The sequence below is a fragment of the Hypomesus nipponensis genome, chromosome 28, assembly GCF_054491055.1.
Source record: "Hypomesus nipponensis isolate SF chromosome 28, ASM5449105v1, whole genome shotgun sequence".
NCBI classification, from domain to species: Eukaryota; Metazoa; Chordata; class Actinopteri; order Osmeriformes; family Osmeridae; genus Hypomesus; species Hypomesus nipponensis.
In genome coordinates this window covers 4,440,259-4,581,878 of record NC_140388.1, presented here as the reverse complement: position 1 = coordinate 4,581,878, position 141,620 = coordinate 4,440,259, and the positions used below count along the sequence as shown (strand labels likewise).

The window sequence follows — 141,620 nt, the reverse complement described above, 5'->3', positions numbered from 1 at the left end:
TTCACGAACGACACATCACTACACAGTAGAGGACTCAGATCCCTGTTCACAACGGACGCTTCTGGTTAACAACTAACCATCGTTCCTCGATAACAATTGATCTACGCTCCAATATTTTCAAGAGACACTTACGATGTCTTTGGTAACAGCCTGTAAAAACTAAGATTCGTCCTACGATGGATTCTACGATCAACGTATAGGCTTACAATGCTTTCGGGAAACGCAGCCCTATAGTTGTTTTCTATGAGCAAAATAACGAACGATCGGGCCAGCCCTGGGCAACAAGGGTCAAGCCCCCCCCCCCCCCCTTTTTGATGTGTTGCTAGTTTCGGATTTCAAAAATAAATGCGAGCACGCGAGCAAATATTTTGGCCCTTTACTTGAGCGCAAAATAGTTCTTTGAGCTTTATGTAAAATAAACATTTTGCAAGCCGTTTTTCAATTGGTAAAATCTTGTCAGACAGTAGGCTAGATAAGAAAGTAACAGCTGGTTGGCGTCAGTTACTTGTAAAATGCATAATGTTTAGACAGTAAAATCTCAATTTAGCTTGCCCCTAAGTTAAAACATATTTGAGTGTGCTAACATTGGCCACGTTTCCCAGATTCGATCGTTCTTAAGCAGTGCCGCCGCTAGCCATTTTGGTGCCCCACACATAATTCCTTTATGATGCCCCACCACCACCACCACCACAGCTGCCCTGTCAATGCATCCACATTCTGTGTTTGATATGATGCTAGTTACGGAGTTAATGTGAGCGCGCAATGCGCACGAGCGAAATTTGGGGGCCTTTATTTAAGTCATAGACTTACTATAACTAGAGACAGCTACTTCTGGCTTCTAAGATGGCGTCCCCATTCATTTCTATGAAAAGTGCTCAGTGGCGCAGTGAGGCAAGCGAGAGCGCCAAATGGACCGCGCCATCTTTCCAGACCAACTCGTCCGGTCTTGCGCAGAAGCTTGTTCCTACCTCCGAAACTCGTGCATGCTTGGAACTAGCTGTACACGTCATACTTTGCGACAACCAGTTGCGAGCTTGTGAGCTGGAGCTAAGGCATTGCAGAAAACTGTCAGAATGTGGTCCGATCAAGAGATACATGTGAACTTTACGAAAATTAATACTATTAGTACTGTAATATTAGCTATACGTGCACTGCCTATACGTTGTTCTATTTGCTTTGTGTTTTTAGTTTGACTGCTTAAAGGGGCAATTGACTACAAAACCGATTTTACCTTGTCATAGTTAAATAACGACAGTTCGGTGGGTAAACTGAACATACCGTGAATACCAAAAATGGCTGTTAAACGCTAGCTTTTCAACAAAGCTACCGGTCCTACATAGGACCGGTGATCGCCCTCTTATTGGCTCTGGTCTGTATCTTTGTCACGCCCCAGAATTTACATCCAGACCAGCCTGAGGTAGGTCTATCTCCGATACTAGTTTAGCTGCGCGCTGCTCTGTGTAGGCTACTTATAAGGAATTACAAAGAAGAAAGTTTTGAATTATAACAAGGATATTGAAAATGGACCACGGTCGTAAATGCTGTGTTCCAAGCTGTACAGGGAAGGCTAACACTCACAGTCTTCCCAAGGAGCCAAACATTCAACAGGCATGGCTGCTGTTGTCTATGAGAAGATCCCGGCGAAGTTCGACACTCAATCATTCATTTGCTCTGAACATTTCACCCAAGACAGTTTTGACAACCTTGGACAATTTCAAGCAGGATTTGCTAGGAAGTTGAACCTGGAAAGAGGTGCTGTTCCGACCGTATGCTCATTGCAACCGCAAGCTATAAGGACAGTATGATGTTGTGCTAACAGTTATTAGCAATGCTAACGTTTCCTGTATATAGCATACCAGGTAGAATGCTAAATATGTTTCTACGCACATCAAATGACTCTAGCTAGACTAGCTGTAGTCGGCATTAGAAGGGAAGCTTCCGAAAAATAGCCAGAAAACGAACAGCAGTCTGGCTTATTGCTAACGCCTGTCTAGATAATCTATTTATAGAACTGGAGAAAGGCAGGTGCTTGATACAGGATACGTTAGCATTGCTATCAACTATTACTAGTAATACCTAGACATTAGGCATGTAAACAAGTTTAGCTTGCTAGTTAACGCAAGAGCATAGGTAGAATGTGTGATAATTAAGCCTAGTTTATTGGCAATGGGGCTAACGTTGATTCATGTTCCTGACTGTTTCATTCAAATAAATAACCTGTGTAATAAAAATCTACAATTCACGATGCATGTTTGTCCAGATCTTTGTCATGTTATTTTACAGCAGGATATCTAGAGCTAGCCTAGCTAGCTAACTGAAGCCGAGTAGAATCACGATATGGTTTGGTTGCTAAGCTGTAGCCTAAGGTTCTACCCACCTAAGTCAATCCAGTTTGCTTCAACAACAGAAGTGGAAACAAGTAATGTTATCATTTCATAGTCAATCTGTTGAAAACAGTGTTGTGTAGACACAATAGATTTATTTGCGTGTTTTTATTTCAAGTCTCCAACTTCAGTGTTTCAGCGAGTGCTGCTGTTGGCCGTGTTGCGTTTTTGCTCCCGAGCTTCACTTGTTGATAACCAACCAATCAGCGCGCAGCTTATCTAAATATTAATGAGCATACCATAAAAGGAGAAAAGCTAATGTTTTTTCCCGGGAACATTTCAGAGGATCTGTCAGAGGGCATAGAACAGCACCTGGGCCATTTTCAACCCAACCAATGTTACATACCCTATTCAGAGACCTTAAGGAACACTTTTGAAATACCCCAAAAACCCAGTCAATTGCCCCTTTAAGTATTGTGACGGATTAAAGAAACTGTAAACTTGAATATCTGGCTCTGTCGTTGTTCTTGCTTGGACGGCAAGACAAGCTAAATTAAGCCTATGTTATAATGATGATGAGTGTTGCTTACTATTACTAGTTTATTGTTAAAGCCATCGTTATGGTGTTACATGACATAAAGTTCTAACAGTAGGCTATAATGACCGTAACAATAGGGTTATCAGACATGATTTATTCATCTTCGTCTTTGCTCCAGAATAACATGTCAACAATCTATATTGACACCGTAACATGCCACGATATTATAGCTATTTATATTAGGCTATAATTACGTTTGTCATGTCATAAGCATAATAGCGTTCATGCCTATAAAATGGTTACATCTGCTTTAAAATAACCTCAACAAACAACCGTCACGTAGGCTATGTGTGCAACCATTTGTTAAACGTGCTACAATAAAGGCAGGCAACTGTAGATTATCAAGTAATTTCTCCATGTTCTTCTCATTCAACTCAGGTAAATCAGAGATTTGCTGATGTTCCCTTTTGTGCTCGTCCCCTGTTTATATCCGCGATCACGTTTCCAGGCAACTTTTCTTGACGTAAGCAAATAAATGGGGTGCTAGTTTACCCATTTCGGATTGGTTTCAAACTTAGCAAAAATCAGGAAAAATTAGGCCTATTCTATGAAAAATCTAGTAGTATGAGCCAGGTTCAAGAATCGAAAGAAATTTATTGAGGGAGATAGTTTTAGATATGTTGAATGGAGTTAATAGAACAAAAACGACCGGACGAGTCAGGTAGCAAATCGGAAATGCAATACCACCTACATCCACCGGGGCCGTTGCTTCAAGCCGAGGGGCAAGGGGAGGGGCCTTTATTGGAGTGCATAGTTTTTTTAGCATAAACAAAATATGTTAAATAAACAGCCGTTTTTCAATTGGTAAAACCTTGTCTAGTGAAGGTGATGTATTTTTGTCTCTTAATTTTTCAGCCCCACCCTTACGTTTCTTAACATGGTTTTCCAAATTAATTATAAACATTTAAAACTGGAGCTCTCCACCTTTATTACTAATTTAAAAACTATTTGATCAATCGAATATAAAAGCATAATAGAATGTACAGTAAAGTAACATCTAGCTGGCGTCAGTTATTTCAAATGCATAGATAATGTTTAACAGTAAAATCTAAATTTAGTTTGCACCTAACATATTTGAGTGTGCTAAAATGAGCAATAACGTCAGCTAGTTCGAGGTGTATGCATAGGCTAACTATAAGTTAGCAGCACATTTCCCGTATTTAACAATAATTAAACATGGATTTACCTGAAAGTGATGCACGGGCATCATCTCGCAGTTTATTTCGTTTTCTGCCCCTGACTCCTGTTGTCTTTTTGAGGCCACTTTCGAAAAGTTTACCTAGCCTACTGTCAAAGTTCGTCAGGCCACTGAGATAGGAAAGGGCACCCACGGCGAGCTTGGAAAGTTGAGGGTGTAGGCCTATTTTTTTTTTTTTGTGGGGGGCACCATCGTAACGTTTTTTGAGCAATTAAATATATCTCTTGTTTTGCCTGTTTTGTGATATACATGCCTAAAAGGTGCGTAATATTTATATAGGCCTACTGAAATAATATCGGCATTATAATTCTAATAACTATGATGATTTTTCAGTTGGCAATTTTTTGGTGCCCCCTCAGGCCTTGGTGCCCTACGAACAGCGCGTAGTGCACGTTATGGGAGCGGCGGCACTAATAGATGATTCATTTTATTTATGTAGCTACAGGAACACATGGGCAATTATTTATTTTTATATCGTTATTTTTCTTCTTATGCTATTATTTTTCTTGCTTCAGTGTGCTGCAGCTGTGGGAGCACATTTCAGTTGGCTATTTTTTGGTGCCCCCTTAGGAGTTGGTGCCCTACGCACAGTAGGTATAGTGCGCGTTATGGAAGCGGCGGTACTGGCTACTAGACTACACAAACACTGTTTTTGACGTGATTTAACATACCATTTTGATCGAACGAGTTGCAATAAGGTACTCACATTAAGGAAAGTTAGGACTGCATTCATAACGTGATATAACATTTTAGTTGACATTGTCCAGGGTCCCTTAGATGTCTTGTGCCCCTGGGCAAGTGCCCAATTGCCCTAATGGTTAATCCGGCCCTGAGCATGTCAGTTAGGCTACTTTCCCGTTTAGGCCTATTTGGTAAAAAAAATAACTAGCTTAATGGAACAGCCCCCCGATTTTCTGACTTTTATTTTGTTTTTTACCTATGGCGTAGACGCGACCTCCGTAAAAAAAGCTACCCATCTGTCGCGAAGCTGCGCGGAGAGTCGCATCTGAAACGCGCCGCGGCTCGTCCTTTGTGAACTGCACCATTGGCACCAGTGTAGGCGATCAGGCGCGATCAGCTCCGACAATCTCATTGCGGCCGTGCTTGGTTAAAGTTAATTGAGTCTCCAGATTGAGTCTCCAGACGGTTGTTCAAGACTTACAAAACGCCTTCACCTGCAGTAGGCTATATAAGTACAAGTCGGTAGTCCATGTCTTACGTAGGGTCACCATGCTCTCCAACTTAACCGTTCCTTTATCGGTAACTTTCACCAACCCAGAAGATTTCTTTATCTTTATTTTCCATATTTTATTCGCCACAAGTGCGGTGCTCCTTGCGGGTTCCGTGGTCATAGGTATATTCAGTACCAAATCTTTGCGACAACAGAACCGCTTTATCTTCATGCTGAACACAAGCATCAGCGACACATTAACTGGCTTTTCAGTTTACTATCTCGGTCTGTTCGACGTCCAAGAAGGTTACCCTTCTAGAAACGGAACATATTATATTTTGCCCTCATTTCTAGGAGTTAATGTTTTCACTTTTCTACTTGCGCAGTTTGACCGCTATTTTGCTGTGTGCCATCCTTTCTTTTACAATCGCATCATCACTAGATCTTTTGTAATTGGAGTATGTGCATTTTCTTGGATAGAAACGTATTCTATTATCACGGTACAAAACATGGTGCCAATCTACTTAGCGACACAAATTAACGCATTCGCTGTAATTACTCTCCAGATTATAGTCATAACGAAATTGCTGATGACTATTAAGTTATATTTCGTAGCCAGAAACCAGTTGGAGCGCGAGGCGCCCAGCGCGGAGAGAGATAACAAGAAGGAATCACTGCGCATTATAGTGTTTGTGGTCATATGTTTCCTAACGTTGTGGTGTCCCTCTTTCGTAAATATTGTGGTGAAGCAAATGACCAAAGGAGGCGTCAGGTTTAGGAACGAAGCCACGAATTTGTTCGCTATCATGGCACGTTTTAACGCACTGGTTACACCAGCTCTTTACATCTGGGGCAGCCCGGCGCTGCGCGCGGCCGTGTGGAAAACCGTGTGGCGGAGTGTGTGTCCGTGCAGGCGAAGAGAAAGGTAAGCTATAACAAGCACTCTTTGCGTAAAGTGTTTGGGATTTAATTGAACTTGAGCTTAGTTTCGTAAGTAGAACTTATATTTAAAACATTTCACCAGCAACATCAGCGAACAAATGACTACTTTACTTTTATTGCTTTATCGAAAACCTCGATGTGCATTTACCATTTATTTTTCACGTACAGGACTGTATTTGACCAAACCACGATAAACTAAAACGGATGAAGAATGCTGAACGCTGGGGGGGGGGGGGTCAAGTTCACAATCGGAATGATGATGCATTTACAAGTGTGTACATTAATATTATTTGACTCATAAGATATGTTGAGATGAGAATGATGGAGAAGGAGGATGCAGGAAGGTCGTCAAATGTAGGCCTACTTCTATTGCTTTTTAGGTGCCATTTCTTGTTTTGCTTTTAATGGACCACAATGGAAACAGACAACTGATTGAATTGGAAAATAACATGCTTGATAAATTAAAGTGCTAGTAGGCTACTGTATTTCGAATAATTATGCAAGATCACAAATGATGCAGGTCGAGGGTTGAGAAGATCTTCAGACAGTACAAACACCCTGGAAACTCACTCTTCTCCCTGCTGCCGTCAGGATAGAGAGCCAACATAGAGAGGATGAAGAGGAGTTTCTTCCTTCAGGCCATCTATCTGTTAAACTCAAAGTGTTGAAATACTGCTGTGTGCTATTTTATTTATTGTAATTTATATACATTCATACAGTCTCCTTTTAGTATCCTTTTATTCAATTTTATTTAAATGGGTACAACAACACATTTCACTGCATATTGTACCATGTATAATCATGTATGTGACAAATAAAAATATTGATTCTTGTGCCCCTATTGTATTACATTTACATATATGCATTTAGCAGGTGCTTTTATCCAAAGCAACTTCCAAGAGAGAGCTTTACAAAAGAGCATAGGTCACTGATCATAACAACGAGGTAGTCCCAAACACTTCAAGCAGCCAAAACATGAAGCATACATTGTGAAAACTAAACAAGTTATCAAGTGCCAGGTTCACAAAATAATCTGTGAACGACAGCAGTCAGGTTAGGCTTTTGTTTTGTAATGATGGGGAACAAAAAAGTCTCAAGAACCCATAACGTTGGCAGCATGAATTTTTCTCTACAATGACAATTTGAGAAGAAATTCCCCAAATTACTTAAAATCCGCCATTGCTCCAATTGTCTTGAAATGTTGTGTACATGTATGAAATACATGTCAACATTGCAAAAGTTGTTGTTGAGGAGGAACTCGCCATTGCTGCCTGCAGCTATATTTTAAATAATTATGTGTAGGCCTATTTATTAGCCTATTAATGAAGATTGCCTTTTGATTAAAAAGCATACAGTTGTTGCTGCTCATTTACACTTGAAAATAGTATGAGTGAAGTTTAGAATGAAACAGGGTTCTCTTCTAATTTCCCTTTTTTTCTAACAACGTTGTGCCCCCAAAATAGCCTAAGCTTGAAATCTATTTCTGGAAAAGCTAATATAACAAGTTAACTGGAAGCGATCATTGTCAATAACAACAGATAAATGCAACCATTTGGTTGCAGTCTATAGCCCGGAGAAGCCAGCTGTGCTTCGTTTTCTTCCTGGTTTCAGACTTCAACCCCGTACATCTGAAGTGAACTAGTAGACTACCTATGTGGTAGCCTAATCGCTGGAGCTAACCAGTCGAAGATAGAGGGTGTTGATATCACAGCCTGGAAATATACACTCTAAAAAATGCTGGGTTATTTTTTCTACCCAAATGCTGGGTTGAGCCTGTTGCTTCATTTTGTTGGGTTATTTTCATGGTGCTGGGTAGTGCAGCCCAGCCGCTGGGTTAGTGGCTGGGTCATTCTCGGCGACAGTTGAAACAATGCAGATTGTCCTCATCTCTTTCACCCTACGTCAACTGGTACCTTACCCAGCGTGCCTGCCTCACTTTAACCCAGCTGCTGGTTTATCTGTAGCATAAACTTGTAGTAACTTTGTCAACGGTCTTCTCATCGGCTCTTAAAGGGGCAATTGACTGCAAAACTGATTTTACCTTGTCATAGTTGAATAACGACAGTTCGGTGGGTAAAATGAACATACCGTGAATATCAAAGTCCATTGACACCTCTTTCCTATTCAAATCTCAAAAAGATAAAATTTGGCTGTAAACGCTAGCTTTTCAACAAAACTACCGGTTTTTAGCAATGCTAACGTTTCCTGTATAATGTAGCATACCAGGTAGAATGCTAAATAAGTTTCTACACACATCAGATGACTCTAGCTAGACTAGCTGTAGTCGGTTAGAAGGGAAGCTTTCGAAAAATAGCCAAAAAACGAACAGCAGTCTGGCTTATTGCTAACGCCTGTCTAGATAATCTATTTAAAAGAACTGGAGAAAGGCAGGTGCTTGATACAGGATACGGTAGCATTGCTAGTAACTGTTACTAGTAACACCTAGACTGTAGGCATGTAAACAAGTTTAGCTTGCTAACGCAAGAGCATAGGAAGAATGTGTGATAATTTAGCCTAGTTTATTGGCAATGGGGCTTACGTGGATTCATGTTCCTGACTGTGTTTCATTCAAATAAATAACCTGTGTAATGTAAATCTACAATTCAAGATGCATGTTTGTCCAGATCTTGGTCATGTTATTTTTCAGCAAGTTATTTAGGGCTAGCTAGCTAACTGAAGCCGAGTAGAATCAGGATATGGTTTGGTTGCTAAGACCCACCCAAGTCAATCCAGTTTGCTTCAACAACAGAAGTGGAAACAAGTAATATTATCATTTCAAATGATATATAGTCAATCTGTTGAAAACAGTGTTGTGTAGACACAATAGATTTATTTGCACGTTTTTATTTGAAGTCTCCAACTTCGGTGTTTCAGCGAGTGCTGCTGTTGGCCGTGTTGCGTTTTTGCTCCCCAGCTTCACTCGTTGAAAACCAACCAATCAGCGCGCAGCTCATCTAAATATTAATGAGCATACCATAAAAGGAGAAAAGCTAGTGTTTTTCCCGGGAACATTTCAGAGGATCTGTCAGTGGGCATAGAACAGCACCCAGGCCATTTTCAACCCAACCAATGTTACATACCCTATTTGGAGACCTTAAGGAACAGTGTGAAATACCCCCAAAAAACAGTAAATTGCCCCTTTAAGTTTTGTACAGTCAGCAGGGTCCACGCACAATGGCAGGGACACATTATGCTCATTTACTTAAGGATTATATCTGTTATAGCCTACCTACCAAGACAAGGGACAGCAAAAAATACTAGTCCGGCGGTGTCGCCAAATTTCTTGCAGCAACTGAATGGTGAGATTTTTCGAGTCCTAGCTAGGTGTTGTTGAGGATAGCTTATTAGCCGTTACAGTACCTCAGTTTGCTAGCCTGACGTTGTCATACTCATAATTCTAGTCAGAATATGAGTCTGAAAACTCTCCGTTGGGCTGTGACTACGGGGCGTTTCAACCGAACCTGTAAAACAAATGCCTCTTCGCTCAATTGGATAGACCTACAACCAATCAGAGCAACGTAATATGTTGTTTGTTGAAAACGAATTCAACCCAAGGGCTCTTTATCTGTCCATCATCAATAAAGCCCGCCCTGGCAATTTCATTGTTCCGTCCCAATCCTGGTTTTTATGTAGTTGTTCCCAATACGAGACCCTCCAGACCCAACTTCCTGACCCAATTTTTTTGTGGGCGGGGAGAAGTTGGGCTGGCAACCAGGCTATCAGTTTGCAACCGGCTAACTTAGTCTACATTTCCTAGTTTAGCCAGCTAGGCAAATTTTAACTATACAGAAGAACCCCACCAAAATAAACGTACTGTATTGCAAACGATTTGTTTTAAGGAGTTTTTATTTGCACCTGTCTGCTTTTTGACTGTTTACTGTACCGTAGTTCTAATTAGTAAATATAGGCTAGATCTACTGGTCTACTGTATAGCTAACGACTGACTGTTCGTTCGTGAAGGCGCCAAAAGTGGATGGTACAAATGGAAAAGGTAGCCTACATTAAACCGAAAATGAAACAGTTTCTAACAACATTATGTTTTCTCTGTGTTTATATAATTCAATTTAAATAGTTGTTTCTGCTTACTTCTTTTTGCTATACAGCTTGTTCAGGTAATGTTAGCTAGGCATTGAGGAGTTCAATGATCAACCCAACATTCTGGGTTAAATGGTCAACCCATCTTGTTGGGTTAGTTTAACCCAACGTGTGTTCTGTCCTATATTTAACCAGCCGCTGGGTTGGAAACAACCCAAACTGGGTCGTTTAAACCCCAGCATTTAACCCATGTATGAGGTCAAATAACCCAGCCTTCTAGTCAATATGAACCATATTTGGGTTGAATGATCAACCCAACATGCTGGGTTCAATGGTCAACCTATCTTGCTGGGTTAATTTAACCCGACGTGTGTTCTGTCCTATATTTAACCAGCCACTGGGTTGGAAACTACCCAACCTGGGTTGTTTTCAACCCAGCATTTTTTAGAGTGTAGTTATGCTGGGGACACACTATACGATTTTTAAAATCTTATATGATTTTCAAACTGTGAGAGACCACAAACATGAGGACAAAAAATACTATGTAGGCTAGCCGTTTTGCTCCTACAGTGTGTGTGGTGACTCTTAATAAACCTCACACCAAGGGAACATCTGACAAAATCTGCGGAACCATCAAGATAATCTGAACATATGTTACCTAGAATTGTCGGAAAGGCCGAAATCGGCCCGATTATCCTGTGGTGTGTCCCCAGCAATAGCTACATGTTATCACCCTGGATTTCATGCAGCACCGGCAGCGCCGACAGCCGGCTGCCTTGAAGCTGAGAATGCCATTGGCTGCTTCAAGTCAGCCGGCCTGCAGGCGGCTGCAGGCGACGCCGTAGTTGGACCGAATTCTCACTCCCCCGCAGAATCCATCTCCCCTACGCGTGAACGCGCGTTGCCTTCCTAGCGTATTGCTAGTTGCAAGTTGTACAAGCCTAAATTCCCTCGTTTTAGACTTTGAGGAAACTGTCAGTAGGATATTTAATTCATGTTTCATCAAAATATAAGTTTTTGTTGTGCTGCACTTGAGAGCCGATACGATTTGTATGTCATTCTACTCGTAAAATCCGAATGATTCACTCACGAAAATAGACGTAGTTTGAAGATGCACTTGAAAACCTTGTTGAATTGTCGATGTTGTGCTATACTGTCCTATTATCGGAATGAGGGTAATATGTGAATTATGTGCGACTGCTGTTATGTCACTGTCTGGTTAAAGCGAGCATTCTTCTTTGTATTCATTTGTACACATCACTTTTAGTAGAACTATTCACTTCTGATTCTTGATTACGTTGAACTTGCTGTTATAGGCTACTTACTAAATGCACTATGCCAATTGTAATATAATCGTCTGTTACATGAGTATAGCTACATTATTTTACAAATGTATATAAAAGGCCCCTGCTCACGGGTCCCTCATACCAGAATTCAACTCCTATTTCCCTCTCAGTAAACTACTTGCCACACAACTGTTTTGTGTTTACAATCATATCCATTTTATAGATCCTGCTTCCTACAGCCTTGTAAGTATCTTCTAACTTGCAATGTACAGTGCTTGGTTCTAGTACCTGATAAGCCAAGCCTGGACCTTCCCTTTGTGAATGGCTAGTGGAAAACATCTAATAAATGATGACATTTTGATTGGTGATTTGATTTCCAAACAAAAAACTATAATGATATATTTAACAAAAAGTAGAAAAAAATTGTTTTCACATGTTTGAGGCTTGACCATGACAACAGGTCAGAGATATACGGCAGGCAGCACAGACATATTCCTCTCAGTTGGATTTTAGCACAACAGAGATGGAACCTTCTGAGGCAGCTGTCACAGCCAACCTGAGATTTTATTTGGGGAGCGAGGATTTTGGCATGTATGAAAAATAGTGTAGCCAAAATCCTACTCCCCTTCTAACTTTTAAATTTTTGCAACTAGTATTAAAAGCTTTTTATGGCACACTCTACAGGGCATAAGGAGCCACCAAAATAATTTGGGGGTGTGTCAGATCTTACCGTCCCAAGATATGAGGGGGGGAGGATTTCGGCAGGGATGCAAAACAGTGTTGCCCAAATCCTACTCCCCTCCTAACTTTTACATTTATGCAACTAGTATTAAAAGCTTTTTATGGCACATTCTACAGGACATGAGGAGCAACCAAAATAATCTTGGGGTGTGTCAGATCTTACTGTCCCAAGATATGAGGGGGGGAGGGATTGCGGTAGGTATGAAAAACAGAATCATACTCCCCCAGTAAGTTGAATTGCTGCATCATTAAATAGTTGATACAAGTAGCAGTTGGTTTTTAGGATTGTTAAATTGGTGAGGTAGCGTGTGAGATAAAGAGAACTCATACACAGAAGCCTAATGCAATGCATTCAAGGTGAAAATAACGGGGCATTAAGTTGTCCCTTACAAAAAAGAAGTATACTTCAAGTTTATTTTGTAAGTATACTTAGTATAAAAAGTATACTATTATCATGTTACTTAAAGTATACTAGCAGTGTACTTATTTATATACTTTTTTTTTTTGTACTAAGTAAACTGAATTGTCCCACTTTTTAGGTCATTTAGTACACTTTAAAGTACACTTATAGTGTATTTCAAGGTTTACTTTTGAATACTGCAAAGTAGCCTGTGTAGTGCACTTTCAGTTCATCAAGTATACTTCCTCAAGTACTTCAAAGTATACTTTGGAATACTCTAAAGTAGCCTGTGTATTGCACTTTCAGTTCATCAAGTATACTTCCTAAAGTACTTCAAAGTATACTTTGGAATACTCTAAAGTAACCTGTATAGTGCACTTTGAGTTCATGAAGTATACTTCCTAAAGAACCTCAAAGTATACTTTGCAATACTTTGAAGTGCACTTTCATTTAATGTACATTAGTATACTTTGAAATACTTGAGGAAGTATACTTGATGAAATGAAAGTGCACTTCACAGGCTACTTTGCAGTATACAAAAGTGAACTATTTTCAAAGCATACTTAAAAGTATATCAAAAGTGAACTAAAAGTGTACTATCCATATTTTAGTATACTTATAGTATACTTTAATATACTTCTTTTTTGTAAGTGGTATTAACATCTTGAAAAACATCTGATCGCTGTTCTGCTACAGGGCAAACTGTTAACTCCCTAATGTTTGTTATTTCACTAACGGAGTTACAAAATTAAGCTGAGTTTTGGGTTATAGAAGCAAAGTCCAAACTCGCATTCCTTGGAGGTGCAAAAGAAAAGAATCGTACGCGTAGAAAAAACACTAAACCATAAATCTTAGAGTAGAGTACAAGTTTTATTGCCCCAAGAACTTATATGCAAAAAACGTAAATCTTTTTAGTGCTTTCAAAACAGTCAAATAAATATTTCTTCTTGCATGCTTCTCGCCTCCATTACCTTACAGCCTCATGGCCTTTCGTACCACCATTTCTCCTGTGAGCGTGACCAGGCAGAACTGCGCAGGCACAGTTCAAAATAGTATGGAATAAATCAAAGAATATACACCTTGTACATATCCAAGAAACAAATACTAATCACACTGTAAACCTATAATTATTAAGAAACAAAAATAACAGGTAATTTACACAAATGTTGAATTGGCTCTTACATGGGTTTTATAAGAAACCTTTTATCAATCTGCAGATTGAAGAGAATGTTTAAATAACACAACGACTTAAAATGAAGTCTCTGAGGATAGGACGGTGTTGATAGTGAATAGAGAAAACAAATATTACATGATTTACAGTCAAATAGGGTTTGTCAGGAATCAGACAGCAATCCTCTTTACAGAATCTCTCCAGATCATCTAGGGTCCTACTCTCTTGTGCACTCATCAACTCAACTCAACTCACAGGTTTACAATAGGGTTAAATGAATATTGCCTTTGTGTGACCTTATCTATATAGGCTACAATATTTTACTGCTGGTAAATTCCTAAATTTTGTTGTGTATTTTACAATGTGTTGCCAGTAATTCTGGAGTTGGCTGTCTGAACGGGTGATAAGGACATGGCTATTGTGATCAGCATAAGCACATAGGAAATGTATTTTCTTCCACGCCCTATATCCCTGAAATGTTCAAATAGAACTGTGTTCATCCATGTTTAATACAACAGCTACTGTGTATGAGTTATCTTTATCTCACACGCTACCTCACCAATTTAACAATCCTAAAAACCAACTGCTACTTGGATGCACTTCTACACAGCCATCATTGAGTCCATCCTCACCTCTTCCATCAGCATCTGGTACTGCCAAGTACAAGAGCAGACTGCAGCGTATCATCTGCACTTCTGAGATGGTGATCGGCTGCAATTTGCCTAACATCGAGGACCTGCACACCTCAAGGACCCTGAGGCAAGCGAGGAAGATTGTGGCCGACCCCTCCCACCCTGGCCACTCTCTGTTCCAGCTACTCCCCTCCGGCAGAAGGCTGCGGTCCATGAGGACCAAAACCTCACGCCATAAGAACAGTTTCTTTCCATCTGCTACTGGCCTCTTCAACAAGGCCATGGACTCCCGCTGACATTCATTCATTATTTAACCCAGTATCTGATTGCACTTTGTTGACCACTCATGCTGCTCATTCTTATTTTTATATATATTTTATATTTAAATTGTTTAGTTTAGTTCTTAGGAATATTTAAAATTTGTACCTTTACTTCATCTAAGATTTGTATATGTTTGGTGTAAATTTACTGCCACAGTAAATTCTGTGTTTGTATAACATACATGTCGAATAAATTCTGATTCCGAGTAGGATTTTGGCAACACTGTTTTGCATACCTGCCAAAATCCTCCCCTCCCTCATATTTTGGGATTATAACATTTGACACACCCCAAAATTATTTTGGTGGCTCATCATGCCCTGTACAGTGTGCCATAAAAAGCTTTTGATACTAGTTGCATAAATTTAAAAGTTAGAAGGGGAGTAGGATTTTGGCTACACTATTTTTCATACATGCCAAAATCCTCCCTCCCCAAATAAAATCTCAGGTTGGCTGTGACAGCTGCCTCAGAAGGTTCCATCTCTGTTGTGCTAAAATCCAACTGAGAGGAATATGTCTGTGCTGCTTGCCGTATATACCTGACCTGTTGTCATGGTCAAGCCTCAAACTTGTGAAAACTATTTTTTTCTACTTTTTGTTAAATATATCATTATAGTTTTTTGTTTGGAAATCAAATCACCAATCAAAATGTCATCATTTATTAGATGTTTTCCTCTAGCCATTCACAGAGGGAAGGTCCAGGCTTGGCTTATCAGGTACTAGAACCAAGCACTGTCCATTGCAAGTTAGAAGATACTTACAAGGCTGTGGGAAGCAGGATCTATAAAATGGATATGATTTTAAACACAAAACAGTTGTGTGGCAAGTAGTTTACTGAGAGGGAAATAGGAGTTGAATTCTGGTAGTTGGGACCCGTGAGCAGGGGCCTTTTATATACATTTGTAAAATAATATAGCTATACTCGTGTAACAGACGATTATATTACAATTGGCATATAGTGCATTTAGTAAGTAGCCTATAACAGCAAGTACAACGTAATCAAAAATCAGAAGTGAATAGTTCTACTAAAAGTGATTTGTACAAATGAATACAAAGAAGAATGCTCGCTTTAACCAGACAGTGACATAACAGCAGTCGCACATAATTCACATATTACCCTCATTCCGATAGTAGGACAGTATAGCACAACATCGACGTCAACATGGTTTTCAAGTGCATCTCCAAGCTACGTCTATTTTCGTGAGTGAATGATTCGGATTTTACGAGTAGAATAACATACAAATCGTATCGGCTCTCAAGTGCAGCACAACAAAAACGTATATTTTGATGAAACATGAATTAAATATCCTACTGACAGTTTCCTCAAAGTCTAAGACGAGGGAATTTAGGCTTGTAAAAATCGCCTTGGTTCGTCAAACTGCAACTAGCAATACGCTAGGAAGGCAGTGCGCGTTCACGCGTAGGGAAGTGGGATTCTGCGGGGTAGTGAGAATTCGGTCCAACACCGTAGCTGCATGAAGTCGAACGCACCTATTGACTCTTATTGAGAGACTTGTTGCTCTTGTTGGTTATAGTTGTAACTGACTCAAAACTACTGTAACCTACTTAATGTGTAATACTTTTGCGGCTTGCTTTTTTCCACAGGTAGGCCTACACCCTTGCACTTTTTGGAGATTCATGTTGTTAAATTGTTTAATTGTAACTTGTTCAACTACATGCTCTGGTTCTTCCCTTTGGGACTTATTTAGTTTTTCACAGTGTATGCTGGGTTTTGGCTACTCGCATTGTTGGGGCTATCTCTTTGTTATGATCAGTGACCTATGCACTTTTGTAAGGCTCTCTTTTGGAAGTCGCTTTGGAAAAAAGCGTCTGTTAAATGCATAAATGTAATTTCTTACGTGCGTTTCCCAGACATCATCTTAACAAGAACTTTCGTGTCTTACGAACCACAGACGCTTCCCGGATGCGGAAATGTGATTGTTTTGTCGCAACTTCAAGAATTTTGTTCAATAAACTTTAAGCAAAATAATTGAATAGTCACGGTATGCAAGAATTATTATTTAGCCTAGCCTACTCTCGATACAGAAAACGTTGTAGGCTACATATACTATATCGTATTATTATGATCGTTTTTAATTTATCGCAGGTGGTTAAAAATAGGCTAGTTCACACGATACTTGCCAACAAATTTGTTTTAGCAGGTGTCATGAAGAGACACACTTGAGACACGTACGAATGGTTCTCCTTACGAGCATGTTCGGGAAACGCACGTAAGAATAACGATGGATCGTTATTTTGATCGTAGAGAACCCTCGTAACAGCTACGATCCATCGTTAGGCCTATCGGGAAACTCACCCCAGGGCCATTGTACGTGTCTCATTAGTTGCACTTAACAAGACGGTGTCCATTGTACTGAAATGTGTAAATGTGTAAGAGAAGGCCTTGGAAATTAGGTGGGCTCCTCTCCAAATTGAGGTGAGGAAGAACTTGTCTGAAGTTCACAAGGCTCTCCATTTCTGTGCATATTCTTCTGCCCAATCAACAAGGTAGTTTCAAATTTAAGTTACATATGCCTAAGCATACAACGTTCATTTAAATGAAGTAAAGGCTGAATTGTGTATTGTATCCTATATTCAGTGTTGCCTGTCCAATCCTTGCATGTTTGTTCACCTTATAGATCCATGTGAGGAGCAGGAGCAGGGAGAACAAACTCCCATAAAACAAGTATTTCTCATATTACTTGTGCCTTGGTTTTTTAATCTTCTTGGTACTCCACTTTCCATTGGCAAATATATATATGAGTCCTATATTTACTACTTGATTGATATAGGTTAAAAAAACATGCATATAAATGATATCGCACATGGCATGTCCCAGCTAGCAGCCTTAATAATTCAATGTACAAATACAAGCATTACAATTCAACATATTCAGTGTCTTATTTTTTCTAATGTTGACTATATATACAATCTCGCATAGGCCATCAGCTTTCCAAGACCATGCATGTTTGCAATCTCATGATTCTCACATATTGGCCACAAATGACATTGTGACAAATGACAAACATATAAGTAAAGAATACCCCATGTCTTTAACATGGAATCATTGTTTCTGACATGAATAATCAACTCTATTTTAATTGATGGTTGATCAATTATACTCATTATGAGTGTAAGATATGTCAGATGACATCATGATATCATGATGCTCCTGAACCTCATAGAAGCAGACCTGCAGAGGCTAACAAGGAGGTCCTTTGCACTGACCCCTGCAACCCTATTGACAGTGTTAAGGCTCCATGCAGTTTTCTGGATGTTCTTGGAGATGGACATATAGGCTCTCCAAGGCCTCAGTGTCAAGATCTGTGCAGGTTGTCACACCTGCATTACTTTGCCACATCCCAGAACACATCCAGTTCCCCACAACCGCAGGGGACAAGTCAGCGGTGCAGGACTTATAGTCTATCTCCAATTACTTGTATGATTTTTGAATGAGTTTTCACTCCCTCCCAGCCCCTTCACCCTGTGTGACTTCCCAGTCAACACTGTGGAGTCCTTCCATTTCCTGGGCGCCACCATCTCCCAACATCAGGCTCGGCTCTGCCACCAGCCTCTTCATCCACCGGGCTTGGCGTGCTACCAGCCCTATAATTCTAAACATCTTCAATGTTCAATGTGTTATTGCACTCGTAGAAGCGTTTCGTTAATGCATTTCTAGTTACTATTGCACATTACAATAACCGCCATATTTCATTGTATAGTAGCCTATATTTCGAATAAGACTGACATTTGTTTGTTAACCTTCATTGCATGCGCCAAACCCACCAAATCAAATTATTTTGCGTAACCAAAATTTACTTGAGAACAAACCGGATTCAGATATTTTTTGTCACTTAAACTTGTATGGTTCACTAACAAATATCCCAGTTCCATTGTAGCTGGTGTAAAAAGAGAACCAAAATTATCTTATTTTCCATCGGAAGTAACTTTCAGCATTCGTCTAATGTAGTTTTAATGGTCGGCCTAGGTGTGTGAGTCTCTTTGCTACGATGCATTTAGCGATATACGACTGGTCTGGAGCTCTCGTTAATCTACGAAGATTTTCAAGTGCCTCTTTAGCTACGATGGTTTCGGGAAACGGCCCGTAAGATCCATCGTACGAGGGACTCCACGATGAATTTACGCTTACAATGCTTTCGGGAAACGCAGACCTGGCTAGATTACTATTAATTAGGAATTTAAAAAATTGATACATTTTCAAAGAATAATCTCAGTGAATGGCCAAAATTACTGTGGTCGTTTTACTTGCCAAATTTTTTTTATAAGCTAACAAAATATGCCCTACATGATTGAAAATGAAAGGTCGATATGCTATTACAGGCTTGCCCCACTCCAAAACACACACTGCATTATACCAATTTAAACTTTTAGAAAGCCGAGAGTAGAAATAGATAATGTCACGCATTAAAATTACAATTATTTAGGAAATCTGTTTTTGAATGCAGCCCAATACTGATTGTGAAGAGTCAAATCGTAATCATTCAAATCAGCATCACTCCTCGTCGCCATCGTTTTCATGACAGAAGCATTGCGTTTTCACGAGACCATATTCATCACACAATTCAATGTAGGCCTAATATATATATGCAACATAATTAAGGGATGTCTGGCCCTTGCCATAGTTAACATTCACAACAGTGAACAGCAGGGGAGGCAAACCTCGTCCTCTCCCAGTCCCTCTTCCCTATATCAAGTTCCAACCGGCTGCCTCAATATCCTTCATTGGTAACTCAGTGTTTTCTCCCAATGTCTTGGTCAAATCCGATCCTAGAAAGAATAATTAAAGTTAGGAAGGGGAGTGGAGATTTATAGAGATACACAAACAGCATCATAAAAATTATTCTCTCAACGTTTGTTAACGGAGTTTGTTCAACTCAAAGACCAAAAAACGTATCTTAAACGATCTGGGTTGGATTGAAAAGGATCCCAATAATTGCTAATCATATCTTACCTTCCTCTCCGCCTGCATGGACACACACTTCGCCACATGGTTTTCCACACGGCTGCGCGCAGCGCCGGGCTTCCCCAGATATATAGTGCCGGTGTAACCAGTGCGTTAAAACGTGCCATTATGGCGAACAAATTTGTGGCTTCGTTCTTAAACCTGAGGCCTCCTTTGGTCAACTGTCTGACAATTATATTTACGAAAGAAGGAGACCACAATGTTAAGAAGCAGATGACCACAAAAACTATGATGCGCAGTGACTCCTTCTTGTTGTCTCTCTCCGCGCTGGGCACCTCGCGCCCCAACTGGTTTCTGGCTATGAAGTATAACTTTATAGTCATCAGCAATTTGGTTATGACTATAATCTGTAGAGTCATTACACCGAATGCGTTAATTTGTGCAGCTAGGTAGACTGGCACCATGTTTTGTACTGTTAGAATAGAATACGTATAAATCCAGCAAAATGCACATACTCCAATTACAAAAAATCTAGAGATGAAGCGATTGTAAAAGAAGGGGTGGCACACAGCAAAATAGCGGTCAAACTGCGCAAATAGAAAAGTTAAGACATTAACTCCTAGAAATGAGGGCAAAATATAATAGGTTCCATTTCTAGAAGGGTAACCTTCTTGGACGTCGAACAAACCGAGATAATAAACTGAAAAGCCAGTTAGTGTATCGCTGATGCTTGTGTTCAGCATGAAGATGAAGCGGTTCTGTTGTCGCAAAGATTTGGTACTGAATATACCTATGACCACGGAACCCGCCAGGAGTACCGCACTCGTTGCGAACAAAATATGGAAAATAAAGATAAAGAAATCTTCCGGGCTGGTGAAAGTTACCGACAGAGGTACGGTGGAGTTGGATAGCATGGTGGCGCTCCAAGGCGTGACTACCAACTCGTACTTATACCAAATGCTGCAAGATGAAGGTGGTTTTCCTAACCTCCAGAGACTCCAGAGAGAATTTGCAATACCTGCGGTGAATTATTGGAACAGATTAACATACCGATTAATGAGCGTTTTGTCTTTAGTCACAAAACCTACTTCCCACCAATTTGCCTCTCCTCCTTGGTTTTCGAGACTGTGACCCATTCTTACTCTATGTATCACAACCAAAATCAAATACAACAACTGCACAGTGCCCGTGATGCAGTCGGTGAATAAGATGACAGTGAAACACACAAATACAGATTCCTTGAACTTCAGATAGTGCCTGTGATTAAATTGGTGGCACACACACACAGATTCCTGAATTTTATGGCACAGTGCCTGCAATGATGTCGGTGACACACACATATTTTTGGAATTATGGGTAGTGCAGTGCCCGTGATGCAGCTGGTGATGACAGTTCTTCTCAGTGGTTTTGGTACCTATATTTCTCAGATCACAATTGAAATTCTCTGTCATCTCTGATGTACTTGTTCAGCCTCCACAACTATTCTAGTCAAATTGCCAATGCTGTGGTAGCCTACATTCATACTATGACGCATTGGTTAAATCGCGGTAGTTTAGGCTACTGCACTCCGTTGGATTATGAAAAGGACACCTGCAAAATATTTCTTTTGCAGAGTTCCTGGTTCTTGAGTCCAGATATAGGAAACTCTGCAGACCAGATGACCAATCAGAGTGAAGGGGCTGTGACCCGAAGAGAGCAAGCCAAACTCGCTGGCAATTATAATTTTTTTCGTAATTTTTCATTATTTTACAGTGGCGATTTTAGACCCTTTTTAGATACTCAAGCACCCCTAAATTTAATCTCAGCACCCCTAAAAATAATAATAATAAGAAGAATATATAGATATTATTGTTTATTATCATTTGATGCTGGTAGTTCATCAAGAAAGGGACATCCTTAGTTTTTTCATTCATTCAAAATTTTGCAGAAAAATACATAAATGTATTAATGGTTATCCAGTGAAATTATGGATTGTATTAGCAAGGGGGTTTAACACTTTTGCAAGGCACTGTATTCATGGCACATTCTCATTCGGGGCTGAGCACCCCTAAAGGTCTGATCCTAGAATCGCCCCTGATGTCAAAAAGCGTATCCAAACAACGTCAATCGCGGCACTGCACTCCGTTGGGGTATAAAGGGGACACATGTAAAATATGAATTTTGCAGAGTGCCCGGTTCTTGAGCTGATCGTGGGAACTAAACCCATTCTAAGTACACACACGTGCCTGTCCTTCCTTAAGGCGACATAGGCAGCCGCCTAGGGCGGCATGAATAGGGCGGCGGCAATTTCCCAAGTGCATCCATTTACAGTTTTTCACGATTGCTAAAACATTAAACCCCATTCTCTGAATCAAATCCAATTCGTGAAATCAGACACTCTTTTGGTAAAACTCTAAACACATTCTCATTCACTAAACACATTTTGCATTGTGATGCACTTGTGCTGCAAAATGGTAAACACAGGTGGCAAACAGTAAACACAACTACAACACAGTTGTCATCTGTAAAACACAATGACTCAAAATTTTTCATACTTGTTTCTAATGCTGGTTTGGGACAATGTCAGCTTTCACCATAGTGTCATGAAGAGAATAGTTCAGGGCAGTGTAGCTAAAGCTTGCCTAGGGCACAAAATGTGCTAGGACCGGCTCTGCACACAAACACAGATTCCTGGCCCGGCTTTACAGTTTTTTACAGTCGCTAGGACATATTTCTCAATACTTAAGTCACGTTTTCAAAACTCTTCACACACTTAGTACAACAGAAGTATATGTGGGCTAAACTGTGGATAATTTATCATTGTTTTGGCACAAAATGCATTCAATAACTACATCTTTCAAATTACATTCTTTTCTCATTTTGACCCAACATGCACATGCTAACATACTGTTTTCAAAACTGTTAAACTTCAGTTCAAAACAATAACATAATACAAAACTGAATAAGAGAAATTTGCTAAATTTTTACAGTAATACTGTAATGAAATATATTTAGAATAAAAAATAAAATGCTATAAAATAATCTCTACGGAAGGATTGTGCTAGGTAAGGAAAGGGATACAGAGAGAAGAAATTGTATGGGACAATGTGGCATTTAACCACTCACGTGCAGTCACTGAGTGGTTTGTAGCCCATCCCAGAATGGTGTCACTTTTCCTCCCACCTTACTCTCCATTCTTCAACCCCATAGAATAATCATTTTGCTCATGGAGGTGGAAAGTATGACCACCACCCACATGATCAAATGTACTTCCTGGACGCAATGAATGCTGAATGCCTGGACATTGCCAGGGGTGGATCAGGCATGCCAGAAGATTCTTTCCTAGGTGTATTGCCTTAGATGACACAAGATGTGATGTGGATGAGAACCTATGGCCAAATGCAGAAGATTACAGTAGCATTCCTATTGTATCAAATTCTTGTATTCTGGAATTACTAGTGAGAAAAAAAAGAAAGATATACAACAAATTGAAGCATACTGCATCATGTCTGATTCATTCCAGTAACATATATTGCAGTGAATTCAGTGAAAACAGTAGAGAGGTGTCCTTGTTTTACATAAGAAAACATTGTATAATGCTACCTGTTGTTAGTGATTTTAGGTCATTGTTTTGAGGGTGACAAAGTATGTTTGTTGGCTGTCAGCCTTTGCTAGTGTTATGGAAGAATTAGTTGATTTGAGACATGTTACCTGTATGAAGTGATTTGGTAGTTTTAGTGCATTTTGAATGTGAAATTAACTGCTGTGCTGAGCTGAAAGTTGGTTAGGAGAACTGTGTGAAGAGTTTTGAAAAAGTGACCCAAGTATTGAGAAATGTGTCCTAGCGACTGTAAAAAACTGTAATCCGACCAATACAATTTTTGATACATTTTAAATCGAAGTTGCTGTCGTCTTCATGAAACCTATTTCGACCCATGATTGTTGTCACTACTTTCCGTTTGGTGCAAGGACACTCAATACTGTACTTTGAAGTATTGGCTATTGTTGTGGTTGCGGAATTAAGCCTATCCATTTACTATTTGTTGTTGGCGAGATACTGTTAGCTCTGTCTTGCAAACAGGTCTACGAAATTATGTTAGACTGTACAATATTACGACAATGCAAAATTGTAGCTGGGTTGTTGTTGTGTGTGCTGTTGCACTGCCTGGAAAGTATGTTTCTATTGTTGCACTGTATGCATGGTCGAATACAGAGAGCTCCTTGACGCAAACCATCAAAATACTGTTGACCACTTCCGATCTTTCTATGCATTTTTTAAGTCGCTTTGGATACAAATAGTATTATACTAATACAAAAAGATTTTTCTTTAAATTATACTGTAGTTAACTAGCGTGAAGCAATCAAGTTGAGAGACAGATATACTATTTGCAAGGAAAATCTGAGTTCCATAAATCGCACGACTTCAAAAAAGCTAGCCCTATAGCTCATTATCAACTTCCAACATTTCGTAGATCCTATTCCAACCTAGATCCTGGTCCTACATTCAGTTTCCTTAACCCTTACGCATAAAACACAACAATGGTCAAAACATTAACAGAACATTTTATGATCACAATTTAAAGACGTGAACGTTAGCAGTCCCATAAATACTTGTGTTAACCAGCAAAGACTGTCAACCAGTGATCGGTTCCTTAGATATCTCCAATACAATTTAAATGTTTCAGGACGAGTAAGTATAATTGTTTGGCAGGTACTGTTGCAGTTTGTTGTTGTGTCCACAAGATGACGTAGCCTACATGACCATGGAAGTTAATCACGTTTCCTTTTTTTGAGAGCTTTTAAGCTCCGACATTTGTGTTCTCCTAAAACGTTTGCAGCCAACTCTTTGCAACAGCTTAGAGTCTAGTGAATGTTCCTATGGTATTTCATGATAAATTTGTTTTGTGAACGAATGATTTTGCATGCGCAAAGTGTCTTTAGAGATTTGAACATACAATGCTATGCTTGGAACATGTGACAGTGTGTGTTACAAGTAATGACTGTTTCGAGTTTTGTAACTAGAGTTTTGAAAAAGGACATCAAGGTTCTGAAATTTGTGTCAAAGAGATTGTAAAAAACTGTAAGAGTAATGCAACAGTTCCTCATCATTTTGAGCTGTAGGCCTAGTATCAATTGACCGTTAGATCCAGTGCCGCTGCTAGCCATTTTGGTGCCCTACGCATAATTCCTTTATGATGCCCCCCCCCCCCCCCGCCCACCACCACCACCACCACCACCACAACCACAGCTGGCCTGTCAATGCATCCACATTCTGTGTTTGATATGATGCTGGTTACGGAGTTAATGCGAGCGCGCCAAGCGCGCGAGCGAAATTTTGGGGCCTTTATTTGAGTGCATGATGTATTTTTGTCTCTTAATTTTTCAGCCCCACACTTACGTTTCTTAGCATGGTTTTCCAAATTAATTATAAACATTTAAAACTGAAAGCATGCAGCCAAGGAGCTCTCCACCTTTATTACTCATTTAAAAACTATTTGATCAATCGAATATAAAAGCATCATAGAATGTACAGTAAAGTAACATCTAGCTGGCGTCAGTTATTTCAAATGCATATTGTTTAACAGTAAAATCTAAATTAGTTTGCACCTAACATATTTGAGTGTGCTAAAATTAGCAATAACGTCAGCTAGTTCGAGGTGTATGCATAGGCTAACTATAAGTTAGCAGCATATTTCCCGTATTTAACAATAATTAAACATGGACTTACCTGAAAGTGATGCACGGGCATCATCTTGCAGTTTATTTCTTTTTCTGCCCCTGACTCCTGTTGTCTTGTTGAGGCCATTTTCGAAAAGTTTACCTAGCCTACTGTCAAAGTTTGTCAGGCCACTGAGATAGAAAAGGGCACCCACGGCGAGCTTGGAAAGTTGAGTGTGTATTTGTTTTTTTTGTGGGGTGGGGGGGGTGGGGGCACCATCGTAAGGTTTTTTGAGCAATTAAATATATATCTTGTTTTGCTTGTTTTGTGATAAACATGCCTAAAAGGTGCGTAATATTTATATAGGCCTACTGAAATAATATCGGCATTATAATTATAATAACTATGATGATTTTTCAGTTGGCAAATCTTTGGTGCCCCCTCAGGACTTGGTGCCCTACGCACAGTGCGTAGTGCGCGTTATGGGAGCGGCGGCACTGGTTAGATCATTGTAATGTAAGGAAATGACAGACATTTCAGATGTTATGTTTGAATTTGCATTTTGAAATGGTGATACTTTGATGTTTAGTTGTGTCATTTTGAACAGATGATTATAGTTCAAAGAACAAATGATCTAAGGTGAATGTGTATTGTATCCAAGCAATTGAAAATTGCGTTAGCGTTTTGAAAAATGTGCACTTGGATCATCAGTTGTGAATTTTGTGTCTAGAGTTTTGTAAAAGGACATCAAGGTTCTGAAATTGATGTCAAAGTGATTGTAAAAAACTGTATTACCTCTTACCTCCTACACATTTCACTCCATGTACTTTTCAAGACAAGCATTTTATGTCATAAAACAGCATGTAGCCTACAGTTGTGGTTGTACGTATAGGGGTACAATAGAGACCATGGTGGCTTCCATAACATATTTTTCACGTGTCAGTCTTCGTCAAGTAATCGAAAACATTACAGTAGGCTAATTGGAGTCCATGGGAATTGTGACCCTGGTGCCCGCACCATGACATTGCACCCATGACGGATTCATAATACTGCGCTCGAGCAGTGCGGAATCCGACAGGGGCCCCGACACTGTCCAGAAGAGCCTAGGTGTCTGCCACTATGTTAGACGGACTTTGACACGCTTCTCACTGTTTGGTAGCTTGCATTCTCTTTGTCTCTGCCTCGATGAATAACGACAGTGTGCAGCGTCTATCTACCGTGTTGCCGCTCAATAGTTTGGGCAATGTGCTGATGTTTCTCTTCAGCATCTCGCTGGCAACCGTGATTATTTTTCTTAACGTCTCTGTCTTCTTGTCGATTATGATAAACAGGGCGCTGCGCAATGAGAACCGCTTCATGTACATGCTTAGCACCTGCTTCAGTGACATTTGTTCTGGTGTTTCCTATTATTATGTTGGGGTTCTTGATGTGCGGGACAGCTATGACTCATCAAATAGAACTTTCTACATCGCACCCACGTTTTTAGGTCTGTCCTACATGGCCATTCTGGCGGCCCAAGCCGACCGGTATCACGCCGTGTCGGCACCTTTTAAGTACTCACAGAGAATGACTAGGAACAGAACTTTGCTGGTTATCTTAACCTACTGGGTCTATGCGTTTGTTATAGTGGCCGTTAACAATCTGGTGACGGTTGGAATCGCCAAACGGGTGACTGGTATTGGTACGTTTGTGGGTAACATATTCACGGTGATCATCATGATAGGGTTGAATATCAGACTGTTCTTAATAGCAAAATTTCAGTTGGAGAGAGAGCACCCCTCGGCAGAAACAGAGAATAAGCGCTCCTCGGTTTACCTCATCATAGTTGTAGCTGTGTTTTTCTTATGTGCATGGTTACCAATATTCCTGCACATCATCGTCTGTAATTTTGTGGGCTCCACGTGCTATGCATTTAAGAACGAAGGAACGGACCCTCTCCGAATTCTACCCCGAATAAATGCTGTTTTGACGCCGCTCCTGTATGTAAGAGGGTGCGCAGGGCTCAGGGCTACGCTGTTCGCCAAGATCTGGAGATCTTTCCGTAGGAGAAGGTGCGGAAAGGATGCTGCTGTGAGCGCATAAGCGACCAGATTGTTCCTATTTACTGTTTTTTTTAAAAAACCTAGCATAGGTTATGTTAAAGGCTATTGATGTGTATTTGACCGATTCCTAAAATGGATGGTTGAAACAGAATTGTAGGACAGATTCTCTATCCGTATAGCCTATCCACAGTGATCTGGATACTTATTTACGAACGTCCATGTAAAATAATTTAAAATGTAAACTAATTTTACATCAACGATAGTGCAAAATTTGTTTAATCCTATTTTGGATATTGGTATTGCATATAAAGGATAGGCTACAGACAAGCTCCTACCTGGGGGTTGTGAATATGTTTGTAAAAAACAACAACAAGAACAAAAACATTGTATCGGCATTAGGATATTAAAATGTATAAAAATATTGAAGTAGGCCTATTCTGAATAGCGTACGCTAATGTAACGTATGTTTTTGTATCATTTTCAGCGTGAATCCTGGTGCGCAAGGATCCGTTACTAACAGACATCAAGTTCTGACAGGATTGAAGACGTGATGTCACAGAAAAAAACGTTGAGGATGGCTCCAAAAAGTAGATGAGTTATTATTATTTAGACGTAGACCTACTTTTATTTGAACACGTATAGCCTTGGCCTTACTTTGACACACATTTGTATTGCTTCATGTTTTGGACACAAGACAAATGTTTGTCAATGTTTGTCAATTATGATTATGATGTCACTGGCACTGTCACAGGAAACGTCTGGTAAGCCATCACTTTATTTTAATGTGAGCCTATTTTCTTTTATGTAGGCAGAAGTATAGCCCAATCAGCATGTAATAGGCTAGGCCTAACTGTTGCTCCTGCAATTCTGAAATTATTATCAAAACAACACATAGGCTCACTTTGAATACTAGGATTAAAGTTAAATGTTTTGTTTAGAATGTGTACATTATTATCTTATAGGCTAAACTCGTTATTATATTAAATGGTCAATCAATCATTCGAATAAAGTTTATGGTCTTTCAAATATTGCCTCCATAGAATATACTATTATGAAGACATATGTATCGTCAATGAAATGCCTTTGATGTGATTCAAAGATTTATTTCGGGGTGTGAATTATAAGGAAGAGAACGTTTGAATTTAGGGGCCCCGCCAATGAGGCAGACGTGTCCATTGGATACCTTCAACGTGCACATAATGCGTGCCTATAGGCCTAGTCACCGGATGCAGTTTTCATGGCAACCACCCAGTGTCAGGAGAGGTCTTTGGCTTGGAGCCATAACCAACTCTCTCAGACATCCCAGGAATGTGCTCCATGGCTGACCCGTACTTCTTGTATTATTTGCTTAACGCATGGAATCCCGTCCAGGACTTCCAATAACATTCGCCATAAGTCCCCTCAATATCCTCCCTTCTCAACCATCCATATACTGTACCATCAAAATTGTTGCAGATTTCAGTGATTGACTGCTTTCTTTATAGTAAAGCAGATAAAGCCGACTGTATTGACTTGGCACGCTAGACCACCTGTGATACAACCCACTTATAGGCCTACAGACCATAGTGCTTTTTGGCTACATGTTGATCATGGACTCGCTTGCATTTGTCAATGTATAGACGAGTGGCTCAAGAGGGAGGAAGATATCGCAGGCAGAGCCAGTGACAAGAGGCGGGGTCGGAACATTACATTACTTCCATTTAGAACATCTGGTGCTAGAGAGATCTGCAATAACCTTCTTGGCTCTTCAGCGGCCTTTCATGTGTTCATGGAGATGAACATGTATGTAGGATATACATTTTAAATAGTAAAACGTTATAGTAATCTAAAAAGGCGTGCTCATTCTAGCGATGATTGGGCGAGTAAGATAACAGATAACAGCCGTTCAGGTCTAGTCCAGACCAGACCCCCACCCCTCGGCTTGAGGCATCAGCCCCGGTGGATGTTGGTGGTAGCCTACCGTAACTCCAGTCACTAAACATATCCAAAACGATCTCCCACAATAATTTGTCTTCGATTCTGGAACCTGGCTCATACTACTAGCTTTTTCATAGAATCATTTTTTTAAGATTTTTGCTAAATTTGAAACCAATCCGAAATGGGTAAAATAGCACCCCATGTATTTGCTTATGTCAAGAAAAGTTAATGTGCTCGCGGATACGAACAGGGCACGAGCACAAAAATGAACATTAGCCGATAGCTGATTTACCTGAGCTGAATGAGCACAAGGAGAAATGGCTTAATATAGGCTACAGTTCACCTGCCTTGCAGTAGCCAGTTTTTCAAATGGTTGCACACATACATGACGGTTGTTTATAGTTTATTTCCGTTATTTTAAAGCAGATTTAACAATTTTGTAATGAATGTTATTATGTTCATGGCATGACAAACGTAATTATAGGCTATAGGCCTAATTAGTGATATATGTTAAGGGGTCATTAGATTGTTGACATGTTCTTCTGTAGCAAAGACGAAGATGGATAAATCATGTCTGATAACCACAATATTGTTAAGGTTATGCAACGTTATGTCAGTTAACACCACCATGATGGCATTAACAATGACAGTAAACTCGTAATAGTAAAGCAACTCTCATCATAATAGTAACATTAACTTAGCTTTCTTTGCCGAGCTAGAACAATGAAGGAGCCAGATATTCAAGTTTACAGTTTCTTTAATCCGACACAATTTACTACTTAAGTAGTCATACTAAAAACATGAAGCAAAAAGCACAACGTAGGCCTATGTGGTGAGTCTGAGTCATATTTGGACCATAAAACATGAAGCAAAAATAACAATGTAGCCTAGCCTATGGTAGCCTAAGTCTGAGCCGTATGTGGAACATATGTTCCATCTAGAATAGGCATATTTCTAAAAACCAAGTGAACGGAATGTGATAGTATACAGTGATAGTATTGATTTAGATTGAGTTTGCGTCATACTGATTCTTATTCTGACTTTTACCCCATTCTACAAGTTTTCTGACTCTAGTGCAATGCCTTAGCTCACGCGCTCGCAACCAGATGTCGCAAAGTATGACGTATATAGCTAGTAGCAAGCATGCACGAGTCTCAGAGCCAGGAACAAGGTGAGTCACTGCTCTGCGCAAGACCGGACGAGCCGAAACTGGAAACATGGCGCCGTCTGTTTCACGCTCTCGTTTGCCTCACTGCGCCACTGAGCATTTTCCATGGAAATAAATGGGGACACCATCTTTAAAGGGGTCATTGAATTTAAAACTGAGTTTACCTTGTCATAGTTGAATAACAACCGTTTGGTGGGTATAGAGGGCATACAGTGAACCTCAAAATCTATTAATACCTCTTTCCTATTCAAATCTCAAAATTTGAAACAGCCGCTGTAAAACGGGCGGTTTCCAAAAAGCCACCGAGTTCACCTTATTTGGCTCTGGTCTGTACCTTTGTCATGCTCCAAAATGTACATAGACATCCGACCGTATGCTCATCAACTGCAAGCAGTAAGTCTGATCTTGTGCTAACAGTTATTAATGCTAACGTATCCTGTATCTAGGCCTACCATAGGTAGAATGTGCGATGATTTTGTTTATTGGCAATGGGGCGTTATTTCATTTTCCTGACAGTGTTTCGTTCAAAAAAACATTGTGTGCTGTCATGTAAATCTACAATTCACGATGCCTGTTTGGCTATGTTGTGTCTTTGCTCCGCAACTTGTAAATCAACCAATCAGCGCGCAGCTCATCTAAATATTAATGAGCATACTATAAAATAGAGAAAAACTATTTGTTTCATTCTTGGGCTATTTCACAGGGTTGCATAGAACAGCACCCAGGCCATTTTCAGCCCAACCAATGTTACATACCCTATTTGGAGACCTTAAGGAACAGTGTGAAATACCCTATAAAATCAGTATATGACCCCTTTAAAGAGCAGTCTCGCTGTGTCTACTGTAGGGCATATGTAAGTCTATGGTCTCGTCATGTCATGGCGCCATATGCCTATGGTAGGAGCCTACCTGGGACAGCCTAGCCTACTATAACATACAGTAGACCTAATTATTTTACATCAGAAAATATTTATTTAGGTTCGAAAACTTAATTAACTATCTAAGACAAATGGTAGGCCTATCGGGGCTGGAATACTGGTGTGACCCACTAAAGCCGTAGGTTACAGCACAAGACAGGACAAAAAATCCCCTGGCGTTTGCATATTTTAGACTATTGACAAAAATCGAATGAGAGTGTTCATTATTGTCTCAAATCAATAAAGCACGTGATAAAACTGTCAATCTAATTGACACAAAATACTTTGGACCGTCCCTGTAATTAAGGTAGCCTATCACAAATATCACATCACAGAATAACATGCGTGTTATAGGCATATATTCCATTAAATTAATTGTTAAAGTTACAACAAGCATATAGGCTACACGTGAAAGGTGTGAGGGGCAGATATAGTCTATTTTGTATTGTGATCGTGAGCGCAAGTTTATTGATCACTAAATCCTATATTCTGCAAAGGGGAATGACTGTTTTTACGCCGAGTTGGCAAGGGGTCTCACTGGTGATAAATCGATCAGTCCGTATACCCTCATGTTACACTGGGGAGGAAAGAGCCCATGTTTTCTTCCTCTCCTCCGCTCTTGGTTGGCTCATCGCGTTGGCTTCTATTCAGATTTGGGTCAGGGGTGAGGACGCTTAACGTCACAAGCTTGCAACATGGCGTCCCGAAGGCTGTGAGGTGAGCAAGAGGATGGAAAATTGAGAACGCTCCTACCGATGTATTAAGGTACCAAGTTTGCATTTCTACCATTTTTCTGTACGTGGTACTATGTCAGGGTCCTAGAAAATTGTCGGTTTGTTTAGGATTTATTTCTCATCAACGGAAAAATCACAAGGATTTTGGTTGTTGCGCTTGCTGGCCATCGCGTGCCAACAAAAAGGGGTTTCGCCTGTGTGGGCTGGTGCCTGTGTTGCCTTTACCAGCCTGCTTGGCAAGATATACGCTGGCGATATGTCTGCATGCACACCTTAAACGTACTGTACTGTAGTCGTACTGTAGCCTTATTCAAATTCGGCCTTTATAAACACTGCATTGTTTACATCGATGTATTTTGCCCAAGTGTTCTGCCTCCGTAAACGGGGTCTATTTGCGAACGAATCCTGGGCAAAGTAAGCTGGCAAAGCTCAGTATAGACTGAACTGGAAGAAAGGAGCTATCGTAACCAGTAGGCTACTAGCAGCATGTCGACACCATTTCTCCCCATGTAGCCTATTGACTTATTTTTTCTTTCTTTTTTTACGTTCAATAATTTCGTCGACATAGGCCTACACAGCGCAAGACTTATTGAATGGAATAAAGCCTATGTTGAAGACCAAAATCCAAATTGGCTTTGTATTCATTAATGGAATTAGCTAATTGATGCAGGTAGTGCTATTGGATTCTTGATTGCATCAGAATTCGACACGAGTAATAATTGTGGCGTGATTTAGGCTAAATGTAAAGTCTTCATCAGTTTGAGTCGAACTAATTGTTTCGCCGACTTAACTACAATAATGCCAGTTTGCCATCTAGATGGGCCATTGTTTACATGTTTTAGCCAGTCGTTTGGGGATATCCCGTCGATGTTTGTAACGGACGCTTCTCATCTGCGTCTGTGTTATTGGAATTAGAAAATTGTCCATTTGAAAGTTTGTGTAGGGTACGATATGTCGCTATAGGGTGCACGGTAAACAGCCTAGCTAGTAGCCTGTGGTGCTAGGATGTTCCTGTGAAACCAAGGTTCACAGCCTGCGCCACATCGATTAAGTTGTAAAGGGCCTAATCAGAAACTACACCAGTGTCTATTTAACTCTGTCTTTACGTTTTCCTTTTTTCTTTTTTTTTTATAATGCGAGGCTCATTTTCACATTTGATAGAACATTTGTTTTAATCTGCAAGGATACATTGCAGTTTAACCCTGTCATGTCCTGCTCTAAGCTGCTGGGTTGAGGTAGGGTGGTTGTAGGGTGTGTTCAGGGGCGAACCCGGCCTGTCTGTTCAGGTGACCAGTTTCTTTAAGTACCAAGGGGCGCGGAGATAACATGGGCCTGGAATGTCAGTTATGTGGATTCTGGGTAAAGCTCTCGTCTTCATCGTAAACTACCTTAGTCTGGGTGTTCTCTGGGCAGCATTTCTGGTTGTAAATGTTTAGCGATCGTATTTAACAGGAATAATTTGATTATTTTCCAGTTTAGGTTAGTCATAGTCACTCTGCATTGTAAATCGGTCTACCCTATCTTTTTTAGATCAAACAAATATGTTTGAAATCCTGATTGGCTTTTTTTCACTGCATCCATGAAGCTCTTAACAAAAACAGTTAATCAAGCCTCATATCTCGGTCTCTGGTGTTAAAAGGTCTATTTTGACTCCTGTTGATGGACTGCATTGCTGTAGTGTGTTGATCAGAGGGAGGTTAGCTGGGTGTCTGTGTTAACAGCAGTTAGTCTGAGAGGAACCTGTTCTGATTCTGCAGACACCCCTCAGGTTTGGGATACCAGACACACCCATGGAGGGGGTCGAGAGGACTGGGGGAAAACCACACACAAATGGAGGAAGGGGGGGTGGGGGATGTAGGGTTTGTCTTGTACAGTAATGGCTGCCTTAGACAGACCAGGACAGCCAGGACAACACAGTCCAGCCTGCATACTGCGTGTGGGACAGGAATTGAGAGGAAAGGAGCGGGGCTCTTCTTTGAACAAGAGGCGGCAGCACATCTGGGTTATGGGGCGACTGGACCCCCCCTTCTCACACACACAAACTGAGACGTTCACAACTCTTTTCATTCCTTCACTCGGTGGGGGGGCAAGCCTCTGTTTGTGGTGGCCTTCTCCCTGTTGGTGTTAAACAAGGCTGACCTGCTTGCTTCCAGATGCCCCCTAATTGGAGGGGTCTCCCCCAAGCTGCAGCAGGGGCACTGTAAGTTATGTAGCCCCCTCCCTCCCCCTTCGTCCAACACTTAAACACCAGGGTCACTGCACCTGCTCACACCAATTTATTCTATCTGATTCTGTAGAGCCAGATCAGTCCTTAGGCTCTGTTTACACTGGGTTTGAAAATACATTTTGGTGATCCTAACACAAGTGGACAGCCGGGACACAACGCCATTCACACCTGTGTGAATCGTGCGTCTGCAAGGTGTCCCGCTGTCCACTTGTGTTCTGATTTTGTCACTGCCTATGTCACTTCCACTAGAGCAAGTACTGACAAGTGCCAGGCTTGTTTCACACAGGCTAATTGAGGAAACCGTTTTCTACAAAAAGCTTAAAAGAATGTGAAGAAAAAAGGTTTAAAATAACTTGTAAAGGCTCTTCCAACTTTTTGAAATGGGTTGGTACAAAGTAATTTGCAACTTGCAAAAGAGGGCAGGGCAGGAAAGGAAAGGAGGAATGTTAGAAAAGCAGTGGCTTTTGCATCCTGGCTGGAGATGCATCAGTATACATAAAGGCCTCGGTATACTCCAGTTTCGTACGTGTAGGTACATACGCGAAAGCTCCGCAAGCAGCTTTGTTCACATACTCCACTGCGTCTTTTATGTCAACACGGATGTTTCAAAGCCACAAGGAGGCAGGTCAGCAACAAAACACCACAAAATACGTTGACGACAACTTCAGATTTTGTACAACTGCAGGAACCATGGCGACATAGGAGGTATTGTTAACGTATGTCTTTACGGCTAATTGCGAGACAGCTATTTAAAATTGACCTCTGTTGTGTACTACATCTTCGCTGTGTCCTGATTTTATCTTGCAGCGCGTCAGAGGAACTTTGGTATACTGCCCCACGATTTCGGTTGGTATTGCACATTGCATATGCATACATTTAAGGGCCAGGGAGACGTGCACAAAGTACACACCAAATGATCGCTGGATGCATGTGGAAGCCATTCAGTGTATTTGTTCAAGTACTTAGCGTGAAGTATATTTTGGCCTTAAGCGTTTACACTACAAAACGCCTGGTCGGATGTGTCCCACACACCAGTGGTTTGAGTGATTGGATCAGTCTGCGTCGTGGTGGTCGTTGTATTTAGCAATGTCCACTGTGATCTGATAGCCCAAGATGCATTAAAAAACGTAACGGTTTAGACTGACTTGATTGTCTGACTAGCCATTAAAAGCATCTATCTGCAAATCTGCAACGCTTGACCAATGGTACAGGAGTGGTCCATAGGGATAAGGACAGCAAGTCAGGATAACTAAATACGAGCTGTAGCAAATCACGTTGTTCTGTGTTACAATGTAGAGCTCATGTGTATATAGAAGATGCTTGTTATGGGAATAAATCTTTGACCTACATACAAACTGGTGATGGTTGTCATGTATTGATATTGAAGGGAAACTGGAGCCGCATTGATGACAACAATGTGTGGGCACGCAGGGATGTGTAGGATTTCTGTAGGAGAGCGTAGGCCTCGGTGTGTAGAATGGTTTGATGACTGGAGCCTCGTTGCTATGTGTTAGAATTTTAGACCAGCTTTGCATTGTCCCCCTCCCCCACACCTCTTACTGACTAACGCAGACACACACACACACACACACACTGTACCTGCATACAACACCACACACCTGCCTCCACCCCCCCTTTCTCTCTTCTGCTCAGCTCCATTTAGACTACTCTACCGGCATGGCATACACATGTTTATGGTGCCCAAGCATACTGGAGTGTTGTCTGGCCTTTTCACATGCTGGCACACACCTTGCTGATGTGACTGTTCTAGGACACTTCACCTAACAGGTATGGGAGCTTGTCACCTTTCAAGTTGTTCAAATTCTCATTTGTGACTCACTCTCTAGCTCTCTCTGTCTCTCTCTCTCACATACGTACATACAAGGGATGCACGATATTGAATTTCAGCCGATATTTGATATGCCGATATTTACAAGCTCATTTTGGCCAATTGCCGATATATACGCCTCTGCTTTTTAATTATTGAACTCCTGTACTACAATTAATCTATTATGATGGGGTACTTGCTGTAGATAAAGGACATTAAAAACTTGATTTGTATCATTTTAGAAATAGACATTCACTCATGAAAACTATTGAAATGATTTCAAACATGGCAGAATTATTTATATTTTCACGTCACAATTTTTATACTTGAACAGTACTTCCTTGAACTGTAACAACTACAGTTTCCTTAAAACTGTGTTGTTGACAATGACACGCATTCTATGCCGTTGTAAAATCCAGCATAACCTTTCAAGTTGTCCTCATAACATAACATTCCATATTATTGCTCATCGAATATTTCAAATAAAAGACGTTACAAAGTTACACGGTAGCAAGCAACCCCTAGTCGTAAAGAGAATGGCAGAATTTGTTGTGAATTTTGATTTGCTGGGTGGGCTGACGTTTGACGAGTGGTGGGAGACTATTGACAGAATGGAGGAGAAAGAGTTTTAAAAGACCAGGCATGCAGAGAAGACAGGCTGAAATTGAAGCGTTAGCAAAGGCAAGGAATGAAGCCGGCACTATAAAGACGATATGGGCCGTCCACTGTTTTCTATCTGTTGCTTGGCAATGATTTATGTAGGAACTAGACTTTGTAGTGGCGGAAGAATGACGGTTTATTATTAAACTATTTTGTTTCTTAAATTTGATTGTTTTCATTTATGAAACCATATCAAATATTTGTAGTAACAGTTTTAGAAAAATAATAAGGCCCGCGAATCCGTGTTTTGCGCTGATTTTAGAACAGGTAAGGGGATTTGTTACGCACGACGCGACGGGCTTATTGCTTGATTAAACCAGAGAATGTCTAATATAGAGAGAACCATAGAATTATATATATCTATGGAGAGAACTGCCACTCTCGGGAAACTTCCGGGTTCTGAACTGGTTAAAGTTTCATGTGAGGCCGCTAACGAGCGAGTGCAGAATGAATGGAGGTCTATGGAGCTATACCCCTCAAAATCCACTTTACTCAGGATATAATTTTTTGTCTAGTCATTTGAATTCGAAAGGGGAGGCAAAAAAATACACACTGCTGGCTGTTAGATTTTTTTAAAGTCGCCTTTCTGTTCTAAAAAGCTTTTGAAAATGTAATTGACGTCATACACATCGTACGACCAGAGCTACTGCTTTACGGCAAGCTCTGGTCACTTACTTTTTTCTCTCAGGGCATCGACAACACAGCTGACAGGTTAGGCTCTTCCTGTCAATACACATGCTAGAAAGAGTTTTGGCTTGCTAATGTTGTTGCTTATGTTGCTAATGCTCTGACATTCTGATTCCGCTTCGGATGCCATCAAGCGGGAGCTCTGGTCGTATCAGTCCTTCACTAACCAATCAGCATTCATTAGCAGAATGCTAGCGTGTTATAGGCAACAACGACTCACCCTGTAAGAAATCGAAAGGACATAAATACTCGTTCATTCAACTTTCGACCTATAATCCATGTTGAACATGCAAAAACTACAATCAAATCTGAGATTTCTTAACGACAATCAGGCAAAATAGTCAAATTTAGCCGTTTAGCTCCATAGACTCCCATTCAACATGCACTCGCTCGCGATCACTCCCAGTGGAACTCTGGTGGAACTGCAACCAAATTCGGTACAATGGGGCTTAATAGGGAGTGGCAAGGCTCTCCTTAAACAAGCTCTGATTAAACATTTGCTTCGCTTGCGCATAATTTGCACGTCACCTTATCGGCCAGGTACATCTGCAGAAAGTTTAATATCTGCAGATGCCGAAAATTTTTTGAAGCTTTTATCTGCCGATACAGACGTCGTGCAGATATTATTATACATACATACATACATACATACATACATACATACATACACACATACACACATACACACACACACACACACACATGGCATCTCAGGACAATTGTAACTGTAACATTGATCAAATATAAACTGTGGAATCCAATGGTTATTCCTATTGCCATGATAGCATTCTAACTAGTCAGCACATATCTACAGCTCCTTGGCTGTTGCACCACTGGACTTTGGCTCACCTCTGGCCCTGATTCCCCTCTCCCCCAGCCCACCCATCCCACAGCTTTTCCCAAATGTCCTGTGTTTACATCATACACAAACACACCCTGTTGGCTGCTGAAGAGTTCTTTTGATACTCAGATCGGTACTCACTATAAAGATCGGTACTCACTATAAAGGCTGATCAAAATAGACATTTTCTTTCTTTTTTTTCTGTGCACATTGTTGCCAATGGTCCTTTATCTCCTAAAACATTTTTTTAATAGTCTACAGTTAAAATGTATAAAGAATGTTTTATTCTGTTTTAGTAATTTATTATTGGGCAGGATAGTTAAATTTTTATTTAATTTTTATAAGCGGTTTATCAATAACCCAGCATAGGCTGCTATGGTTTTTGTTGCGTCTCTAAAAAGCATCTCTAAGAAAGAGAGTGGAATATGTTAAACATGTTTCCTGCCACTAAATAAACAAAAAGTAAATAAAAAGTTGTTCATGATAATTCATGATATTTTATAATCTCTTCATTGTTATACTTAATATACATTGTTGTTAAGAATAGGTAAATAGATAAGGAATGTACTTTGGCAGGAAGGTGCATATATGCAACATGTAGGTATCATAAATCTTGAATAGTGGTTTACTCGTCAAACGATACTAACTACTAACGGTACAAGGTCTAACTAATACTAAGGGGATGTAAGAATTTAGAAGAAAAAAAATGGTGATAGGTACTTCAGTATCGGCCGCTGCTTCTAGCGATCGGTGAACGCCCCCCTAAACCCTGATCGGAGCACCCCTAGTGTAAGATCAGCTCCCAGAAGAAGGGAACAGAAAGGATGTTGATGTCAATCATATAAGTAGACTGATGGTTGGTCAGGCCTGCAGGGACCCATTTTGTGGACACAGAGAAAGCGTGGTAATGTGACTGCTACAGATAATACCCCTTTTATGTGTCAGAAGAGTCATTGTCTTCATTACAGTCTGAGTTTTAGGGTGTGTGTTTAGTGTTGGGTATGAGTATTACTGGGTATGGGTAGGATACCGATGCCCTACTGCTACATTGGGAAGGTCACTGTATGTTGTGACTCCTAATAGCTAGTCTCTCTTACTGGTACGGTCTCTAGCTAGCATCACTGGGCTGGGACAGCCTCTAGTTAGTTTCTCTCACTGGTAGCCTCCTCCTTCTGGTAGCCTCCTCCTTCGCTAGGCTGGGCTGGGACAGCCTCTAGCAAGCCTCACTGAGCTGGGACAGCCTTCAGCCTCCTCTCATTGGCTGGGACACCCTCTATCCTCATTGGCTGGGACAGCCTCTAGCCTCTCTCTGTCGGACAGCATCTGTCCAACCTATCTCATTGGCTGGAACTGCCCCTAACCTTCATGCTGATCTGGAACAGCCTCTAGCCTCTCCCTCCCTGATCTGGTTGTGGCAGACTGGGTGGTATGTGGAGCCATATTTGGTCTTAGAATGTCAGGTTTTTCTGTAAGGAATCATCTTTGGCCTCCTTGAATGGCAGCGCACCTCTTTCACCCACTGCTTGTAGTCTGCCACATCAGAGATAGATGAGTTAGTTAGAACTGGGTTAGTAGGCCTGCCCTGGGTAACAAGGCCTGTCCTGGGTAACAAGGCCTGTCCTGGGTAGCGAGGCCTGTCCTGGGTAACAAGGCCTGTCCTGGGTAGCGAGGCCTGTCCTGGGTAACAAGGCCTGTCCTGGGTAGCTAGGCCTGTCCTGGGTAGCTAGGCCTGCCCTGGGTAGCTAGGCCTGTCCTGGGTAGCGAGGCCTGTCCTGGGTAACAAGGCCTGTCCTGGGTAGCTAGGTCTCTCCTGGGTAACTAAGCCCAAGGGTGTGGTTTATGGGGGGGAGGTAAGCCCCCAATATTCAAATGGCCACAATGTTTGAATATTATTATGTTAGTTGAACCCCTCCAATGTTCAAACCAAATATATGCCTTGGCTAGGCTTGTCCTGGCTAGCTAGGCCTGTCCTGGGTAGGTAGGGCTGTTTAGGGGTAGGTCTTTCTAGTGAGGTTGGTCCTAGGTAAGATTGTATACGTGCATTTAGTAAAAAATAAACGTATATTCCTCCCTATAAAGACTTGCTGGCAGGATTCAAAGGTAACACTCCTCAGTTGCCAAATGCAGGTACATTTAGTTTTTGGCAAGTAAATTGAGACCAGCAGTCGCCATTCTAGCCGGCTGAAAACAAGCAAAAACTCTCAAAAGCTACGCCCACATCATTTGGTTGACCAACCCACCAACAGAGCGAGCTGTTTTTCCTATGTGCTCTGGAGAAAGCTGATGATTTGCTGTCATTGAGTCTTCTAGATCTGCTGTACTGAGTGTGTAGTGTATGTAATTGCATTAGTCATCAAACCACACAAAATATTATGTCATCAGAACAGATGAATCAGACGCTGCCGTGCCCCAGCAAATATATTTCTACATACAGTTAATGTTACAACGTTTATACTACTACTATACGACATACTACTGCAATATTGATTGAGAATCACATATGAGATAATACACAATAGTAATATTAGCAAATTGATATTGTAAATCAAAGAATCAATTTATTACTTTATTGCCGAGGAGGCTGTGAAAATGTACCGGTCAGATTTTCTACCAGCCTCCTCGACAGATTAGCCTAAAGGTCCATTTAGACACTGCCTGCTGGTCTCTCTCCTTTGCTACAGGCCTATTGGTGTGTCCTTCTCTGTGAAGCCCTGATGGTCTCTTTCCTGAGCTGATTTCTCCCTTTTTCCAGTATCAGGGAGCTATGGCTACACATGTCCCACCAAGGCTGCATATAGATCAGCCATAATCCATTAGCAGCTCCCTGGAATCCTGGAGGGGCCAGTGAGAGAGGGCGGGCGCTTGGGTGGGCAATGGGGGTAGGAGAGAGGGATGATAGGAGGAGGGGGATGGGGAGGAGAAAGCGCTCTTTTTTTTTTTCCTGAGCTGGCTTCTCTTCTCTGAGCCCTGCCCCCTTTTACTGGCCTGCTGGAAAAGCCTATTGTATCCCATCATGAAGCCTGCAGATGTGTGTGTGTGTGCGTGTGTGTACGAAACAGTGAGAGAGACCTGGTTGATGTATGGTTTCCTGGCTGGCATCACAGCAGGGCCCACTCTCTTTGCTTCTGTTTTATTCCCTTCCTCGCTCTCTCTCTGGCTCTCCTTACCCCCCCTCTCACTCTCCCCCTCTTTTCTCTCTTTCTCTCACTCCCCCTCTTTCCTCTCCCATTCTCTTGCTCCCCCTCTTGTGCTCTCTCCCCCCTCCCCCCCCTCTTTTCTCTCTCTGGAGATGAGTGTCTGCGGAGAGAAGACAGCAGATGACATGAACCACGAGATGACTGCCTTGTCCACACCAGTGTTAAGTGTTACACCAGACTTCAGAACAGCTAGATAACCTAAAACTTGTGAAGCAGACTGCAACACTAAACCCCTGAGCTGGCGGATATTCAGATCACACTAGCTATCTGGCTTGTACCACTGTAAATGTGCATAGTGCTACTAATGTTCCAAGATATTCACACCCATCACCATGTAGCATGCTACCATTTTGTTATTACTGTGCTATGTTGAGAAACATGTCGTTTCTCAACAGTGTCATCACTATTGCATCACTAAACGTGTCATCACTATTGCAACTCGCTATCGGGGCAAACGCTGTCCTTATCAGCATGTCTTTGGTAATTGTCTATCTTTTGGCACCTGTAAAGGCTCTTTAAAACTAGAGTAATTGTATATGTTAAGTGGTTTTATTATTACATGGTAGTTGTTGTGGTGTGCAGTTGTTGTTCTACTTCAGACTGGATCTGGCTCTGCCATGTTACATAAATAGCAGTTAATCTGTGTTAGCAGTTTGCAAAGGTTCGGATGGTTTGTTTTCACTATGACCCAAGCTGCACTCTGCATTACAGCTTACAGTAATCTGCTAACACTATAGGCTCTGCTATACTCTGCTATACTTTGTTCTTCGTCCATGTAATGGATCCAGTGTTGCTGTGTGCTATTCTGTATTCTGCTGTGCTCTGCTATACTTAACTGTACTATACACTGCTAAACTCAGTTTTGCTATGCTTTGCTATACTCTGATGTACTCTGTTCTTTGCTATGCTCTGCTATCCTCAACTCTACTATACTCAAACTGTGTCAAACTGACCTCTGGCTAGTTTGGGGTCGGAGTTCACAATCCTGCTTGAACATGCTCCTGGTGTCTGAGGAGGCCATATCTAGTAGACTAGTAGTAACTTGCTCTGGTAGCTCATTATGCACACTATGCTAGTTCTAACCCTCCTTTGAAGTTCTACACACACTATGCTACATCTACTCTTGTAGTAAACTAACTGGACTGAAATGCGTCTTGACTGTTGGGTAGTGTTTGGTCCCCGTGTCTGTTAGAATTATAAGTAGCCTACATGTGTGTAGTGTGTAGTATGCAGTGTAGAGTGTGTGTTCTTGTCCTGTACCAGTTACAGAGATCAGGGGCCGTATTCACAAAACATCTTAAGGGTAAAAGTAGCTCCTCCCTCGCCGATTTAGGAGAAACCCCCCCCCCCCAAAAAGTAAATGGGCGTGTTAGCCCTAATTTTAGGACTCATTTTTTACTATTTAGAGTATTCCACAAAGCATTTTAGCACTAAAACCAGCTCCTAAATCTGTGAAATGTTAGGGGTAGTCGAGAGGACTCTGAAGTCCCTAAGATCAAATCACAAACAATGCTAAAATGTCTGTTGCTGGCCATCCGCCTTGGAACGTTAACATTTTAGAAATATTTTGTGATAATGAGCTTTAAAAAAAGGTATTGTCGGGTATTATGATTGTAGTAGAGTTAACAGGGATGCAGTCACAGGAAAAAAACGACAGTTTAGCGAATAATAGGATGATAGGATAGTGAAATACGTAGCATATGTCAGGCCTATCCTACTTTATCGTAAATAGCAAGACCAGCAAGCATTATTAGAAAACATGAGTTCCAAACAACCAATATATTGATCTACAGTTATTTGTGGGTCTCATTTTGGTGCTTTTTAAAACAGTCACTAGTTAAATAGTATAGGTGTTAATAGCATAACATCTAAAGTGGCTCAGACAGAACGTCCGTTTAAAAAAAGACACATTCCCATCGTAAATTTAGGGAACTTAGCAGTGCCTATAGTTAACATAATTCCCCTGGCAAAAATGTTAAGTGCAAATGGCCTGTTGGTAGCTAGAATCGGCTGTTAATTTAAAAAATGTGATCAACCCTTGTGGGCTGTCTGATTGTGATCTATTAGGTATCATTTCAATTTTAAGTATCGTTTTGGTATCGAGTATTGTGATGCTAAACTTGGTATTGGTATCAATAGTCAATCATTTCAATCAATAAATAATCAATAATTTTTGTATCGTGCCAATACTAGAAACAACCCAGTAACACCGGAGATCGAGGTTGACAACTCTACACTACCTGGCCACAGGGAAAATGCAGCTATGCAGCGCAGACAAACTAGGTATATCTCAGCCATCCGTCAGTAGAACGCATAACATTGCATCAAACAATAAGTCCTCTGCAGTTCCCACATCGACAATTCATACTCCTGCCTTTATACATATTTGCTATTTGTTTACGAGATGCACATGTAAGAGACTGAAAATTAGCTAAACATATACTTTTGAATTTGTGATTAAACCAATAAGTATTGACCATCTTTATTTCAATATGGCATAACATTTATTTTTAAAACTTTTGCATATCGCAACATATCTCGTTCTTCAATATTTCTATGAAATCATTGACAGAGGTCCATCTCCTATTGCCAATCACTGTGGGCATAGTTAGAATGTTTTAGGAGGAAACTCTTAGCTAAGAACTTTTACTGCTATTTAGGATGACTGTTAGTGGTAAGATGAAATGTTTTGTGAATACAGCCCCAGTTACATAAGTCATAAAAGTCCACTTTTATGATCCATTGGGTCATTGCTGTGGGTGAGATCAAAACAAATGTTCCTCAAGTGCTTGACAGCGTTTGTAACTAGTTTTTGCCTGCAGTCCACTAGTGCAGTACCCGTTTGACTACTTATTGCAGCTCAGCATGGCAGCGAACACCTTTATAAATATAGCTACAATTAGGTGGCCAAGCAGGTCAAATGTCCAAGAAAATATTTTTGACATCCTCAGAAGAGGGTTCTTAGTTCATGCAGCAAGTTTGGTGTGAATACATCAATGATTTGCTGAGATACGTCCCAACTTCCTGTTTGGCAGGTCTGCGGACGAATACGATTGGTTGTACCGAGCAAACGGTTTCAAAAATCCATGTGATAACTTTTTTGAGGCTTGGTCTGAAGATAATCCCTTCTAAATTTGGTAAAGATTGGACACACTTTGTAGGAGGATTTTTTCATGAATGGCGGCTGCATCGAATCGTCTGGTATCACACGTTTTCATGTGTCACACACTTGATCTCCCAAGATATCCTGAAACAAAGGAATCAGTTAATAAAGGCAAACAAATCAACAATTATTGTCCAAAACACATTTTTGCTTCCTGCGGCCACTCCCTGTGGTCACATGACACCAAATTGTTTGGACATCCTCAGAAGAAGGTTCCAAGTCAACATCCCAAGTTTGGTGTTAATTTCCCAAATATTTGCTGAGATATTAACCAACTTCCTGTTTGTTTGCTTTGCTGCCAATTTTGATTGGCTGTAAAAAAAAACTTTGATAATTTGAGTGAGGGTTGCTCTGACGATGATATGAGCCAATTCTGGGGAAGATTGGACAAGAATTGTAGGAGGAGTAGCGAAAAAACATCTTGATCCAGGGAATCCAACGGTACCACATATTTGAAAATCGGCCATACGGTTCAAAAGATACGTGTGTAAACACGTCCAACGTTGACCCATTGGTGGCGCCAGCTTGCTCAAATGGGAGACATGAAACTTGCTGACAATAGAGGGGACTGTCCTTAATGAGTGTGCCAAATTTCACAACTTTACCATACGGTTCTAGAGGCTGTCAAAGACTCCAATGGCGGAAGAAGATATGTAATAATAATAATAAAAGGTAGAAACACTTAAGTGGCTCTGCGGCTTCGCTGCTTGGCCACCAATTATTTCTCATGAACCACTCATCCATACATCTTCACAATTGACACAATTGTCATTGGGTCCTGATGAATACACCCGCCAAATACAGGGTGGAGATAATCAAGCCACAGGCAGAGATTCCTGCCCTGGTAGTTAGATAGCCTCTGGCATTTAAGCGAACTTTCTTGTCTGCCCGGCTATTTCTCTTACCCAGCCCCCTCCCCCTCTTCTCCCTCCTCCTTTCCCTGGCCCAGCTCCTGCTTAGATCTACCTGCTCAGGTGACACCTAATCCTTCCCCCTGGCCCTGCTGTTCCCCTGACCCCCCCACCCACAAACAATGGGGTAGGCTGACTTTACCATGACCTAATGGATCTGGGTGTGGGCCACACCCCCACACATGCCATCTCACTGAAACTAGAGTTTGGCTTTGGGGCTGTGTGTGGATGGGGGCAGGGGGCTGTGTGTGTGGTGGTGGGAGGGAGGAGAAGAGTCACAGTAGAGGAGGTAACTCAAAGTGTCTATTTGACCCTTTCTTCCCCTCCACCCCATTTGCCTTTGTGTCTGAACAGTGGCATGGTGTACGGTTCAGAATATGAGCTGTTGCATGTCATAGTTTGTCCTAAAAGGAGGGGAGGGAAGAGGGTAGGAGAGACCACAGTGGCTGTTGGGAGGATTTTGCCATGTGATTTCCTGTGGCATGCTGTGGCCATTTAGAAATGTATTAATTTCCCCTCACGTATCACATTTGCAAATATTATTATTCCCTGTGAGACCAGGGTACTGGGGCATTTTTGTTACTCCCGGTAAGACCAGGGTACTAGGTAGTATTGTTTCTTCCTGTGAGACCAAGGTAGACATGGCCAGCTCATCTTGTATCTGTGTTCTTTGTTACATTTACATTTATCAGACGCTCTTATCCAGAGCGACTTACAGTACATTCTCCCCAAGGCAAGGAGTGTCTTTTCCAAGGACATAACATAATTTTGCACCGTCTGGAATCAAACTGGCAACCTTCTGATTAATAGCCCGACTCCCTAACTGCTCAGCCATCTGACCCCCCTTTTATTATTCATGGTTCTTGACTCTGGGAGTACCATCCAATGTGGCATAACTTTTAATAGTCATATACTGCCATTTTGTTGTTGTGTCACTGGTTTCAAAGCACTAACGCCCTCCCCTTTTCTATTTTCTCCTCTTCAGCTTCAGGTGGTGATCGTGTAGGAAGAGAGAGAAGGAAGGAAAGGTATAAAGGAAGGAAGGTAGGTGGAAATGGAGCTGCCAAATCATGCCAAACAACTGCTTCTGCAACTGAACCAACAGAGGGCGAAGGGCTTCCTGTGTGATGTCATCATTGTGGTGGAGAACGCGCTGTTCCGCGCCCACAAGAACATCCTGGCGGCCAGCAGCATCTACTTCAAGTCCCTGGTCCTCCACGACAACCTCATCAACCTGGACACGGAGATGGTCAATCCGTCTGTGTTCCGGCAGGTTCTGGACTTTATCTACACGGGCAAACTGCTGTCCTCCTCCACCGAGCAGGGTAGCGAACAGAGCTACAGCGCCCTGCTGACGGCCGCAAGCTACCTCCAGCTTCACGACCTCGCCGCTCTCTGCAGGAAGAAGCTGAAACGTGGCGGGGGGAAGCCCCTCACTGGGAAACCCTCTTCCCAGGCCGCCCTTGGGAGAATACGCATCATCAACCAGCGCCGGGCCTCCTCAGGCCCCCTCAACCACTACTCCGTAACCCCATCCGATGCCGACCAGATGCAGCCCGACGACGGAGTCCGTGACAAGCTCTCGGACGACGAGACGTTCGCTGGGAACAATGGCAGCACTGGGGGGAACAACGGCAGCAGCAACGGGAACCTCAGCAGTGGTGGGGAGCCAGACCTGGGGCTGGACTTGTCCAAGAAGAGCCCCGCCTCTGGGGGGGGGGCAGCGGCGACGCCCTCAGCCCACACAGCTGCCATGAGTCTCCCCAATCTGCCTCAGTGTCCACCACCAACAGTGCCTCTCTGGACGACTCTTCCACACTCCTGACCGGCCTGGACGCCTCGGGCCCTGAGCCCATGGAGCTCACTCCCACCCCCAGGGCACCCGGAGACGGCACCCCCCAGCCCCCCGGACCGCAGCCCCGCAAGAGCTCCCGCCAGGTTGCCCGGAAGAAGGAGTGGCCCAAGAGGGAGTTGTCTGGCCTGAAAGCCGAGGACAGAGACAGGCCCCTGGCCAACGGGGTCATCGTGGGCCCCAAAGATGGCCGCTACTCCAGTGGAGGAGCAGGAGGAGGAGGCAGCAGCAGCAGCTTTATCTCAGACCAGTCCTTCCAGTGCAAGGAGGAGGAGGAGGAGGGAAGGGAGAACGGCCAGGAGCATAGCGATGAGAGCGGGCAGAGCGACGGGGAGAGCGGCGAGACAGGTGGAGGAGGAGGAGGAGGAGGAGGAGGGAAAGGAGGAAGAGGTGGCAACCGCAGAGCCAACTACGTCTACCGCCAGGAGGGCTTCGAGCCGGCATTCGGGGACAACCTCTACGTGTGCATCCCCTGCGGGAAGGGCTTCCCCAGCTCGGAGCAGCTCAACGCCCACGTGGAGTCCCACACTGAGGATGAGCTCTACATCAAAGAGGAGGCCGGCGCCTTCGTCAAAGAGGAGGAGGAGGAGGAGGAGGAGGCAGAGGACCTCTCGGCTGCACCCGCCGCACCGGCATCTGCCTTCGGAGGCTGCGAGCCGCGGCCCTTCAAGTGCACTGTGTGCAGCAAGAGCTACAAGGACCCGGCCACCCTCCGCCAGCATGAGAAGAGCCACTGGCTCACACGGCCATTCCCCTGCAACATCTGCGGCAAGATGTTCACCCAGCGCGGCACCATGACGCGGCACATGCGCAGCCACCTGGGCCTCAAGCCCTTTGCCTGCGAGGAGTGCGGCATGAGATTCACCCGCCAGTACCGGCTCACCGAGCACATGCGGGTTCACTCGGGCGAGAAGCCCTACGAGTGCCAGCTGTGCGGGGGCAAGTTCACCCAGCAGAGAAACCTCATCAGCCACCTCAGAATGCACACCTCGCCCTCCTAGGGGAACCAACAAGCCAAAGAACCCTGGGAACCCAAACCGGGGGGGAAGAAGAGAGACGGAGCTAGCTCTCCCCGGTTTTCGTCCCGCCTCAAAAAGCAAAGAAACATGCACACATACACATTTAGATATGCACACATAACATTTTGAACACAGCTGTTTCCAGGACTGCATTTCTCTGGGCTGAGTGCGTGCTGTCACACATGGCGATCAGGGTGTTGTCTTGGTGTGACGCACGTGTGCACGCATACGCACACACCTCTCTCTCTGGCCCACCTGATCACTGTTATTACCTCTAGCCACACACACACACATGCACACACCGTCTCCAGTCTGGGATTGCTGCGTGGAGTTTTTAGTGGCCCCAGCTCTGGTTTATCAGATTGTCCAGTCCTCTCAGGCCCAGCAAGTCCAGACGTCTGGTGGCGGGCCCAGCCGCTGTCCCAACAGCACCTCACCACACGCAATAATCTGAACCTGAACATATGGTTGTGTTTGTAACAAATCAGCTTTAGCTCCATGTAACAGTGGGGACGGGACAGGGGAAAGGGAGGGGGCGGGATGCATGTGGGTTGTAAGGGGGGGGGGGGGTGATGGGTGGGGGGAGTGGGGTGGGGTGGTGACCCTCTCTGTGCTTTATCTGACGCGTGAAGGGGGTTTCTGGTGGGTGGAGGGTGGGATTGGATGATTCTGATTATTCAGCAGTTACCTGGGGGCAAGGAGATGCCCCCCCCCCCCCCCCCAGGTACGAGGTCCAGTCAAATAACTTTTCTGTGAATGTTTCAACTGGAAGCTTTGGGGATTTTTCTTCTTGGAAGGGGAGGGAAGGGATGGGGGGGGGGGGGGGGGGGGGGAGGAGAAGAGGGGAGAGAGAGGTTGGTGAAAGCTGAACGCCATGCTCAGTGGGTACGTTTATTTTGTCTGTATAGCTTTCCTCCCCTCACAAAACAGTTAAGTCTATTTGTATAGGCTTGAGATTTCTCTACCTCGGGTGACTCTTACCAACTCTATGTTGATTAGTTGAACGTACCTATGTAATTAATTGTATAAAGTGTGTAGATTCCAGTTATCTTACACCTAATGCTTTAACCTGCCCATCTCTCAACACAGGTTTTTAATGCTTTTAAATTTTAAATGTTATAGCATAGTTTTTAACAATCGTTTTTTATTGTTACAGAGAGCAGAGATAGCTTTTGCGGGCGCTGTATTCAACACACCCCCACCTCAAAACGTACTGTATCCTCCTTGCCTCCAGCAAATAGTGGTTAGTTAGACTAGATGCAGTGTTCCAAAGATCGTTGAGCTAACTAACAAACGTTGCTAGACAAGTTCATAACCAAAGTTATAAAAAAAATATGTACTTAAGATATATAGCATACTAAATTATTTACCTTTTTTTTTTTTTTTTTTTTTTTTTTTACTGTATAAAAAACAAACAAATTATTAATTATTTTCTCGTTCCATACAAAGAAGTCCTTGCTTATGATGAAATCTTGACCACTGACTCTGGAGACTCAGGAGAGATTCTGTGTTTGCAAGGAAAGCTTGTGGTGATAGGTGGGCGGGTAAGAATGTAAACTTTACACCAAAAGAAATGTAAAGTTTACTATGTTCCCTAAACATTTTCTCTGTTTTTAAGGGGTCCTTCTCATCACTTTATATTCCCTAACTTAAAAAAAACAGGACTTGATGACAGTGTATGTGTTCTGTTCAGACCAAAAAAAGAAAAAAAGATTGAATCTATAATCATGATTTTAATGTGAAGTTCTAAGTTTGCTTTGTTAGATTTTATTATTTTTTTGAGCCAGACTTGTGAAAGCTTGTATAGGGGAGAGGCTGAGAGGCACTGGACAGCTCAGCTTATCATTTATTTCTCCTGATTGTATCACACAGACACACACTTCCAGACCTGATTGTATTATACACACTTATCAAAGCTGATTGTATCACGTGCACACACACACTCACACACTACCAGACATCTACATTATCACCTCTTCTTCCCCTCTATGAATATGAGTTAATCACCATCGTCCCGCCCTGAACCTGGGACATCATAAACCCCCTCCTATCCCCTCCACCAAACTCCCCACCCACCCAGCTGCTGTACAGCTCCTCCACCCTCCCCCAGGAGCAAAATTCTCCTCCTTGGAGCTTTTGATTTAGGCATTCCTCTGTTGTGTTGGCTTTATGACCTGTTTGATATATATTCCTCATACATCATCATGTTATGGTCTGTGAAGCGGTTTGGGTTACCATAGTAATGCAGCTACAGTAAAAAACAAAACAAAAAAACAAGCATCAGTTACATTTGAAGGTAGCTGCGTTCTGGACGCCCCACAGATGGTCTGTGGTAGTCTGCACAGTCCTCTGAGGAGTAGTAGCTACTGCTGAATGATGCAGAGATCCACACCCCTCTTCTACCTAGTAGTCATTTTCTGCTAGTGCTTATACCTAGGGATGTCCTCCAGCTTAAATAGGTGTCCATGACTCACTGCCTTCAGATGACTGCTGTGGTTGTGCAGGAGTGCAGGCAGAGGTGTTTTCTACAGCAGGTCTCGTAATCTCACAAGGATTCTGCAGCTGCAGTCGAAGAAACCTTGGTTTGCTTGACAAAAAGAAGAAAAATCTCAAAACTGTGATCGTACTACTACTAATACTCCAGACTTCAGGGATTGTTCTGCATCTGGGAATGCAGAGCTCTCAGCTACATTTGTAAGACATAGTATTGTATCAATTTCTCTGTATTTTAATCATGGGGAAAAAGAAAACACTAGTTTCATATATAAGACAAAAATAGGGGGGTACTTTTTCAACTAACACAAAGAGCCTTAACACAAGGCAGGGCAGCTGAAAACAAGTCTTTTTAGTTAGTAACAAAATATGTTCAGAAATGGTTGCAAAGATGTACAAAGAACTAAGAAAAAAAGAAGCTCATACCCAAATCCACAAACTATTTTTTAAACCAAAGCACATTTGAATGATATTGAACCGTGTGTGGCTCTGAAAAAGATACATATGTATTTATCTCATTGTTTACATGAACTTTTACAGTTTTACAGACCTCAGTGGAGGCAGGGCCAGCCAGAGTGAAGGATTTGTGAGGGTGTGTGTTTTGTGAGGGCTTTTACCACAGAGGTTGCTGCCAAAACAAAAGCAGGGCATCAGGCCTGCAGCGCTGCTGCATATTCATACAGGGGGAGAGCGGGGGAGGGTGCGGACGTATTCCCCTCTGCCAGCTGGCTCTAGGGTGACCTAGGACGCCCCTCTTGTCTGCCCGCATGCCCTCTGGCCTGTGGTCTGTCTTCAGATGGGCCAGCACCAGAGGATGGGGGGGAAGGGGGAGGTTAGGGGGAGACGTGTCCTTGACATATTAATCAAAAGGTATTGTTAGTCTCTGGCCTAGGGTCCTCATGGACTTGAGGGCCAGCTCCACTGCTGGGCTTTCAGGGCATGTGGGGGGTGGGGTTAGTTCTAGAACTGTAACGGTACTTCCAGGTTGTTTCAGCCTGGGTTTGGAGGGAGGGAGGGAGGGAGGGGTTTAGACACATTCATGGATGTATCTGTAGCTTAGGGTGGGTTACATCTGTACGGGGCTGTAGGCTTTTAACTGTGAATGTTCCTTTCTGCTTCTGTGGGTATGTTCTAAATTGATGATGATGATGATGATGATGATTGTGGTGACTACTTAGCTCCTGTTTTCTGTGGAGGAGAGAGAGACACATGCCTCTGGCTGGCCTGGCCTCAAACATAGTTGGTGCAAACACTTATTGACAGTGTTCTTTTTTTATCAAGTGTCTATTGTTGTCAGTAATGAATGTATTTATTTCTGGTGTCCTGACCCCCCCCCCCAACCCCCCTTGGTGATGAACAGTCTTGGTATTTGAGACTGCAGGGAGGGGAGGGGGGGGGGCAACTCTCTTGGGTGGTATTTGATTTGTTTAAAGATTTCAAGCTGAGAATCAAAAATTACCCAAAACAGCCATTAACCACAAATCTGTGAAGGGGACTTTTCTGGGGAGAGCTGGTTCTGTATAACTTTAAACGTCATACAAACTTGATGATGTACACATGTTACTGTGTCTGTCTCAGCTACTGCTACTACAGGTTGTAGGGGGTTCTCGTTGTTCACTGTGGGTGTTTGTGCCCTTGTTTTTTTGGGTACTAAAAGATGACTCACTGATTGACCACGCACTGGGGGGGGGAGTTGAACTTTGACCCCCAGAGTGTGTTTGTGTGTGCGTGTGTGTAGACAGGCAGGTCAATGTGGCCGGTCTCAAGCGATATACTGTATCTCCTCAAACACTGCCTGGGTGCTGCCAAGATTGCCACGATGTTTAAGACCCCCCCCCCCCCCCCCCCCCCGAACCCCTCCCCCAACACTTACAGCTCAGACCTCGTCATCCACTCGCACTCATTCTCTGAATAATAGTGTTCTCTTAATGACCTCGTAATACTTTTGTCTTAAACGCCCGCCACTGTTTTCATCATGTCTGTTAACTTTTTTCTCTCCAGTTTTTACAAAGTAATGGTATGGTCCAGATAGCTTTACTAAAAGTGCACTTTGTACGTTCTTTTTAATCATCTGGGCTGTCTAAGGCCTAGTTGTGACTCATATCATCTCTCACTAAGGATGACTATATAGGAGTCAGTCCTCATAGAGTTCTTGTGTTCCTTTACTACGTCATATCAATGCAGTGTTACAAAGCTTTAAGAAACCATGTGCAAAGATCAAACTAGACAGTCGACAGACAGTCAGAGTTGACATCACCTATCTGTGTCTGCTGTTTTAATACGTCAGTGTTTCACCTTTCAGACTTTTCCTCTCTCATCTGCATCACCCCTAACTTCCCCTCCTCCCTCTCTCTTACTTCAAATCCCGACCTTCCTCCTCCCTCCCTTCCCCTCCCTGACCCCTGGGCTATGGATGGCTCCTCACCTAGTCAGGGTTAACATTTTGAACCTCCAGGACTATCTAACCTTAGTTTACACCCAACCCATAGTGCATCCCACCCCGTTTCAGACTAACCCTAACCCAACCCAGACATACTTTAGCCTTTGACCTCTCTCCGTTGAGTCCTGAAACCAGTCCTGGTGCCAGTGCTTTCTCCACACACCAGTGACTTGGCATGTTTGTTCTGCTATATCCACATCAGTATTGACTCATCGACTCAGAACGTTACCTCAGACACCTCAGTGTTTACAGCAATACGCTATCTTGCCATTGACAAAAAGCTTTTCTGCGTTTGCATTTTTTATTACTCCTAACTGAGACTCTTTTAGGACCGTCCGGTTGTAACCAAAATATCATCATTTTCCAAATAGTGTTTGTAACTTTTGTTTTATTTGATTTATCTCTCACTTGTTTTTCTGGCACTTTGGGAACTGAGTGCACTCCAGTTTGATGGACAGACACACTTAGCTGCTAAACTTGTACTTGAAAATGTGATTTAAAGAGTTTAGAGTGAAGCTGCTCCTCTCGGGGTCTGCCTTTACATAATGGATGTTCTGGCAGGACTGGACCGGTAGGGTCATTGACCATGAATAATTGAGGGCCAACACCCCTTCTCCCTCTCTCTTCTCTCACAAATATACACACCTATAGGTCTAAACTTTCTCTCACACACACACACACCTATAGTCCTATACATCCCCACACACCCCTTAAGGCCTACACGCCACATATACACTACACTTGCATTCCATTGTGTACTTCATTTGCCTACCACAAGCGCTCTATACTTGTTTACACACACACACACACACACCTCCCCAGACCTCTGGCTGTGGCAGCACCCAGGCAGGGAACTCGTCTCTCCCCTCCTAAGAGAGCTCGTATTCAGGTCAGAGCTGTCGCCGTGGCGATGGGGCTCGCTAACTCAAAGTGTCATATGTAAGTGTAGCACGCTGACCTCAGCACTCTCAACCTTGCAGTCTTAATGTACAGCGATGAGGAAAAACAAACTGTTATTTTACGATCTTTTCATTAAAAGCTTGATCGAAAATGGCTGTTTTGTTGGTCTGATCTCTTGTTTCTCTGGTGTCATGTTTTGAGAGATTGTGTGTGTGCCTGAAATGGAGGGTGTGAACTGGGAGTTGTAAGAATGGTCCTCACACTGTACAGGCAGGATACCTAATATGCAAATTGAAATGATACTTCCATCCCAACTATCCCCCACACACAAGATATATCCCGCACACGCACTCTCATTTACACACACATTCCATGCATGGCAGTGGGAGGTGTGGCCAGCACTGCCAAGGGGCTGGTATGAGAGAGATAACGACTCCAGTGGATTGATGGGAAGATGGAGGTGTGGCCCCATGTCTTGTAAAAGTAAAAAAATAAATACAAAAAAAGTACAAAGGGGAATGTTTAACAATATGTACACTTTATACATTTACTTGCCTACCCATCTATCAGTGTACCTCTCCTGTTTGATATTCACTCAGTTTTCTTCTTGTCTTCTTTTTCCTTCCTCCATTCCCACCACCACTCCTCTCCAGGTCGAGCTCCCACTCTCAACACCTCCACCCCTCCCATTTCCCTTTTGCTCCAGACCTTACCCCTCTGGCTGTATGGTAGAGGGGGAGGGTTGGCATTGGTTTATTGCCCCTCAGTAGAATTAGTGATGCAGCCCTAGAGGTGTAACATGCTAAATAACTGAGTAGTGTAGCGGTGAAACAATGATGTGGGTGTGGACAGTCTAGCCTAGCCTAGCATATTGTATCCCAATCCAACCTATCCTATTCAAGGCTAACCCAGCCACGTGTATATTATTCTAGCCCTGTAATGACTCCTTCATGTGTGTGGGGGTTGGTTGGTAGGTGAGTAGTGTGTGTGTGCGTGGAGGGCGTGGGTGAGTGAATGTGCAGATGAGTGTGTGTAGAGGGTGAGTGTGTTTGTGTAGAGGGAGTTGGGGGTTCCTTTTTGAGGGGACACCATTTTCTCCTCCGCAGGCAGGACCTAGCAGAGAGAGGGCTAATGGCCAAATGTCCTCCTGAAAACCAGAGAACTTCTACAATCGTTTCTGAAATTATGCCTGGGTCACATGGGAAATGGGTCTAACAAAGGAGTGTGTGTGTGGGGGGGGGGGGAGGAGGAGGAGTGAACGGAATGTCCCATGGTCTGTCCAGCAGGGTCCTGGCTGGTCTGGGCTTGTCCGGGATGGCCCACTATCTGGATTATGTGAGACGTGGAGGCGGTGGTTGAGGAAGAGGAGGAGGGGTGTGAGTGTATCTTCATCTCAGTCGAAGGCCTTCCCTTGCGGGCTCGCCCACAACACCAGGAAGAAAGCTGCAAATGTAGCTAACTTCTATAGGAGAGACTGGTGTCTACCGTGTCACTGTTAGTATTGGTGCTGGGAGGACTGTCAAACAGGTGCCCCCCCTTTTTGATAGAATATGTAAACCCACCTGAAGAGCTTGTTGATTCTGCTCATGTGGACACAACGTCTATGCTACACATTAATTATTAACCAGTGTTGCATTAATGTGCGAGGCTGGAGGGCTGTGATACTGAGGTGAAGTCCGGGGGGAAGGAGGGAGGGTGGTGAAGTGATGATTGCTGTAGAGTATTCCCTCCGATACACGTTCTCTTCATCCTTGTCTCTCCATTTCTCTCTTCGTTTCTCTCCTCCTTCTATAACTCCATCCGCTCCGTTTTTCCTTTCTTCTTCCATCCATCCTTTTCTGTGTTTGCTTTAAGGGAGGAGATATTTCTATACTTCCTGGGACTCTCCTGCTTTGGCAAGGTGCAATGCTGCAGGCGCCTGGTACAAACCCAGCTGGATTTAATTGACTTTGTGTGTGTGCCTTTGGTGCTTTAAATCTTTTCATGCCATCTTGTCTTTTTGTCTGTTCCAGCTGGGGTGGACTTGTCTATGCTGGTGCAGGGTCTAGGCTAGTCTATGCCATTGTAGGGCTGGTCTAGGCTGGTACAAGATCTAGGCTGGTCTAGAGGTGGTCTAGGCTAGTGCAGGATCTACGGTGGTCTAGGCTGGTGCAGGTTCTAGGCTGGGCTAGGGATGGTTTAGATTAGGTCAGTAACTGGCTCCTCATTAATAAGGCAGTGGTGTTGAGGAGAGGAGCGTGGAGGGTCCAAATCCTTCTCACCCCATAACTGGGGCTGGGCACCAAGACAGGGGGCCAACAACACTTGAAAAGTGTTTCTCTCTTCCTCCTTCTTTCTTCCTCTCATTCTGCCACTGTTTCCATCTCTTATCTCCTTCTGTCTCTTTCTAGCGAGCGGGCGAGCGAGAGACTGACTCCTCATCTCAATACAGCTGCTGTCCAGTACTGGTGAAACCCCTCCACACCCCTTCTCTATGCAGCACCCCCAAAAAGCACCAGCATCTCTTTCACCCTTCATAATTAATCTTTTCTGTTTGATCAAACCCTGTATTTCTTTTTTTCCCCTCTCACTCTTGCTGACTCTCTTTCTCCTCTGTTGACTCCCATGAAAGGAGTGGGAGAGAGAGGGATAGGAGAGAGGGCTGGAAGAGAGAGGGTATAGGATACTGAGCTATGTCAGAAAGAGAGGGCGACTCCTGTCTGTTGCCGTCTATCCCAGTGGTTTGTTCCAGCCCCCTCTCTTTTTCTCCCGTAACACTCGTGTTACGAGAGAGGGGGATGGGAGATAGAGGACAGCAGAGTGAAATAAGGGAGGGCCAGGAGTGAGTGAGAGTGAGGGTTGGGAGAGACCGAGAGGGGATGAGAGAGAGGGATGGGCGGAGAGAGGACAGGAGAGAGAGAGAGATGGAAGGGAGGGGAATGGGCGAGATGGGACAGCAGAGAGAGATGAGTGAGAGAGTTACGGGGTAGAGAGAACAGCAGAGAAAGGGAGATGGGAGAAAAAGCCCTTGGCAGGAGGTGGGCACTGCTGCAGCTTTAGCCCGCGGTCTCCTTTCCGATGGCACCCAAGGCGCCAGGCAGCCACTGAGGCCCTGCTTACCATCAGAATATTTCCCTCTCTTTAAACGACAGACAAGGAGAACAGGCTTGTGCCGGGATAATAGGAGGCTTTCTCTGCCATGTGAGAAGCCCCAACAATAGGGGGGAGGAGGCAACATGATTCAAAGTGGGATTCTTCACCTGCTCTCTTCAACTGCCGTCTCTCTCTTTTTCTTCTTTCTCTTGCTCTGTCTTTCTCTTGCTCTCTCTCTGGTTCTTTTCAGAGCATGCTAATGCCATCTCATTTACAGACAAGCTGTATGCACACACAGCTATCTGACCAAGTGTTGTGTGTTTTGCTCGTTATCACCGTTAAACCATTTCAGAGCTGCAGTTGTAAATCGTCTGTCGTCGAGTTTTCTGCTATGTTGTGACCTCTCCAGGTGTTGATTTTCTCTCCTTCCTCTCCAAATTAGCTTTCATTTCCTGGTCCTTTGCATTCAATCTGATGTTCTAGTCATTAAAGTTTTCATTCATGTATTCCTGGAAAGAGTGAGAGAGAGGAGAAAGAGAAGGAAGAAGAGAAATGGTTGAATGGTTGCAATTCCACTTTGAATTATGACGCCTCCTACTCTCCGTTGTCGGAGCCTCTCACATGGCATTTATTTTGCACAATATCAGAACGTATATGTCACAAAGATCCATTGCAACATGATGTGCTATGTTGTGTACTGTGAACATTGAAATGCATCGAAACATTCTAAAATCTTAAGAACATCGTCAAACAATTTTTCTTCTGCGACATCACAAGTCTTTCTTCCTCGTTTTCTTTCTCACAGTGTCATTGTGTATGAGTAAAACCATTTCCTTCTTAACCTTATTCCCTTTGCAGTCCTTTGTTTTTGACCCTCCCAGTATGTGCGTGTGCAATTATTACTTGATTGTCATAATTCCTTTTGGTCCGGTGTAAATTAAACTTGTGTGCTATTCTATCACTCACAACCCGGCTGCAGAGTGTTACACACGCACACACACAGCACGGGTCACAAGGCTATGTTATTGGTGGTGTTGCAATGCCCTGGACACAAGGCAGGAAAGCCTCTTTTCTTTGTTTCTACTCCCTTCGCTGTCTAGTTAGACCTCTGCTCCCTTCTTCCGAAAACCTTCCGCTGCTGTAATTACTCAGGATCTTTCTCTGAATGACTGCTCTTTTCAGTCAGTGAAGGGTAGGTAAGAGACTAGTAGAAAAACAGGCAAGCTGATTGGCAGACAGACAGGCAGAGAGAAAGGTAGAGAGACAGGTAGGCACATGGACAAGCAGAAAGACAGGTAGGCAGGCAGTTCATGAATGCGTCAGCAATTTCCCATCTCCCCTTCCATCCGCCTTTCTCTGTGGTGGCCTGAGCTGATTGGCTGATAGTTGGAGAGGGGATGTTTCAACCTATGAATAATTGACAGCAGAGTTAAGTGTAAACTGACCTTCTGTGATACACACCTATATGGGGATTCACCTACACACACGCACACATGCGCACACGCGCACACACACTCACACACACACACATTAGTGAGTGAAAGACCAGTTTAGTGAAGTGTAAACTGACCCCCTGAGATACACACCCATACAGGGATCCATAAGCACATGCACAAACACACACACTCTAGTAAGTGGATGGCCCACTTTAGACAGAGAGAGGAAATGAGCAGCAATAGTATGTAGTTAAGAAAGCATGTCAACAGTGTGGATTATTTCCATGTTATCTCTGGTGACTTCTCTGCAGACTGAAATGCTAACTTTTTTTAGAGACTTACTTAGAGACCAGCTTTGTGTATGTGTGACTGTATGCTCACACACAGACACACACTCTCAGATACACACACACACACACACACCTTCTACACCAGCCTAGCTGCACCCTATGTCGCTGGTTGCCATGGTTTCTGGAGAATGTGGCTGGGCAAGTTGTAGCAGGTACCTGACTAGTGGTCCCACCCTGCCTGGCAGCGGTGTTTGTTGTCCCAGTGTATTTGACCTGAGGCCTGTTCTATGAAGTGAGTTTACCAAATAAACCAGGTTTATGTCAGTTAGTATGACACATTTTCAGTTAATTTGGTTCCATAGAGCAAGTTCAACATAGTTTAAGATCAATGACTATGACAACTTAGGCTACAAAACCAAGTTGGTCCGTGGCAGGATACCTGTCAGGCTAAGCCTGTAAAGGTAAGTTGCTTAACCAGGCGCTCCCATAACACAAAAACAACTGAAAAACAATTATTTACAACAAACCTTCTGGTGTGCTGCCATATTTTAGTTTATGAACCACCATCAGTCAAGACATTTACATTTATTGAAAATAAAGTTACATAAATAATACTTAAAAAAAGCCTTTGCTGCATGTCTTCCCCTATCTCTCTCTCCCTGCATTTACTGTCACACTTGACTTAAAATGCATTTAATAAAGCATTAAATATTCCCCGAAATATATTGGTTTATGTATAAGTTAACATGGTTTTTTTTCTCAAAACAAAGTTAACTACTAATTAATTAATTAAAGGGCTATAAAAAGTGACCTCAACCTATGTACAGTATTGTTCATGTCAAGGTACTAAGTTTATTCAAGTCAGGTTTGGGACTTAATTCCCTCTCTCTGACTGTGCTTGATGGAACAGGACCCTGGTTATGATGTGGATGTTCCTCCTCTGAGCTGTGCTAAATGAGTCAGCCACACATGTTCACCCTCATACGCAAGCACACACACACTACAATCAATCTGCTGTGCAGGCCTGCTCATTTGTTATGCTACCCAGAGTAATGCATTCTAAATGCCATGAATGTCATTGTTATGTCACTGCTACAGCAGTCACAGCGCGTTTGACTTCATGCACACCGGCGGCGCCGACAGCCGGCTGCAGTCGGCTGCCTTAAAGCTGAGAATGCCATTGGCAGCTTCAAGTCAGCCGGGCTGCCGGCTGCTGCAGGCGACGCTGGCGCTGCATGAAGTCGAACGCGCCTATCGATTACAGTGCAGTCGTTTGGCATGTGACCCTACACACTGGTCATGTGGTCTACCCGGTCAACTTCCTGGTTTAGCTGGTCATGTGGTCAACTGGCCAACTTCCTGGTCTAACTGGTCAACATCCACGTTTAACAGGTCATTTTCCTAAGTGGTTTAGGTTTGAATATGGTAAAAAATATAATTCACCGAAGTTTGCTTTTCATGGGACCAGTGGTAACGAGTCCCCCATAGCAGAACCCTGAATGAACTAAAAGCTAACTGTTGCTCCTGAAACCTGTTTCTTCCATATTTTCTCAAATTATTTTTTCCTTGTCTTCCATGAGGGTTTAGGTTTGTTGGGGGAAGTTACTTCAGCGAGATTCACAAATATTAATCCAAGGTCGAGCTGGTCTAATGTTCTGTAGTATCAGACCCAAATTTTCAAGCAAAGTGTGTATCATGCACATATGGGCGTTTGCTTACCCTAAACATTCTTGCAGCTTGCCTGAGGGCACACCTACACACATGCACTCACTTTTGTAGGAAAGTTGGCTCTTGACTTAGACCAGGGGCGGGGAACCCTCTTTCTGCCAATGGTCATTTGGATATCTATACAATCACACGGGGGCCATACAGAATTATCGAGTGCCTGCTATATTTGGTCAGATATTTAACTTACTCACCCCTAATGTGATGGCTGGAACTGCTTCTCTTAGGTGAGGTTTGTGATGTTAGGTGGCAGGGCCGGATGCAGCCTGCTATGACTGGGGGTACAGTGAACATTTCTGGGGGATATCATGATTACGGAAAGGGATCTTATTATTTTTTATATTGCTACCATTTTATAATAATAATAATAATAATAAATTGTATTTTCCAAGGCGCCTTTCTCGGCGCTCAAGGACTTCATACAGAGGTATATAAACATTAAAAGCAGCAGAAAAATTAGAAATACAACAGTAAAGAGATGTTTTGAGTTGTGATTTTTGAGACTGCTTATCGATCCGAGTGTTAATCAGCCGCAGAGCCAGAAGTTATAAACATTCTGGGCTTAGCCCAAACCAACAATGTATTCTGGGTTTGATTTGCTAGAAAGGAATTCCACACTTAATGCGAGTGCGCAGAGCGCCCGAGCAAGATTTTTTGGTGCATTGGTACGCGACGCTGCGCGCCTCCACGGCCCTCTTCCATAAATTAAAATAGTGTTGCTGCCAACAAATAATGCACCTGGTGCCTGCAGTGCGATGGCGGGCCGGACCAAATGATTTTGGGCCGGACGTTCCCCACCCATGACTTAGACTGTTAAATAAATAAAGGTTGACTCCATTGTGGTTGAACCCCTTGCATCTGGATAGTTTCGCAACTGAGACAATCAGCCTACAATCAGGTTGTAAACTCACTAGTTACCCCAGGATGAATAGACACACACACACCCACACACACACATTGACAGATCCTTGCGTACACACATACATGTCCATCCTAGCTCAAGGAGAGTGATTTGGCCAGTAATTAATTTAATAGGCCCAGCTCAGCGGTTATTTCGCCCAGTAGTCAGCCCCCCCCCCCCCCAACCCATCCCATCACCTCCCCTGCCCCCCCTAATCAGGGTGACCCCACCCACCTTGAGCCCAGTAGCTTCAGTCTACTCAGCACTCCCTCAGTAATCAGCCTATGGTTGTAAGCCTCCTTCCCATTTCCCACCTCAGAGACCAGACTCCCAGCCTGTTCCCTGTCCAGGACCTGCCTACTTCACCACGTAGAGATGGAAAGAAGGGATTTGTTTTGTTTGTTCAGCGAGCATAACCATTGCAGAATCTAGTTATGGACTAGGACCAGACCCAGGACAAGACTCAGACCCAGCACCAGTTAGTTAAGACCAGACTTTCAGACCCTGTATGGACACCTCAGCCTGCTAGCCTGGGTTAGTTATTTATACATGTTTGCTTCGCTAACCACATCAAAACCCTGAGCAGACGAGGGGGGATTTATTAGCATTACCGTGGAGACCCCCACCCCATCCTTCCAGTTTGCCCCGTAATATGTCCCTGGGACCCATACACTGCAGCATGATTGAAATGCAGATTGATGGAAACATTACTGACCATCGTTCAATGATAAATGTTCCAACACAGACTGGCTTCCTCCGTCTCTCTCCCACATTCTGTCTCTGTGTCTCTTTCCATCTTTCTCTGGCTCGTTCTCTGTCTCTCTCTCTCTTTTCTGTCTCTCTCTCATATGCTCACACATGCACACATGCTCTCACACACACACACACACACACATGCAAGTAAAGGGTATTATGAATGCAGATTACATCCCCCACACTTACCCAGTCCAGAGGGAATGGTGCCTCCAGTCTGGGCCCCTCAGGACCATGGGGGCAACACAGGTTTCATCCACAGGAAGATAGGGAAGAGAGGGAGGGGGGTTATGCATGGTCAGATGTAGGGGGGTTGGGGGGGCAGTGGTCCATACAGATGGGTGGTGATCCATATTCATTTGGCAGTTTTGGAAGGGCCACAAAGCGCATGCACATGCGTGTGTGTCCAGTTCAACAGCAGGTCTCTGAATGTGTGTAGTCCTGGCCTGTGTTTATACAAAAGGGATCAACATAGATGATCAGGATCAGGCCCAGGGCACCGCTAAGCTTCTGCATGTGTTTGAGTGTGTGTGTGTGTATATATATATATATATACGTGTGTTGGTTTATGTGCATATGTTGTATATGTGTGTAAGTGTGGGCGTTTGTGTCGCATGTATGCAGATGAATGCCTGTCACACTTTGGCCTGCATGGGCAAGGGTAATCTGTGTGTGTGTGTGTGTGTATGCACATGGTTGGTGCTTGTGTGCCCAATCCTGCACAAACATGCAATTGGCATGGTAATTGCTTGGAGAATTGGCAGGCAGCAATAAATCCAGAAGTGTAGCATGCTCCTCTCAGGTCACAGACGAGGAAGAGATAGACAGGCTTTGCTACCGACTCAATGAGCTCTCCTCACAGTCAAATGAGTGAATACCTGTCTGCCTGCCCATTAGTGTGTTTATCATAGAATACCGGAGCTCATAGATTTTTGTCCAATTCAGGTTAGGACATGGGAAGCAAAAGGGTCCTTATGAGTTGAGGGAAGGCCAGAGAGAGAGAGGGAGGAAAAAGGCAAGGAGGAGGTGGTGAGGGGGAGAAATAGGAGGTGGGGTGGAGGAGTAGAGGAGATGAAAGGAGGTGTGGAGGAAGAGTTCTAATCCTGAAAATAGGATCAGCTGGGGATCATCTTGCTGTTACTTTAGTTGCTAGTGACCCAGTTGGTCTAAGCTGATTGGTCGCTCCTGCTTCCACGGTAGGGAACACTGGCGCTAGGATGGTGACCGTGGCAGTGTCCTAGGAGAAGAGGATCATGGGAGGTAGCTTCCTGCTTCTGTTGCTATGACACTGCAGCCACAAGTTTACATCTCCGGATCATGGTCAGAAGAATGAGGTTTGTGTGTGTGTGTGTGTCAGCATGCACAAAGTTTGTAGGTCACGTGCTGCTTGGGCTTAAGCTCTCGAGGTACAGTTCCACCTTCCCCCCAGCACAGTCTGCTGTACAGTGTTACACCGAAATCCTTCCCCCTGCAAAGTTTTATGAGAATCAGTTTGATGAATTGATAGATAGTTACCATGGCAATATACCAGCAGCTATACATGCTAAAGAGAAGTTTGTCCCAGAGAGGTAGCAAAGGATGAGGAAGTAGCAGGGAGGGATCATCAGTTGATCATTCATCGATCAATCGATGGATGATTCCTACTCCCTCCTCCCTCCTTTTCTACCTGTCTGGGACAAACTTCTCTTTAGCATGCATACCTTCTGGTACGTTGCCATGGTAATGCAGTAGTGTAATGCCTAGGTCACACTGGCTGCAAAGCGCCGCAAAGCTGTGCTAGTATGGAGAGGAGACAGGAACGATAACAAATTTGACAGATCTGGAGGATCTAAATGAGTGAGTGGGGACTGTGTGGCCTGAAGTCTTTTACACTTCACTCTCCCTTCTCCTATTTCTGCTTCACACTGCTCCATTCCTCTTTTCCTCCTTTCCCCTTCTCTCCTTCTAGAGGGGGAATAGTTTGTTTGGATACAGGTAGGTGGTGAATGCCAACAAGTTAGAGTGTGTGTCAATGTGTGTGTTTGTGTCGTGTGTGTTCTCTGGCCCTTCTTGTGTTTGTATACAATATAGTGAGAGAGAGAGGGAGGGAGAGAGATGGGGAGGAGAGAGGTGGTGAGAAAAAGAAAAAGATTTGGTTGGGGGAGAGAGCGAGAGAGGTGTGAGTGAGAGAGTGAGCGAGCAAGAGAGAGAGAGAGAGAGAGAGAGAGAGCGTGCCTGCTCCCTGACCCCTCTCATGTAAACATGGACACACTCCGGCGAGGTGCTGAATGGTGGTGATTATGAGAGAAAGCTGGGAGCTCTGACACACACACACACATATTCTGGGAACTCTGCCAAACAGGGAAGACCCAGAGTAAGGCTCCCATGGCTCACTGCCAACAGTCCATTAACAGATGAGAGTCTGAGGGAGGGAGGGAGGTGGGAGGGAGGGAAATGAGGGAGAGGTGAAGGAGATTGGAAGAGGAAATGAAAGAGATGGAAGGAGAGAGGGAGGGAAAGGAGAGTGAAGGAGGGAGCGAGAAGGAGGCAGGAATAGCAGAGGGGGAGAAAGAGAGGGGAAGCAGAAGGAGACTGAAGGAGGCAAAGGAGGAGATGATAGGGAAAGAGTCGAAAAAGAAAAAGCCTGAGGGAAGAAAGGCAGCACTGCAGCACCTAGATGCTAATCTAATTCTCCTGATTTAGCCTCAAAGATGACAGTGACACATAGTCTCAGGTACTATATCACTAGTGGGTAGGAGAGGAGACGAGAGAGGTTTCTTAAGGTAACCTAATACAACCTTTAGGCAATCATGTGAACATGGTTTACACATTAATCTTCTGTCTTCTGAATCTTCTTCTTCTCTCTCTCTCTCTCTCTCTCTCTCTCTCTCTCTCTCTCTCTCTCTCTCTCTCTCTCTCTCTCTCTATCTCCACTCTTGTTTTTCCTCCCTTCTCTTCCCTATCAACATGTATGTTGATATTTGAGCCACTGGATGGATTAATTAATTTACACTAACCAGTTTCTCCTTTCATATCTTTCTCCCTCCCTCCTTCCATTCTCTCTTTCTCCACGATTCCCCACTGAGGGGGAAAATGTGTCTCATTCCAATTTAATGCATGGCCAAGTCCCAGCTCAACGGAGCCGTAATTAAAATCTACACGCAAGGACTCATTCATCACGGACCGTGACAGGAAGGTGGGAGGTGGTGGGGGGGTCTCTGTACCCTTGAATATCAGAATTAAAAAACTGATAGTGGAGAAGTACTCCCTGCCCCTCCTGTTACCCAAAAACCTCCCGCTCTCTGCTCCCCCAGCCCCCCATTCCTCCCTACCACCCATGGCACATTTCCTATGTTGTGACAGGAATCCTGCTGGGCTTGATGAGAACTCTTCTTTTAACACACGTACAAAGATACACCCTGACACACACACACTGACATACACTCTCTTTGACACACCCACAACATAATTATGACCCCTTCAGAAGTTGGTTAGCCTCGACATGCTGGGAGGCAGTGAGAGTCTTGGTGTGTACGTGTTTGTGATTGTTTACCACCAGCAGCTGTTAGCATGTTTGTCTGGGTGTCTGAAGGTTACCATCACACTCGCGCGTACATATGAATGCAGTTTTGTTTGAATTGCATCAGGAAAAACACGGTTGTGTATTAAAACACAAGTAGAATTTTACATCTTCCTCCACCCCCCTGTTTCTTTCTCAGTATATTTCCTACCTCACTTTCTGTCTCTCTTTCTGTCATATCTTAGTTTCTCGCTTTCTCTTTGTCTTTCCTGGTCACTCTCTCTCTGCTCCAGATTGCACTTGAACTTGTGAATGGGTAGAGAGTGACAAGCAGCTGCTTTACACTGGAGATCAGGGCTGAGGGAACCCACCATCCATACAGAGAGAGAGAGAGCTTCTAATGAGATTTGTAGTCTCAATAGTCATTCTCTCTTGCTGAAGGGAAGGGAGAAAAGGGGCTCTCTTTCCAGGATGGTCTTGGAGGGGAAAGGGGGGTTAACTGTGTGGGCATTGCCCCACCAGATTTTCGTCCTGCCTCCCCCAATACAAATACATTCAAAAACGTCAGTAATGTCTTTTTTACTTATAGAGCAATCATAAAATCCTATTTCAAAAATGATTTATTTTCTTAATTTCTGATTGGTTTGTAGGGTAATATAAAACTTGGACGGCCCGCACCGCTAGTTCTTTCGGTTAGACGTATTTTATAGTATATAATAATGTATTATAGTTGACTCATTATTATGTTGTCATTTAATATTGTGGTTTTATGTTTGGTTTGCGGTTGTGTGTGTGCATTTGAGGATGAATGTTTTCCCAGCTAATGCCTCAACTTGTTAGCTAGGTTGACCACCATGTGTGTGTATTTTGCACATGGTTGACTGATCAGCAAGCAATCCTACCTTCTGTTTAGCTGATAACCAGGCTAAAAGACAGTTTGAACGTGCATCCATTTTTAGTCCCACAGCGCCGTACCGTTGTAGCCTCTCTGCTGCTGTTTAGTCTGAACATTTGGGAACACGTGTTACCTGGTCCTGGCTCCAGCAGTTCACCTGAGGCTACTAGCACCTCTGCACCCCCGCAAGAGTGGCAGCCTCACCCCAAATGCTGACATCCTAGTGTGAAATAGATCAATCGTCCTCCTTACAGACGTTGACAACAACTTGACATTTTTTAAATCATGTATTTTATCACAAGCCACACAGTAGAATATTCTTAGTTAAGCTCTGCAAAACATGCACTCAGTCTGTCTAAGGAGTCTAGAACTGGGGCTGGTTCTCTCTCTCTTCTCTCTACAAGGCTCGCTCGCCCTTCACTCCATCTCTTTCTGTCTCTCTCCCTGTGCAGCCTTCCTTCATTTTTTTTCTCTCTGTTTGTATAGTTCTCTCCCCTCCCTATGCCCCGTCGCTCCACCTCTCTCTCTCTCTCTCTCTCTCTCTCTCTCTCTCTCTCTCTCTCTCTCTCTCTCTCTCTCTCTCTCTCTCTCTCTCTCTCTTTCTCTCTCACACTCACTCTCTCTCTCACACTCATTCTCTCTCTCTCACTCTCTCTCTCTCTCACACTCATTCTCACTCTCTCTCTCTCTATCTCTCTTTTCTACCCCCTTTCTTTGTCTCTCCTACCCTCCTCTCCAGCTGGTGAGGTGTATTGTTGGGCAGCAGATGATATCCCGGCAGCCCCGGCCCAGACGGTCCTTTCAGCTCCGTCTTGCAGGCGTTCACCGGGTCAGAGGTTGACATTGGGCATCTCAATGGGTTTCCCTGACAATGGGAAAAGAGCTGTTGTGGTTTGGTTGCCGTGGGAGGGGCCACATAACACAGGCACCAGCGGTTGTGGCAAGATGCAAACAGCTCCAAACAGGTATGGCTACTGATGTCTTTGTTTTAGAAGATAGATGATTTTTTATTATCAAAGGAAATGCGTTGCACCAGTTTACAGAGCCTCACATAAACACGTAGGGTGCGTAGGTGCAATAAACACCAAACACGACTCAACAACATGACACACACAGTACTTCTATGCACAGCATCTTCCCAAGTGCTAGTTACTGGGTGTTTTGTTAAGATTATGCAATGGCAGCAGGAATAAAAACTCTAGCCACACCAGACCAGGTATCTGTATCTGCAACCTGAAGCAGTGTGAAAAATGGGTTGACACTGCTTTCAGCAGGTCGCAGACACAGATCCCTGGCCTGGTAACTATGCACACTATGGCTGGAGTTTTGTTTTACCATGGTTTAGTAAGTACCAAAACTGAAGGATCCTTAAATATTTTGATTGAATGTTAAGAAAATTGGACACAAAGTGGTTGAATACTTTTCATTGACTTTGTTGTTAATTCATTGCAATTCCAGCTGCTCAATAAGGAAATACTTGAACTTGGTAGAGCTAAGTTGATGTTTGATGTCTGAACTGGTGCACCAACCCCCTGCTGGACAACAGGATTACTGCGGGCTAAAGGACCGCGTGTCTTTATCCGTGCAAGTATGTGGTTTAAGATTATAGTTTTTCTGTGTTTCTCTTTAAAAAATCCAAGTTGTTAACACATTAACACTATTAATACAAAAAAAGGGGAAAAGGTATCAAAATTCTCAATGGACAGACCCTTTTGTTGTTTCACGAGTGTCCGAAAGTTTTGAGAATATCTTTTCCCTCATTTGTATGGATAGTGTGTTACATCTGGGGACATAAACATGCATTATTTACAGCTTTGGGTCCCTGTGTGTATGTGTTGACAGTACTACATGTATGACAAAATGTTATGGTAAACTGCTGTGCCCTGCACACAGAAAAAGCACAAGACACCACCGTTTTTCATTTATACAGAGTGTGTAATAACAACTTTGTGTGCTTATTCAAATAATGGTTTGTGTTGCCTATAAATATGCAAAAACACAGCGTTTTAAAATACTTTGTAGAGTTTTGCAAGGATTATTTGCTTTTCCAAAAATGTATAATGTTTTGCTTCTTTGATGTATGGTTTTGTGGTAAGTCCCAAAGCATCATGGGAAGTATGCTGGCATCCACATGGGCGGAGTCTCTTCAGCTCCTCTTGACTGTTTTGATCTTTCTTTTTCTCTCAGGGTGTCTGCAAGCCTGCATTTCTCTTTCTCTATCGATGTGTTTGTGTACATCTCTCTTTCTCTGTGTGTAGGTGTGTGTCTCTGCATCTCTCTCCCTGTGTTGGTGTCATGGGTTTCAGCAGGTCATGCTGTCCAAACAGATCAAAGGTCATACGATAAGGAAAGTACTGAACACAGACGTCTATTCAGGACCCAGACCAACACGTGGGCACGGACAGAGAGGAGGGGGGAAGAAGAGAGGAAGGACAAAGAGATACATACTGTATATATAGAGTGAGATAGAGAGGGAAGTCTGACTTTAACACTGTAAAATACGAACTAGCCATACCCATTGGTATTATCATACCATAATTGAGTTTCCCTTAAGTCTGCCTCTCACATGACCAAGATACATGACTGCAGTGTGTGTCAAGAGTACCTGTTACTTAATCTCTTGTGCCCCCCCCCCCCCCCCCAGGTAAAACAGTCTTGATATCTTGTGAAAATGAAACCAGAGGGACTCTGGCCCCTTCCTCCCCTAGTCTTCCTCCATTTGTCAATAAAGGCCCAGAGTGATAACAGTGGAGACACAGAGATAACAGCAGAGATAGAGCTCATTACTGACCACCACAAGTCTCTGCTTACCACAAAACCAGCACTAACTCTTGGCTAGTTAGTCTCTCTGCTGAACCCAGCTCCAGTATTAACTAGCACAAACTCGACACACTCTGCTGCCCTAGTTAACTCGAAACAAGATAGTCTCTGCTTCCTCCAGCACTAACTCTAAACACCAGTTTCTCTGCCGCCCCAGTTCAAACTCTACTCCAGACTGAGAATACGGTGTTGATCCTGACATCATAGGACTGGTACCAACTGGTACAATTTAAAGTTGCAGCACCTTCATGGAGATTTTTTGTAGGATTTTACAAGATAAAGAACAATAATGAAAGATTATAGAATTAAAGCTGAGTCAACCTTCATAACAGCATCATAACAGAGAATGACCCTGGCTTCTCCCTTTGTCTGTGGCTTTGAAACGGGGGAGAGAGAGAGAGACAGAGAAAGGGAGTGACAGATATAAGGAAAATAAAGAGAGACCAAGAAAAGAGAGGAAGAGAGCATGTCCATTGATGACAAAACACTTTGCAAACAGCCGCGTTGTGGTGCGGGACAGCGTTGCTTGTGTGCAGCCCTCAACCCCATGTGTCCTCTCCAGATTATAAAAACCATTCAGTACTGCTCCAGTCTTCATTAGGTCATCAATAGGGCTGTCTGTCTGCTGGGGTCTGGGGGAAAGCAGGCCTTTCTGTCACCGCTAGCCTGGCTGGGCTGCTACAAGGAGGCCTTTCTCCACAGAAACTCCCTCCACTGGATGAGCAGTAGCAACACTGAGGAGGAAGAATTACTGTGGAGCACATGGCTGGCATACAGACAACCCCTGCTGCTTTAGTTCCAGAACGATGTATGTGTCACAAGACCTGCCCTCCCCATTGAATTGAGTGCATGTGAGACATAGTGTATTTGTGTGTTTTCTTCAAGACATCAGCAGTGAGGCCCATGTGTGCCCATGTGCGATTGTTTTTTACATTTGTATTTATATTGGGAAACCACAAACTGTGTGGCTCTGTGACTGTGGCTCGAGATACTGCAAAGACTGCAATACAGGCTGGCTCTACATTTTTTACAGACAGGACAAGACTGCCTAGTTTATTGTATAAAGTACATGTATTAAGCCTAGTCCTAGACTAAAAACGTTGTCAATTGGGATCTTCATTTAATTTTTGTTTTGCTTTAGGACTAGGTTTAATCCATGTCTGGGAAGCTGGGCCGAGATGTTTTATGTTGTTGTCTTCAGGCTACCTACCTCACAGTACTCATTCATGCCAGTGTGTGTGTATTGTTAACAGATTCGGTGTAAAATGTGGCATCCAATTTCTGTCCATTTTCCATGTCTACATCTCTCTGCAAGAACAATCCATTCCCATGCATACTAAATGGGTTGTCATCTTTTTTTGAAACGGCAAACACGTTAAGAGAAGTGAAGAGCATTGCTGAAGAGACCAGCCGTGAACAAGCACTTCCTCGCTGGGCCACATCAGGCTGTGAACCGCAGGTCAGGCTGGCCAGCACGACAGCCTGGGGGACGTCACATGACAAGTGACACTCATAAAACCCTCTCTAACAGAAGGAGAGAAAGGGACACTTTAAATATATCTTTATTGGGCAGTCAAAACTGCCAGTGAACCAACAGTTACACCACAACAGCCATGTTTCTCTCATATTCACACAAACCCATTCAATTGAACATTTTAATTTCCAGGCAAACCTAAAAAACTAAACAAAACCTCCCAAGTTACAACTTAAGCTCTTACCCTCTCCCCCTCATCCACTGTGCACAAGGCAACCCTCACCCCCCACACACCAACAAACTCTTCCATCTTTCTCAACAGCTTACAATATGATAAGCTTGCCATGACCAGCCCCAGAAACACTGCATGTGCATCAAGTGACCCTACTCCCAAGAGCGAGGAAGGGAGAGAGAGGGAGGGATGGAGAGAGATTGAAAAAGAGAGGAGAGCAAGATAGCGCAATCGAAAGGCCTGGATGCTTGTGTATATCCCCTCAGTGGTGGTCTAATGTAAAACAGAAAGGTTTCAGGTCGGGTCCAGATTTCCAACCACTCATTATGTGTTGAATCTCTCTCAGAGTGATGGGATTAGCAGGCTTGTCTCTGGAGGAAGCACTCTGCTTGTGAGTGATCTCATCAAATATACATCACAGTGTCCCCACTGGACATCTGTACTCAATCATAAAATATTAACCAAATAGTGTAGCCCTGCATCCTCTTATAAACAAACACAGGCAGTATGCTGTGGGATCTAGGCCTACAAGAATCAAGGCCATAGGGACTTTCAGTTGCCTACTGGGGAAAGGGACTCTCCTCACTCTTTCCCTTAACGCCACACCTTTATCAGTCCTTATTAGGGAATCGGGAGACAATCCAGTGGCCCAAGGCACATCTCGGTGCATTTCCTCAGGCACCCCGTCTCTCATCTGATGAAGTCTCAACCCTCCAAATCTCACACTGCCCACTCGTCGCTTTGAAGTCGCTGAGGCTCACACTGCTTCTAAATAATGTATCTACTGGTCAGAAACAACAGCAGTAGTGGAATAAATAAATACATTAGCCTTCAGGTAGAGCAAATGGTCTTCTAAAGAACCTTTTAGAGATTTCTGTTATAGCGAAACTTGCAAACATTTTGAGATAGGGAGCTACTTAGAGATGGACCTAACGAGAAAGGCAAGTAAGCCAGAACAACAGATAGGCTGGACCTATGATCAGCTGAACCCACTGTTGGCCCTTTCCCAGCAGTCTCTGCTCCTCTCTGAGTGGGCTACCTATTAACCAGGCCCCCTCATATAAATACCAGGTGCAAACGCCTATGAATATTCAAAACATGTAATGGATAAACTGTCCATCTTAATTTCTGTTAACTACGCAAGCCATCAATGTGGAGAGGCACTGTTAATGTTGACAACACTTCTCCAAAAGAATGAAATCCTCACCAAAACCCAGACCAGTTTATGATGAGTCTGTTCTTTTTTTTTACTTGACAGGTATGACCACTTTACAGTCCCAGGTCTTTAGGGCCCCAACATGTTCTCAGTTATCTTGCTCTTAATCACCTTTCGTAAAAAAACTAGTTTAGAACAGCAGTATGCATTCACACCTTACTGCAGATACAGTGATACATTATCAACTTCCTCATAAGTTTGAAACGGAGGTGTCAGGGGTGTTGATATATTGTGATATATGCTGCCACCTGCTGGCGAGTATTTCATATATTTTGAATGAATGAAACTCCCATTTAAAAAATAAAATAATGGATTTCTATGAATAACATGCATTGAAAGGTGATTAGGACAATATTTCTTTATTTGATTTCATATCTAGACATTCCCATCCAAAAGACCTGAATATAGAAAAGGTGACAGAAAAGGGTTGCGGATATAAATATACAAAGATAGGCAGAATCTTTACAACCAAAACATTAAATAATGGCTTTGACTACCCATAACAGACATGAACCTCACTAACTGAAAGATAAATATTTCAGTAACTTTGTCCACAGAAGGTGCTTTGGCAGCAGTGAAGACACTTGACGTAACATTAAAGTTTTCAGGTAATGTGAAATGTTTTCAATTATTAGCTCTCCATAAAATCCAAACCATTTTAATTTAGTGTTTTATTGCCTTCAACAATTACTTGTAGTGAAAGTCAAATTTGTTTATGTGTAAAACCTTTCAACTGCCAGGCAGATAGCGTCCTATCCAGAGTAGTCCATGTCTGTCAGGATCGACTGGAGGGTCATGACAGAAGCACATCCCTACTCTAATTGGTCCAATATGTAGAGGAACACAGTTCTCAACACAGTAACAGAACAGGCCATGTTGTTTTCAACTAAAACCAGACAACTGCTTCAAGTATCCGATTAGTTCACTTCACATTACACATACAGTACTGTCAAATCCAGAGAAAAATAAATTAAAAATAATTTTATTTGAATGCACACCATATTAACACACATTAATAAATCTTGTTTTTTTTATAACACAAACTCTTATTTAAATGATTAAAACCATCATTCACTGACTGTGCAGATTGGAGGAGTAAACAGTTCGGTCTTTGAATGCACAGAAGTCTAGATGACAGCGAGTAACTTTGGCGAACAAAAAGATAAAGGGGGAAGAGAAGAAAAACAAAAAAATATATGGAAGATTTCATCAACAACCTTTAACAACCTACTAACAGGCACATACACAGAGGCACATCAGTAAGGGATTTGATTCTGGTAGAATTGGAGCATGTCGTAGGTTTTACTCCTGCAAAACAAGAACACAGAGATGGCATCACCAGTCTTACACGCCTGTTTTTCTTCAGAGACGGTCGAGGATGGCCAGGGACCAACCCCTGGTGTGTGTGTGTGTGTGTGTGTATGTGGACTGACCTGTTACTGAGGAAACAGTTTTGGATGATTTTGATGATGTAGGCAGCGGCATCCTTCTCACTCACGCTAGGGTTAAAACGCTGCCTGAGAACATAACATGCCCAGGTCAATAAAGCACCCACACATCACAGACAAAAACATGCGTCACCCACACACAGATAACATTTTACTTGAGTAGTTTGATGGTCTGTCCTCTGAAGCAGGGAAGCCCAGTATCCAGCATCAGGGTTACCAAGGAAACCACGGCATCCATGTAAGGCCTGCCATAGGAAGCACAACATGTCGCTGTAGAAGGATATGTAAATACACACACATGCAGGCACACACACACACGCGCACGTACACACACACCTGACGGCTAGGTATCCTCTGACACACATCTCCATGAACCATCTGAAAGGTGTGGCCTCCATCTTGCCCCCCATAATCATCACCATCTCGTCGGTCAGCTTGATGTCTGGTTCCCAGCCCAGGTTACCACCTGGAGAGCTCTCAAACATGAAGCCAAAGTCTGGACACACACACAAACACACAGTTACCCGGTTACCTATTTGACGACTTGGATTTTCAAGAGGAACTCACACAAAAACAATCATCTTAAAACACACACAGACGCGCACACACCCCCACCCCCACACACACACCAATGTGGATAAGGTGTCCCTGGCTGTCCAGCATGATGTTGCCATTGTGTCTGTCCTTGATCTGCAGCAGGAAAAGCAGCAGACTATAGGCGGCCATACTGCGGATGAAGTTATACCTCGCCTGGAGAGACAAAACCGGGAGAAAGAAAGAAAAACACAAACAGTCAGATGATGATGAACCGATGACAGGGAGCTTAAATAGAATTGATATGGGTTCGGACCTCTACTTTGTGGAGAGACAGGGTGGTGTGTAGGTGTGCATATATGTATGTGTGTGTGTCTCCAGCAGGCCTTTTGTGTGTGTCTCTCCGGAAGGGTGTGTCTGTGTATGCTCTCAACCTTCTGGAAGGCCAGGGTGGACTCGTCTCCATACTGGTTCCTGAAGTAGTCGTACATCCCAAAGTCTGTCTGACGCCCCAGCTGGTCTCTGGACTTACAGTCTGGGATGCATTCTATCACCCCACACTGGAGAGGAGAAAGAGGAGGACAAAGACAGAAAGGAGGTGAGCCTAGCTGTCTCTCTAACATTTCAGACTGCATGTAGACTCCAGAGTAGCGGGGCGTGCTCTCACCCCGGGGGCAGTGGCCACCACTCGGTAGGGGAACACAAACAGGTCCAGACCCACTAGCTGGAAGATGTTCTTAAACAGGCCGATGATCTGGAGAGCCAGCATGTCCTGGGGGAGCAGACAGACAGACAGGTTAGATTGGGGTGATAGACAGATGGGTTTAGATGGACAACACAGATGGCAGAGACACAAATATCTGAAAGAGAAAGAGTGAGGAGGAGGAGTGGGAGAGAACTAAGGACATAAAGAGTAGAGACCTGTCGGCAGTCATCCCCAACTTTAAAAATGGCTGCCTGCCAGCAGATTCTCTGGGCCTCCTCTTCACTCTGAGCTTCATCCAGAGAGTCAGACCTGCACAGAAGACCTGAACACACCACTCAGATTAGACCTGAACACACCACTCAGATTAGACTTGAACACACCACACTCATTTCACAAGACCACACCACACAGACCCTAAAGACCATGACATTTATAATGTACTTCCAAACTGTGTGTATCAGAATACAGGTACTGGGCACCGTCATCCTGATAATGTGCATTTCAGAGTACTGGTGCTGTCCTGGTTTTGAGAGTATGAGTACTGGAAGTGTCCTGGTACGAGTGCTACGGTACCTTCTTTCTCCAGCTCGCTCACGCCACATCTCTTTACTTTGAACTTGGCCAGGTAGGGAGCCTTGGCAGCACTGGGTGGACAGAGTGGGGACATTAGACAGACCGCTGAAGATATGAAAGAACTACAGAGAGACCGAAAGAAAGAAAGAAAGAGAGACAGACAGACAGGAGACAGACAGAGACAGAGAGAGACAGGCAGAAAGATAAACAGCAGGAAAGGAGGCCCACCTTTGCATGGGTGTGCCAGACTTGTAGTCAATGTCGAGGACGATGGCCTCAGGGTTGCTGGGGAGATAGCAGCCTGGCTGGACCTGGATGTCTGAAAGGGCTGTCAGACATGCCCTCTTCCTCTCTTCTCCCTTGGGGATGGGCCTGGACACAAGCAACAGCAACCAACATTGTAATAATAGTAATGTGTTTGTTGAGTAGATATCGTTTTTATACACATGTACTGTAATGGCAATGTATGCAATGTTTATACAGTAGGATCCAAAGGTGATGGAGGAGAGATGACTTGGATATTTAATGGTGGAATTTAAGACTGAGAAAGTCAAGCATTCTGTGATATCACAAGAAACTCTTTGGAATAGAGTCAAATCATCCTGGGATAAGATGGGTAATCAGTCCATGCACGTTGTCGTTAAAGCAAAATTGGGGGACTAAGATACTCTGATAAAGGTACATGAATTTGAAAGATTCAACGTTTCACTCCAACTGTTAAGCTGACATTATTATTTGTACTGAGTTAGTCTTACATTCGGAACAAATTCAAAATTGAAGTGTCTGACTACTGGCCTCAGACCCTACTGTAGATGCTAGTTTTGTCTTCCCTTCTCTTCCAATCACATAGCTTCTGTTCACCTATCTTTACAAATATTTTGTTAAGAACACTGAGTTGGAAATGGGTGGCACCCTATTTACTTTGACAAGACTAGTAACACCTGAGTTATACCCACCCACAACATTATAAAAAAAACGTTTTACAGGGGCAGAGCACATCAATGAACATGATTGTAAATGTGACAGAATTATCCTTTTTTTTTTTTCATTTGTAGACCCTTGACAGAATGTTAAAAACCTCAAATATCAACAAAGATGTGAATTTGAAGAGTTGTCAAAGCTTTTGGTGTACAATGAAAGCTTGTTTGCCATGTCTGCTTGTCTCTCATCTGATGATGATGATGATGTTGTTGTTGTTGTTTTCAGGCTAAACCACAGCCGAGCAGACAGCTCTCAGAGCCCTGGGCCCCTGTGTTAAACTCTCCTCCTCTGATGGCTCCTGTTCTGACTGGAGGTGACAGACTGGCTCTGGTGTTATTCACACAAGCAGGAGGAGGGGAGGAGAGACAGTCTTGGGGGAGGGAAGGTGAGAGATGTTTGGAGACCCTGCCATCCCCAGATGTCTGCAATTAGGGCCGGTTATGAACCTAATGAGGGCAAGTGGGAAGATATTACACGCACCGCTTCTTAACCACCGGAGATACACAAACACCCCCCCCCCCCCCCAAACCCCCCCCCCCCCCCCTCCAACATTCCGCTCTGTGCCAGGCAGTAACTGTCACAGCTGCGGTCATCACTGGTGGACAAGTTCCACACAAGACACTGAGACACAAGGGGAAAAAAAACTCACACATGGCGCATGTCCTCACACACCTACACCTGTCCTTAAGCACATACATGAGGGGGGGGGGGCACACACTGGGGACTAACAGTGACAGTGGTCAAGGGTTCATGGGCCTGTGTGTGTTTATTTGCTCGTCTAGGGTGGACGGAAGTAGCTCTGTGCTCGCTGAGCTAGACGTACTTGAGGATGGCGGAGACGTTGGTGATCTTGTTGAAGAAGTCAAACTCTCTCAGGTAAAAGTCCTTGGCTGGACCAGACAGGGAGCCTGTAATCTCCTCCACCATGTTCTCCAGCTGCTCGCCGATGTCAGCTACACACACACACACACATACACGTGTTATACCGGGTACCGAGTGTCTGTGTGTGTGTGTGTGTGTGTGAGAGATAGAGAATGCAGAGCTCACGGTCTTTTTGATGGCCTTCCTCGTCCAGGTAGATGTTGGTTTTCATGTTCCAGATGAACTGGTGAGCCAGCAGCTGGGACTTCTGGGCCGCCCACAAGATGTACTCTCTCACATACCCCATCTGTAAGGGGGGGGGGGGGGTGAGGGGAGTGAGGGGTGTGAGAGAGGGCACTCCGGTCAGACGGGAGTAACACAGTAAGCTGAAGTGGGCCTGGCCTGGCAAACAGTGTTACCTTGTCGTATCGCAGAGCTTGGACAATCTGAGGAATGTAAAACAAGATGGCATCCTGGAAAGACAAGAGGGTAATCAAGTCACTGACAGAACACAACACTGCAAATAGGCTCGGGAGCGCAGCAGTCCTGGTGTGATGGTGTGGAACGTACCGGGGGGAAGGAGCGAAGCACCCTGACCCCGTACTGAGCGGTGAGAGGGTGGGGGGGGTACATGGAGGAGAAGTAGGACAGGCCGGTGGGGGGGTCAGCTGGGGCCCAGCACAGGATGTGGCTCAGCTCCGGAGAGTCTGCGTCAATGGTGTGCCATGTAACCAGGAACTAAACACAAGGAGCACAACACTGTACACACAAAGCGTTGCTTGACGGCCAAAATACTTCTAGAACGTTCATGAACTTCCGATCCTCCATTCTTTCTCTGTACCTTCTATATGCCCTATTTATTTGTCACTTTGGATAAAAGCATCTGCTAAATGAATAAAATGTCAAACGTAAACGTCAACACACGAAAGGGTGCACTTGGTTTAGTTGCCCGTGATGATGACACCATTGGGACAGTCCCAAAGGAGTACAGTCTAAATGAACTTCGGAGCTAATTTAAACCGACTGGAGCAAACAAGTCAGGTGTCAGAGGGCATCAGCTCTCGCCACACGGCTTTACTGAGGGAGCGCCATGCCACAACTCAGGGGAGCTGTGTGCATGTGCGTGTCACCAGGTGAAAGCCCCATGGGCTGGTTCATTAGGAGAGCTTAGTCGGGCAGAACTAAACCTGGAGGACTTGACGGAAAGATGAAAAGGTACAGAAACAGAGCCAGGAGATGAGGAGCAAACAGGAGCAAGATCAAAACAACCCTCTTTCCTCTGAGAGAGTCAGTAGGAACCTTCTAATGAGATCAATATTTACTTAAGTTGCTATTCCCGGGAGTGTGACTCATGCCAGACAGATAGTAGGAGAGAGAGACAGTCAGGTGAATACACAGTGACAGATGGTAGATAGACAGGCAGAGACAGACAGACAGACGGAGAGACAGGCAGACAAGCCTCACCTTGACAGCCTCAGGTACATCACAGACTGCTCCAGGGTCCATGCGGACCAGCCGAGTCACCTCCGATACTATGGCCTCTGTGTTCTTAAACCTGAAACCAAAACAGGGTTAGGGTTAGTGAGATGGGGTTTGTGAGTGTGGTCTTGTTTAACTGCCCTTGTGGGTACCAAATGTCCTTGCAAGTACATTTACATTTAATCATTTAGCTGACGCTCTTATCCGATCGATATACAGTAAGTACAGGGACATCCCCCCCGAGGCAAATAGGGTGGCCGGCCCCTGGAAGTGAATGGTCGGGACCCACTAGGATAGAAAAAACAAACCTGTGTGTGTTTGTGTGTGCATGTGTGTACCGTGCAGGAAGCTGCAGGGCCAGGTATGGAGCTATGCTCCAGGCCAGGTTGACGTTGTCCCTCCACTGCTTCTCTGTCAGGCTGATGTACTTGGATCTCCAGTTGGCGATGCTGGTCTCCACTGACGGGTCAGTGGAGATGACCAGCTCCTGAACAGACAGTGGGTTGTACCACGTAGTCAAGCGCTCAATCTCACTGGCCTAGAGAGAGAGAGAGAAAGGGAGAGATAGTTATAGAGAAAGGCAGGGAGAGAGATACAGACAGACGTAGGTTGCTATACACATCAGACAGACCTAGTCCTACATATGAGGCCTACAACCTTCCCCCTTGCTTTCCCATTACTCCCTCAAACCTTGTTAAAAGACATGTGCGACACCATTGGTCTTAGCATATTGTCTATCATAAACAACTGTCTGAACTCTGGCACCATTGCATCCTGTTAACAAAATGCAGTGGTCTGGCCTCTTCCAGACCTTCCAGACCTGGTCTTCCAGACCAGAACTTTTATCTATTCCCGTCTTACTGCAACCCCCTGTATATGGGAGTCTTCCCTATCTCGCCTGTAATTGATCCACAATGCAGCTTCAGCTTCTTGACTGGCAACAGGAAGAGGGACCATATTTCCCCCATTCTGTCTTCACTGGCTTCCAATCAGATTTGATTTTAAACATTTGCATTTGAAGCATTGATTGGCAGCACTTTATATTTCACAACACATCAAGGTCCCCTTGATCCTCAAAGCAGATGCTTTTGTATATAGACTGAAATATACAGTACCTGTCAAAAGGTTGGACATTTCGATACATATATATATATATATATATATATATACACACATTAGTGCTGTCAGTTTAACGATCTAGCTAGACCGGAAACAAAACAACAGGCACGCCAAACACTCGTTTGGCTTGCGAGCTGGCTAAAGAGTAGTAGCAGAGCCCGTTTACGGATATTAGACATTCTCTGGTAGTAAGCTAACGTTACGTTTTGAGTGGATGACGAGCGCGAGATGCCGAAATGGATGCCAATAAGATTCTGAATGGAAAGTTTGCTTTTAAAAAGTTGCCAAATGGTTCTATTGACAAGACCAGTGATCTGTGTGTTTTGTCGTTGTAAACTGAGCTATCATCGCAGCACGTCCAGTCTGAAATACCACTTGATGGCCAAGCACACAGCTGATGCGAATTTTTTGCCCCCTCGTCAAAGACAGGCGATTGCAATGTTGTTTTCAATAAAAAAAATATTTGCACAAAGCAATCCGAACCACTTTTCTATGTTGATAAGAGCATTAAAATTTGAAAAAAGATTGGGACAAAAAGAAATCAGGGACATTTAGAATAGATAAAAATGTGCGATTAATTGTGATTAATCGCGAGTTAACTATGACATTAATGCGATTAATCGCGATTAAATATTTTTATCGTTTGACAGCACTAATATACATATACATATATATATATATATATATATATATATATATATGGAAATGTATATATAGGGAAATGTCCAAATATATATATATATTTCCCTATATATATATATATATATATATATATATATATTTCCCTATATACATACATACATACATATATATATCCTATATACACACACCAAAATCTAGATGATAGTGTAAGGACAATTGTGCATGCTCAGTTGCTATCACTAGTGCATCCGCTTTTCCCCTAGCCTTGGCATACGGACCAAACAGGAATACTATGTCATTTGTATGCGGGTTGTGTGTGTTTGTCTCTTGTGTGTCGTGTTCTATGTAATTATTGTTGCTATATAGCTGTTTTAAATAAATACAAACAACCAAGTGTACAGCAAAAATTGAAATTTTGACATGACCAGCAGGGCCAGTAGGAGTGTAGAGGTTGCTATAGTTACCATCAGGGCCAGTAGAAGGGTCCTTCGCTTCATGTAGTACTTGTGTAGCTGAGAGCCTCTGGTGCTCTTCTTAGACAGACCTGCAACACAGCAGGCCCAGGGGGTCAGCTGCTTCACTGTGTGTGTGTTTCTTATTTGAATTCTGGGAAATGGTGGAGGTGTGCGAGTGAGTGTTACCTGACTTCTTGGAGATGGTGGATATGCCGGAGGAGAGGGGATAGGTGTTGATCCATCCCTGGGCCGCCTGCTGCCTCTGGCCCACGGCTGCATCCAGGCTGTTCCTGCTGTCTGTTACCGTGACAACAGACAGGCTGTTTACAGACATGTCCTGAGGATCTGAACACAAGAAGCAGCATCATCACTAACCTGGTTCATCCATCAAATCACAATAATCAAGTATTGCACTAAAATGTGTTTGATCTACAGCTAATGTTAGGGTGTTGTTTGGTCTGTCGATAGGTTCCAGTGTGTTTGATCTACAGCTAATGTTAGGGTGTTGTTTGGTCTGTCGATAGGTTCCAGTGTGTTTGATCTACAGCTAATGTTAGGGTGTTGTTTGGTCTGTCGATAGGTTCCAGTGTGTTTGATCTACAGCTAATGTTAGGGTGTTGTTTGGTCTGTCGATAGGTTCCAGTGTGTTTGATCTACAGCTAATGTTAGGGTGTTGTTTGGTCTGTCGATAGGTTCCAGTGTGTTTGTGGTCCAGCATGGATATGGACAAGAGTACCTGGAGGAACTAGCTGGTTTGCGGTCAGGTACTTCTTATCGGACAGTAGACTGGAGTAGAACTTAATCATGATGCTGATGTCCTCTCTCAGCCTCTTCTCTGTCTGGGTGGGGAACTTGGGAGCCATGCTGAGGAGCGGGAGGGGGTAAGCAGATGGAGGGATCCGTGTGCACGTGTGGGTTGTATGTGATGCGTGCATGTGTGGGTTGAATGTGTGCGTGTACATATGCACCTGAAGTAGTCAAAGGCCGTAGAGTAGATCTTCTCTCGCAGCACGTTCCTGATGGTGGCGTTGGTGACCACATCAGCATGGAGCAAAGTCAGACCTAGCGTTAGCAGCCTAAGGAAGAAAGGGTTCACACACACACACACACACGGAGGGTTACACGCCTAAACTAACCCCAGCCTATCTGAGTCCTGCGGCTGCAGTAGCCTACCTGTATCTGGGTCCTATGGCAGCAACGTGTCGATTCATGGAGCTCTTGGCTCCACCCACACTGAGCGACAGCGCCCTTTGCAGGACTGCAATGAAGATCTCAACCTGGTCAGCACTGCAGTACTTGGCGATCTCAAATCTCTGGACCAGAAACTGGAAGGGGGAGGGGTTGACAGAGGGTGGTTAGGGTTGAGAGTTATATCTGTCGTGGATATGTTATATTCAGGATTGTATACTTGTGTTCAGGGTTGACTGCTGTCAAACACATGTTTATTTATATATTTTTTATGTTTAATGAGGCTGGACCGACCTCTATCCACAGGAAGTGGGGTGTGACGTTGGGGGGGCAGGGGAGAGGCTGGCTCTCTTCAGAGGCCGCCAGGGGGTCAGCCTCCAACTGGGCCTCGGAGAACAGCCCCATCTTCAGCTCCACCGTCATCTGCCAAGCCCCCGCCATTTCTCGCATGAACTGGGGAGGTAGAGACACGTGAGACACGCCCAGCCAGGTACACACACACACACTTACGGACGCACACGGCCAGTACGCACAGGGACCTCCACTCCGCTGCGTGCAGCCAGAAACCACTCCCAGCAAGCGATGGCCGTCTCCATACCATGCTCAGTAAACATCTTTAGAGGAGACCAGCACAGGTGGTGCAGTAGCTGGGGATCACACTCTGGAGGGTGACAGGGGGCATGCATGTTAGAGGTAGTCTTTTTCCTTAAACCAGCCCGACAGTGAAGGCTATAGCTGTATCTTATTAATGACCGTTAATTCATTTTCACTGAGATCAGTGCACATGATGACCTGGTGCACTTGCCTTTGGTGCTGATGAGCAGGGCGGCCATCTTGAACATGGTCTGAGTGAAGGCTTCTGGGTTGCTGGCCTCCAGCGCCTCGCTCATCTGGCACACCAGCAGCTTGTTCAGGTCTGACTGGCAGTGGGTTGCCTCCGAGAACTGGATCATACCTGCAACCTGGATACACACACACACACACACACACACACAGACACACACAGACACACACACACACACACAGTTGTAGAATTCTTAGACACCCGTCTGGTTCTATCAGAATCAGAAACTGGTTTGTGGCCAGGTATATTTTCACATACAAGGAATTTGCTGCTGAATATATTCCCTATATTCTTCAGCTCTTTGGTCCTGATCCAGACCTTGGGGGAATACTACCTTATTTGGCCACAATTGACATCTGTAGCCCCGCCCAGTGGGAGGAGTGAGAATTAGTTTGACGCAATGAGTTGTGAATGGAGAGCCAGCAGAGTGGAGTGATATCGTTTTTCAACCACAAATATACATCTACGCACTTACACACACACACAAGCAGCTATACACGCATATAACCACATCCACTTTGGACTCATCGGACACCCAAACCTGGACTGGCTACACTAACATCCGACAGGTGCGTTGACCTATCCATTGCTGCTGGCACTGTGGTTACTTATGAGTACTTCAAGTTTTGATAGCCACTACAGTGGTGGTGCTGTGCAGACAATAAATGGAGTCAAATATATAAAAGATAGATCAAACAAGTACGGTGGTAAGGCTATATGTAAAATATCAAAATGCACAGTACAGTTTCTAGAGTTCAAGGCCAGATGTCTGGTTTGAGAGTTCTGAGCCAGGTTTCTGATTCTTGAGTCCTGAGAGAGCTGTCTAGTTCTCTGGCTCACCTCTCCTGTGTAGCGATTCCTCAGGTTGAGCGAGGCCATGAAGTTGGAGTAGTCCTTCTTCACACAAGCTGGTCTCTCCATGAGCTGGGTGGCCTGTGGTAGGGCAGAGCAGCGACAGGGTGACACATCCACACACACACCAACAGTATTTCTACAAGTACAAGCTATAGGCTTAGTGCATGTTACAAGTTGCTCTTTGCTCAGTAACTGATGTTCATACCCACCAGGTGGAGCTAGAGGGATAATCATGGACCTGCCACACTACAGGAGGCTATACTGTATGTTCTACATGGATATGAGATATTAATCAGTATTATTAAATATTATCCTGGAATATTGGACATTTTACAAGAATACTGAGTATTCCATGGTAATATTGGATATTGTACAGGAATATTGGATATTCTACAAGAACGTTAGATCTTCTACAGTAATATTGGATTTCTATAGATATTTAGGTATTCAATAGAAGTATTGGATATTCTACAGAAAAGTGTTGATATTCTGAAGCCTAGAGTAGAGACAGTCCCAGGTGGCAGGTGAGTCATGCTGCCTGAGCAGAACCACCAAGACCCACCTGAGGAAAGGCGGCCTGGCAAGGACCCAAGGAGGAGAACGGAGGCCATACAGGCCCGTAGCAACAACCAGTTAGCCAACCAGGCAGCCAGGTAGACAAACAGCCAGCCAATCAGCCAACCCGCAAGCCCATAAACCAGGCAGGCAGCGAACATAGGAGCAGGTTACAGCATGTGTGAGATAGAGAACACAATTGCACGAGAAGCACACAGAAACTCACACAGCAAGCTTTAATAACACTCTCTAACACACATACACACACCACATAAAACAATGAAAATACATAAGTGTGTATTTGAGCACAGTAATGTACACACAAGATGCAAACTCCAAACTCACACACACACACATTGTATAATGCTATAAGTACTCTTTGCTTGTGACGTTAAAACATTTACAACTGGAAAGATGGGAACTGAGCGATGGCAACATTAAAATGATTTGTAAACGCAAGTACCGTGACCCACAACATACAAATGTGTTTTGCTATCCCCAAACACACAAATCTTTACCTGGGACTCGGCATTTAAATCAAATGTGCGACAATATGTACATTTGCAAGCAAACTGTTAATATATGCCCTAATGTGTCATTCTTGCGCTACACCCATCAATATAGAGAACACTGCCGCCTGGTGGAAATCATAGCCAGGGGGCATTTGTGTGTGGCTCAAACTGTGTGTGTGGATAAAAAAAAGCAACGTCTTCAGAATTAAATCAATCAATCAAAATTACGTCATTACAGGAAGGAATGCGTGTATTAGTTGATCAACACATTTTGATACTACATTTCACAAGCAGAATTGCAGATTTACAAATGACGTTTCATAAGAAATGCCGACACAAAGTGTAAAGTATTTTTTTAAATGACATACAATATATTTACAGATACAGTTTTGTACAAATTGTTGCACATTTATTTAAATGGCAACTTAGGAATCAGGAGTAAAGAATTGTATTGTGGATAGCAAAACGAATGGTAAATTGTGGATCATGGTACTTGCATTTACTAATCATTTGGGGATTTTTTTCTCTCCATACACTGGAGAACATTAATTGACTGTTAGATGTTAAAAGCATTACCACAGTCACTGGTGTTATACATGTCAAACTGGATTCTAAGATTTAAATACACATTTTGAATCACTGAGCAATCTGTTATGATGCAACTGTTGGATTCGATTACTGGCTTCAGCCCATGAATAAGTGTTATTACTAGACTAGACTACTGTTTTTTAATTTATTTGGATTGATTTGGATCCTGGCATTTTTTTTGGTAATCTAATCCCATCTCTTACCTTTATCTGCTGTTGGATTGTCTCAGTTATCTACCATTCATAAGACAACAGTGTCATCACCAATGAGTATGTTGCATGCATGCATTTATGCATGCATGTATGTACAGTACCAGTCAAATGTTAGGACATGGATGGGAAAATGTGTCCAAACTTTTGACTGGTACCGTACGGGATGTGAACAGCATGATACTTTGCCCACCTGTGTATTGCTTTGTGTGCGTGTATGTGTATGTGTATGTATGTATGTATGTATGTATGTATGTATGTATGTATGTATGTATGTATGTATGTATGTATGTATGTATGTATGTATGTATGTATGTATGTATGTATGTATGTATGTATGTATGTATGTATGTATGTATGTATGTATGTATGTATGTATGTATGTATGTATGTATGTATGTATGTATGTATGTATGTATGTATGTATGTATGTATGTATGTATGTATGTATGTATGTATGTATGTATGTATGTATGTATGTATGTATGTATGTATGTATGTATGTATGTATGTATGTATGTATGTATGTATGTATGTATGTATGTATGACTCACCCCCAGTGTAACACTCTGCCTGTTGTAGCCAGCGAAGTGCAGGATGCTCTCTGTGGCCATAGCCAGACCAGTGTGCTGGGACAGACCAGACACCCAGTTCTGGTGCTTGTTGAGATACTCCTGAAATACACACAAACACACATGCAGTATATATATTTACAGTACAAGGAATGATACACTGATATGTATTATAGTTATAACACTTTCATGACAGGGTTGGTTTGTGAGTGTGTGTGTGTGTGTGTGTGTGTGTGGGTGTGGGACCTCGGCATAGAACAGACCTGCAGGTGGGACTTGGTTACAGAGGAGGCCCACTTCATGGCCTCCTTCAAGATCTCCCCACAACGAGCTGCAAAGTCCTTCACTATGCTCTGATGGAGAGAGAGGAGAGAGACGAGGAGAGAGAGAGGGGAGAGATTAGAGACAAGGAAAGAGAGAGAGAGAGAGACAAACCGAGAGGCCCAGAGACATGAAGGGATAACCCCAGTCTCCCCCTGGTGGAGGGGTGGGGGGCTGCTTTCCAGGCTCACCTCACGGGCCTCATAGGTGTCAGGGACGGTGATGCGGTGGGGCGTGTCAGGGATGTCATAGTACGGCGGGTCCTTATGGATGTCCTGGCCAGACGAAAAGAGAAATGCTGTCAGAACAAACCTAGCCATACATACTGTAGGTGTGCGGTGTGTGTGTGTGTGTGTGTGTGTATGTAATACAACTTACATAGACCTAAAACTTTGAATACACTACCATTCAAAAAGTTTGAGGTCTTTTAGAAATATTCGTCATCTATGAAAACATAAAAAGAGTGCTGGAGGAGCTTCACTGGGGCAGGGCCCCCGGGCCGGATGGCATTAGCCCCAGGGTGCTGAGGAGTTGAGCCACCGAGCTGTGCTGTGTGGAGCACTCCAGCACTGGTTCAAGCTGAGCCTGAGCCTTGAAAGGGTCTCTGAGATGTGGAAGACTTGCCACCTAGTCCCAAGGTCACCCTACTGTCCTGAACAGCCAGTAGCACTTCCATGCCCCGTCATAAAGCCCCAGGAGAGGTCCTCTCGCACCTCAGCCCCTGGTCAGTCCCTTAATGGACCCCCCTAAAATTCACCCACCAGCCACCATTGGCGTGGACGATGCCATCATTTATTGGCTCCAGAGGGTGTACTCCCACCTGGGTATAGCGGGATGCCAGATGGCTGAGCGGTGAGAGAGACGGGCTAGTAAGTTGCCGGATCGATTCCCCGCCGTGCCACATGACGTTGTGTCCTTGGGCAAGGCACTTCACCCTACTTGCCTCGGGGGGAATGTCCCTGTACTTACTGTAAGTCGCTCTGGATAAGAGCGTCTGCTAAATGACTCAATGTAAATGTATAGCTGTGTGAGGAGAGCTTAACAACCAGAATTGTGACAAATGCCGATCAAGAGTGACGTTAAAGTCCCACAAATTCAGATTTTACTGATCATACTGAGGTCGCATTGACAAATATCAGACCTGTATCCGCTTGAAACCACATATGAAAGTGGCCCAAATCTGATTTAAAAATGTCAGATTCCATGTGCTTTGGGCTGTTCACACGGTCATGCAAGTAACAGGCTCATGTAACACATGTGTATTTGGGCCACATCCAGCTGCAGTGTGTACATAGCCTATGTTACTATGAAGTATTCACTGCATGTGTACGCGTGTTGAAATGCGTGTGTCCGCCCTGTACTCACAGCGCTGAGAGACAGAGACAGGGTCTGAAGGATGTCAAGCATGGTCTTCAGCACACGCCCACTCCAGAGCAGGTGAGGGAAGCTGGGATGACAGAGGTGGAAGGATGGGTAACAGAGTTGATCAAATAACTGCTGATTAGTGGAGTTTGCTGGGGGGGGGGGGGCTGCTTACGTCTCAGCCAATCCAGAGAGGTATTTGTCTGCAACTCTGCGGATCCTTTTGTGGGTGTGGTTGAAGTTGACCAATAGAAACTGGGCATGACGTTCCAATTCCTCCTCGTGCACTTTGGTCTTTGGCTGAATGGGGGGAGCAGCAAGCGAGGGAGAGAGACAGAAAGGAAGAGAGAGAGAGAGACGGAGAGAAAGGGAGACGGTGAATTCAGAACGTGGTTTTACACGCCTCCAAGGTTTTCAGAACATCTGGGTCTAAAGAGTAGTTCTACCTTCTCTGACATCATCTGGAGGAAGACTTCAAACACCTTGTCTCCCACGCAGATCACACACAGCATCATACCTAGGGCAGAAACACACACGGCATCATAGCTAGGTCATGAACACACACACTGCATCATAGCTAGGTCATGAACACATACACTGCCTCATTAGCCTGGCTGCCAGCCCAACTTCTCCCCGCCCACAAAAAAATTTGGTCGGGAAGTTGGGTCTGGAGGTCCTCGTATTGGGAACAACTACATGAAACCAGGATCGGGACAGTCCAATGAAATTGCCAGGGCGGGCTTTATACGATGATGGACAGATGATCAACAGTGACGGAATCAACAACGTCACGAAAGAGACCTTGGGTTGAATTCGTTTTCAACAAACAACATATTACGTTGCTCTGATTGGTTGTAGGTCTATCCAATTATCCAGAGGCATTTGTTTTACGAGTTCGGTTGAAACACGCCCCGTAGTCACGGCCCAACGGAGAGTTTTCAGACTCATATTCTGACTAGAATTATGAGTATGACAACGTCAGGCTACTGCCTCATAGCTAGGTCATGAACACATACACTGCATCATAGCTAGGTCATGAACACATACACTGCATCATAGCTAGGTCATGAACACATACACTGCATCATAGCTAGGTCATGAACACATACACTGCATCATAGCTAGGTCATGAACACATACACTGCATCATAGCTAGGTCATGAACACATACACTGCATCATAGCTAGGTCATGAACACATACACTGCATCATAGGTAGGACAGACACACTCACACACTGCATCATTACAAGGGGAGAGACACAAAACACGCACACTGCATCATAGCAAGGGCATAAACACACAATCAGCCCCAGTAAAACACACACATTCGGACCAAATGCTGCATTCGTACACACACACAAACTCAGAGACACTCACACAAATTTAGACACAATAACACACTCAGACACACAGTCAGACACACTAACACACAGACCATAGGAGAAGCCCCCAGCAGCACCATGGGCTGTACAGAAGCACCATGGCAGCATGGAGGCCTGGCTCATCTCACCAGACTTGTCCTTCTGGATGGCTTTGTCTTCAAAGTAGCGGAACATGACCTGGAACCCATCAGGATCATTGGAGCGCAGCATCCTGTGTGTGTGTGTGTGTGGGAGGGGGATGCTGTTATAGATACAGATACTATCTAGATATAGATCAGATAGACGCTGACCACATTGTGCATCAATCACGTCAGTGGCACATCATTATGGTTGTCAGCACCTCCATTCAAATACCCGCAACTGGCAAAACATATCTACACACACACTACCCCTGATAGGTAGTTTTCAAGTTAGACATTCCTTAAAATATTTAGCATTCTTGCTCGCTCCATTTTTTCATGCTACCTTACAGACAATTACTTGAGTAACTTGCTCACTAGCAAGCTGAAATGAAGTAAATAATGTATTCATTCAGCTATATTAAGCAACAGTATAGTATTGAATTACCATTCAACTCGGGAAATGTTACCAAAATGAACATTGTCTCTGCCATTCCTATTTGTTTTGGTTTTTAGTAAATAACTGACTAGGTTTCAGTGAATTGTTTTTGTTATTGAAATTGCCATTTGATTAGAAATTTGGAAATCTCTGCTGACCGTGTGTACTCCAGTCTAGATATAGCGCTTATAGATGTGGACATGTATTCTAGTCTTGCTATAGATCTGACAGATGATATTGACCAGATAGAATGCCAACCTCATGTACTCCAGTCTGTATACGGACAGCAGGTATGTGGACATGGCGAAGTCCAGCTTGTTGATGAGGGCGGAGGCTTCCGGGGAGGGGTCTAGCAGATTGATGATGGTGGAGCGCAGGTCGCTAAGCTCCGCCTTCAGAACACAACATGTATGACACAGGTTATGTTGTCGACCTAGATTACCTTGCAGGTCTTTCAAAGGATGCAAGGGTGTGACGGTGTGTGTGTGTATGCATGTGTTCATGTGCTTGCATCTGTGTGTATGAGGGGAGTGTGTGTACCGGAGTGACAGTGTCGTTCTTCAGGGCTGAGTTGTACTGCAGCTCTGACCGGAGGGGCTCCCCGCTGGGAAAGGTTAGGAGAGGAGACTTTGTGGCAATCTCACAAACACCCTCATACCACTCCTCTGGCCACAGTCCTGAGAGGGAGGCATGGTGGAGGAGGGAGAGAGAGGGAGGGGTGAGGGGAAAGATGTACACGGTAGAGAGGGTGGAGGGGAGACATAAAAAAATAAAAAAAAGAAGAGTCAAATCAGATGTAACCTTTGACCTATGGGACCCTACATTGTGTCTTTCTATATCTTGGTCTCCTTCTTCCTACCATCCCCCAACCTCGAACCCCACCCCACCTGAGCCCTCCACCCCATCCCACCTGAGCCCTCCACCCCATCCCACCTGAGCCCTCCACCCCATCCCACCTGAGCCCTCCACCCCATCCCACCTGAGCCCTCCACCCCATCCCACCTGAGACCTCCACCCCACCTCACCTGAGCCCTCCACAGCGAAGCCCATCACCACTGAATACAACCAGAAATCCCTGAATAACTTCTGGAGGCGGGGCTTAGCCTCTTTGATGGGAGGCAGTCTTCTGGTCAGCTGGGGGAGAAAGCGATGGAGGAGAGGAGGAAGGTAGGGGAAAGAGGGAGAGATAGGAGGCAGGGAGATAGTGGAGAGTGGGAGGGAGGGTGGAGAACAGGGTCCATTTAGAAAAACAACAGACTTTTAACAGGAGTTAAATGTTCCAGCTGGCATGTTCCTGGTGAGTCTGCGTAGTGTTTGATCTGCGCTGTTTGTTCAGGGGAAGCCCACATCAAAGTTCAAATGTGTACCTTTCAGATCAGTCTGAAACTGAACAGAACAGACCTAACACACCACATCAATATACAGGTAGGATATATCCTATATATATACACTATCTCTCCCTCTTTCTTTATATATATATTTATTATCCACTATCTCTCCCTCTTTCCCCTACCTACCTCTTATATATATATATATATATATATATATACAGAATATCTTTGAGTAGGACACTGAAAAGCTTCTTAATTTAGACCGAGTAGGGAATTGACTGAGTAGGGAATTTCTAAACATTGATATTTGTAATTTGTGCTACTCTGTGTTCTACTGTTGGTGACAAATTAGCGTCTGCTTCAGGTTCTTCTCTCCTTTCAGCTTTCAGAAACTTGTTCCGTGTTTGACCTCTGACCCTGTCCTTTAGGATGAGGCTCCTCATGCTCATCGCTGTGTCCTGCCTGCTGGCTGACCTCTGTCAAGGCGGGATCAAAGATCTGGGCTCCCACTTCAGCTCCCCCAGCCCCCAGCCTGACCTCAACCCTCGGAGCCTGGGCCAGGGGGGTGCCCTGGAGGGGGCCCCGGATGTGGAGGCCCTGCCCCTGGACTTCCACCAGGAGAACACAGTGACGAGCGACCTTCCTCTGGAAGGCTACGAGGATGAGGACTACATCGACTTTGATAAGATCTTGGCAGAGGGAGGGGACGATTACAGGTGTGGGAGTGGAGAGAGGCACATAACAATCTACACACACATGCACGCAAACAAAGATTATTTGTGAACAGCTCATCACGTCTTTGCTATTCAGCCGGTCATGCAGTGCTCTCGATGGTAGATCAGAGCCCGTCATCGCAGCCGTTAAGCCTAACGTACCCACTCACAGCTCCATATTCTATCCTGACAGCGAGGGGGACGAGATAGACGAGATCGCCACGCCGGCCCCAGACATCGACGTGTTCTCCGAGCCCTCCGACCCCAAGGCCCGGCGTGCCCGACTTCTCCGCCTCTTCCACGGCCGCTCGCGCCTCCAGAGGATCAACACCGTCAACGCCCGCTTCGGGTTTAACCTCTACCGCAGCCTCCGCAACCACGTCAACCAGAGCGACAATATCTTGCTGGCCCCCGCCAGCATCTCCATCGCCATGGGGATGATGGCACTGGGGGCAGGGCCCGGGACCCACGTCCAGCTCTTTGAAGCCACAGGATTCGCGGATTTCGTCAACGCCAGTCATCACTATGACAACATCACGGTGCACAAGCTCTTCCGGAAGCTGACCCACAGGCTGTTCCGGAGGAACTTTGGATACACCCTGCGCTTCGTCAACGACCTGTACGTGAAGAAGGACGTTCTCGTGGAGGCGGGTTTCTCGAAGGACAGCAAGGCCTACTACTACGCAGAACCCCAGTCGGTGGACTTCAAAGACCCTGCGTTCCTCAAGATGGCCAACAGACGCATCCTCAAACTCACCAAGGGGCTGATCAAAGAGCCTCTGAAGAGCGTTGACGCCAACATGGCGCTGATGCTCCTCAACTACCTCTACTTCAAAGGTAAGGACAACCACGCCGCCACGCTAGCTTTAACCCCCCACTGACAGATATTCGCAGGGCCTAAACGGAAAGGGTCGGTCTTCTTGGGCACGACGGTCAAAGTTGGTTGAAAGTAGTAGCGCTCACCTCTAAACTGCTCTATTCCCCACCCAGCACCTCTAAATTGCTCTGTTCACTGATCAGGCACCTGGGAGAGCAAGTTCCCCAAGGAGGCCACTTACTTCAGGAACTTCCGCATGACGGAGAAGACCAATGTGCGGGTTCCCATGATGCAGAACAAGGGCATGTACATGGCAGCAGCCGACCACGAGCTGCAGTGTGACATCCTGCAGGTGAGACGGCTCCCCGTGCTACTGCTAACATTACAGGGCAGGGGGTCCAAGCCCAGTTGCGCTTGCTGTTGTGGCTGACATTGCCGGGGGACAGGGCTGGTGGTAGGGTTGCCAACCGTCCCATACATCTGTCACTTCTATTGGGCCTAATTGATTTGTTCCGTATTTTGACTGCTGTGCTGATCTAACCACTGACTGATGCAACAGCAACAATAGCAATGCTGATCACTACAATTGAGAATGATCACGACACCTGACATCATCCAATCACAGCCCCCCCTCACACGCATCAGTATACTTTAAGTAAATGCGCCAATTAGCTATCACTATGACAAATGGCTTAAAACAATACACTGTATTCACAAAAAACCATACCCGCACTCCTGTGGCAGGCCGCCTTTTTTAAATTTTTTGTCCAGTATTTCATACTGACAAACTTGGCAACCCTAGTTGGTAGTGGAGAAAACATAGTAATGGTGAATAAAACCCAAACATATGCTGAAGCTCCTGGTGGCGGTGAATCTGTCCATCACTGTCCAGCCCAAACTAAGAATAAGAGACAAACTAAGCAGTGCTATTTAAACACACGAGCACGTACCAATTAAATCAGCTTGACAACACCAATTAAAATCAGCTGAGGGGTACCAATTAGTCCCACTAAGAGTGTACCGGTAACATGTGTTACTTTGTCCCCGAACCAGCTGCCGTACTGCGGGAACATGAGCATGCTGGTAGTCCTGCCCAGGAAGATGTCAGGCATGAGGACCCTCGAGCAGAAGATCTCCCCCACTGTGGTCAGCAGGTGGATTAGCAACATGACCAATAGGTGAGCTCATACACACACACACACAATCCAATTGCCCTCATTTCCGAAAAAAAAAAAACTGTTTAGACTGAAAACCAGGCGTACAGGCATTTCCACAGAAAGCTTGGCATGTATTATTTTGGATGCGAGCGGAGGATACGATCACATCTCATGTCAACTCACTCAGAATTATTAGACCACGTATTCTGACTGGCATAAGCATTTGCAACCACATATTCATCACTTGAATAGCCTAACTGTGAATGCCTATAGCAAATATTACATTATAGGCCAAAGTCAACTATCTTTTACCTATCTGTTACATATCTTTAACATTTAATAGGTATTTTCAAATGGGTACGTATAAGTAGGCCAATTTGCAATGTGAAAGGTTACCTCTTTAAACAAGAGCTTTGACAGTAATCAAACCTCAACAATGGCAGATCTGCAGAGGCGCAGGGCCGTGACTTGGAAATGACGGTATTCAGCAGGCACATTTTTTTACGTTGTGATTAAAAGATTTCTTCTGCACTCAGATCTGAGCTGATTTCTACGTTAAATGAGGGCCAAAGTATCCACACACATACAGACTAATACTTGCACAAAACAACATTGCACGTAAGCAGACCAGTACAGATACCGAAAGTGAGTCTTCCTTGCTTTTTTTAGCACATAGATTAGCAATACCTTAACTACTACCCCTCCTCCCCATTCCCAGGACACGCGAGGTGGTGTTCCCCCGCTTCAAACTGGAGCAGAGTTATGATCTGATAGACAACCTGAAGGAGATGGGTCTGACCAAGCTGTTCCAGGACAAGGCGGACTTCTCTGGGATGACTTCAGAGAAGATCGGCATCAACTGGGTAAAGAACCAGACTACCATACACGTCCTCACCCTCATGTTCCTACAATAGGCCTCTGAGACCCACTTACAACACCATGGAGGAAAACTCCCCATGTAAAAGGATTGGTACAAGCCTCTGAAAGTCTCTTAGAGCTTCCTACAGCCTCTTAAAGCCACGAACGGTATCTGACCGGCCTCTCTCTGTGTCCCTGTCCAGCTGAAACACCAGGGCACCATCACGGTGAATGAGGAAGGCACGGAGGCAGCAGCCCTGACCCAGGTGGGCTTCATGCCCCTCTCCTCTCAGGTCCGCTTCGTGGTGGACCACCCCTTCCTGTTCCTGGTCTACGAACACCGCACAGATTGCCTGCTGTTCATGGGCCGCGTGGTCAACCCCTCTCAGAGCTAGATCCCCCCCCCCTCCGGCCTGCCTCCTAACCCCCTGCCACCTTCCTCCTCTGCCTGCTCCTCCAGCCTCGCGTACCCCCACCTGCCCCTCTTCCCCCGTCTGCTCCCCCGACCCCATGGCCCTCCGAGGGAGAGATTGAGACAGAGAGGGTGTGTAAGAGAGACAAGCAGAGAGTGAAAGAGAGGTAGAGCGTGTTAGAGACAGAGAGAGAAAAAATAGGCAGCGCATATAGGAGGTAGCGAGAGAGTGTGTGTATGAGAGAGGCAGAGAGAAAGAGGCAGAAAGACTGGCGCAGAGGTAGAGCTTGTGAGTCAGTGTTATTTGCAGTCAGATGTAAGAACCTGATGTTCTAAAACAATGATGTGTCATGACTGAAACAACACCAACGCAACTTTGAGACAGCGTAAGCAAATAAAGAAATGGTTCAGGGTGAAAACAAACATGGAATCGAGATGTTCTTAGCTACAGCATTATAATGTTACGTCTTTGAATTATGTGATATGATTTCTGTATTATATTACAAATATAAAAAGGTTATAGACGGGGTATCCATTCAGTGCTTCTGTGAGACACATATTCATCTCTGAACTTTGGTAGTAGAGCAACAAACACCACAAGCAACTCAGTGACATTGAGTTGCAAGCAGAGTCAATATTTATCTCTGAAGTTAAACACTAACCTAATGCTACTCAGATTCCTGTAGTGGAGAAAGGAGGATATTGACATGCTTCATGTCTACATTCTCATTTCGTGGACTATATCATGGTCAAGACGCATCTGGTGATTCACTCTGCAGACAAAAACTTTGATTCTTAACAACTCACCCACACATACACTATTCTGGTTCGGACTGTTCATCTATGCTAGAGCAGCTCAACTGTAGGTTTGATCATGAACTCAGATGACATTTGGAGAGACTGAGGCAGAAACGTTTAGAAAAGTATGCACAGCACAGCACACATCCTATATTGTAAAACTTGTGGAAGTGAAACCTATTGTCGATTGTATGCAAAACTACTAATTGTGTATAGTCTCAAATATATTAGATTTGTGTAATAGAATACGAAATTAATAATTGACTCATTACAATTTACAGCTACAGTTTAATGGATCCTCACAGCCTCTTGGCCTATAAGTGAGCAGATAGGTTTCCTGTACTTTAGGGCCGGGCGATATAGCTGACCCCTCTTCTTCATCATCATCAAATATCATCATATTTTTCCATTTCAGCCGATTTCAATAACTAGAGAATCATTTTAACAACCTATTCTTGATATAGACCAGGATAATGATAAAAAAAAATTTTTTTAATGGGACTATTTTTTTATGGCTACTGATGAAGCAATTACGACACATTTTTCGATCGCTTTATTGCCCCGGCTTATGTTTGAGAAGTGAGTGTGTGAGAAGCGGAGGCGGATGATGTGTGACAGTAGGCCGCGGGCTGCCTTGTGTTGAGTCACTCACCACAGCGATGACTGGGATGAGCACCCCCAGGTTGCCTGCACTGCTAGAGGCCTGGAGAAGGAGGAACAAGAGTTACGACAACCTCTACTCGTGAGAGGAAGGGACATGAGAGGAAGGAAGGAACAATTGGTCCATTGACCATTTCATTGAGCGTGTGTTCGCCTGGGTGTCTGAGCGTGCGCGCGCGTTAGTGTCTGCGACTGGCACAAGTGTGTCTGTGAGCATGTCAGGTCGACGCGTGTGCGTGGCACGCATGCATGTCGTGTCTGTGCAAACACCTTCAGCGCGGGGCCCTTGTCGGAGGCCCTTTCGCTGGCCCTCTTGCCCTCCAGCCCCAGCTGGACAAACAGCTCCAGCAGGTTCACCATCAGCTCATCCACCAGCGGCTCCCCCTGCAGGTTGGCCGCGATGTTGGCCAGAGCGTTGATCACAGCCAGCGAACAGTGTCTAGGGACGCAACACACACAGACACAGACACACAGTTGGCCACACACACACACATACTCAAACAGATATCACATTTAGACACAAACACACACAATGCGAGATGGGTGGATGGTCCAGAGGTGCCCAGCAGACCTGTATCCATGGTCTCTGTAGTCTTTGGTGGCAGAGTAGACCACAGAGCTGGCCTTCACACTGATCTGCTGGAACAGGTTCCATACCTCCTGGTAGATGTATAGCTGGGGAGAGAAAAAGGAGTGGGAACATGCTGAGGAATGCTGTGTGTGTGTGTGTGTGTGTGTGTGTGTTTGTGTTGGGGTTGCTGAGTGTCCGTGGGGTTGGGGGGGGGGATGGTCTGTGTGCGCGTGTGTTTGTATGGATCTGTGGTCGTGTCCCGGGCCCGGGCACGCACGCGTGTGCACACGTCTTACGTTCCCCGTGATGACCATGCAGCCCAGCTGGTCGACGATCAGCACGTCGAGCTGCGACGGCGGCTGACAGAACTTCTGCTGCAGGATCTGGAGGATGGGCTCCATCACCCGGGGCGTGTCTCTCAGAGCCACCGCCATGTGGCCCAGTGCCCGGATGGTGTGGTCCGGGATCAGGTGGGCGTCCCTGGTGGGGGGGGGGGGGGGGGACGACGCACAAGACAGAAGGGGGAGCCATCAATCACTCTGCCTCGCGCTTGATGTGGACGGGGGTGGTCGGCCGGGGGTGTTTACTTGTCGTTCTCCTGGGAGATGTAGAGTCGGTTGGACAGGCTGGCGAGGAAAGCCTCGACTATGACTGGGTCCATGGTGAGGCCTGCCTTCAGAGACCTGTGAGGACCAGGGAGGGGGGGGAGCAGACAGAAGGAGGCTTCCATTACTTTGTCTCTTTTCTTCTAACAGAAAGACTAAGGAGGTGGGCAGGGAGAGAGAGCGAGAGAATGAGAGCGAATATGTCGCAGATTGAGTGATTGATTTCTAACGGCAGGACCAGTGGGAAAAGCAGGGCACTTCTCTGACCTGCAGATGTTGTCAATAGAGATGTCCCGGAGCTGTTCGTACATAGACGGCTGGTCCTTCCTGTTGGACAGCAGGTTGAAGCTGGACTGGGAATGTTCATTAATCACATTGATCCTGATCTCCCCAGTCCCTGGGGCTGTGAGGAAGGGAGAAAAACAAAGAGTTGGCGAGAAGAGGAGGAGAAGGGAGGGATAGTTCACATGGAACAGCCGACAGGACAAGCAGATGTTCCATAAAGTCACATGACCAGTCTAGTGGCTACAATAGCAGGCCTTGTCAGGACTGCAGGGCAAATCAATGACAGATAGAGATTTGATGTGTTCATGGACTGAACGGGGCGCATCAATATCAGCAATGCCATTCTTCAGTGGACTACAGTATCGGGCATCAGTTCACTGTGCAGGGAACTCTCGTTACATTACATTTACATTTATGCATTTAGCAGACGCTTTTATCCAAAGCGACATCCAAGAGAAAGCTTTACAAAAGAGCATAGGTCACTGATCATAATAACGAGGTAGTCCCAAACATTGCAAGCAGCCAAAACATGAAGCATACATTGTGAAAAACTAAACAAGTGCCAAGGGAAGACCCATAAGAGCATGCAGTTATACAAGTTACAAATTAAAACAACATGAACCCCAAAAGTGCAAGACTGTACCTGTAGAAGAACAATCAACAGTAAAATATTTCACATCGAGTACAAGAGTTAACTTTGTTATAACTAAGGATTCCATTGGTTACTTAGTGGTAGGGGGGGGGGGTTGCCATAGTTACCCAGCTGTACAGGCCATGGGTTTGTAGTTATCTAGCTGTACTGGCCAGGGTTACCAGTAACCTTGCTGTATCAACAGGGGTTGCCATAGTTGCCTGTGCTGTACCGGCTGTGTTTGCTACAGGTAAATGTGCTGTACTGGCTGTGGTTGTCATAGGTACCTGTGCTGTCCTGGCTGTGGTTGTCATAAGTACCTGTGCAGTACAGGCTGTGGTTGTCATAGGTACCTGTGCAGTACTGGCAGTGGTTGTCATAAGTACCTGTGCTGTACTGGCTGTGGTTGTCATAGGTACCTGTGCAGTACTGGCTGTGGTTGTCATAGGTACCTGTGCAGTACTGGCTGTGGTTGTCATAGGTACCTGTGCAGTACTGGCTGTGGTTGTCATAGGTACCTGTGCAGTACTGGCTGTGGTACTTGTAGAGCTTGACAAGGACGGGGGAGGGCACCACCAGGAAGTCTCTCAGGGAGGTGGTGGTGGAGTGTGCAACCACAGGGAACCTCTCACACAGGCGGCCCAGACCCTGGAAAACACACACACACACACACACACATAACCTACAATTACAGCAATTAGCTCTCCGGCTCTGCCATCTCTCTATCGACAACCAAGAGTTGATCCCGCTAACGAGCGGCCCCCCTGCTAACAAGGCATTCATTTAGTGGCACTTTCATCCACAGTGAACCTTTTACCTCTTTATCAGCAGTCAAATGCTATACCACTGATAGATACCCATCTAATAAGCCTGCTATCATCCAAGAGCCTACAGCCAGCAGTGGGGCAGAGGGGCGGTCTACCTGCAAGCAGCAGATGAGCAGGGGCATGTGGGCCATGATGACCTTGCTGGAGGTTTTGGACTGCAGCTTCTCAGACAGCTTGGTGCACAGGTTCTCAGCACCTACGCCCCCCAAAAGGCCAGAGAGGAATAAAGGAAGAGGAAGGGATCAGAATGAAGCTACGGGCAGTCGACCCAAGGACGTGGTCTTGTCATATGACCCTAGCACGGGTTCCAGACAGGGTTGGGGTCTAAACAGACAAAAGGATTAGAAGATATGGGTGCAGTCTGATGAACCCCTGGTACAGTATGACCTAGGGAGGGCACCACCCCAACTTTCTGTCATCCTCCCTCGCCTATACCTTCCAGTCATCCCCCCTCACCCTGTCATCCCCCCTCACCATGTCATCCTTCCTCACCATGTCATCCTCCCATACCTTGTCATCCCCCCTCACCTTGCCATCCTCCCTCACCCTGTCATCCTCCCTCACCCTGTCATTCTCCCTCACCCTGTCATCCTCCCTCACCCTGTCATCCTCTCTCACCTATACATTCCTGTTATCCTCCCTCGCCCATCCTTCCTGTCATCCTCCTTCAACTATACCTTTCTGTCATCCCCCCTCACCCTGTCATCCTCCCTCACCCTGTCATCCTCCCTCACCATGTCATCCTCCCATACCTTGTCATCCTCCCTCACCCTGTCATCCTCCCTCACCATGTCATCCTCCCTCACCATGTCATCCTCCCTCACCATGTCATCCTCCCTCACCTTTTCATCCTCCTTCACCCTGTCATCCCCCCTCACCATGTCATCCTCCCATACCTTGTCATCCTCCCTCACCTTGCCATCCTCTCTCACCCTGTCATCCTCCCTCACCTTTTCATCCTCTCTCACCCTGTCATCCTCCCTCACCCTGTCATCCTCTCTCACCCTGTCATCCTCCCTCACCCTGTCATCCTCCCTCACCCTGTCATCCTCCCTCACCCTGTCATCCTCTCTCACCTATACATTCCTGTTATCCTCCCCCGCCCCTGTCATCCTCTTTCAACTATACCTTCCTGTCATCCTCCTTCATCTATACCTTCCTGTCATCCTCCCTCACCCTGTCATCCTCCCTCCCCTATACCTTCCTGTCGTCCTCCCTCACCCTGTCATCCTCCCTCCCCTAAACCTTCCTGTCGTCCTCCCTCACCTTGCTCGTCCTTGACGGCCCAGACCATGAGGTCCACACAGGCGGCGTTGGCCTGGCAGCGCAGCTTGAGCGGGCTGGGCTCTCCGAGCGTGGCGTCCGAGGTGTGCAGGACGCGCTGCAGCTCCGACTGGCTGCTGCTGAACTGCTCCAGGACAAAGTCATGCACCTCCCTCACAAAGTCAGGCTGCAGGGCTGGAGGGGGGGGGGGGGGGGGGTTAACACACACTAGTAAACACACTACCTCCATCCCAAAGCTATGAGGGGCGGGGGCCAGGAGAGACAGCAAAGAGAGAGAGGCGAAGGGAAGGGCTTCATCCCGGCTTGTCTTACCCTTCATGTTGTAGAGGGTGTCTCTGAGCATCTTGAATATGCAGACGTACAGGGGGTCACTGAAGGCTTTGTAGAACAGGCTGGTCCCAGGGTTGGCCTGACAGCACAAACACAGCGACATCCTCATCGATACCCGACACTTTGGAACACAAGCACATGTGCGCCCCAACACGCCTATACACACCCATACACACAGTGGGTGTTTGTGCTCACCTCCGTGAACTCGGTCACCATGGTGTCCAGGGTCTTCAGGAACTCGTCTGACACCAAGCTCTTCACCTGGAGGACATCAACACTCATTAAGAAGCCCTGCCCTGGAGTACCTTGTGCTGTGCAGCTTTGTCCTGTGTATGGTGTTGTCCAGTTTTGTCCTGTGTACTGCGAATTGTGTTGTGTAATGTTGTCCTGCGTATTGTGTTGTGCAGTATTGTCCTGTGTCTTGTATGTTATATTGTATGAAGTTGTATTGTGTGGTACTGTGTGTTGTGTTGTACTGTGTTGTGTTGAGATTTACTGTGTTGTGTTGAGTGGTAGGCTACTGTGTTGTTTGCGCTTTTGTACTGTGCAGGATTATGGTTCTGTACCATGCCTAGCAGGCGTCGCAGCAGGTCTACAGGTACTTCAACCTCCCTAGCTCCCGCCCCCACAAAGGCAGGAGACGCAGAGAAGCTGGAGCTGACCGTGCAGAAGTAGTAGTCAGGATCCACGCTGCTGTTGTCTGGTCGGTAGCACCCTGGAAGGGAGGGGGTGGAGGTTAGCGTTCAGGCCTGAAACACACACACACAAATACACACACACACACACACACACACACACATTCCTTGCCTTCACCTTCAAAGTAGTGCGGTCCAGGAGTGGTAGGGGAGACAGGGGAGGGGCCCCCCGGGTCGGGGGCGGAGCCGTTGCGCTTGCGGAGCGTGTCGCTCTGGCATGCTGTCAGCAGGGAGGAGGGCAGGATGGAGCGGAAGTCATTGAAGGACCTCCTCCGCACTGCCTCCGTCTCCTCGGTAACTAGGGCCGCCTGGGGGCTGTCCTTGGGAAACAGCTTGGACAGCAACGACTCCTCCGTGTTGCTGTAGCGACCGAAGGCCCTCATCACGCCCAGAAGGCAGGGGACAACGTACCTGCACAGGTAGACTGAGGGGGGGGGGGGGGGGGGGATGTCAGGGTGAGGCGTTCAAGTAAAAGTGTGTGTTTGTGTGTGTATGTCTGTGCTTACCTTTTTCGTAATTGTCGGGCGTCTGGCATATGTCCTGAAGTCCCTGCATTACCTCCATCACAGCCTCCAGGATCTACAGTCACAACACACACAGAGTTGACTGCACTCTTCATCTCCACGGGGCGGTCGAGAGCAGATCTGGGATCAGATTTTAGGAGGTATTCTGAAGAATGGGCTGTGAGGCAACGTGCGTGATCTGACCTGGAGTCTGCTGCCAGGGTCTCTCTGGGCCACATCACATAGCAGTGTCACCAGGCAGAAGCTGAAGGTCTCTGCAACTGGGAGCCACCCTGAGGGGACACAGAGAGAGAACTGTGACACACACACACACACACACACACACACCTACAAGCACATTTAACGGCCGTGGTCGCGTAGACCGTCAGTTTTGCTTCCTACCGATCTTTACCGACACATGGCTTCGGACTCGGGCCCTCTGACCTACGAGCGTGACCACTAACCAGGTACGCCACCAAAAATCGAACTCTTCGCTGGCGTGGGGGAACTGTATTTAAACTGATGAGGCACACCCTCACACACTCAAGCTCACACGAACACACAGACAGACAGACAGACAGACAGACAGACAGACAGACAGAGAGAGAGAGAGAGAGAGAGAGAGAGAGAGACAGAGAGAGACAGAGAGAGAGAGAGACAGAGAGAATCCTCACACCCTCACATAAACACACCATCTTGTCTCATGTGCCAGCCCACACACTTCAGCACCAATAAGCACATGGAATCTGTGCCAAAAGCGTTTCTCGCAAGGCTACTGTTTATACAGAGTAAATCACAGTGGCTACACCCTGGCATGCACACACCAAAATCACACACAAATAGCAGACACACACCAACCGAGAGATTATGGGGTCGCTGAAGGCAAAGTGACCCACAGCGGCAGACAATCCAGGGATTGAATTATCCTCTGGTAGGACTTGAGCGCTATGACGCGTTAAGAGGCTTGTCATACCGTTTCCTCTCCTTCCGGAGTTTTCCTCCAGCCACTGGACCCGGGGAATCCCCCTCAACAGACCCAGCAAGTAAGGAACAACCAAGTCTTTGTGCTGCAAGGGACAAAGCAGCACATTACACTCACAAACAAGCCACAGTACATAAGTTTACTTATCTGGCAACACAGTGGTACGCCGAGAAACACAGTACACAGTCTTATTCTAAAACACACTGCTCATGTTAGTGGATGAACTTAAATCACAAGGCAATCCCTCAAACACACACCTATTGTTCAGTTTCCAATTTACATACTTGGGTTTGTTATGTACATACACAATCTTTTTTTATTACTGTAGGTGTATACACAACTGTAATGTCTTGGCATGAGAGTGGAAGTAGAGAGAGCAATGAATCAACATAGCACCTTCTGGCACTGCAGGGAGAGTTATGAGCTTAACCAGCCAGCACAAGGGATGAAACAGATTACAGTAATGAGCTTATCACCAGGATACCTGTGGAATGGAAGGAACTGTACTAATTGTACTTGCACTTTTTGAGTTTCATGTTGTTTAACTGTAACTTGTTTAACTGCATGCTCTTATATGGTTCTTCCCTTTGGCACTTATTTGGTTTTTCACAATGTTTGCTTCATGTTTTGGCGGCTTGCAATGTTTGGGGCTACCACGTTGTTATGATCAGTGACCTATGCTCTTTTGTAAAGCTCTCTCTTGGAAGTTGCTTTGGATAAAAAGCCTTAAACCTTGAGGGTTTAGGTTGGTTGAGGGGCAGTTCTATGGGCGTATGTGAAGCCCTCTGTGACATGCTTGCGTGTAAAAAGGGCTATACAAATACATTTGATTTGATTTGATAAAAGTGTCTGCTAAATGCAGAAATGTAAATGTAAATTCTAGTTGGAACTACCTTCCCCTCAGCCCAGCCACCTTCCCCTCAGCCCAGCCACCTTCCCCTCAGCCCAGCCACCTTGCCCTCAGCCCAGCCACCTTGCCCTCAGCCCAGCCACCTTGCCCTCAGCCCAGCCACCTTGCCCTCAGCCCAGCCACCTTCCCCTCAGCCCAGCCACCTTGCCCTCAGCCCAGCCACCTTCCCCTCAGCCCAGCCACCTTACCTTCAGCCTTCCTTTCAGCCCAGCCACCTTCCCCTCAGCCCAGCCACCTTCCCCTCAGCCTTCCCCTCAGCCTTCCCCTCAGCCCAGCTACCTTCCCCTCAGCCTTCCCCTCAGCCCAGCTACCTTCCCCCCAGTCCTCAGCCCAAATCCCTTTCCCTCAGCCCAACTACCTCCCCTCAGCCCACCACCCACCTGCAGGTCAGACTCCACCAGGAACACAGCGATCGCAATGACAGCGTCTCTCCGACGAGCATCCAGCGTGAACACGCCTCTTGACTCCACGGGGCACATGCATTGTAGCTTCTGGACCTGAGGGAGGCCAGGGTTGAACAAATACACACACACATGCAGGTCAGGAACAAGCCAAAGTGGGAAATTGGTGGGCAGGATGAAGAACATTGAGAAGTTCCAATGCTGGCAACCATTGAGTTGTGGATTACATATGTAAAAATGATACATTATTACATTATTATTATTATACATTATTTGGCTATTTTGTGTTTTTATGAGGACATTTCTTTCTGGAGTGAAGATAATGTATGACAATGAATCGATAGTGCGATTCAGTTCTACCGCGCTGTTAAGCCTGCAATTCTATCCAACTACAGACAGAGACTCCCAATGTTTAAGAACAGTTTGAGAATTAGTTGGAAATGTGTGGCAGAAAAGCGGTCCATAGGGCGCTGAGTTACTGAGAGAAGCTGAGTGGGTGATAACTCGGCGTAGAACCTGTTTGACTGCAGTGCGCAATACTTTTAAGGCAGTGTAGCACAGCTCATTCAGTGATCTCTACAAGATCCTCTTTCTTGTTGAAGAATGTTTTTGTTATTGTCAATGTCACTGAATCATTCATTCAGGAAGACAGATGACATTTGTTGGAAAATGATTGGACTGCGTGATAAAAGCAATGAGCAAACGTTCCACGTAGACGCCTTTCAACTGTATTACTGAACCAAACACCGCCGTCTGTGCGGAAGCGACGTGCATTCAAACGCTCTTTCAAACAACTTCTGTTCCTAGCTATTAGACTAACTGTTAACTGCCGGGTGACTTCTGAGACATTTTTCTTACCTTTTCGAGTGGCGTAGGTCTGTTTGCCGCCAAAGAACGGGCTAGTGACAGTACTGTGTTGAAGTAGAACCCTCTGGTTACACCTCTATGTACCGACATGTTTACCCCAACATCAACACCAGAGAACAGAGAGGAGAGGTGAGGGCTGGCGGAGACAGCGTCGCAGTACGGCAACACTGGTGGCACATTCAGCGCAACGCAAAAACACACACAGCTGTGATATTTGAAGAAAAAGTGGGGGCTGCAGTATTTTGAACCCTGTGATCCGATTATCTTATGTTCTCTTTGCAAATATGTAGTTTACCTAATCTGATTGACATAGATTGAAATTAGACATTACTTTGTTCACACATGGCATCTTAACACACAAAATACATTTCTGAAATGTCATTACATTTGGGGTATTTGATTTTATTCTAACCGTAACCCAACTTGTGTGGTGTTCCCGGTAAAAAATTACGGTTAATTTGTCAATAAATTAATGTGAGAGACTACAGTAAGTTCAGTTAAAAAAATTGTTCAGGCACATCCCATTTATCAGTTAGACACACTTCCTGTCCCAGTCCCCGCATCATCAGTAGCCAAAAATTAATACAGTCTTCTTTTATTTTCCTCACAATGTTGTATGAGCTCAAGTCAATGGACAACAAGCTTTAGCAAGTAACTTTAAAAATAGTAATGTTCACAAGAACTAAATAAATAATTCACTAGTTTTGACCGAGATAAATAAACAGTATGGGGCGCCCGGCTAAATTAACCCGGCGCACCGGCGGGCCATTATTGCTCGAAAACTGTGTAGCACAGATCTCAGATTAGGTGTGTTCGACTTCATGCAGCAACGGCGGCGCCGACAGTTGGCTGCAGCCGGCTGACTTGAAGCTGAGAATGCCACTGCCTGTTTCAAGTTAGCCGGGCTGCAGGCGGCTGCAGGCGACGCCGGTGCTGCATGAAGTCGAACATACCTAATGTCGATTGCGACGTCACGCAACGTGACAGGAAGTAGTTCCTGCTTTGTAACCAGCTGATAAAACGACAACACTACCAGACGCTGATCAAAGGTTTATTAAGGTAAATTCAAACCAGTTCCAATATAATCTGTGTTAAATAGACAAATGTCAGTTTGTCAAGCAGTGTAGTTATCCAACTACCTTGTTTGCAAGGTAGCTACATGGTGGAAGGTTCTGTTGCCAGAGTTGGCTTTTGCTAGTTAGTCAGTGTCTACTGGAACGTTGGTCGCATTTTAAGACTTATATTATGAAATCGAGTTAGTGATAAGGCCTTTTACTTGTGCGTGTCCGCATCTTTACTTATTCATGGGAGTTACTGTAATCAGTAGGGGCTGTCAGGGTACTTCTCTAGCTAAGAAGTAGATAATCGATAATTTACACCAAATACTAGCTAAAGTCAGGCTCAGTCATGCTCTCCACCTGAAGAGACAATGAATGGCGTTCTTCTAGCCGCATGCTGTTGTATTGTATTCGTTAAGGAATGTCAGAGCTGACTGGCTCATGTGCATGTCATCAAGCATAAACGCCGAAAATGTGCCTTATTTAGTTTTGTGTAACTGGCCAGCTTCTTTTACAGCCATACCACTATCTAGAATCCAACACAGATCTCTCTCTCTCCCCCCCCCCCAAAGATGGCGTACCCCAAGTCCCATAACCCCTTTGCAGATGAGGAGGAGGAGGAAAGCGGGTCAAGCGGGGGGTTTGACGACCCAAGTTATCGTGGGCTGAGTGAGGCGGAGAGGAAGCAGAGATACTTACAACAGGAAGTGATGCACACGGCCAAGTCTGCTGTTGACAGCAGCCAGCGCTCCCTGGCTCTTATCTACGAGTCTGAGAAGATGGGCGTTGAGACTGCAGAAGTACTGTTTCTCTCTGGCTCAGAACACTACACATTCATTGTTCATTAGTCACACTACGCAGAGCATCTCTGTAAACTTCAGGGATTTCTTTGTTCATCTCACCGGGATACTAAACAGCACCATCAAGAGTTCTCCTAACTGTGACTCCCCTCTTTCTCTCTTTCGATTTCAAACCCTCCCGTTTTCTCTCTCTCCCCTTCTCTCTTTCTCCCCCTTTCTCTCCCTTTCTCTATAGGAACTGATGCGTCAAGGAGAGGCTCTGAAGAGGTCTGAGCGGATGGTGGACAACATGGACCAGGACCTGAAGACTAGCCAGAAACACATCAACAGCATCAAGAGCGTGTGGGGAGGTCTAGTGAATTACTTCAAGGCCAAGCCCGAGACCAAGCCAGAGCCGGAGCAACCTCCTTCCTACCAGGCGAGCGACAAGTAAGACTTTCAGACTTCTAGTAACATTTTGCCCGGCTTTAACACTCAGCTTGACCTACGACCTCTAACTGACCTCCGGTCCATTTAGCGTCAGCAGAGCCTGATTGATAGTTGACTCAAAATACATCAACACAAACTATTACCTATTTAACTCCTACCTCCTCCTTTTAGATTGCAGAATGCCCTTGGCAGTAGTAAACAGCATGAGGACAAATACCAGGCCTGCCACCCCAACCTGAGGAAGCTTGACAACGAAGGTACATGGCCGGAATGCAACCACGCAATGACGTGTCAGTGACAATGAGGAAGATGATGATTGTGGTTGAACATATGTAAAGGCCTTAGTTAGATGGAACCTTTGCGATGTTGATCTTTTTGCAAGGGTTTGGTGCCTCCGCATCGATAGATGATGGCTCGTCCAGGAGGAACGGCTACCCTCAGAACCAATACCTCCAGAATGCTCACAAGACTCTGGACAACAACCTCGGTAACAATGTCCTCCCTGGTGTACACACACACACACAAACACACATGCCAGTGTTATAGCATGTCTTTACACTCAACACCTGTGTTTATATATAACTTTTTTAGAACCTTCATGTTACGAGTAAGACGTTACAAACCAACAAAATGCCACATCACTGTGTGAACATTAATCAGATGATATTAATCAATATTTATTTATAGAACATGTTTAAAAACAACCATGGTTGACCAAAGGCTGTACACAATGTAAAATAATAATTGCAGAAAAATAAAGCGTACAACAATGTAGAGGAAGGTACAGAAATTAAACGATCTGTTTAAAATGCTTAAGCAATAAGATAAACTAAAGAGAATAAATAAGTCTTTAGAACAGATTGAAAGGTTGAAATACAGGGGGTGTCAATCTGATGTGAAAGGGTAAGTCACAGTGGACTAGGTTGTCATCACAATATTAGATGAAGGCTTCCTCACACTTTTCACTTGACATGTCGCCCCCGTCCCCCTCCAGATGAGATGTCAATGGGCCTGGGCAGGTTGAAGAGTTTGGGACTGGGTCTCCAGTCTGAGATTGAGGACCAGGACGTCTCTCTGGACAAACTCCTGGGGAAGGTTGACAAGATGGACCTGAAGATCAACAACACCAACCAGCAGTTAAAAAACCTCAAATGAAAAAACACTCAGGACAGACTGACACAGATCAAAGACCGACTGACCCATCTGCCTATCTATCTGCCTACCTGGGTTCCATATTCCTGTACCATAAACTCCTTATCTTGGATTTAGATGTCTGTTTTTAAATTGTATTGCTCTCAGTCATTCTTATGAACAAGTTAGCCATGATCATTTCTATTACAGATGGAATATCTATACATCCACGCATTTGATGACTGACATGACATTTTCCCCCATATGTAAAGTTTCCAATGTCTCTGGTCTGTGTTTTCTGTTAGAAATATGCTGCACTGGGACAGCTGTTCTGTAGTGGAACGATTCTGGATTGTATCACTTTGATGTCACACATACCCAGCTTCTCTGTAATCATTTGCATAGCCAGAAGGCGTCAGGAGGCGTACTGTCTGTAGTCCACCTCCTGGTCCTCTTTCCCATTATTACAGGGAAAGCAGTTAGATATAGTTGTGTCGTCTCTATCCTCACCTTATTGGATCATCGATGTGATGAAGTATAAGAAGAACCGCACATGTTTAGGCCTCTAGAAAGCCTCCAGACCATTTGCCTTATGTAATCTGTTTAGAGGGTTGTGTGATTGAGGATGATGTCAATCTGTCATCCGACTGTCACACTTGGAAGTGGCTTCCTATGAACTTGCAGTTATTCTATGGAAATGTCTGCTTCAAACTGATCCACTTCTATACCTACATTTTATGCAATTACAGAAATATCCTCATTCGATTCATTCGATGTTTATTTCTTAATGTCTTTGTTTATTTCCTTTGTTAGTTTGTTTACTGTGCTGGCTGTAACATGGATAATGGTTTTGTGTGGATAACAAGCTACACTGGCTAAATTATTCAGAATAGTCTTGGTTACCATGGTTGTAGGCTACGTCATTCAAGTACCTGATGTAGATTAAAAAGCCAAATCACACAAACCTCAGTAGACTATTGTTACCTTCTTGTCTGTATTTCTATAATTACACTAATAGATGTAATCTAATATAAACTTTGTACAACAACTGTTGGGAGTATCTAAAGTTGAGATGAAACGAGAGAAGGCATGCTGATATGACAAGTTGAGTAGGCGTACTGCTTTTTTGGACTTCCTCAAACTGGTCCCAACGTTTAATAATTATGATCGTTCACTATTTAAATTGTCAGGATGGATACACAAAAGCTTAACCCCAAAGAACAGAAAAAACTGCCTAACGTCGGAACATATTTCATGCTTGCAGAGCGTGAAATCACCGCAACACCTGTGCACGTATGAATTTACCATTAAAATATGACCAGCGGGTGGGTGTGATATAACATTTTTAGAAATAATTTATCTCGAATTTAAAAGGGCTACTAAATTGTAGTAGGCGCACGCTTACAAGAGTGGATACATCCAAAAGCAACATACAAACACTTAACTGTCAAAAAATGTCCACATGCAAGCGGAGCTTGATGAAAATGCTGTTAGTTTTTTTTTGCTGGTAACTTTGTCACTCTGCAATCATGAATTAATATGAGAGCCAGAAATTAGGATATATTTGGTGTCGAGACCATTTAACAGATGCACAATTACGTCATCCGTGTCTTCATCCTGGCAAACAATAATGGCGACTTCCATGGAGCTGAGATGCTGGGGGGGCGACTGGGGCTTGCCCTCTGTCCATACCGAATCTCTTATAGTACTGGTAAATGTTTTCAGCGAAAAGCTAAGCCATTTGCGTGACTAGCTTTTAGCGTTTTTGTTTTTCCATTGGTTGTGAATCATTTTAATATATTTTTTCAGGCCATGGTCTGTGCATTGCCTTGCTCTCCATGCCTGTTCCTTGAGAATGTATCACAAAGCTAGAACGCTAGAGTAAGAACCATCTAACGCGTAGTGGCCGATATATTCAGTACAATTCAGTCTTTCTGCAAAGTTATGTCAGAGGTTTCTCTGGAAACGTTAACCATGCTTTTTTAGTAATTATTTAACTTGCTAGCAATGGCTGGCTAATTTGTGTATAGCTATGCTGATTATATTCCTATTGATGCTATCGATATTTCTTCAAGGTCAGAACAATCACGATTTCTTGCTGTTTACCCCGGTACGACTACTACTTTCTTCTTCGCATATCGTGCTTGTACTAGTAGTAGGCTTATACCCCGTAGGCTAGTCAACTGGATTGTTCCACTCCTAACAGACACTAATAACCTAGCTGTCTCTCGAGCGTTGAAGAGTGAAAGTGTAACTCTGCAGTAGGAAACCTCTGTGACCCTGCCTTCCTGCCTGCCGCTGCCCCGCCTCACCTCATTCTACATCTGACCTGCTCTTGTACCCTAAAATAGTTTGAAATGAGAATTGTACCTGTTTTATCAACGGAAAAATATGTAATTTGAAATATATAAGTAGGCTAGTAGTAGCCTAGTTGTGGCAACAACAAACAACTTTGCAGTAAGCTACATATTTCCCCTTGCAAGGTGACACCATTCCTGTGACGGGAACAGTAGTTGTCTTGGTAGATGCTAGATGGTAGATAATATTTTTCTGTCTTTCTTTCAGGCATATGCCAAGTTTTCTGGCGCAAATCTCACAGTCTCTCCAATAGACAGGACATGGAGAACTCTAACATGTAAGACCTCAAGCTTTGAGGTTTAGAGTTGCATTAGATTCAAATGGGAATGTCCTGCCTGTTTGGAGAAAAATGTACAATATATGTCCCCACTCCCTGCAGCTCCAGTCCCGGAGTTGGTGTGTGAGGGCTCCACACTGACAGAGCCCTCTCAGATCCTGGCTTTCCTCAGGAAGCAGGTGGGCTCCCTTAGTCTCCCTCAACCTCTAGATACCCACAGACATGGGTACCTACCTAGCATCTGGACGGTCGTCCAGTAGTACCTAGCTAGCTAGTATCTTCATGGTAATGCAGTGGTAGCTAGCTCGCGTCTGGAAGGTAACTGTTTGCTGTTGTCTTTCCCAGAGGTTTAATGCTGATTATGAACTGACAGCCAGACAGGGAGCCGACACCATGGCTTACACTGCTCTGCTGGAGGAGAAACTACGACCAGCTCTGGTAGGTGTGGACTGTGCATGTCTGCGTGTGTCTCACCCCTTGTGGATATAAGTGCAGCCTCACTCTGCTCACTGGCCCCAGCCTCGTTCACAGCCTTGATGTAGAACAGGTAGTTCTCATCAGGCTGCAGCTGTACCTGCTGCGCCTGACTCCTCTGTGTGTGTGTGTGTGTTGGTTAAGATATTATTCTGGGGACCAGAAGAACGCCAATTTCGTCAGTGATTTTGAATGGTACTGAATTGTTAGTCCTCATAAGAAGAGTAAAGCAAATGTGTGTGAGTGTATGCACTCCGCTAAGGGGGTGTCCTCTATATGTTCTTGTAGTTACACACGTTCTGGGTGGATGCAGAGAACTACTCGAACCTGACACGGCCCTGGTTCGCCTCCCGCTCTCCCTTCCCCCTCAACTTCTTGGTTCCTGGTCGCCGTTCCAACGCAGCACTCTCCCGCATCCTGCTGACTACGAGTGAATCTCCTCTATACAGCATCACTGAGGTGGAAGGCAAGGTAGACCTAATACATAAAAACACAACACACAGTACATGCACTCACACCACACTCAAACCACACACACACACACACACACACACAGACAGACACAACACCCTCATGTATTGCAGCTCATGCAGCTGTTGACAGGAGGATATACTATCTGCTATTCACTGCTATATGGGTTTCGTCTCTCCTTGTTTTTGCCTCTCTCTGTTCAGATCTACAGTGAAGCTAAGGAATGTCTGAATCTTCTGTCTCACAGACTAGGGACAGCAAACTACTTCTTTGGCAACTTGTGAGTTCTGCTGCTCTCTGCCTGTTTGGATATGGGTGAACAGTGACACGAAATGCATGGTAATGTGCAGAAAGCACATTGGTTGAGTATTGGTTGAATCTAGAAGGATTGGTGTGTGCGTGTGTATCCAGGCCCTCCAGTCTGGACGCGTTTGTGTTTGGCTTCTTGGCTCCGCTCCACAAAGCCAGTCTTCCCAGCAGCCCACTGCAGAGTCATCTCCGACAGCTGACCAACCTCACCACCTTCTGTGACAACATCCTCGTCAACCACTTCAGCTCCAGTCGCCCAGGTAACACACACACACTCTTCCCTTCTTTCTACATGTCCTTCTCTCTTCTTGCTGTAGCCTGTGTCTGTGTGTCCAGCCTCTCCCCAGCCCGTCCAGGAGACAATGGATGCAAACCTGCAGAAGCTAACCCAGCTGGTCAACAAGGAGTCCAACCTGATTGAGAAAGTCAGTATGCAGTTTACTGTGTTGTGTTGTGTGTGTGTGTGTTTGTGTGTGTGTGTGTACTAATCAAAAGTTTGGTGTGTGCTACAGATGGATGATAACCTACGCAGCAGCCCCCAGCACATACCATGCAGACCAGACGCCAAACGCAGACCAGACGCCAATGAAAAGAGCTCTACCCCGGCCTAGCCCCTCCCTTATGACCCCAAACCCGGCCTGGCCAACGACAAGTGCACAGGCCCATCAGACATGCTGTATAACTTTGTATCCGTTTCTGATACTAGAGGGGAGAACTAGATAACATGTAAACCGGCTTGAACGGATTCTAATGACCTAAAGGGAAATGTTCAGCACGGTCAACTCCTATCATGAGACATTCTTCCATTTTCCACAATGGCAGCGATATCTTTTTAAGAAATATGGTTTGGTTTTTATTGGGATGAGCAGAAGAGCATGTGGAAGCAGAGGGCCTTGTGCATGTTTAGTACGTCATTCATGAAGGTGCTCTGGGTTCTAGCCACCCAATGAGAAGGTTCGAGGGAGGAAACTGTAAATGATGCAGTGATGTTTGAGTCCCCACTGCACCAACCCACCAGCTGGGGTGGTGTCTGGCTACTACATCCATCACATGTTAGGACTACAGTCATGTGGGACTGCCTATTCGGGGGGGGGGGGGGGGAGAGAATGTGACATTTGGCCAATCCCAAAGTATTTATATTCATATTACGTTGACACTGCAAGCCTTGGTGCTCTATTCATTGCTAATATCTGTTTCTTTGTCTTTTCACGTAATTCAAAGAATTTGGACAACATCAGATTCCGTTGTTGACTGGTCACGACCCTGAATAGACCGGCATGTGCAAATTAGTACTAGCAAAGACGGCACAAGCAGCATGCTGTCTCATTTCGTTGGCCACTTGTTTCCATATGGTTTTAAACACAGCCCGGTTACAATGCAACCCCTTGAGTTTTGCTTGTACGGAAACCCCAAATCAATTATATGGGCAAAAGTATTGGGACTCCTGACCGTCACACCTATGTGATTTTCTCAATTCCAAAACTGTGATTTAGAACGGGATGTCATAAAAGTTCCTGTAGGCGTATTTTGTAGGTGTCTCAATACCCTTGTCTATATATAGAGTACTTATGATGTCTAACACTTCACTGTCCATCCACATGTAGCCGGTTGACATCAGTTAAACTCACTCCTCAGGTATGTATACAGGCCACCCGAGGTAGTGAACCACTAGCTTTTTGACATAGGTCCATCAACTGGGTTTGTTAGGATATGTTTCCACAGAGGGAAAATGTCATGTTGTGTGGATGTTCTGTAAATACTGTGTGAAACCTGAATCTGTTGTCCAGCTCACCGGGTTAGCACCCCTTGTCTGCTGGTACTTCTGTCAGTAACGACACCTGTTATGCTGTTACTGCTGTCACATAACTGTTAGAAGGGTCCGTCTCCTTTACCCCTGCCTCTTTTCAACCAGTTCAAACATTGTATATTCATGTATGTAGCTGTGAGCTGCTGTCTGATGCATATCAGTCAAGGTGTCGGATTCAACAGGGGCTTTTAGTGGATGGCATTAGAGGCTAATGCCATCCACACTATGTGTGGATAAACCCAGGAGTGCTGCAGTCCTCATCATGTTTTGTGTCCCACTAATCTCCGAGTAATATGTGTGTGTGTTTTTGAGAACAAGGACACAAAGGGACGCATTGTAGCAATGTATGTTTGTATGTATTTGTTTTGTTTTTGTCTCTTGCATCATTGTTTGCACAGTGTTCTAGTTTTTTTTCTCAACATGTATTTTGTTTTTATAACTGATTTATTGTGCCTCTATGAAAAGTCAACTGGTATTTGTTCCTTTTTTGCATGCAGCAGAAACAGACAACACATCCATGGTATGAGGTTTCTTTGTCCCACTAGGGGAAACTAGTTTTGGAGCCAGGGTTCACCCAAGAACAAAATACAAATGACAACGCGATCTAATCACAGATTACAATGTATTTGCAAAGCACTTCCTGTCCTTTTATCCCTTTTTCCCCTGTTTGCCTTTAAGTTTGAGTAACTCATGTTGTGTTACTATCGAGAAACTACTGTTTTGATCAGTGAATGTTGTCTATAGTTTCTGCTGCTGTGCCTTTGTGTTTCACAACACTGCTCCATTTATAGGTTGCTGACCATACTCCTCAGACAGGAGAACACGTTCCTTTATAAAGCACTACAGACACTCATAACTTAACTATGTGTTTATTTGTTTGAAGGGGCCATGTCTGGAAGGTATCAGTATAAGTTGTGCTTTGTACCTTAATGACTACAAATGTTTTTTGGTACATATGTATTGCTATGTCAACTTAACTCATATTTTCAAATAAATTAAATGCGTTGAAATACAGTGCTGTTTGTGTGCCTCAGGACACCACCACAGGTCTGCCCGGACTAGACAGTATGGGTTTATGCTAGCCGTTACGTGACATAGTTGATTACGTTACTGTTGATCATCTGTCCATCATATAAAGCCCGCCCTGACAATTTGATTGGTCCGAACAGCTCCTGTTCGGACATACTTTTTCCCCAACCGAGCTACCCCAGACCCAACTTCCCAACCACATTTCTTTGTGGGCGGGGCTATTTGGGCTGGCAGCCAGGCTTGGTTTATGCAGTCCACTCATTTGTACAAATAGAAAAATGATCCTTTTCATTGAAACACAAACAGGAAACAGAAATCAAACCAAAAAATGTTTACAAGGTTATTTACACAAAACAGTACTTACAACAGGAAACTATTCTGAAGTGGTAAAGTACATCTCTCTACTTACCAAGTCAAATAATGAAATTGAAACTATTTCAGAGACTCCAGCAGATGAAACACTAACTACAAACTGTGCCACTGGTGTTGAGGACAGCGCTGTGTGTGATCTCACAGGCACAGCAGAAGCCCGTCAGTGTGACTCATTCTTTCCGTAGTCTTCCTGAGTCACATGATCCAACAACATCAGAATACTCTAACAGAGTGGTTAAAAGTCAAACCTCTTGAATTGCTCTGCTGGCTCACCAGGTAGAGCACGTATCAAATGGCCTTTATGTAGTGGTTCCGGTCTGATTACGGTTCGGGCTATTCCTGCAGGTCTTCCCCTCTATCTCCCCTATTTTCCATCTATTCTTTTCCCCAAAAAGCCTCCAAAAGTCCCCAAATATTTATCTTTAAAAGTAAAACACTTGCATATCAATGTAGTCTCTAATCACTCTGATTCTGAACTATATCAAGTGACCTATATTCCCCCACCCTCCGCCAAAACAATTCAAAGTCAAGGATAAGAGACATGGATCAAAAAAATTACTTTAACCATTTGGCATGTATGTTTTCCAGACTTTTCATTCCAATGAAATACTCCTTTACACTATTTCAGTTTGTTGTATTTACAAATTTGACATTCAAATAATCTGAGGCCTGGTATCTAAGCCCCCTGTCTGTTATAAAGGTACTTTTTAGGTACAGTTTCTGAGAGGATCTGCATCTCCACCCCTAATACTTCCCTCATCCATGTCCTGTGAGTTTCCAAGATCCAGGTGGAACATATCCACCAGTATGAAGGCACGTGGCTGTCCCTGGAGGGCTGTGTGAGGGTGGGCTAGCTGTGCTTGGTAAACTCAGGCACCTCCAGCACCATGCTTAGGCCCAGGCTGCCCGGTTGCTCAATGCCCAGCACAGGGTGGCATGGCAGGGTGAAGGGATGGGTGAGGGTCCCCAGGAGCTGGCCAGTCTGGGCGTTGTAAAATGACAGGCGTTGGTGCTGATAGTCCAAGAGAGTGCCCACACGCTTGGGCACCTCCACCACAAACACATCAGCCTGGACACTGGCGTGGAGCAGCTCAAACCTACAACTGTGAGGGGGGGGGTTAGAAGTTAAATGAATGATGAATGAATAAGAAGTAGATGAGAATGTGTGCAGATGTCTGTGTGTGTACCTTGAGGGTGTAGGGATGCAATGCAAACACCAGGAGGTGTTGTTTTCCCCCAATGGACTGTATCTATTGGTTCCTCCATATGCCACTCCTATCCGGTAGGCGGGACTTCCCGTTACGACTGTCTCCCAGTAGTAATGACCCTTGGCTGGCAATATTTCCCCCAGGACAGACGGGCATCTGCACACACCATTTGGATGAATTGATAAGTAAGTAATTCCACGACTCATTTTTTCTCAGTTTCTTTGGTGCATATCTCAGATCAAAATTAAAATTCTCAAAACTGTTTGTTCAACCTCCACTTCATCTAGTTACTTGTGCAAAAAAGAATATTCCTGCGAACATATCCCAATGCTTTGGTCCATTCATGTAAATTATTATGTATAATTTTCTGCTGATTCCGACATTATCAATTGCTTATGTCATGTTGATTAAAATGTATTACTGGTTCTCTTTTGAATAGTCTTACCCCCCAAAACATCTAGGCATTAGTTTATTGGATGAGTAATTACATGTAAACAGATCGAACCAATTGTCATAATTGTAGTTCCTCATACAGTGCTGCATCAGTTCTGCTTCCTATGTTTACAATAAAAAAAGGGCTATGTCCTTTGTGCTATGAAGTGCTGTAAAACATTCACTACAAACAGTCCTTTCCCCTTGTCAACAAATTACAGTACAAACAAAGTGTCCATTGTGTGTTGTTGTTTGTATGAATTGTTTAGATGCAATTGTTTATACTGTTTCGCAAAAGTTATGGATGATTTAAGAAATGTACTAAAGTGACGGAGGAAAACTGGGCTTCATATGGCTCCATTTTATATTGGATATTCTACCTTACATTCAAATTGTATTCGTATTTGAATGAAACTTGTACATCTACAAACATTAACTGAACAGAGTGCTGGCTGTGTAGTGGCTGTGTGTGGCCGTAGCATTGTGCCCAGACAACCTCCCTACTCACATGTGTTTGTCTGAGTGTCTATAGACCAGCGTGTTCTGGTCCTCTGACAGATCTACGCCTGGCTGGGCTGATCCCTGCAGCAGCCTGAACCTGGTACCTGGACACAGGAAGGAGGAGGAAGACGAGGGATGGAAAAAGAAGGAGAGCTGAAGATGCATGCTGGAGGTTGTAGTAGGGGTTGGTATGTGCACGTCTGTGTGTGCATACTGTAGGGGTGTGTGTGTGTGTGTGTGTGTGCATTTTCTATGTTGACGTGGAAATGACATCACACTGTTGAAATGATGAATGTGGGTTATGATTGTGGGTTTATCTGATTGAACATGAAATTCTCAATCACTCCTTTTAGTATATTTTATCTTACTGGAAACCATTATGAAAAGCTGTTGACTGATTATTATTACCACTACCACTAAACCATAGATAAGTGAACTGAAGTGAGAGATTTGGGCATCAAGAGCTGAGGAGTTAGAGAGAAGACTAGTTGTAGATATGCAGTTTCCTTCGCAGGACTAGAGGCCCTAGCTATAACTCATATGGCCTTGCCCAATGTCTATGGTCAGTATTAGCCCTGAGTAGGGGGAACTCCTTTTGTGCAAACCCCCAGAACAAGGGACCAATTGGGTGAGGATGCGTAGAATCTGTAAGGTACCAATAGCAAAATAACACAATATAATAGGGAGAAAATATATAAGTGAAATGTCCAGAGAAAACAGACCAGTCTGATCTCGGGTCCACACTCGTTTGTTGGATTTCAATAAAGTCCAATAAAACAATTTGCATCAAACTTTGCTGAGTTCTAGTGCTGTCTTTGGACTTCGATTTCACAATCTTTCACAATACAAGACTAAGAATTTTTCACACTACAAGGCTTTTACTCTACAATGTGTGTGTGTGTGTGTGCATGCATGCGTGTGTGTGTATTATGACAACCCCACTAAGACTGAGTCCCCTCGGTGCTTGGCGCCAGGGACAGCTCCACCGTCCAGCAAACAAACTCAGTGTGAGCAGCACTCCTCACAGGCATCCCTCACTATGACAAATCAAGAAACAGCACAGCTGCACCTAGTTCCACCATCAGCCTCATTGCCTTCAAAAGCTGAGTCGAGGCAGCTCTGGGCAAGGGGTGAGAATGCGACCAGTTATGTCATTGGGTGAGAGATGGATTCTGACATGCAATAGGCTGCCAAAATTCAGCATTTCTAAATTGGGTCATCTGTAAAGGAATAGTAAACCCAACTGCAAGATGCTTCCGGAGGCGAGGAACAGCAAAGAGGAACCAAAGCCGAGTGAGTTTGGTTTCCTTGAGTTTTCCTTTGTTCTGCCTTTTTTTCATGAAATGCTCTGCTGTGCTAAATTTGCTTTCTCACACCCAACTCCCCTGGTTTTCCTATACGGGTCAGTCTCAGTGTGATTGTCAGTGTGTATGTGTGTGAGCGTGTGCATGTAGACTGTGCATGTCTGCGTGTGTCTCACCCCTTGTGGATATAAGTGCAGCCTCACTCTGCTCACTGGCCCCAGCCTCGTTCACAGCCTTGATGTAGAACAGGTAGTTCTCATCAGGCTGCAGCTGCACCTGCTGCTCCTGACTCCTGATACCTGAGATAGACCTGCACGCACACACACACACACAAACACACGCGCACACACACACAACTTAGTGTGGTGTGTAGATTTTTATTTATTTATGTTAATCACAATCAGTAGAAAAGCTATTACCTTATCATCTTTTGATATATTCTGTCTTATTATCTATTCATATATGTGTTCCTACTGTAAACTACTGTGTTTTTTCATCTTCTTGCCTCAGAGAGACTTTACAAGTACCGTTGTGTCTGAACTGGGGATTTGATGTTGAGGTGTTTGTTAAACACTGCAGATTAATAAAACTTGTAAAACCCAGAACTCAAGTCACTCTGTTAATGAAGAGAATGACCCAGAACTCAACTGAACTTAGTTACTCTGTTAATGAAGAGAAGGACATACCACTTTCTTCATCAGGAGTCAAAGGGAAGTGTGTTCAAGGAAGAGAAAATAAATGTCTGTGCGTGTCCCACCTGAGTCCTTCTCCTTCCAGGGCATACTGGCGACAGTACTCCAGAGTGTACGTTGGTGTGTGCATCTGGTTGGCTGGGCTCCATCGCAGGACGGCAGAGTTCCAGAGCACTGTGCAGCGCTCCGTATTGATCACTGGCACAGGAGGGGCTGGGAGGACACCCACCACATGACCACAGCAACCACAACACAACCACAGCAAAACAACCACAGCAACAGAACCAGAATTCCACAGCACGACAACAGACACATTTCCAGAACGTTCTAAAACCATACCAAACCAGCATAGGAAATGTAGAGTTGTGAAAGCCTGAGAGGATTCTCTCTCTGCATGGAGGGTGGGACTCACCAGTCCTAAAGGTCAGCCTCCTGCTGGGAAGGGAGCAGCCGGTGTAGTTCACAGCCATCACCCACACCTTGTAGCCCTTCTCAGCATCTAGGTCCTCCAGGACACAGTAGCTCTCCTTCACAGTCACTCGATACTCCTCAGACACCACTGGATAACACAGGCTAGGTCTGAGTGGTTTGTGATTGTGCGACGTGTGTGTGCGTGGATGTGGTGTGTGAGGTGTATATATGTGTGTGTACCTCCTTGTGGGTCTTCCATGCAGTAGACCTGAAAGCAATCGATGATGTCTCCAGGGTTCACTCTCCAATAGACGGTCACGCTGGTGCTGCTAGCTGAGCCGGGCTCCTGGGACTGCAGAAAGGGCTGCTGGGGGACTGAGGCACACACACTGCTACTGTTGGAATACAGACTCAAGCCGGCCACATGAAAAGTGGTGCATCTACAAGCTTTGTCTCAATACTGAAAGTATGTCAGGAGAGCACCTGCAGTGTATTGATGTGTGAGTGTTTGTATGTGTGGGTGTTCCACAGACCTGGAATTCCCTTGCGGTGTGTGTGTGTGTTGGCTGTGTTTCCCTTAGCGTAGTCTTCAAACACCAGTAGTCCCCGAGGCCCTAACTCCAGAGACATGGCTGAATGCAGCACTGATGACAGTCTGAAGAGAACATGCAGAACATGAAGGAGAACATGAAGGAGAACATAAAGGAGAACATAAAGGAGAACATAAAGGATTACATAAAGGGGAACGTGGAGGGGAACATGGAGGGGAACATAAAGGGGAACATGGAGGGGAACATGGAGGGGAACATGGAGGGGAACATGGGGGGAACACACTTACCTTGTATTAATATCTGAGATTGACTGTAGGGGAAAAAGAAGAAGGGTTGGACAATATTTCTTTTTGAATTACCCTGTACCAAGACCAAAACAAAAATAAAAATGTAATACCACCTTTCTGTCTCTCCTCTACCCCTCACCCCTTCCTGTCCCCCTCTTCTTACCCCCAGGGGGTCAGATGGCTGAGCGGTTAGGGAATTGGGCTTTTAACACGAAGGTTGCTGGTTAGACACGGCCGCCACATGACGTTGTGTCCCTTGGGCAAGGCACTTTACCCTACTCGCCTCAGGGGGAATGTCCCTTTATTTACTGTAAGTCGCTCTGGATAAGAGCGTCTGCTAAATTACTAAATGTAAATGTACCCTCTTACTTCCTATCTCCCCTCTCCCAAATCCCCCTCTCACCCCGTCCTCCTATCCCATCCTACCCCGACCCTCCTGCCATACACACACACACCTGTGCGTCAGCGTCCACCTCTCGGGCAGTGGTCTCCAGCGTGGCCCTGGCTGTATCGATGCTCTCCTGGAAAGAGACGATCTGATCATACAGCTGCTCCAGCTTGCTCTTCTTCTCCTCCTCCGTGCCTAGAGACATGCTGGTGTATTGCTCCATAACCCCTGCCAACATCTTCTCGTTCTGCTCCTGCATAGCCCCCTCCCTGGTTCGGAACTGCTCCTGCAAGTGGTTGAGCACAGGAAATACATTTTATGTTTAGATACAGTTTACAACATTTTGGAGATACAACGTTTAGGAGATGTAAACACGTGTTTCCAGGGGCCTCGTATAAAAGATTACATACCAGAAGATGGCATACAGCCAAAAACTTGAAAGTACCTACGCACAGAAATGTTCACATGTATAAAACCGGTCATACGCCAGGTCCTGCGCACCTTTCCTTTATAAATCACAATCAACGTGAGATTGACTGCACATGAACGAGCCACTGAACCCGCCTTGCCTCCTCCCATAAATGAATATGCATTGGCCTATAATGGCCTATAAATGTGCGTGCGAATTTCTGCACTTTTCAGTTAAAATTCTCCACGTTACAGAACCAGACAAGACTTTGCGACGGCCCGCACATTCTCACGTCAAGTTCATTTTTATACATCACACCTTGTGCGTGAAAACCAGCGTACGCAAGCGTTTTGTGCGTACGCAACGTTTATACATGAGGCCCCAGATGTTTGTGTATCCTCCGGTATCATGTGTGTCTATGTATTATGTACCTCTATAGTGTTGTAGGAAAGTTCCAGCTCAGACACCAAGTCCTCAATGTTCTCTGATCTCTCCTGCAACTCCGAGATCCTGCAGTTCAGCTTATCCTAAGAAACAGACACATGTACACACGTTATTGGTGGACAGACAGACATACATAGACCACATGAACACACACACACCTTTTTATTTCTACAGACATACAAACACACACTACCAGATCTCACCCTCTCGTCGTTGTAGGCCTGGTCCACAGAGGTGACCTTGTGTTCCTGGTGCCCTCCAGATACATGTCCCTCTTCTGTCAGCAGACAGCCGCAAGCCAGGCAAAACCAATCCATCCCCTCAAGTTCAGCAGCTGCTCTAGCCTGGCTCTCCTCCACCTCATCAAACATCTCATAGTCTGCTTCAATAAGGTCCTCATCTGGGGTTAGACCCAGCACTCCCTCCTTCCACTCCTCCGTCTCTTCCTTCCTCCTCTCCAGGCTGGAGTCAGGGAGCAAGCACTCCTGCTCTCTGGCCTCCTGTTGGGAAATGATCTCATATTCTAACTCCTCCAGGTGATCCGCCTCCTGGTGGAGCTCCATAACTGGGATTGCAGCCTCCTGGTGTATCTCCGTCACTGGGCTCACAGCCTCCTGGTGTAGCTTTGTCTCTGCACTCACAGCCTCAATGTGCTGCCCTGACAGCTCCTCTTGTGGGGTGAAGCTCATGGGAGGGGAGAAAAAGCCACCATTTGCTTCAAAATCTCCCTCGATTGTTTGTTTTGTCTCCCGACCCTCCCCTTCCACCAGCGGGGTTGGTGGGGTCGGCCATCTTTCTGGGGTATCTAGAGGGGCAGAAGGTTGATCTTCCCGCTCTGAAACTACTTCTGGGTCACAGATTTCCACCTTTACCTGGGTTTGTTCCTGCAATGGCACTGGAGCAACAGAGGGTACTTCTGCTGTTGTCATGGCCTCAGACTCCATGGAAGCTACTGCCTCTCTCCCCTTCACCTCCACTGTCTCCTTCACCCCCTTTGTTCCCATCACCTCCATTGTCTCCGTCACCTCTACTGTCCCCTTCACCTCCACTGTCTCCTTCACCTTAACTGTCTCCATAATCTCCTCTGCCGCTTTAATCTCGTCTGCCAATGTTTCAGCTCTATCTTCTTCTGCTCCTGCTGTTAGAGGGTCCAGTAAGTCCAGAGCTTTTACAGCGTCCTCTCTATCCCCAAGACTCTGAACTGACTGGTCTCCCAATGTTCCTCCTTCATCCTCGCCAGCCGCTCGTGTAATCTCTTCATCTGGAGAGTCGGTATGGAGGAGAGGGAGGCCTATGGTCTCAGGTTCAACCCTTACTTCTTCTCTGACTTCCATATCCTGGATCTCAGCTGCAGCAGACTGGGAGCGTACAGTCTCTGTGAGAGTCTCCTGTATCTTTTCCCCAATCTCTATCTTCTTCTCCATCTTCCCCTCAATCTCTATCCTCCCCTCTGTCTCCTCTGTGTTCTCCTCAATCTCCATTTTCCCCTCAATCTCTGCCTTATTCTCTACCTTACCCTCAATATCAGTCTCCTTAACTATCTGCTTCTGTACCTCAGCTAACAGCTCTGTGTGAACAGGTCCTGTGCTGTTGACCAACGCCTCGCCAGCTGGTTGTGGGGCTGCATCAACTCTAACCTCTGTTCCCTCCATCACCTTATCCACTCCTCCCTCGGGTTCACTTGCTGCAGCTGTCATCTTTGATTGAGCCTCAGAAAAAACTTTAACAGCTTCCTCTCTCTCTGGAAGAACCTCTGCTTCTGGTTCTACCCCTGCTTCTGATCCTACCCTTGGTTCTAGTTCCACCACTGCTTCTGTTTCTACCCTTGGTTGTGGTTCTACCACTGCTTCTGGTTCTACCCTTGGTTCTGGTTTTACCACTGCTTCTGATCCTACACTTTCTGGTTTTGGTTTTGATTCTGGTTCTGGTTCTAGCACTGCTTTCGATGCTACTCTTTGTTCTGGTTCTACCACTGCTTCTGATTCTACCCTTTCTGGTTCTGGTTTTGATTCTGGTTCTAGCATTGCTTTCGATGCTACTCTTTGTTCTGGTTCTACCACTGCTTCTGATCCTACCCTTGGTTCTGGTTCTACCACTGCTTCTGATCCTACCCTTTCTGGTTTTGGTTTTGATTCTGGTTCTACCTCTGCTTCTGATCCTATGCTTTCTGGTTCTGGTTTTGATTCTGGTTCTAGCACTGCTTCCAATGCTACTTCTGGTTCTGGTTCTACCACTGCTTCTGATCTTACCCTTGGTTCTGGTTCTACCACTGCCTCTGATGATAGCCTTGATTCTAGTTCTACTTCTGCTTCTGATGCTACCTTTAGTTCTGGTTCTACCACTGCTTTTGGTTGAACCATTGCTTCTGTTTCTACCAATGGAACTTGTTCTACCTGTGGTTCTGGTTGCATCTCAGGATCAGTTTTTGCTTTAGTCTCAGAGATTATTGCTGCCATAACTTTAGTAGTTGGGTCAGATTGAACAAGTTTTGCCTTGCTGTTTTCAGCCAATGGTGTAACATCTGCTACTTTCTTTGCATCTACGTCTGTTGCTGTATCAGTTTTGACATCTGGAGAAACACTCTTAGCTCCCTGCTCTCCTAGTGCTGTCACAGTCCCATCTTTAAGATCCTCCTGCTCTACTTGACCAAGTTCCAGGACTCCAGATAGACTTTCCAGTTCCACAAAAGGTTCGAGAAAACTGGCCATTTCAGCTACAGACAGATTCTCAGGAACATCAGCTGGACTCTTTTCTTCAGCAATAACTGTGACTTCCTCATTCTCTTTTGTCACTTCCTGTTTAGGAATTGGGATCTCACTTCTTGAGGATTCCAAACCTGAGACAACTGCCTCCTGTCGACTAACATTCTCAGTCCCCACAAACTGTGCTGTTTCTACCTGTGAACTACCTTCACCTATCACCTCAACAAGCTCCTGTGCAGGGACTGGTAACTCCTTCTCAAACTCACCATCTTCTCTGTCAAGGATGGTGTCCAATGAGATAATATTGGTCTTGTATTTTTCTAGCTCTGGCTTTTCTTTCATGTCTTCTACCAGCTTTTCTTCCTTTGCTTCTTTTTTCTCCTCCGTGGCTGGTTTAGTCTTTTCGTCCTTCCCCTGTTGCTCTGCTGGAAGTGCTATGATTGGACAAGTCTCCTCCACCTTCTCCTCCTTTTCTACAATCCTTTCTTCTGTTTCTATATCCTCTGCCGTCTGAAGATGCCCACTCCTCTCTGTAATCTCCTCCCTCTTGGGTTCCTCCTTCCTCTCAGAATGTTCCTCTTCCTCCACCATTCGCGTCAGGCATCCTGTCATCTCAAACTTGCTCTGTGGCCATAACCTTGCACCCTTCACATTGTCCTCTTCCTCCTCTGATTGACTCTCTAGTGCAGGGGTCTCGTCCTTAAGGATGAATTTCTCCAGATATCCGTCTGCCTCCTCAGGGTCTGACAGACGTCTCCGGAACACCTTCTCTGATGCCAAGTTCTCCCCCTCAGACCCCTCCTCGTCGCTCCTCCTGCGCTCTCCCATGGAGTCCTCATACAGGTCGGAGTAGAGGAAGGACATGGCCGTGGGTTCCTCCAGCAGGATTGGGTCTATTATCTTGGGAGGTCCCGGGGAGAGGAAAATAGGGGTCAAGATGGTCTGCTGGCTACCAAACAAGACAGACCCATTCTCCTTTAAAGATCTAATGCTTTCTCTCCTCCCTCTCCTCGCCCCCTCCTCTTCATCATCCTCTTTGTCGACCCTCTCGGACTCCTTGTTCCCATAGAATACCTCGTCCAGGTGCTCACTGGCAATCTCTACCTCAGTGACAAACACAAAGGTGTCCTCTGAGGTATTTAGGCTGCTGCTGGTCGGCTCCTCCCCAGGTTTAGGCTCCTCTGGCCGGGGCACTTGTGCCAGCCCGGCGCCCACATCCTCCTCTAAGCCTGGAGCATGTTCCCCTGATGCCACCACATCAAGAAAGGTGAAGTTCTCAAAGTAATCCATGTCGCTGGTGCCATCCTTCCTGGATCGCATATCCCTGGTGTGCTCCTCTACTGAGTCCTGTTCAGATGACTGTGGAATGATTAGAATGAATCATCCTGAACAAAATTCTCAAGAGATACTATATGAGGATATTACAATGCCCTGCCCTGGTGCAGCAACCCACAGGAATATCATATCAAACCCAGAAATTAGCCACAACTAAACGGCAGACTTAGAAAACCACAGGTAGAAGAGTGAGCAAGGAGGACCGGGGTCAGTACCTTGTTTTGTTTTTCTCCATCCTCCTCCTGGACCTCTGCCTTTTGTTCCTGGGGGGGTAGTGGCTGTCTGGACCGGATTCTGGGCGTCTGTTCCAGGTATGACAGGTTGTCCTGGAGCTCCATGCTCTCTTCTTCGTCCAGTGTGGGCAGCTTGGATGGCACCTTGATGTTGAGGATCTCGTAGCCCTCTGAGATCAGTCTGAACAGCTGCTGGTCTTTATCCTTCAGTGCATCTAGCTCCACAGTGTTCGCGCCCTCCGGCTGCACATTTGGCACCGATATCTCTGCCATCTCAGGCCGCTCCACACCCAGCGCAGAGCTGGGCCGAGAATTAACGGGCCTCCTGAGACGTTCGTTCAGGCGGCTGTGGGTGCCCCTGGACCGCGTTCTGCGGCGAACAATCTTCTCCTCGTCAAACACGATCGTGATCATGCCTTGGGCGCCTCCACCGCTCCCCACACCAGTCCCCTCCAGGCTGCACGCCTCAAATCAAACACAATGGTATTTATAATCTGTTTCCAATGAGAATTCTTTAATATACTTCACAAAGACGATAACCAAAATGCGTTTAATTCTTACTACTTACAGGGACAAAGTTATGAAAAATGCAACATAACAACACCAACATTAATTCACTATCATTAATAACTCTTCCCCTAACAACAAAAAGACAATCGTCAAACACAATGTTGGAACTTATGATCAACAATACAAAACTAACAGCCAGGTGCATTGAGGGATACCTCTGAGGGGGAGCTGGCCTCGGAGGCCCATGGCGTGGAGCTACGGCTGGAGGCCGTCTCCCAGACAATGCCACTGTCCTCACTCTGTACCGTTACCATGGAGAAGGAGGGGTCCACCAGCAGACACTGCATCTGGGGCTTGACTGTTGGGTCCTGCACCGCCTCCCTCAGACTAAAGGTGAGGCACACAGAGAACATAGAGAATGAACTCATTCCAAAGACTGAAAGTTAACACTGGAGGTTGGGAGGGAGGAGAACTGGTGAGGGGACAGGATCGAGACGTAAAACTTTAATTTGTGGTTTTTATTGTGGGGTCCTGCACTGCATGCCTCAGACTGAGAGAAAAAGGATAAATATACAGATAATGAATTTTTTTACAAACTAATGACCATGCTAATTGATGGTCATCTGATGGGTAAATGCAATGCCTGCACTTATAATACTGTGAAAGTGCTAACTGGATGTGAATACGGCGTGTTTCCTCAACACGAAGAAACAGCTTTGACAGTTGGAGACAGGTGACATCCATGTGTCACACATGTAATAGAATATTAGAGAAGGCTGGAGTCAACAGATAGCTAGCCCATGTATGAAGTCTGATGGCCACCTGTGTCTCTACATACTTAGAACACAGCACTCAGCAGAGCAGGCTACATGAGGAGGATGAAGGTCTGGGTACATGTGTAGATCTACAGACGTCAGAACCTTTCTTAGCTCTGCAAGACGGCATTTGTAAAACCTGGAACCTTTTGTTTTTAGGGTGTGTATACATATATATGCGAGCAAGAGAGAGAGAGACAGATAGAGAGAGGAGCACCTGTTGTGGAGTTCCTCCACCTCGTCTTCATCGTCCAGGGCTATGGCCTCTGGTGACTCACACTGAAGCTCTTGTAACTCCGTCACCTCAGACTCCACATTATCGCATTCCTCCATTTTGGTTTGTCCTTTGTGGCCTTGTTTTGTAGTTGTAGTGGTTGTTCTGTCGTTTTTTATTACAAGTCTTGTGGTTGTTTTCTGGACACTTAGAACTGTAGAGCTGGTCTGCCTGTTTGTGTCATTCCTATCTGGGAGCTGTTACTCTGACTCAGCGAGCACCAGGAATAAACTAAACAGGAGAGAGAGAAGTAGAGAGAGAGAGAGAGAGATGGGTGGGGGGAAGGGGTTTAGAGAGTGGGGGAGGTATGACAGTAAAGAATATGGCAGTCAGATGAGTCAGAGAGTGAGAAAGAGGATCAATGAAGGTAAACAATCCTAGAAGTAGCAGATGGGTTGAGAGAGAACGGTCCTTACAGTCCCACGAGGGCCAGGGAAAACACCCAGTAGATCAACATCTACACCCTAAAAGCCGTGGTTAGTAGGTGTGTGTATCAAGTGGCTGGGCTCCCACTCTCACTGTCTCAGTGGCATGGCGTGTGGCTGTGGACCTTTAACACAGGAATCTGCCAGGCTGGGTTAAATATAGGCCATGATCTGACACCAAACCCCAATGCAGATGGTCACAGTACACACACAGAAAACCCTGCTTATGCTAACACTATGCAGGAGTCATAAACCTTGTGTAATTGGGCATCAAAATCAAAGCAAATGTACCAGAGAGGTCTGAAAAGACACACACACACAGACCTGTGTTCTGGTCTGTGATCTGTGGGATACCACAATATCCCCAACAGGTAGAGATATAAACAAATAAAATACAAATGTTTTTTTTGTGGCTAGTTATGATTTGTTTGGACACTAACTCAACCAATGCATAAACCTTTTTGTGATGTATTATGTTTAAAATGAAGACCAAAGCCACATTTTCACCGTAAGTTCCATGTACTTTTGATATACTTTTCAACAAACTAGGAGCTCCCGAGCCATGTTAGCCATGTTTCCACCACAGGAACTTTCCCCCTGAAGATTGAGAAAATTAGTGTTCACCGTGTATAAAAATGTTATATACATTTGAAAATATAATATATATTTCAGTGTGACAAAATGTTCATCTTGCATAAAATGCCAGAGATTTTTGTATTCTGTAATGTTTTCACATGTATTGGTAAGCATATACAGTACTGTGCAAAAGTCACAAGATATTTTACACAAATGTTATCTGACATATTAATTATTTGTCTTATGTATTTCAAAATGTCTTAAAGGTTTTGCTTTACTTATTATTACTATTTATTATTATTTGTGCCAAAGACTTTCGCACAGCACTGTAGTTCATGGTACTTAAAAAATGCTTACAGATCATGAAAGTGCAGATTGTTAGCTTTTCAAATTACAAAAACATTGAGATAAGCTTTTTTGAATATACCTCTTAAAATCAGCTTTAAAGATTTTGACCTCTAGGGGCAAGTAATGAATGGAAACAATAGGTGATTAAAGGCAGGGTTGGTAATGTTGAAACGCACCTTTTGTCATATTTGCTAATATAAACTAATTTGAGGTTTATTATCTTGATAGCAACCAATAAAGGTTTAGCAGTAAAATCTATAAAATCTGATATCTGTGGAAGTGGCAGAAGTGTAACAAACACAACCTTTACTTGTTCAATCTCCACATCACAGATCTATGATGAAGCCCGGAGCATGGCAAGACCGGATGACTCGGAAGTTCAACATGGCGCCCACTGTTTCTCAGTTTTTCGAGCTTCAATGCGCCACTGAGCACATTCCACAAATGGGAGCCATCTTTAAACAGTTTTAATAATAGGTCTATAGTACTACCCTCTGAGTAGCTTTATTTGATTCCTGGGACTTAATTGGATTCCTGGTTCCTGCGGTGGAGACGCAGTGAGTTCTGGGGTAAAGTTCCTCTCTCAACATAGCCACTTTACTGTAACGACTGTAATAATTGTGTACTTTAAGCATTGGTAAAGCTACCGCTTCATCTGTAATGTGTAGTAAAGAAGCAACAAGACTGTTAAACACTTGCTTAGATTTTTACTATGCTGCAAAGAATGGCACAAAAATACACACACAATCATACAGCTTCAGAAATGCAATCCTTTAAATAAAGAATTTAAAAGGGTTTATGGTACAAAATGTACAAAAGCTAAAGGGGAACAACAGAAGTTTAATTAATCAAAGGGTCAAGTTCTGATTCTGTGATAAATCAGCACATGGTTCCATGCATGATGGACCAGAACCCGGATCCAGACAAAAAACATTTTTCCTCATGAAGCCAAACTAGTACTTTTAAGAAACATAACATGTAAGAACAGAAAAGACTCCCTGTCTGAAAGAGAACAAGCAGATACAGCTGAGAAGCTACCACCACCTTAACAGCTGAGGTCCTCTGAAACGACACAGGAACTGTGCAGACCTCAGACTGGACTATGCAGCCTCTGAAGGAGGAGGAAACTGGTTCTCTTTCTACATCAGTCCGTTCTCACTCCAGACCCAGGGCCAGTCCCAGGCTAGGACCAGAGTCAGTCATTGACCTTATTACCCTGATTACATGATACAAGTAGTCAGTTCTTCCCAGGTTCTGGTTCCAGATCAGATCCTGTTCAGTGTCTCCTCGGGGTTACTACCTCCTCATGGTCACCAGTCTGACAGGCAGGATGGAGTTGAGGTCCTTACTCTGCTGCAGGGCCCGCCACGACTACAGGAAGACACAGACAAGCTTAACATTCAAGACAACCTCAACACTGGAAGAACACAGGTCAGACAAGACGTACCTCAGTAAAACGAGTTTTAATGGCGTCGAACTTGGATTTCTCGTAGACAGCTCTGGCTGTGTTTTTCTGTTCGAACGGCTCTGAAAACATACCCATGACATACACCTTCATTAACAAAGCCACTACGCTGGAAATATCACAATAACTCAATGGGTTACCTTCTACACAAATAAACTTGTTCTTCCACTCGGAGCTGCTGGTTCTTGGTATAGCCTTCGCCTCCCTAATTGAGATCACCTTCTGGTCCCACCTAAAAACACACACAAACACTCACACTGTTTGCATGGAAAGGAGAAGAAAAGGAGGAAGATGGAGAGGAAGGAGGGGGCTGCCAAAGTTGTGAGGTGAAGGGACCAGCTGCTTCTGCCTCTCAGTAACACAACACCAGACAGAGAGACGACTGGGGAGGGGGGGGGGGGGGGGGCTAAGGCAGGGAAAGTCTGTTTGTATCTACATGTACTCTCTGTGTGTGTGTGTGTCCTCGTGAGAGAGAGACGGAATGAGTGTTTGTGTGTATGCACTGTATGAGTATGCATGCGCGAGTGTGTGTGTGTACCTGAAGCCGCAAGTGTAGTACTTGAGAAAGCTGAGCAGGAGAGACAGTGTGTGTGTACAGTGCCTGTCAAAAGCTTGGAAACACCTTATTCATCCTTTCATAATTGTTGAGAGACATTTGCACCACCTGTTTTTCACAGTTTTGTTTGCAATTCAATCACTTAATCAGTCACTCAATCACAGTCTATAGGGCATTAACCTACATGTTTATAATGAGTTAGCATGTCCTCCAAATATTTTCTAAGGTGACAGTTTGACGAAAGATTAAGCTTTTCATACCAATATCTGTTCATTTTGGTACATGTAAATCTTTGTAACATAAAATGACCTTGTTTGTTGCATCTAAACAGTAGGAACATGCATGTGTCACGGTCACGTTTGAAATATAGAGGAAATTGTGCCTTTTCTGTTGCTGCTCCAATGTTGTGGAATAGCCTACCTTTATATATTTAGTCCACTACTAGTAGCAATATTTTTAAATCCCACTTTAAGATCTATCTTTTTTCTTTAGCATTAGAGTCGGCAACTGGGTAGGAGTTTTTGTTTATGTTTGTCATGTCCTATAAAAATGTGTAGTTGGTTATATGTTTTGACTGTACAGCACTTTGGTCGATATAAGTTGTTTTTAATATGTGCTTTATAAATCAATTTGACTTAGACTTTGTGTCTGAAAAACAATAAAAGGTGTTAAAGATTAGGTGTTTCCAAACTTTTGACTGGCACTGTATGAGTGTATGTAGGTGCATATGTGTCTCTTTGTATGTACATGTGTATGTATGTACGTGTATCTAGGCATGTATGCGTGAGTGCTCACCTGAAGCTGCAGGTGTAGTACTTGAGGAAGCCGAGCAGCAGCTCTCCCAGTGACAGCGTGTTGGTGGAGGTGAAGGCTGGGATGTGCCTGGGCCCATCTGGGACCATGTGGACGTCCATGGTTACGCTGAAGCACTCCTGATAACGACAACAACAACCACTAAACAAGCAAAACAATTATATTGGATTGTTTGTGGTTTTTATATTACGGTCGTCATACGATCGCTGCTGGTGTGGAGTTGCTGCTTACAGGGAACTGCTGCTGGAGGGACGGGACCACTGGGTTCTTCAGAGCTGGCAACACGCAGACACATAGTATTTACACACACACACCCGAAGGAATGACGACAAAATAGTCATGCGAAACCTTTGTAGTGCCACCGTGTGTGTGTGTGTGCGCTCACTCTGCAGGTAGTGCAACACCATCAGCACCAGTGTATAGCTGCTGAGAGTTCCCTTGCTGGCGTCGTTGATCCCATAGTGCTGAGCCCACTTCTTCACCACCATGATGATGGGCCTCACCCTGGGCTCCGCTAGGGGCAGACACACACACACACCGGATAAGGAGGGGGAGGGCGAGGAAGGGGGAGACACGTCAGGAGTGGAGGATTGAGTGAGGGAGTGAAGGAGGAGAGGGGTGAGGGAGGAGGAGGAGGGGGTAACGGAGGAGAGGATTGTGTAAGGGAAGAGAGGGCGAGGGAGGAGAGACGGGTGGGGTGAGTAAGAGAGGGAGTAAAGGGAGGGTGTGGGAATTGAAGTGAGGAGGGGGCGGCGTGTGGAGGGGTTGCGAGCGGTATGATACAGTCTCTCTTACCATTAGGGTTGTCAACAAATATATATTCGAATAGTTGTTAAAAACAGAATTTCGAATGTGAAAATTAATATTCAAATGTAAAAAAAAAAAAAGCGGGTGTATTTAACGTTAACAGAAACATTACTAGTGTGGGCTAGTTGCTACTGTACTGACTATAGCCTATTTTATTGTATGAATAAAATAGACTATAGATAGGCTACAACAGCTTCATGTACTGGTTTGATTATTTGCCGTTTCATGCTAAGGAAAAGTTCCATGTTTACCACAGCACAGCTTGCTCGGAGCGTACAATGTCGGTTCTATACTGTTAAACTTCAATTAATGTTAATAATATGTTTCAATCACTTACTGAAGCCTGCCATATTTGGGACAAGAATCGCAACCTTAAATTGCTTGCACAAAACTCTTGATCAGCACTCAGCATTTGCTTGTTGTTGTTGTTCATTTAAAACGCTATATGCGCAGAGAGCGCAACGGTGCGGGAGAGAGAGAGAAAGACAGAGTGCGCGTGTTCGAGCAAGAGGCCGAGGTCTGCGGCCTTGGCCATTAGTTAATTTACTTATTTTTGTGTAGGTAATTTGTTGTTAAATATGTTTAACTTTTACCTGTACAGTAGTTATGTCTCGTTGTATTAATCTGTCCTATTATTGATGTGCCTAATGCGCAACCAGATATTCGAATATATGCAATTTTTAAAAGGGAATATTCAAACGTCATTTTTGAGCAATTTTGACAGCCCTACTTACCATAGGCATAACTCCTGAGCAGAAAGGTATTTCTGATCCCCACTGTGTTGTTGATATTCAGATCAAACTCTACCCCGCTAGAGAGAGAGACAGAGGGAGAAAATATATCTTCTCTTAAAAAGCTAAGACGGGTCAAGTGTGCAGTAATCAGAAAGTTTTACTCCATCCCCAGCCTAGTGGAAGAATCTCCACTCTCCTACCTCACGGTGTCTCTGGCTTTCAGGATGGGAACTTTGGCTTTGATCAGCTGAATGTTCCTCAGGTACGCTGTAGAACACACCCATGTAAACACAGTCAGGTTTCACTGCGATGATGGGTTTGAAGTGCTTCGCTCCCCCTAGTGAACGCTAGGCAGGTTGCAGCTGAAGGGACTGGGTTAAATACATGCCACGGAAAATACAGACTGCATTAGACACAAGGTAGTATTGAAGCCGGGTGTGACTCACACAGCTCTCTGAACAACTTGTTGATCTGACCAAGAACACGGACAGCTTCGTTCCACTCGCCCTGGGAGACAGACAGAGGGGAGGGGGAGAGGAGGGGGTTAGGGTCTTTATAGTAAGGGTTTTAACAGTCCATCAATTTGTATCGGTGCAAAGACAAAATAGTAAACAATCCGTTCAATCTTTAAGTTCATGCCAGCCGCAATCATTAAGTTAGGTCCAAACAAATGGATTGTTGCGTTTGTGTTGATGGTCGTTTATTACAGTCCTGCGATGCCAACAGATACCAGATTGAATTCCTTATACTGTCAAACCTTTTGATTTATTGGTTGCCATCAGGATGTGAAGTTTACTTCAGGAAATTTGTTGCAACAGAAAGTATGTCTCAACAAAATGACCGACCCTGCCTTCAAAGCCCCTAACAACGCAGAAGCAATCTACCACTTTTCCGAGCAGTAGAACCCAAAAAAACACTCAAGTTCAACTCAACACTCAACCCAAGTTCAACACTCATATTCACCCCTTTTGTAACAAATGTTTTGAGGTATCAAAGCTCATCGGATTGTTGGCTAGCAGAATCAATAAAGCATCGCATATGTATGAACATGTGTGTGTGTTGTGCTTACTGAGACACGGGGCAGGACCATGCAGAGGTCAGCATCACTACTGGAGCTGCCAAACCCATTCAGAGAGGACCCTGCCAGGAAGAGACGAGCCACTGAGAGGAGGGAGAGGGGAGGAGGAGGAAGAAAAGAAGAGGAGGAGATGGGGAGGAGAGAAGAGGAGGAGATGGGGAGGAGGAAGAGGAGGAGATGGGGAGGAGAGAAGAGGAGGAGATGGGGAGGAGGAAGAGGAGGAGATGGGGAGGAGGAAGAGGAGGAGATGGGGAGGAGGAAGAGGAGGAGATGGGGAGGAGAGAAGAGGAGGAGATGGGGAGGAGGAAGAGGAGGAGATGGGGAGGAGAGAAGAGGAGGAGATGGGGAGGAGGAAGAGGGGAGGCAAGGAGGAGAGAGGTGGAGGACAAAGGAGGAAGAGGGGAGGAGAGGACAGGAAGATAGGAGAAAAGGGGGAAATGTGAGTGATGATTAGTTACATGAACAGAACAGAGGTAAGACGGGTGTGTGTGTGTGTATCTACATGGGAACAGTCTCTGTATCTCCTTCTGTAGCTGGGTTCTGCAGAGCTCCTTCCTCTCCAGGTCGGAGGACTTCTGACCGCACGCCTCAAACACCTCCAATATCTGACCGCTCAACTGTGGGCAACACACAAGTACATTCACCGGCATGAACACACATATAAAACACACAGGCCGGTTTAGAACGGTGTACATGTGGACAGTGGGACTTGCAGTTGAGCAATGGCACCTTGTCCGTGGGGAAGGGATGAAGAGTTGGACTGGCCCCCCACAGGGAGCATGAGGTCTGGGGGCTGGAGAGGGACAAGGCCCCTGGAGAGGGCTGGGGAGGGGAACTCAGGCGTTGCCTCTTCAGGTCAAAGGAGCCCTGGTTGTCATTGGTTCGCCTAACACAAAAAAACAAAACAGAAAGCACAAGTGAGGAGGTTTGGTGTGGAGGGGGAAAGGTAGAGAATGCAAGAGAGGGAGCGAGTAAGAAAGAGAAACAGAAAGAGAGAAACAGGCTGATCAAGAAAGAGTGTAGAGAAACAGCTTACTTGCGGCTGCGTCCGTTGGCCTTGTCTGCTGTAGGGGGACCAGGGGGGGTGAAGGGGGGGCGGGGGCTCCACACATATGGAGGTATCTCTGGGAGGGAGTTGAAGAGGCTACACACACAGAGTTAAGAAAGAAAATGTCAGGATACACTATAATGTTATTTACTATTTATTCTCTACAATCTGTATCAGGAAGTGTATGAGTCCTTACTTGGTGTTGTTATGTTGCAGACAGGGTTGGGCTGGCTGAGCATGTCTTTGCCTCAGTCCTCTGTTCTCATGCCTCGGGGAGTTGTTCTGGGGCACCAGTGGGAAGCCACGGTTCATATCAAACACGTCTGATCTACCACACACCCACACATCCACACACATCAACAACAGCCTGCCAACCAATCCCTGTGTGATTTAGCAGGCTAGTTTCACTCCTATAGATTGGATCCTTACTTTATGATGTTTTGAAAGAGTTGAACTTCCTGTAACTCCGCTTCAGCTAGTTGTACTTTCGTCCTTTTCTTAGCTTTCCTCTTAGCTATCGCCCGCCTTTGTGCGCCCTGTTTCCGAATAGCAACTTTTTGGGGCGCTTTGATGAGACTCTGTTGTGGGTCTAGCAGTTTCAAATGTTGTGCCTTCCTCTCAGCTATCCTCCGTTTACGGGACAAATCTGAAGGTCTGGTCTTGGAGTGCAGATTGTGGCAATGTTTCCTGCTGTAGATCATAGAAATCCAGTGTGACACACCCATTCACCCACACACCCAAGAAAGAAAGAAGACAACACAAAGTCAACACAAACAACAAACAGTTCATAGTGTGGGGGGGGGGGGGATCACCAGCTGTGTTATTCACAGGAATCCAGGGCAACACACCTTTACCCACACACCTAAGAGCCACAAAATAAGTTAACATGAACAACAAACAGTAAATACTGTGAAGTGATCAGTTCCTTAGGATAATGTAACGTCATATGCCAAAGCCTTACATAGATTCCTCTAGTTTGTGCTCCTGGAGAGGCGGGGGCCGGCTGCCTGGTGTGTTCCTTCGCTTAGGAGTAACGGCCCGGTGCACAGATGGGACCTCGAGGTTCATACCTAACCCTAACCCTATGTAACTAATCCATCTTCAAGAGAACCGTCATTTTAAGAGAACATAACGTAACATGCTCAGTGGAAGAAGCTTGTTTGCTGTCAATCTAGTTTCCCATCAAGCTAACTAACAAAGTGTTTTCAGGATAGCAGTAGCAAGCTAATGAGTTTTACCGTATGTTGCTAGCTAGGTATATAACTACATTACTAGTTGTAGCTAGCTTGCTGACGTGTTTGAGCAGATGACAGTTTTTCTTCGTGTGATTTGAGCATCAGCATTAGCTCACCCACCACTCTTACACAGAGACCGTACGTGACAATAGCTTAAAAACAATTTTACGATTCGCTCGCAAACTCAGAAGTACTTGTGTCTTCTTCTCTGTTCAATACCGTGTAGCAAACAACGAGGAGCATACCGCCACCTTCTGACTGCACCGGAGTGCGTAAAATTGTGGCGCTGCTATTGGTACCAGACAATGGGAATATCTACATGTATTGTGATTAGACAAAGGACAATTCTAGTTGTGCATGATCAGTGCCAGCCAGGGAAAGTGTTGGGGAATAAACTTGGTGACATGTTGTGGGAAATAAACGTGAAATAAAGAGAGGGGGGACAGTTACCCCCAGGGGCTCGTGAGAGTAGGGTGGATACTAAGGTGAGTGATGAACACTGTATGCTTAAGCAAAAAGGCACGATCGTCAAATCATTCATTTGTTCCTTGCTGCCTCCCACCCTGCACCCTATGCAATTAGGTTAAACTGAAACAAGGAACGTGGTGTATAATTGTATGAAATGTATGATGAAAATTGGTTAGCAATTTCGCCAAGCAAATACCAAGAAATTAGCCTGACGTTGTCATACTCATAATTCTAGTCATAATCTGAGTCTGAAACCGTTCCGTTGGGCTGTGAGTATGGGGCATGTTTCAACCGAACTCATAAAAAAAATGCCTCTTCACTCAATTTGATATACCTACAACCAATCAGACCAACGTAGTATGTTGTTTGTTGAAAACTAATTCAACCCAAGCGCTTTGGTGACGTGGTTGATTACGTTACTGTTGATCCTCTGTCCATCATGTATGAAGCCCACCCTGACAGTTTGATTGGTCCGAACTGCTCCTGTTCGGACATATTTTTCCTCAAACGAGCGCTCCCAGACCCAACTTCCCGACCATTTTTTTTGTGGGCGGGGCTAAGTTGGGCTGGCAGCCAGGCTACCAAGAAATAGGTTTCCTGCAGTTTGTCTTTCAACTACAGTCGCAAAATCCGCGATGGGACTGAGCTTGAAAAGCTTAGATTACTTTTTATAATATAAAATTACTGTAAACCAAAAGGAGATGCAGTCTTTCGACAGACCCTCTAATCTTCACGCTTAAGCCCAGCGTTCAGGCCAGCCCACTCCTCTATTCACCCCCAGAGACGCTTAGCATCCAGGGCGGGACATAATCGCAGCATTTATCCAATGACCATATAGTTTCGAAGCACTGAAAACAACTGTTCAAAGCAGCCCCATTGAAGTCCATGGAAGCTAAGCTTCAACAGGGAAATGCACTGTGGCACTATGAGTTTGTATAAGAAGGAAATCAGTCAGTCAACCTGCTAATATATGTAGCTGATTCTGAACTAACTTGTCTTCGATATGAACATGTGCCAACGCATTTAAAATGTTAACACAATAGTAGGGTGATTTCAGGTAATGTGGGACACTTTTTGGTAGAGGCTCCAGTAGACTAACACAATAACTGTTAACTCACCCCAGTGGTGTTTCTGTAAATCGTTTTAGGGCTTAGGAACAATTTCATGTTGGAATTAAATGGGAATACACAATATTTTAGAAGCAACACACTTTCAAACATAACATGACCCCCCTCTCTCACTCAGGCAGCATTTTCAGATTTTGAGATAATAAACAGGCTTCTTTTAGCCTGGCTGCCAGCCCAATTTAGCCCCGCCCTCAAAACAAAATTGGTCAGGAAGTTGGGTCTTGGGTCGCTAGTTTTGGGGAAAAGTATGTCCGGACCTATCAAATTTGTCAGGGCTAGCTTTATACAATCATGGACAGATGATCAACAGTAACGTAATCAACCACGTCACCAAAGAGCGCTTGGGTTGAATTCGCATATTTCGTTGCTCTGATTGGTTGTAGGTCTATCCAATTTAGCGAAGAGGCTTTTTTTTCCGGGTTTGGTTGAAACACGCCCCATACTCACAGCCCAACAAAGCGGTTTCAGACTCATATTCTGACTAGAATTATGAGTATGACAACGTCAGGCTAGGCTTCTTTGCTTATTTGCAATGAATACAAAACCTTTTATTAAACAATAAATCATGTAATTCAATAAATAAATAATATAGTCATGTTCATTTGGACATTTTTACAATTTCATCTAAGTAATATAGTACCCCAGCCTACAATATTTTATTGAACGAAATTCAATAAAATTAATTTTGTAATTTTATGTGTACACATAGGAGCTATTCATTCAAAATGCTATCTTTAGTCATTGGCACTATATGCTATTTAAGTTTAAACAATTAAATACCATAACAATACTATAATAATGTTATTTATTTAATATTGCATTGCATGTTAACATGTTAATCATATGATCAGTTTTTCTTTTGTTACATCAACAATATTAAGTCAAATCAAACTAATTTCATGTACTAATGTCAATCACTCATGTTTGGATAAACCAGGTAAAGGAAAATGTTTTTAATTATATACGCTTTTCAAGTTTTAATGTTCTGGCAGTGGCTATTTTTTATTTACACGGCGAAGCATTCCTTGCAAGTATAAGATGCATCGTCAAGGAGTCAGTTTTCTTTGGCACAAGACTCGTGGTACCATAGCTCGCACATGTTACATTGAATCCAGTCCTAATTTTTTGGGGAGTCTTCTTTATCCCCGTAGGTCTTCTGACAGCCGGAGCATCTAGTGTTGTCGTACGCGACCACCTTTCCTTTTTTCTGTTTTGGGACAACTTTTCCTTTTTATGGCTTTATCCACGTAGAGGAAATGCTCCTGGCTGGTAAAATGGTAGGAGGGCGGCTTGGCATGGGGATTTATTGTTGTCGTCTCACGTTGTGGTACCGAAATAAAATCAGAGAAGCTGACTGAGGGCCTTGGAGGATTTTGGCTTGTTGTAGGTGGATTGGAGGGATGGGCAGTTACATCTAGGCCAGTTGTAGATGGAGTGGAGGGATGGGCAGTTACATCCAGGCCAGTTGTAGATGGAGTGGAGGGATGGGCAGTTACATCCAGGCCAGTTGTAGATGGAGTGGAGGGATGGACAGTTACATCCAGGCCAGTTGTAGATGGAGTGGAGGGATGGGCAGTTACATCCAGGCCAGTTGTAGATGGAGTGGAGGGATGGGCAGTTACATCCAGGCCAGTTGTAGATGGAGTGGAGGGATGGACAGTTACATCCAGGCCAGTTGTAGATGGAGTGGAGGGATGGACAGTAACATCCAGGCCAGTTGTAGATGGAGTGGAGGGATGGGCAGTTACATCCAGGCCAGTTGTAGATGGAGTGGAGGGATGGGCAGTTACATCCAGGCCAGTTGTAGATGGAGTGAATGGCAAATTGTTAGGCTGTAGCTCTCCAGGCTCTGGTCCACTAA

The 141,620-nt window shown here is 44.7% G+C and overlaps 10 protein-coding genes across 12 annotated transcripts; 6 read left to right on the top strand and 4 right to left on the bottom strand.

Annotated features, from left to right (window-relative positions):
• The first annotated feature begins 5,350 nt into the window (after window positions 1-5,350).
• LOC146219577 (uncharacterized) lies at window positions 5,351-6,490 on the top strand. Its single transcript, XM_084695051.1, has one exon. The coding sequence runs from the start codon at window positions 5,351-5,353 to the stop codon at window positions 6,218-6,220; it is 870 nt and encodes a 289-aa protein (XP_084551177.1). The 3' UTR covers window positions 6,221-6,490.
• Window positions 6,491-19,784: 13,294 nt separating this feature from the next.
• On the bottom strand, window positions 19,785-20,657 carry LOC146219576 (sphingosine 1-phosphate receptor 3-like). Its single transcript, XM_084695306.1, has one exon. The coding sequence runs from the start codon at window positions 20,652-20,654 to the stop codon at window positions 19,785-19,787; it is 870 nt and encodes a 289-aa protein (XP_084551432.1). The 5' UTR covers window positions 20,655-20,657.
• Window positions 20,658-26,511: 5,854 nt separating this feature from the next.
• Window positions 26,512-28,404, top strand: LOC146219575 (uncharacterized). Its single transcript, XM_084695204.1, has 2 exons — window positions 26,512-27,429; window positions 27,905-28,404. Exons 1-2 carry the CDS (start codon window positions 26,564-26,566, stop codon window positions 27,969-27,971), a joined length of 933 nt encoding a protein of 310 aa, XP_084551330.1. The 5' UTR covers window positions 26,512-26,563; the 3' UTR covers window positions 27,972-28,404.
• Window positions 28,405-32,089: 3,685 nt separating this feature from the next.
• On the top strand, window positions 32,090-49,085 carry LOC146219574 (hypermethylated in cancer 2 protein-like). The gene is given in 3 exon segments (XM_084694996.1): window positions 32,090-32,138; window positions 46,655-47,395; window positions 47,398-49,085. Coding segments are annotated over 2 exon segments (1,797 nt in total). The 5' UTR covers window positions 32,090-32,138; window positions 46,655-46,723; the 3' UTR covers window positions 48,523-49,085.
• A 24,567-nt stretch (window positions 49,086-73,652) lies between these two features.
• On the bottom strand, window positions 73,653-106,190 carry pi4kab (phosphatidylinositol 4-kinase, catalytic, alpha b). The gene is made up of 53 exons (XM_084695363.1): window positions 106,060-106,190; window positions 105,181-105,297; window positions 103,882-103,975; window positions 103,113-103,201; window positions 102,912-102,984; window positions 102,524-102,829; window positions 102,277-102,425; window positions 101,906-101,971; window positions 101,693-101,789; window positions 101,363-101,554; window positions 100,192-100,292; window positions 99,788-99,917; window positions 98,621-98,756; window positions 98,336-98,431; window positions 98,045-98,228; window positions 97,749-97,852; window positions 97,448-97,616; window positions 97,170-97,220; window positions 91,457-91,565; window positions 90,972-91,108; window positions 90,690-90,823; window positions 90,002-90,084; window positions 88,937-89,007; window positions 88,666-88,790; window positions 88,494-88,575; window positions 87,320-87,403; window positions 87,071-87,160; window positions 86,790-86,909; window positions 84,357-84,449; window positions 83,478-83,634; window positions 83,206-83,333; window positions 82,967-83,125; window positions 82,658-82,809; window positions 82,453-82,560; window positions 82,221-82,348; window positions 81,671-81,829; window positions 81,494-81,573; window positions 79,607-79,806; window positions 79,254-79,344; window positions 78,360-78,527; window positions 78,209-78,262; window positions 77,976-78,096; window positions 77,752-77,881; window positions 76,176-76,319; window positions 75,948-76,018; window positions 75,590-75,696; window positions 75,336-75,440; window positions 75,103-75,228; window positions 74,764-74,884; window positions 74,471-74,630; window positions 74,290-74,379; window positions 74,120-74,203; window positions 73,653-73,994 (listed from the first exon to the last, which is right to left on the bottom strand). The coding sequence occupies exons 1-53, from the start codon at window positions 106,156-106,158 to the stop codon at window positions 73,943-73,945; spliced, it is 6,276 nt and encodes a 2,091-aa protein (XP_084551489.1). The 5' UTR covers window positions 106,159-106,190; the 3' UTR covers window positions 73,653-73,942.
• On the top strand, window positions 91,750-96,248 carry serpind1 (serpin peptidase inhibitor, clade D (heparin cofactor), member 1). The gene is made up of 7 exons (XM_084695364.1): window positions 91,750-91,856; window positions 92,191-92,478; window positions 92,669-93,312; window positions 93,496-93,644; window positions 94,346-94,470; window positions 95,168-95,312; window positions 95,511-96,248. Exons 2-7 carry the CDS (start codon window positions 92,192-92,194, stop codon window positions 95,700-95,702), a joined length of 1,542 nt encoding a protein of 513 aa, XP_084551490.1. The 5' UTR covers window positions 91,750-91,856; window position 92,191; the 3' UTR covers window positions 95,703-96,248.
• Window positions 106,191-106,986: 796 nt separating the features above from the next.
• Window positions 106,987-110,455, top strand: snap29 (synaptosome associated protein 29). The gene is made up of 6 exons (XM_084694288.1): window positions 106,987-107,127; window positions 107,699-107,926; window positions 108,162-108,355; window positions 108,527-108,612; window positions 108,738-108,842; window positions 109,350-110,455. The coding sequence occupies exons 2-6, from the start codon at window positions 107,699-107,701 to the stop codon at window positions 109,508-109,510; spliced, it is 774 nt and encodes a 257-aa protein (XP_084550414.1). The 5' UTR covers window positions 106,987-107,127; the 3' UTR covers window positions 109,511-110,455.
• A 658-nt stretch (window positions 110,456-111,113) lies between these two features.
• mtx3 (metaxin 3) lies at window positions 111,114-116,192 on the top strand. Its single transcript, XM_084694505.1, has 9 exons — window positions 111,114-111,197; window positions 112,052-112,121; window positions 112,224-112,300; window positions 112,467-112,559; window positions 112,884-113,066; window positions 113,270-113,346; window positions 113,478-113,635; window positions 113,712-113,800; window positions 113,888-116,192. Exons 1-9 carry the CDS (start codon window positions 111,117-111,119, stop codon window positions 113,984-113,986), a joined length of 927 nt encoding a protein of 308 aa, XP_084550631.1. The 5' UTR covers window positions 111,114-111,116; the 3' UTR covers window positions 113,987-116,192.
• A 937-nt stretch (window positions 116,193-117,129) lies between these two features.
• Window positions 117,130-129,471, bottom strand: cmya5 (cardiomyopathy associated 5). 3 transcript variants are annotated; one of them, XM_084694503.1, is made up of 15 exons: window positions 129,023-129,321; window positions 128,206-128,377; window positions 127,463-127,945; window positions 123,414-127,271; window positions 123,198-123,293; window positions 122,425-122,643; window positions 121,970-121,992; window positions 121,665-121,786; window positions 121,372-121,506; window positions 121,133-121,279; window positions 120,786-120,933; window positions 120,205-120,338; window positions 118,732-118,828; window positions 117,771-117,947; window positions 117,130-117,686 (listed from the first exon to the last, which is right to left on the bottom strand). In XM_084694503.1, exons 1-15 carry the CDS (start codon window positions 129,136-129,138, stop codon window positions 117,434-117,436), a joined length of 6,180 nt encoding a protein of 2,059 aa, XP_084550629.1. In that variant the 5' UTR covers window positions 129,139-129,321; the 3' UTR covers window positions 117,130-117,433. The 3 variants fall into 3 exon arrangements, 2 of the variants coding, with proteins under 2 accessions (XP_084550629.1, XP_084550630.1); XM_084694504.1 differs by lacking the exon at window positions 129,023-129,321 and having other exon boundaries at window positions 127,463-127,937; window positions 128,206-128,323; XR_014751011.1 differs by lacking the exons at window positions 117,130-117,686; window positions 117,771-117,947; window positions 118,732-118,828; window positions 120,205-120,338; window positions 120,786-120,933 and having other exon boundaries at window positions 121,141-121,279; window positions 121,372-121,520; window positions 129,023-129,471.
• Window positions 129,472-131,115: 1,644 nt separating this feature from the next.
• On the bottom strand, window positions 131,116-138,422 carry tent2 (terminal nucleotidyltransferase 2). The gene is made up of 16 exons (XM_084695118.1): window positions 137,891-138,422; window positions 137,359-137,619; window positions 137,126-137,257; window positions 136,918-137,025; window positions 136,611-136,767; window positions 136,384-136,498; window positions 135,873-135,964; window positions 135,250-135,310; window positions 135,004-135,070; window positions 134,804-134,880; window positions 133,648-133,776; window positions 133,494-133,537; window positions 133,245-133,381; window positions 132,034-132,125; window positions 131,876-131,955; window positions 131,116-131,799 (listed from the first exon to the last, which is right to left on the bottom strand). Exons 1-16 carry the CDS (start codon window positions 137,995-137,997, stop codon window positions 131,725-131,727), a joined length of 1,734 nt encoding a protein of 577 aa, XP_084551244.1. The 5' UTR covers window positions 137,998-138,422; the 3' UTR covers window positions 131,116-131,724.
• Window positions 138,423-141,620: the final 3,198 nt, after the last annotated feature.

What these genes read in the sequence shown, in the direction of transcription:
- snap29 (XM_084694288.1), top strand. Translation starts at nt 107,699, where the DNA reads ATGGCGTACCCCAAGTCCCATAACCCCTTTGCAGATGAGGAGGAGGAG. An exon ending in TGGGCGTTGAGACTGCAGAA is followed by an intron (nt 107,927 to 108,161) that starts GTACTGTTTCTC and finishes CTTTCTCTATAG; the next exon opens with GAACTGATGCGTCAAGGAGA. An exon ending in GACTCTGGACAACAACCTCG is followed by an intron (nt 108,843 to 109,349) that starts GTAACAATGTCC and finishes GTCCCCCTCCAG; the next exon opens with ATGAGATGTCAATGGGCCTG.
- serpind1 (XM_084695364.1), top strand. Translation starts at nt 92,192, where the DNA reads ATGAGGCTCCTCATGCTCATCGCTGTGTCCTGCCTGCTGGCTGACCTC. An exon ending in GAGGGAGGGGACGATTACAG is followed by an intron (nt 92,479 to 92,668) that starts GTGTGGGAGTGG and finishes CTATCCTGACAG; the next exon opens with CGAGGGGGACGAGATAGACG. An exon ending in TGCAGTGTGACATCCTGCAG is followed by an intron (nt 93,645 to 94,345) that starts GTGAGACGGCTC and finishes TCCCCGAACCAG; the next exon opens with CTGCCGTACTGCGGGAACAT.
- tent2 (XM_084695118.1), bottom strand. Translation starts at nt 137,997, where the DNA reads ATGAACCTCGAGGTCCCATCTGTGCACCGGGCCGTTACTCCTAAGCGA. An exon ending in GATACAGAGACTGTTCCCAT is followed by an intron (nt 135,965 to 136,383) that starts GTAGATACACAC and finishes CCCTCCTCTCAG; the next exon opens with TGGCTCGTCTCTTCCTGGCA. An exon ending in CAAGTTTATTTGTGTAGAAG is followed by an intron (nt 131,956 to 132,033) that starts GTAACCCATTGA and finishes GTATGTTTTCAG; the next exon opens with AGCCGTTCGAACAGAAAAAC.
- cmya5 (XM_084694503.1), bottom strand. Translation starts at nt 129,138, where the DNA reads ATGGAGGAATGCGATAATGTGGAGTCTGAGGTGACGGAGTTACAAGAG. An exon ending in AGGCCAGCTCCCCCTCAGAG is followed by an intron (nt 127,946 to 128,205) that starts GTATCCCTCAAT and finishes GTTTGATTTGAG; the next exon opens with GCGTGCAGCCTGGAGGGGAC. An exon ending in AGGCCTACAACGACGAGAGG is followed by an intron (nt 123,294 to 123,413) that starts GTGAGATCTGGT and finishes TCTGTTTCTTAG; the next exon opens with GATAAGCTGAACTGCAGGAT.
- pi4kab (XM_084695363.1), bottom strand. Translation starts at nt 106,158, where the DNA reads ATGTCGGTACATAGAGGTGTAACCAGAGGGTTCTACTTCAACACAGTA. An exon ending in TGCGACGCCTGCTAGGCATG is followed by an intron (nt 101,972 to 102,276) that starts GTACAGAACCAT and finishes GATGTCCTCCAG; the next exon opens with GTGAAGAGCTTGGTGTCAGA. An exon ending in TGCTCATCTGCTGCTTGCAG is followed by an intron (nt 99,918 to 100,191) that starts GTAGACCGCCCC and finishes TGTGTTTTCCAG; the next exon opens with GGTCTGGGCCGCCTGTGTGA.
- LOC146219577 (XM_084695051.1), top strand. Translation starts at nt 5,351, where the DNA reads ATGCTCTCCAACTTAACCGTTCCTTTATCGGTAACTTTCACCAACCCA.
- LOC146219576 (XM_084695306.1), bottom strand. Translation starts at nt 20,654, where the DNA reads ATGCTATCCAACTCCACCGTACCTCTGTCGGTAACTTTCACCAGCCCG.
- LOC146219575 (XM_084695204.1), top strand. Translation starts at nt 26,564, where the DNA reads ATGAATAACGACAGTGTGCAGCGTCTATCTACCGTGTTGCCGCTCAAT. An exon ending in AGATCTTTCCGTAGGAGAAG is followed by an intron (nt 27,430 to 27,904) that starts GTGCGGAAAGGA and finishes TATCATTTTCAG; the next exon opens with CGTGAATCCTGGTGCGCAAG.
- mtx3 (XM_084694505.1), top strand. Translation starts at nt 111,117, where the DNA reads ATGGCGACTTCCATGGAGCTGAGATGCTGGGGGGGCGACTGGGGCTTG. An exon ending in TCACTGAGGTGGAAGGCAAG is followed by an intron (nt 113,067 to 113,269) that starts GTAGACCTAATA and finishes CTCTCTGTTCAG; the next exon opens with ATCTACAGTGAAGCTAAGGA. An exon ending in AGTCCAACCTGATTGAGAAA is followed by an intron (nt 113,801 to 113,887) that starts GTCAGTATGCAG and finishes TGTGTGCTACAG; the next exon opens with ATGGATGATAACCTACGCAG.